Genomic DNA, 144,179 nt, shown 5'->3' with positions numbered 1-144,179 from the left:
ATGCATTTATGAATTTCCGACGCAAAAAGTTACGAACTTATTGACATACTTTTCAAAAAAATTTTGGTGGCCCGAGGCGGGCCACCAAATTTGCCCTTTTTTAAAATTTGGTGGCCCGACTTTCATTTTTGGTGACCCCGGCCACCGTTAGTGTCGAGCCCTGATTACCTTTGAAATTTCATCTTTTTTTTTCTGATTAATCAACTTATAAATCAAGTATTTGCCAAAGTCTAACTCCCTCCCTGCATTTCCTATTCTACTCATAACTCTTCCATTGTGATTCAGATATCTAGTAATGACCACTACCACTTTAATAATACATGCAGAGCAAAATGGCAGTACCTGTTACATCACAGCTGGACTAAATGCCATTATTTGTACATTGTATCTACTTTTACCTGATGAGGATGGACTGATTTTGCTACAACATGCATTTCCCACACACCCCTGCCCGAGTACTACAGTTGTACTTGGGACTCGTCCTCAACGGGTTAATGGAGGAAAAAGAATATAAAGATTTATGACATGGTCATCTCTCTTTACCAATTCTTTGTTCTCTGGTTTTTTTGTGTCCTTTTCAGTCTTTTTCTTATTGCAATTTTGTAGTTTTATAGTTTGTTTCTATTTAGTATCTTAGTCTATCTGGCAATAAAAAAAAATAAAAAAAATCACATTACATGATCCCATACATCCATTACCTATTTGATGAGAATCAATCACAAGATCAAAAAAAAAAAAGAAGATCATAATGCTGATAAACGGTTTACCATGAACGGTTTGCTCCAACACTATTAAAGTCTATGGGACATTTTAACTCTTTCAATTTCAAAGTATGATCATCAATTATTTTCAAGTCTTTACTTTTTTTTTAATTTTACACTATATCAGAGATTCTCCATGGCATGCGGGACATTGCAGCAAAGATTTTTAAAATCAGAAGCATATCGCGAGTTAAATAGTGCCTTATACCACGCTTCTTTTTTTAGAGCTTTTTTTCTTTTTCACAGTCCAACCGCACAATGGATGCTACCAGAATATATACTTCATGTACCTAGATGGGACAACTGACCTACCGACCTTTAGTCATGATGAAACTGCTAAAAAGCTGAAGGACGCTTTTTAAATACATTCCCAGCCAATTTGTTTTTCAGGAAGTGGGCTTGATGTCAAATTAGCCATGAGAAACAATTTAAAAGCATGACGAGTCGAGCTGACATCGCGTTGGGTATAAGCACAGAAATACGACACCTTTCATGCATAACTTCCCAGTACAGTTTGATCATGATGGCAGAGTAACATTGCACAGGAAAAACACTCTGAAATTTGTTTAAAATATTTGGTTCCACATACAGCATATTTTCCCTCTATTTACCTTCTGGACCGTGTCCAAGTAAAGAAACAAAAAAATATACTATCCCAGCACTAAACTAAAGTTTGACATACACCATGCACATTGAAAATAGCAACATATAATTGTAGGATGTGGTATATAGTGGTGCACTCATCAATACCATGATTGGGCACAAAAAAAAAAACAGATAAACACTCACAGTGACAATTTCAGAGGTTCAAGCAAAAAACTAACAAATATAAAAAATGTGAAAAAAAAGACCATTAAATTTTGGCAAGTCATTTGAACACGTCATTCAGTGGGCATTGTCACATGGTTACCTTTGTCATTCTGTGTACGTAATATGACATCCCTTGCTGTTTAAAACATCATTAACAATAACATACCGTATCAGATTTCTCCTACAATATGATGTCTCCCCGACACTAAAAAGGCTATTAATGGATGTTATCATATTCTAAACCAGACATACAATTTTTGCTTTCTCAAAAAAAAAAAAAAAAAATACAAAAGTATCAAAATAGTCTGCTAGGGTGCTAGTCCTGATTTCACAAAAGAGGTAACAACAACCTAAATTCACAAGGGGTAAAGTGTAGGGCAGGAGAAGGAAGAGGAAAAGGAATCTATTTTAAAATAACATTGAACACTTGGCATCTATCCGAAATGCTGGAATCAACAAGTTTTTGTTTTTGGTTGTTGTTTCTGTTGTTTTCCTTTTTTTCTTTCTTTCTTTCTGCGACTACCACAATTCACACATTTCCAAATTAAAATTAAAACACATTCCACAGAGCTATCAGGCGGATTCTCTTGCAGTGCATGCGTTGCAGTACAATTTATGATATGGTACTAGTAACCGGGGGGCCAAAAGCTAAAAACAGAGGTCGAGTTGCACTTACAAACTAAGTAGACCATGCTTATTTTCAAGTTTCTATTGTAACAAACAACATTCCACTGGTCTACCTCAAAAAATTTGTTGTGAAAGCCTCCAAATCCAAGATGGCGTCCAAGATGGCCGCCATATTTACTGAATTTGTTATTTAAATGATAGAATTCGATAGAAACATCAGATTTCAACAAATGTGATGTCATATGAAAGAAAATAACAATTTCTACAAGTTGATACCATTTTCGTGGGTTATTGTGAAAATTGGATTGAGATTTTAAGGAAAAAACACTCATTTTTGATATTTTTTTGAAAAAAGGAAAATCATGAAAATGCTTGATTCAGTATAAATCAGAGAAAGACTGAAGAATTATCTTGAAACGTTTCGAGAATTTTGTTTGACATATAATTCATATTTGGAGAAAATTAGAGGTCAGTACCATTTTCGGTTCAGGAGTTATAATGTCTCAAACTTGAAAACTCACTACGTAAAAATGGCCACTTTAATTGTGACCAAGACCTTGTTGGTCGTAAAAAAGTCTGCGCGCGCCAAGACTACTACACGCACCACTGGCACTGGCGCTTGTAGCAGCGCCAGTGGTGCGTGTAGTAGTCTTGACAAATGCAGACTTTTCCTTTGACAAAGAAGGGTTTGTGCCTGCAAACTAACTTTTCATACCAAGTGGTAGCTCAGGTGATACTGATCGCTATTATTTCAAAGTAGATTGTTCTGAAGCAGATGAGATGAAGGAAAAAAATCAAATAGAGGTAGTAGCTTGAAACTTGGCACCAATCATGTTATAGATAGTTTAAGACAAAATTTAGATCAACCGCTCAAAAAAAAAAATCAAGATGACAGCCATCAAAGTTGACATAGTGTATTGCGCCAAATTAAATGTATTATTTAGTTTTTGATACAAATTTGTCTGTTGTGCTATCTTAAACCGTCTTAAGTTTTTATGGACACATGTTTAAACCAGTGATATTCTACTCTCCGAAGAAGAAAAAACAAATCGAGTGGAAGTTTTTACTTTTGATGTGAGGAGTGAATAACAGACGGTGAATTTAGAGTGAAATTGGAGTGACTTTTGAGTGAAAATGTTCATTTTCACTCATTTTAGAGTGACCTTGGCCAGAGCTCTACACTAACTTTTATTTTTGGTGGCCCAAAGGCAAATATCTGACCTTTTTTGGTGGCCCGATCAGGCCACCAAATTCTTCAATTTCTGACATTTTGGTGGCCCGACGTGCGTTTTTTGTGGCCCCGGGCCACCGGACCACCGTCAGTGTCGAGCCCTGCCTTATAGATCACTCGTCACTCTTCGAGTGATCCCCGAGGTCACTCTAAAATGAATGAAAATGAACATTTTCACTCGAGTGATCTTGATATCTAATATAGGAAAGCATCTACCAATGGCATAAGTTCAGATCAATTGTGACACTATGACCCACATGAAATCAGCCTAAAAACAATGTAAGAAAAATCTGATAACGGAAAATACAGTTTCAGCATGATTATTTGTAAATGTGAATATACAGCACGAATAATCAATTTGGACAATTTTATTCGAACAATATACTGAAAAGTAATTTCGCACAACACATTTAAGAGCAAAGTTGAGAAATTCCCGCCATGTTGGATTTTTTTTTTTTTTGGGGGGGGGGGGGTTCGGATCAGAAGGGCTTTCAAGGACATCTACGGATCAGACATTATTACACATATACCATCATCATTCACGTTTCTACAACAGCAGAGTAACATACAAGTAAAAAAGCATAGCTTTGATACAGAAGCATTTCTTTTTTATCAAAGATTGGGCCTTACCCAAACACTGGAATGACCTCCACCCCCCCCCCCCCCCAAAAAAAAGACCCTCAATTTGGTTTACACTAGTACAATATCGTTCGGATGTATAGAAAAATGTAATAGACAGCAATATAAGAAGATTAAAAAAACATATCAAATTATAAGTTATAAGTTGAGATAACTTTGACGCAACACACTAAAGGTATTGTTTACAATTGGGAGAGATATCAAATTCGATTTATAATATGTGCAGGTTAGTAGTATTACAAAACATTCTACCATGTAGAAAAAATTATAATAAAGCCTAAAACATACGGAGATATCACCATTTCTTTTCAAGAAACCATAACCATGATAACTGTTGACATAAAAAAACATTCTTATCAGATCTATTTAGTATATCTAACAATATTTAGCATTAATGATACTGATTTAAGTTTGTACATTAATCCCTAACTCACAGTTTAGAACTAGTTTGAGGAATTAAGTAAAGCTGGGTTTTTGTTTTACGTGCACTAATGGCAAATAATGCCTTGAACGACAATCTCGATTAATTACCGCCATCTTGAATTTTGTGTGGATACTATTTTTATCGCTAAACATTACTCATTGGCAAAATTTGTGCCAAATTTTAAGCTCCTATCTCTTTTTGGAAAATACTTTCTGTTCAATCTTATCTGCCTCAGAACAATCTAGTATGATGAAATGCTACAGTAATAGTGACCAGCGTCACCTACCACTTGGCATGAAAAGTTAGTTTGCAGGTACTTGCAAGTCACTAGACCATTACAGTATTACATGTGACCATGTAAACACATTGTAAGCCAAATTTATAATGCATAAATATAATTTTTTCAAGTTTTAGATGTTAACTTGTCAACAGTGTATGATATTGCCTGTAATTCCAGAAATATGAATTATGTCTCAATCTCAGTAAATCTCAATCTCAATCGCAGGTTTCAAAATAATTCTTCAGTTCTTCTTTGATAAATACTAAATCATGCATTTTTACATTCCTTCCTTTTTTCAAAACAATATAAAAATATGGATCCCCCCCCCAAAAAAAAAGAGAAGCAAACAATCCCCCCAATATATCACAATACACAGCTAAAGTGGTATCAACTTTTAGAAAGTTTTACTCTCCTTCATATGACATCAAATTTGTTGCAATCCAATGTCTCTATCAAATTTTATGTTTGAAATGTGAATTTCAATAAAATGGCGGCCCTGTTGGACCGCATCTGTCCTTTGCAACAAATCTACTGAGGTGTACTTACGGAACATTGCCTAGTATGCTTGATATTATGTATGGTCTTGTTTGTAGAGAGAGTGGAACTCGAAAAGTAAGCACGATCTTGGATTTGACCCTCTGTGACGTCTTTGGGAACAGATGCGTGCAAATAACATATTATGTAAAATGGGATTTCAAGTTTGAGACATTATAACTCCTGAACCAAATACAATACTGACCTCTAATTTTCTCCAAATATTGATTATATGGGAAAGATGTTAATTTCTGCATGGTTTTCATAAACATTTTTAATTTTATTCTTTTTTACATTTTAGAGAAATATTCATGGTGCATTCTGAAAAATGTCTCCATAAAAACCTAAGATGGTTTGAAATGGCATTAAAATGTTCAGAATATATAAAAACCATATGAATAGACAGCAAAACAGACAAATTTGTATCAAAATCGAAATGATACATTTACTTTGGCGCAATACACTACGTCAGCTTTGATGGCCTGCAATCTTGAATTTTTTGAGTGATTGATCCAAATTTTGTTTTAAACTCTCTGTAGCAAGGTTGTTTCAAGCTTCTACCTCTATTTGAAAGATATTTTTTGCTTTATCTCATCTGCTTCAGAACAATCTACTTTGAAATAATAGCAATCAGCGTCACCTGAGCTACCACTTGGTATGAAAAGTTAGTTTGCAGGCACAAACCCTTGTTTGTCAAAGAAAAAGTTTGCGTTTGCCAAGACTACTACACGCACCACTGGCACTGTTACAAGCGCCAGTGGCAGTGGTGCGTGTAGTAGTCTTGTCGCGCGCAGACTTTTTTTACGACCAACAAGGTCTTGTCACAACTAAAGTGGCCATTTTTACGTAGTGAGTTTTCAAGTTTGAGACATTATAACTCCTGAACCGAAAACGGTACTGACCCCTAATTTTCTTCAAATATTAATTATATGTCAAACAAAATTCTTGAAACGTTTCAAGATAATCCTTTAGTCTTTCTTTGATTTATGCTGAATCAAGCATTTTCATGATTTTCCTTTTTTCAGAAAAATATAAAAAAATGAGTGTTTTTTCCTTAAAATCTCAATCCAGTTATCACAATAACCCACAAAAATGGTATCATCTTGTAGAAAATTTTATTCTCTTTCACATGACATCAAATTCGTTGAAATCTGAATTTTCAATCAAATTCTGTCTTTCAAATAACAAATTCAGTAAATATGGCGGCCATCTTGGACGCCATCTTGGATTTGGAGGCTTTCGCAACAAATTTTTTGAGGTAGCCCAGTGGAATGTTGTTTGTTACAATAAAAACTTGAAAATAAGCATGGTCTACTTAGTTTGTAGAGAGAGTGCAACTCACTCGTTAAGTAAGCGACTTTTTGGGGTTTGGCCCTCCGGTTATAGTATATGCTGTAATTTTCATGCACAGATATTTTCAAGAATGAGGAGGTCACGGACACATTTTCGTGATATCTTTTCGCGAATTGACACAGAAGCCTTCATAAGCGCACTACTATAATGCACAGTGACATTTTTATGTGTTGTTAAATTCGTGGTCCAACTGTGATTCGTGAAATTTGCACAAATTAAATCCTTGCAAAAATAACGGCCACAGTACAAAGTCTTTAATACATACAGGGAATAATTTTCCTGGTATCGCATCGCAATTTGCTATGCATTTTTACACCACTGCGACACAAACCAACTTTTGTCTAGCAGTTTTCTCCATAGAAGTGTACAGGATATCATTTGAAACATTTTGCACCAGCTGAAATTGCTAATCAAATTTGAGTGGGAAAATTATTCCCTGACATAATAGGGAAGTTTTTTTACACATTGTTCCTTTGTCTGCACATAAAGTAGAATCCAGGGATGCCAAGTTCAAAAATTGTTTATGAGTGAGATCTTCATGACTCGGCATCTCGGCGAGCGAATGTGCTCGCGAGTGAGGGTGTGGGAGGGGTTTTTCCCCCCTGTGGCCTCCCACGGTAGGGAGCTTTTTCAAATTTTAGCTCTTAATGGTGCGATCAGGTGCATACTTACGCCACTATTTAGGTGATACGCTATCAGCGTATCACCTATTGTGATTGTCAAAATCTCTCTTTATTTTTTTTTATTCTTCTTTCTTTCTGGACAATTTTGTGTCGTCAATATCTCAACAATGACATTACGGAATGACATGAAATTTTCAGTCAACATGTCTCATAACAATATCTAGCCACAATAAGGTTTTCATGACAGTAACATATCTATGACGTCATCTAGGCGCCATTTTGTGATTTTCGGACCTTGTCACATGATCGATCATAACTTCATAACTAGATGTCATTTCTGCATCATTTTCGGTGGACATAAAGTTCAGGTCACGCTCTATCTTACTTTTTAACGCTAGTTACCCAGGTCTTCATTACGCGCGCTTACGCGCGCGTCAAAATTTTAAAAGGCTCAAAACGACTTCCCAATGGGAAATCTCGAAGTTTCAGACAATTTTAAGCGTTTCAAACATTTTCTCGCGTGCGCGTCCGTCCGCGCAATTTCACGCGCAGAGGGCGTAACCAACATGAAAATGCAATTTTTTTGACTGATTTGGATTCCTGATACTTTGAGTAACAATATCCACTGATTTCCGATCGATGTTGACCTATAACAAAGGAATGCACCAGCTTGGCGTCAAAGTTGAAATTCCGCGCGCGCGTCTTTCTGCAAATATAGTGAAAAAACATGTCTTTGTTTATTTCGCCATAGCTCTTTAAATCGTCCGTTGACCCGATATTTCTATTGCATATTACAAAAGCATATGAATTGTAAATAACATTCCTAGTATCAATATTGCCAGGAAAACGCGATGAAGTGATCATATCGTCATTTTGAATAAAAAAAGTGGAATTGATTTTTTTGAGGTACTGTTTCTGACATTCATTTGCTCGTATCTCTGTTGTTTAAGCTCAATATTATCCCAAATTCACATATGTTGTCCTTTAAACATTTGCCTTTCAAGTCCATGTCATGGTTTTGAAATTTGATGACGTCATCATACTTTAAATTGTGATTAAAAGTAAAGATGCAAAATCGGACAAGTTTACGTGTTATGTCTATGGGAGGTGATTTTTTTTAAAAGCATGCATTGACTTAACAACGTTTAAGCACCTTTATCTCAGCTGATTTTGCTTCATTTCCTCTGAAACTTTAGTATGTTGTAGCTGAGACAATAAGCTGCAGTAATCATGCATTTTATTCTTTGAAATCTCCTCATCAGATTGACAATTTTGCAGTTTAAAACTGAAAATGAAAATGGAATGTGGACAAAACGATTCCTCATGTATCTTTCATATACATAAGTTTACGTTCCCCATATTTTCTCGTCGAGACGTATGGCCGAGTGGTTAAAGGCGCCGTCTCAGAGACGTGAGGTTGCGGGTTCGAACCCCACAAGATCACGAAACAATTTTTTTTTATTTTACTTTTTTTTCTTCAATTTGTATTATATATTCGTCCATGTAGAAATCACGTTCGTATATAAACGCACCTATACACACACACAGACACACACACACGCCATATCCCTCTTTTTTGTGTGTTGGAGACCACATTGCTTCGACTGCAGCAACATTTTGCAGGTTGACTTTGTCAAACCGATCATAGTATGTAATGACGACGACTGAGGTGTTGTACTTTGAACAATTGTCTTTCAAGACGATGTCATTGTTTTGTAATTTGATGACGTCATTACACTGAAAATTGTGATTAAAGGCAAGGTATCAAAACCAGCCGATTATAGGTTTTATGTCTGCGGGACGTATTTTTCCCAAGTTGCCAGAAATGGCATAGCGACCTCAGTCGTTACAAGGCCGCTTTTCCGTCTAGCAATGCAATAGATGTTCACACGGCCACGTTAGTTGAGTGGGCATTGACTTTCCCCCTGTTATATCTATACATTGTTTTTTTTTTTTTGTCTTACCATTTCCGTGGATGACCCGTGGCCGAGTGGTTACAGAAACGGTTTCGCATGCACGCTCAATATAACTTCAAGGTGCCTATATCACATTCTTTTCTTTGTCGATCACAGATGACTGTCATCTGATGACCACAAGCGTATCACCTAACTCGTCCTCAATGTGACGAGTTTTCATGTCTCGTTTTAACTTATTTTGAAAGACAAAAGGAAAATATACCTTCAATTGCAACTATCACTTCAATCTTTTGAGCTATGCTCATTATTATAGGCCAAAGTTGCAGACTTTGCCCGATGCGTGAGAAAAATGGGTGCCATGCGTGAGATCGTGAGACGGCCCCTAAATGCTTGAGTCTCACGCAGAATGCGTGACACTTGGTAGCTCTGAGAATCAGGAAAACTTCATGCATCTGTACTAGCACTTGATGGGTTACATGCCTGTCAAGATGTTCAAATAAGTCATACTAGAAGAATGTTCAAGGAATGTGGTGTTTCTGTGTCAGAAGAATCCATAATTTCCCTAGAGTCCCATATACACTGTATTGTATGATATGCCAAAGAGTTTAAAATGTGCACAAATTTCATACAAACAAGCCTGTGGACAGGTAGGCCTAATTAATGTAGCATGCTGGTTGGTACCTGTTTATAATGAAAGAGCTGTTATTTTTGCAAATTCTTGAATCACGGTTGGGCTGCGAATTTCACAACACAAATGCAAATGCAAAAATGTCTTTGACCTCTTTGACCTTTCTCAAAATTATGAAAACCTTGCACCACATGCTAATTCAACAGACCCTAGAGAGTTCTTCCGAGTCATCGCCTGTCTCAAAAAGCTGGAAAAGGGAAGAAGGAAATGGTCTGGAAAAGGGAGACTAGCCCAACACGTGTATTGTGTTCACTCGAAGAGGCCAGCGCATTTGATCATCATTCGACGCAGGGCTGCATCCCCCGTTTCGGCACACGCCGAATGTGGCATCTCCCGCACGATTTGATTACCAGTAATTAGCAGGTGCGATGGGCAGTAAACCCCCCCTCGCACCTCCACAGCACTCCTAGAATTAGGATTCTCCGATTCCTCGGGCAAGTCTCTCAACTCTCGGTGGGGTTTGCCTCTAGAACAAGCTGTAAAATGTCAACTATTACATCCTTACAAAATTCACAAGACATAGCCCACTTGAAGCTTCACTCAAAAAATGCCCACTTCTTGTCATCCAACTCAGCGTACAGTGTATCATTAATACTTGTTGCCTCATTCCATTAGCTAGATGTACAATATGGGTGTCTCTATAAAACTACTCAGCAACGAATATCAAACGAGCATGCACACGTGAACGCACATTCCATAAACGTCCATATTTTTGCGTGTTTAATTTTTCGCACTGAGCGGCTCAAAAACATATTCACAGGTTCTTGAATTTGCACTGCACGATTGTCAACCCAATTATTAATTATTAAAATGTGCTGAGAAAATTGTGAAGATAGTTTTGCAAGTTTTAGAATTCACACTAGCCAAAGTAGCATGAAATGCACAAAAATTAATGCAACACGAAAATTTGTACGTTTACAGTTCACACACGCACACATGCAGACACATGACCAGGGTGGTCCACGAGGGGTTTTAGCATGTCGCTGCAACATGCTAAAATTCTTGTGCAACATCCTAAAAAGCCAGCTACATGCTATGCAACATCCTCAAGAATTTGCAACAAGCTCAAAGTAAAAGTATTCAAAAATGTGCAAAACAAATGTGCATATCATCAGAAACATCAAACTACCAGAAACTTTAGATATTTGTGTGCAAAACATGAGAGAGAACATTGAATGTAAGCAGCACAAAGAGAGATAAGCAGCAAAATATTGCGTACTATGTACTCATCGTGTGCGCTCCGCGCATATTCAATTTCTGCAATATTCTCAGATTCTGAGCTTGCAACATGCTAAAATTTCAAGTTGTGGACCACCCTGCATGACACACATGCATTAAATGTGACAGACACATGACACTCATACACACATACAGACACATGACATCTCATACACACATACAGACACATCACACTCAAATATACCACACACACCCACCATATAGAAAGACAGGCATCCAGTCACATACATGTATAATACCTCTTTTGATTCATCCAAATGTTTGTTGTTGATGCTTTTTTATTCTCTCACACTGCCAGCCAAGAATTATTGAATTTTCAGCACCTAATGAGCGGGTCATTCCAGGACAGATCGATGCAGCTCCACTTCAGAGAGAAATATCCATCAACATACGTACTCGTTGAATTCTATTCTCACTTTGTAATACCATGCTGGGATGGAGAGTTTGTATAATCCCTACCTGCCAGATCTAAGAACTTCCAAAGCTTGTAAAGCATGTATGTCACAGAAATGGTCAGTGGTCACCTCTGTAGCATTCAGATGACACGTTTAGACCGGTATACTCGGGTCACATCTACATGCAACAAGACTAGCAGGAATATCCCTCGAAAAGGTTTGACACAGATTATTGGAACTTGGTACTTCCAGCTCACGATCTGAGATAGAACAATGAGGTCGTCGACAGCAAGGCAAAATTACACAGTTCTTATCACTGAAGGTCAACATTGGCTTTGTAACATTAATTGTGTCAGAGAATACCGACTCCTGCTACAACTCACCTCCGTTTAGAGTGCTTCTGTGCCATTTGGGCCTACGCACATGGGGTTGACAGGAAAAATGTCTTTCCTGCTTTTGTTTAGCCTAAAAATACATCTACACACAGACACACAGACACACACACACGTACAACAATTCGATGGCTATGTAGTGTACCCCAAACAGGGCGACACCATGCCTGTACATAGCGTCCATGTACGAGAAATGAAGCATTGCTCTTTTTAGTACGTGGCATGTTCAAATTTCGTATGAAATCACACAGGAATTCCCAGAAAGGAGGAAGGATGATAATTAAAAAATTCATGTCATATTTCTAAACAGGAGCATGCACCTGCTGGAAATATAAACAAAAGAAGAGACTGCTGATCGTAAAGAAGCGGGAGACAGAGCCCCTCCTGCTGGCCCAGCGCCAGAATGACAGCGGTAGACACGTACCTTAAAGTGCCAAGCCACTCCACGTTTATGGCGACTTGAACAATTTTTCTTTTTAACAGTCAAAATTAATTCAATGGCTAGCCCAGCGCCAGGGTGACAGCAGTAGACATGTACCTTAAAGTGCCAAGCCACTCTGTGTTTATGGTAACAATTTTTTTTAACAGTCAAAATTCATTCAAATTACACAAATATGCAGAAGTTGTCTTTACAGATCAGCAGTTGCGATCTTATAACAAATCTAATTTGTAGAGGGAGACAAAGTGAAGAAACTCGCACTTGAAACTTCACCCTACTGAATAATATCTTTCTTTCATTTAATATGCAGAAGTTCTAAGAAAGATCTTTCTAAGTTTAATACATTCAAAATAAACAGTGATACATTTGGAATCAATCACAGTTGATGTCAAATAAATTAAATTGCAGCTTAATATCATCGACCAACAAGTCTCAACTGATCTGTGCCAAAAGTGTTGTGAAAGTACTCTCATTTCAAAATTACATTTCAAGTAGCGAAACATACTTTTTTTATTATCCACTGCATCAAACAATATTGAAAGAATTGCTATATAATAGTAATGATTTTTTTTTTTTTTTTTGGGGGGGGGGGGAGAGTTACAAGTATTATTGGCTGTGGACCAACAATAAGATTGTTTGCTCATTAAAAAACCAAGTGGAGAGCTGTGAGGTAATTAATATCATCACCATATCTAATTTGAAAGTGTGCTGGCAAGTGATACAACTATTTAGTGAAACTTGTTCATGTTTAAAATTCACTCACCTCCCTATCTTGTGTCTGATTTCAAGAAGCCCCTCACACTTACCGGTGTTCACTGAATCTAAAGCTCATTGCCCACTGTGCGACGTGAGCCTGCGAACTGTATAGGGCATCATGTGTCGCATGGCCTATTTCGTTACAATGACAACATATCGTTGACGAAATGACTGATTTTGTAACGAAACAGGCCATGCGACACTTGGCGCCCCATACAGCTCGCCACCAGCTCGCAGGCTCAGGTCGCACAGTGGGCATTGGGCTTTAATAGCACATCCACAGTCAACTCATCGGCCTACATGAAGCAGCTTTGCACTTTGAATACATGCTGCAGCTCCCGATCACTGTTGAAATATGAGATCCAAAAAAACTTTTAAAGCTCTGATAACTATAAAATGCAGTAGCTCATAGGGTCATACCTGAATGTTTCTTTTCTACAGTTCTGTCTTTCAGTTGTTGGTTCATGTTTGTATGTACTGTAGAGTGATGCAGAGGGCAAGCACTGGTCGTATTCTTCAATGTGAATTTTGTATTGTTCGGTGAAAAATATCCGGTTCATATTCAGACACTTGCGCTGAGAAACGCTATCAGCCATACGATGCACAGACACGGTTCACGCAAGTTTATGCTATGGCTTCTGTGACCTCTAGATCTCTTTCATACCCTGCATACCAAACAAAAAAAAAAAACAGCTTGTTAAACACTCTTGTACACTACAGATTATTGTACGCACACAAGATTGAAAGAAATCTATAGAGGTGAGTGACAAAGTCCATTGTCTGCTGTGCATTGTGCACATGTGTATGTACAAAATGTGGTATACTGTACAGCGTATCTGGGGCATAATATGTCAGGGCTCTGCATCTAAAAATACCCATTTAAACGGTACTTCTTTTGTTGTTGTTGTTGTTGTTTTCCTGCTGGGGGGAGGAGTTGCCTCCTGTAGCTTGCTATGATCATGGTTCTTGCCCATGCTGTTCTTTCATTCACCTGCTGCTCAAACCTCTTATGATCTAACTGCAGCTGTGCTTGTTGGTTTTTTTTTTTTTTTTTTTAGATTTGTACTTTCCTGATTCTTGTTAGAAATTCATACCACTGTGTTGTTCTCATTCCAAAAATTTCAAAATTTGGGTCGTGATAAGGGTTGCGTCTTTTTGATTCGGTGTTCTCACTGCAAAAGATTTCGAAAGTTTTTGGGTCGCAATAATATGCAAAAAGCTGATCTGCACACATACACAGTAGGAATGAATGTGATGTCCATTCAATACCACGTGCGCCACAGCTGGTAAAAATAGCAACAAGCGTCACACGCTTTGAATTGTGGGATATAAAATCTTGGCATTTTTGCAGGCACTGTCCTCACTGCCCAACTTCACATCATTTTGCTAAAAACTTGCACAAATTTGTGCGATTTGGATCGCGACCAAAAACTCTGAAAAAACAGATTTTTTTGCATTCTCATTGTAAAATTTGCATCATGATCCTGCTCACAGCCTCTTCTCCCCCCCCCCCCCAAAAAAAAAAGAATTGAGTGCAATAGGTGGGTCTTCATCAGCTCGAGCTTGAAGAATAGCGCGCTTATGGAGGATCAGACAAATAAGTCCGAAGTCAGCTGAAATGTACAATCGCGTCTTCACCAGCTCGAGCTTCATACAGGCACTATCGGGTTTATAAGCTCGATGCTGGCGCATGCGCACTTAAACGAACGGTAGCCGCACAAACACACTCCGACCCCACTGCCTACATTCCTGCATGGTGCGCAACGCATGCAGTGCCGATGTTTACATTTTGCAAATTAGCTGGCTGTTCTGCAAATAAGTCCAAGATTTCTCTGGCTTATTTTACGATTGGAATAGTGCGCTATTTCAGTCTTCATTGCAAAATTAGCGGGCTATTTTCTGATCGGGCTAATTTTTTGGATCAGAAATAGCGGGCTATTCTTCAAGCTCGAGCTGATGAAGACCCAACTAATGAGAACGACACTCCTGTACATCACTAAGAATGAAAGGCAGACAAGCATGTATCTGAGATTTGATAACATTTCTAATCACGTCCAGAGCCCATCTGTGTACATTACCCTTCCTACCCTCATCCCTGTACATGTGGTGCTCTATAAAGCATGCAAAAACATCTTCAAAGTCTACAGATAGTTTGGTCTACATATTGTATACCTCATATATTAATAGGAAAACCAACAGCACCTTTGGGCAAATTCCTGTTTAAGTTAGGTACAGTATTGTGACCCCTCTCCCTACTCAATAATTCATGAAACAGGAATGTAATCCTAATGCTTCTTCTTCTTCTTCTTTCTGTTCTTTGATAGCGTACTGTAAAGCAACACATTTTCCCATGCATGAAATTTTTGCAAATTTTGCAAGGAGCCAAGATTCGTGAAGTTAAAGTGCATGCAAAAGTTCTTGTCTACAATATGCATTGAATGCCAGTGGCAACTTGCAAAAAAAAAAAAAAAAAAATCATGCCAGAAAGAAAGGCTGTCAGCTCCTCTATGCAAAAAAAAGAAAAAAAAAAAACTGTTGGCTCCAATACGCCACTATTTCTGGTTTTACAGTTCTCTACTACAAATGACTCAAATCCACTTTGCTCTGTACTATTAATATCGCAACATTCCTTTAGAGGAAATTCCCCTCAGAAACAGATTCTTTTCAATTCCAAGGTTAAAAAAAGAACGAAAAGAAAAGGAGGACAAGTTCACTGATGTCACTCAGATGTACCGTTTTTTTGGTTATAGTTGGTTTTTTTTTTCTCCACCACCGATACCCCATCTCCTCCATTCTCCTCCATACAGATTCGCTCTCAGAGCTGCTATATCCCTGCAGGCGAGAGGCCCAGTGCGCTCGGACATTTCCACAGACGATGATTTGGTCGTTGTCGGAGTAAACTGGCCAGCTCCGTTACTCTCCCTCCCTCATCCTCTCTCTCTTTCTCGAGTGGAATACCCTTTGCTGATGCGTCGGCTTTTGTTTCCCCTGTACCCTAGTCTCCGACTGCCTCCGGTGCAATGCACCCCACTGTACTCCCCAACTGGGCAGCCAAGCAACACGAACCCATATCACCATGGCAACAGTAGAAGAGCAAGAGTGAGAGGATGGTAACAGAGGGACTATGAAATTTGACCGATAATATTCATGGATGTTTGATATTAATGTATCTGCATACATGTATATAATGCATGTGCGTGTCTGTATGTCTATCCGTCTGTGCATATGTGTGTGTGTGTGTGTGTACCTAGTTCTTATCCAGTCCTGAAATACATGATACAATGAATACATCAGTTGTGCTAATCTGTCATTAGTATTTTATCTCTCTGCTGCTGGAAAAAAAAAAAATGAGACTGCACTATTTTTTTTTTCACTGATTCACGAGGGCACAACCGTAATAATTCATCAAGAACCAACTTTTTTGCACATTATGTATATATGCTCAAATACTGTATACGCCAAATATTTCGCGAGGTTTTTATTTTTGCGTATTTCGCGAGTCAGGTGCTATTTGCGAGATGAAAGACAAGCGGAAATAATGACTCTGATTCCGATATGAATGGACGCACACTACCGGTATATACATTTCTCCGTTCAGTACAGTAGTCCACAATCGCAAATTTAAGCACTCGTGAGATTGTCGGGAAGTACCCATTTACGAAAATTTAGACTCGCTAAATAAATGGCATATATACAGTAATCAATCTCTCTTCAAGGGCTTCACTGTCTTTCAGTCTGAACAGTGGAAATCCATTGTCATTGAGTGCTGATAATGTGTACAATCCTTCCCACTGGAATCAACCAGAGTTTTAATGGGAATGTACTAAAAACCAATGGCCAAAATGTATACACGTAAGATACCAAGAACTGGTACAATGTGAATCTCAAAGTCAATTACTAATCCCCCCTCCCCCTCATCACCAACACAATACTATTGCTAGATTATCACCTTACATACCAACATCCATCCAGTACCTGCCAGCTGATGTTACAGTCTTATCTGGTGAGGAAAGCACACACAACAAATATCGGTCTTGGACTTTGTATGGTACTTGCCAGAATCTTGATCCATGCAAATTAGTGGCAAACATGCTGCCTTTTTTTTTTTCTTTCTCCTTTTTTTTTTTCCAGGAGTGAGTTAGTGGTACTCCAAACCTTACACAAGAATTTGGGCACAAAGTTTTGTCACTGAGAATCTTATCGAATGGAAGTGTATAGACATTAATTTTCATATTGAATTGACCACACGATGATTAAATATTTACTGAATCTCATTCAGAAATTGAAAGCTAAATACCAACCAAGCAAAATCCACAGAGAAAACTGTCCTTAGATATTAAAACAGGACAAATACAGTGAACACCACTCGCACCAATTTACATCAAGGATGAAATGCCATCCAAAAAACATCTTCACTATACACTGTATATATCAGGCAAAGTTGGGGGGATAATTGATTACCTGACCACCCCCCCCCCCCCCAAAAAAAAAAAAAACTAGCAAAGCTCAATTCGTTTGAACATCATCACATTTTGGCATTCTACATATTAAACCTACAGGTACATGGGGTCGTCAGTCACAGATCATTGTACATTATCCTTTTCATCAATTTCAAAATTCATATATAATACTAGTATCTGAAATGTGAATTACATGCAAAGTCCTTGCAGTTTTAAAACTTTCCATGAAACTTCAAATCTGTATCAATCTGATTGATTGTATACAACACTCAAAATCAGCATCTTTCCTTCTTTTTTTTGTGAGGGGGTGTATCCGTTCTCTTGATATCATACTTGACTATTATAGGTATACTGTATCAATTCATTTACCTTGAACAGACAGTTGTTGTACATAGGGTAAAGATAGAATCAGTATCTTTCTCTCTTTGAAGTCTACCTGCAATTTGTACAATTTATACTTTTATTTAATGCAGCTGTAATCTCTTAAAGTTTCAACATTTGCAAATTTCTGGTTGCCATATTGAATAAATTTGTCATCATCCAGGGCATTCAGGCCCTGGCTTATGACTCAATAAGAACGTGTTAGTGAAACTGCCACCTCCTGTTAAAGTGGATATTTTCGAGCGACTAATTTTTTGTGCTCAGCCAGGTATAAAGATGAGTTTCATGTGTTTTTAATTCCGCAGAATAAAGACATCAACTACTGGAACACATATATGGCAAGCACAAATATTTGCATGCTTTTATTTATTCGCTAGTTTCTGGTTGCGGGAAATGCATGAAAGTTTCAACACCGCAACAATTTCCATTTTTATGGTAATTCAGTGTTGGCAACACTTCCCCTTTGGTCTTTTCTAAATTTCCCCTACCTCTTCCTCAATTCCCTCCACCCCCCCCCCCCCTTTCCTACCCCTCTTATGCCCCAAGTTCCCTCCCCCTCCCCTCTCCCCATGTCATCTTTCACCAAGGTTTTGAGTATAACTATTTATTAAAAGGGATCGTATAGTTTTGGTTGAGACCCAACTTCATGTCTCAAACATTTTTTTTTGAATGAGAAACCTCTTATGAAATGTGAAAGGGCATGCAATTCCAATAGAAATTCACCATTTATTTGATTAAAATTGACTTTGAAATGGCTGAGATATCCAAAATAGCATGGTCATAATAAAAGGTGGGACCCACCTTTAATTATGATCGCTATGTTTTGCTTTGTTTTTAGATGTCCCTGCCATTTCAAAACCAAGTTTCATCAGATAAACTATGACTTGGTACGCATGGTACGCTTTGTACAATTTCATGTGTGGTTTCTTGGTATCTCATAAAAAGTTAAAAGCCCTATACCCATCTCCACCAATACCATCCCTTTAACATTTGTATACTTACAACAAGTGAATGACCACGGTTAATGAGAATCCCGGTTTTAAGCAAAGGTAATTTCATATCCGGTGATATGTATGCACACCATCGCACAAGGAACCAAAATATGTTATTTACCCACAAAGACTTTGTCCCCACTTCTACAGATCCCATACCAGCAAACATGTGATATGGCTGTGTGTAATCTCCATACCATTTTGCAATATGATTGGCAAGATGCATCATTAAAAAATGTATCAGTTGATTATGTTAGATCATGACTCATCAGTTCCACAGGGCTGTGAAACACATGAAATTTCAGGAAAACAGTTACTAGTAGTGGAATTGATATAAAACCATCGAGTCATGAGTTTCAACTGAATGTTGTGGATGATATCATCTGAAAAACTGCCATGACAAATATTCAGAATAAACAGTAAAATCAGTTAAGATCAATTCAAACGCAAATTTGAATTGAAGTCAGTTCGTCTCGTATCAGTTGAAACAAAACTAGTCCTGTTGTTCTGAAAACTGAAGACATGTTTTTCCTTTTAAAAAAAAGAAAGTTCTTGGTATTTTTTAAACGCTCACTGTACAGTTGTTTCTGTTATGAATTGACGACTAAATATCGTAACAAATTGAAGACATGGAAGACAAGGAATTCATTCCAGTCCATTCATGTTGCTAATGACACATTTCATTTCATTCATGATGCAGTAGTCCAAAATACCCAAATCTATGTTGGTATGGAGAGTAAACCTCCAGGTAAAATTCATACACTGCTTACTGCACTTTATAAGTCAGTTCAATCTGTAATTCAGAACACATTTCAGATGGTTTCCCCTGTAGGCACATCATTTCTTCTCCATTAACCTTTTACTTGAATTTCAATACCAATGTATATATCTCTCCATAAAATCAATCAAATCCTGGTTCATCATGAGTCAATGTGCCCCTAATTTGAAACTTTGTTGCCACATTATCTGGAGTACAAGAATGAGATGCATTATAGTCACACCATTGTTAGTGGAGACTTTGCCCTCACTCTGTTCAGATGATAAAGGAAGTCACAGAAATAGGGTGCACGGTACATCTTTCAGTTCTCTCACAAATACTTACAATCACAAAACATTTCATGGAATTATTTTTCATTCCACAAAATCAGATGCCCCTACATTGTGACAGAAAAAAATTAAAACAAGTCAGAAAGAGAAAGACAGAGAAAGACTGAGTCATCTATTCCTAGAAGAAATTATTTTTTTTAACTTGAAGATCTACACTCCAAACAAATCAGCAAAATGTAATCATGTTCTGCAAAGAAATCAGCAAAATGTCATGTTCTGCAAACAAGGGTTAATGATGTATTGCAAAATCAAACATCTGACTAAGAAAAAGCTGGAATATCAGCAACATCCAGAATTGGAGGAGAAAGACTACATGTATGACTCAGAAATCCTTGAAAATAGGCATTCAAACAAATACATCCTTTGAGGAAAGACATAGTATCAAAAAACAAATCTCACATGAATACATTGTACATAGGATTCGGTTCATTGATTGTACAACAATCATGATTTACGCATTATTTATTTGACACTCTGGCCCTTCATAGGGGACTTCGGAACAAAACAGACAATGATTATTTTATGTTGAAAGCTGTCATGACCTCATCACTCTTTATAATTTAACCCATCAAATCCCAGAAATAACATTTGAATATGTGGTTTGGTGCAGTGTCTTTTTCATGAATTATAATTTCCAGCTATCCACTTTTGGTGTTTTATAAAACCGAGTAAAAACATTATATTGTTATACAATGTAAATATATGGTTGACGCTTTCATTTGAACCTGTTACTGATCATATATAATTCAATGTTTTTGGATAATTTTCTAGAGCCTTTTGAAATGCTTAATCATTGATGGATCCTGAAACTGCCAACATTTACACATTTCAGAAGATCTACTACTGCTCCTGTTTCATTCTGAAATTAGCAAATTTTATCCTTTTTCCTGATTTGATGCAGAGTTAACCCGTTGAGGACGAGTCCCAAGTATACTCAGGCAAGCGTCTATGGGAAATGCATGTTGAAGCAAAATCAAACTGTCCTCAATGGGTTAATGGATCTTCATAACGCATCGTAAATCTTTTTCCAGCGGAAGTAATGAAGCAAAATTCTGAGGCACTAATTTATTGCTGACGAGATGATAAATTCTGCTGCAAATCAACACAGGGTTTAATGGGTTATTACAAATGTTTCACAGACTATCTGATATTCAAACAGATTTGAAAATAATAATAATCATAATGCATACAAGTTTTATAGCACAGAAGACTATTTGTCACTTACGTTGTAGAAGTGTCCTCACAATTGTTGAGTAATCTGCATAATTATATCAATACTATAGTTTACACCCCATTATCTCGTCTACGGATGAATTGTGAGATAAGAAAAGAATAATACTAATATGTCAATGCTATTACTTCTACTACTACTGAGACTAAATAATACTACTACTTGTGATAATAATCAATAACAATGATAATAATAATGATAAATAATAATAATAATAATAACAATTATAATACTAATAATGATAATAACAATAATAATGTTTATTATTATTATCATTATTTCCATACCTGCCAACATTTCAAGATGAAATATCTTACTTGTGGATTGCAAAAATCTTATTTTATAAGCAAACTGAAGTTAAAAATCTTACCTTCAGTCAAATCTTCAGAAAATACACACGAAAGGTATATCTAAATATTTTTTTTAATCTTATTTCTCCGACTGAAAATCTTATTTTGCTATTTTTAATGCAAAAAATCTTACTGAATCTGATAAAATCTTATTAGTTGGCAAGTATGTATTAACTGGTACTACTACTACTATTATCATTATTATTATTATCATCATCATCATCATCATCATCATATAATGATAGCAATAATTTCCTTGCTAAATAGTACTTGCTGCATTAAAGCTGATCTGGGTGGGATGGCACATTTTGGTTTTTTGTTTGTTTGTTTTTTTGCTTTGTTTTGTTTTGTTTTGTTTTTTGTTTTTTCAGAATAACAGCAAGCAACTTGTAGCTCATCAAAGGCAGAATCATCCGAGACAGGGTCACATGGAATCAAATTCATCAATTAGAAGCAATTTGCACTAGTGATTTCCTCTGGGAAGGAAAGCACAATTTTGATGTGAATCACAGTCAGTTTTTTCACTCTAAGCAGGCACTATCAAGATCATATACAGGCATTATAAGTCAAGACACTGGACAGTTGAGAAAACTGTCTTTTCATTTACAGTCATCAAAGTCCAACTACAGAAAAACATACCCTCAAACCCGGAGACTTCACATTGTTTGTTTGCTTTGGGTTTTTTTTTTTATACTTGAATGCCAAAGAGACAGGAGTGTAGACTTTACAGTGTAGGAAGGTTGAGAAACAGTTTGATCGAGCTATAAGCACATCTTTTACAAAAACAAGACATTTCCAATTCTTTCCTTTGTCAAATGAAGAAGATTTGCAACAGGTCCTTGTTTAGGTCAAATTTATTTGCCGTTTATGCACATTGATGTATTATATTTCTTATTTTCACACAAAACACAGACATTGAGTTGTAACACAGACATACACTGTAGTAGATTATAGTATGCATACAATCGTACACACAAACATATAAAATAAACACAAACCAAACTAGCAATGCATAAAGTGGCAAGATTTCGTGATTTCATAAAAATGAATAACTCACAATCACGTACTAACATATAAAATTACATGTACACTGCCTAGACAGCATGCACTCATTGCAGCATCCATGTGTGTGTTGATGTCAGTAGGAATATACAAGTACAAATACACTATGTACTAAAAAGAAAAGAATCATAAGCCTCTACCAAGATGCCATATCCCCCCTTCATTATCACAGCCTCCATCATACATGTATCGATTGTACAAGTCCCAGCGAATGCATCAAATGCTACCACACCATATGTACGACCGCAGTTTACCCCTTTGCCACGAGCCTTCATTTATCCAATCGAGGGCCAGTGTCTTTGGCAAGATTTTTTCTTGCCTATCATTACTTTAAACGCAGAAATTTTCGTAGTACATTAATTTTTGCATACAATATGTTCGCGCTACTTCTGGCTAGGACGAATTCTAAAACCCACAAAAATATCTTAAGAATTTTCTCTGCACATTGTAAATGGGTTGACAATTGAACAGCGCGAATTCAACAACCCTCGAATACGTTTTTGAGCCGCTCAGTGGAAAGAATTAATCACGCAAAAAATATCAATGTTTACAGTGTATACACCTGTACTTTTAATTCTCTAACAAAAGAATGCAATGCGAAACAAACAAACCAAGCCTTGCAGTAGAAAGTTTATGGTGTTCAGTGTACACATGAAGACTGACCACTTAAAGTTACTCTTTCACAAGAGAAATTTCCAGTTGATAATGCCAGCACCATGTATAAGCAAGTCTGATTGTTTTCATTCCATAAGATTAAAAAATAGATTTTAAATACAGCCTATACAAAAATCAAAGCTTGGAAGTCTGAATGCTAAGACTACAGAGAGCCAGCCCAGAGGGAGATGAGGTTCGTGATGGGGAGATGTCATGTTCTCACAGTGGTTGCTACACTGTGCCACCGAACACTGCGTGGTCAATCAAAACGAGCCACCGAAGGAACGGACGGAGCGGGGAAAAGAAAAAGAAAGAAACAGCCGCATTACCCCCTTACAGGGCTAAGAGATGACAGAAATAGATAGAAAGAAAAGAAAAACAGGTTTGGGATATTCAAGATTGGATTCTGGGTGTGTTATGAAAACAGAGAGAAAAAAGAATCCAGCGATGTAATACCTTTCACTGTTTCGCATCGTATTGCTGTGAACGGCAAGGTCAATTTCACACACAGCAGTCTCGATCCACTTGAAGTCTTTGTTTATCACGGACAGCTATACTAGCTGTATGAGGTATCAATGGCACTGAGACCCCATTTATATGGCCACCAAAATTTGGAGCCTCCTCGAACCGTTCTAAAGACCCTAATTTTGAAAAAGCGGTCTCTCCTCTGTTTATATTCATCGGGCCGCCCATCCAAAGAAGGCCCTCATCTGGCTCCATTTTCATGGTACCCGAGTTCTGCTCCGATAAACAGCATGAGCTTGTGAATTTCTTACATGCAACCGCGAACATGATTGAGCACGAAAATGTGCTAATTGTGCAGCATTTATCAGTAGCGGTTGGTCATGACAGCAGGTTTGTTTACCTTTAGCTGGCGATGACCATCAGCACTTGATTACTGTATACGCTATATATTTCGTGGGGGTTTTATTTTCGCGAATTTCGCGAGTCGGGAGCTATTCGCAAAATTAACAACACGCGAAAATATTACCTTCCAAAATGAATCCCTTGCCTTGATGATACGAACATTTCAGTACTACAGCTGTAGTACTAGTACCATGTCACGGCTTACCGAACAGACCATACTGGCTAAGCTTGTTTACGCACGTCCACGTCTACTTACGAATACTGTAGAGAGCCAATCCATTATCGCAAGGGGACCACTCGTCAGAAATCTAGCGCGATGGACTTAACCACTTCAAAAATGTTGAATTCTAACTTACTAGTTCACAGAGTTTGGCAAGTCTTTTTCATGCAGTGTATAACTAGTATCATTCTTATTTGCTGGTAAGTTGAAAATTCACACTTTCTTTGCCACTTCATATTTTCTCTGGTCCCCCAATCGCGAATTTAACCACTCGCGAAAATGTGTGACAGCGGCAATTCGCGAAAATTTATGTACGCGAAAATCATAGCGTATACAGTAACTTCCGGATCAGCAAAAAAGCCACTTCTCGAAAGCATCGAGCTTCCGCCCAACAGCCAGTGCTTGTTCTAATCCTTTAACCGGGTACCGCATGATTATTCAAACTCATGAAATTTTTTCGTCCAGCTTTGTGCACACTGTCTAGTTAAAGTCCCTGGCACAAAAAGGGTTAACTGCACATACATGTCTGTGAACAGTATGCATTCTTTCTACCCCACTAATACAAACTAGGCCTATATGGTGAGTTTTATGACAAGATTTCATGGTTTATGAGTATTCCTTTCTCGGACAGGTTATCTCAAATTGTATTGCCTTTCCTTTACTTGTGGATTTGATATAAACTCACCTTATGTTATAATCCATAGCCAAAGTCAACTTGAACTCATTAGCTGTTGCCAGGTTGGGCCGAGCCTGGACTAGTTTTCTCATTATCAAGAAAAATATCTCTGGTTCTGAGGTTGCAAATACTGTGTTATCTATTAAAAGACATGACAAAACTTCCTTATTACAATTTTTTTTTTTTTTTTTTTTTTTGGGGGGGGGGGGGGCAGAGTATAACATCATGATTTATGGGCACAGCACACTGCAGACTGTACCAGCAATAAGTCAACAAACACTTTCCATTATGCCTACATAGAATCTAAACCTTTCGATATTATCATTAGGCAAAAAAAATAACAACAACACTGGAGTGACTATTTTTTGTAAACATGACTTTTGACCTACATTAGCCTTTAAATTGGTGTGCTATTTCAGTATGTTTTGGCCCATTTTTAATAATGTAAACTCTCTAAAATATGAAGCTGACTGGTGATACTGAGTATTAATCGTTGCAATCTTGACAGTGATGTTCATGATGACAGCAGTCTCAAATGCCAATATTGATATAAAATAACTACTGCCCTCACCCTCATCATCATCATTCTTTGCATCATCTATACAGCGACTGTGATGTCTTCCTTTTTCTTTTAATTTTTTTTTAATGTTAAATGTACAGCATTGCACTAGTTATGTACAACAACCCCACCCCTCAGCGACTCTGAAACTATTCAGTACTTTAGATTCATACAAGGTATTTATTGCAGTTATACCTGTAGGTACAATTGTATTTGTATAGACCATACCAGAGACTCCAACCCAAAGCACCTTCTGATCTGGAGATTCTCCCGCCTGAAACCCCTAGCAAACGGGAGACTCCAACTTGATGTGTGCGAAGCGCAAAGTTCCTAGGGTTCTAGATGCTCTCTTGTGCTATCTAAGGCTTATTTTTTCAACACACGATAGAAATAAGTAAGGAATCCTTTCCAACGGGAGACAAAGAGCCAGGGCGGGAGAAATTAAATCTCAAACGGGAGAACAGGGAGATTTTGCAAAAATGGGTTTTCGGCGGGAGATCTCCCGTCGAAAACGGGAGAGTTGGAGTCTCTGCCATACAAAGAACAAGGTGTATCTGAATGCATTTGTAAATATGAATTTAGTGTACACCCATTTCAACATAATGTATAAAGTTATGTGTATTAGATGTACATACCAACTTCGCTATGATAATGTATAATTAATGTACCTACTACATCTGCATACATGTATAGTATGTGGACTATGCGTATATGAATATCTTTTTTTAACATGACCTGTACATATCTCAGTGCATACATGTACAACATACATTTTGTTGCTGGGGCAACAAGACCTTGTATGATCTACAAAATGTCAAATGTTCAGGAGAGCCAAAAAACATGGCAGCCAAAGCACTATATATTAGCGAATGGGATAGCCTATCCTTTGACATGCCGTGGTGGCTTCATTTTTGGAGTACACTGTAAAGACAGTTGGGATTTGGTCAGGACATCACTTAATCCATTATCGACCATTAATCCAAAAAAGTCATTTTTACCAAGGTCTTGTCACCCCAGCGACGATTGGTAATCTATACACAAATTATGCTGTGGATTAATTTTTAAAAGCATAGTATTTCTCGGTACAACATGAAAACATATTGCTTGTATGCAGATGTACAAAGTAAGCCATGTCTACAGATGTAGTTAATATCCAAATGTAAGTGTTGTAAATGTTGGTGTTCAGTGTACGTATCCAACATGGCTGCTGGTGCACACGTACATTAACCTACAGCATGTACCGGTACATAATGTATATGTACCTACCAGTATGAAACCTCAGTGAAAACAAGGTGTAACAGAATAACTGCATCAGTGTGCAACTACAAGTGTTTGTGTACGTCAGATATCACATGCTCTAGTCAGACTAGCTCAACGGCAAGATTCGGAGATCGAGTACCGTACATAACATTGTGATGTACGACATTGCCGGGGCATGCATCAAAATTTCACAAGGGATGGAGACTGAGCCCATACAAAATATAGTAATCGTACAATGTACATGTAGGGCTTCAGTACCACATAAATATGCAGTTAACAACAACCAGGAGTGCAGTACAGGGAAGAATATGACAAATTGGGGCAGAGACAACAAACTAGAAGGATGATTTCGGGTCAGCAGAGTCATTCTTGACACTCATCACCCAAGGAGGTCGAATCTCATGGTAATTCTATTGATGCCCCCTTGATTATTTGTCTATAGATGACGTTGGCTGTGCCCCTACCAGCAGTATTCTACCATATTGACAGCGACAGTGAGCTATATAGTATTAAAGAGAGAGAGGGAGGAGGGGTGGGGATGTGGATGGGGGAGGGGAGAGGGGAGGGGGGGGGGGGGTGGGGATGGGCCAGGGGGAGGGGAGAGAGGGGGTAGATGGACATGGCATGGTTTATGAAGGATGAAATTATGGCAGAATGCCGGACTGAAATTCATCACAGACTGTGTACAGTATAGGAAGAGCCCAGGACAGTAGTGTACACATCCATGGGTAGTCTTCCAACGCTGAGAAGCACACAGCATCCATCCGTTTGTATACTCAATGGGATGGACGCCCATCTCACTCATCTTTGGACCTATGACATGAAGGGTCATCATGGATGCTGCAATTCACTACAGGTGGATGGACAGATACATGAACTGGAGGATGCAATGACTGTGTGCATACAAAATGCTTGCACATTGTTAACATCATCAAAACTGATGACATGCTTGCTATTCTCCTTTTTTTAACAGCTTTGGGCAATAATTTTTTTTCCATATCATTCATATTGTACCAATTATTATGATGAATGTCATCGCTACATGATAATAATTATTAATAAGATTCTGACAAAGTCAGTATTACATAAAGTGGCTGGGGGTAGAGATGACATTGACAAAGATGATGATAGTGAAGAACTGAATTGACTGACAGTTGCAACGTCAATTGCTCTATAAAACAAGCTTGCACATGTGGTCATTATGAACATGATTTGCGCCATCTCGGCAATAACATTTTAACAGAGGAGGATGATGATGATGATGATGATGATGATAATGATAACACTCAATCCAGATGACTCGGGTGAAAGCAAAAAGGGATAAAGCAGTCATTCACATTTAAACCATGCATAGTGTATCATACAGAGATACTCGCATCTACAGGAAATCAAATCAACACTGTGACAATAAAGAAAATATTATAATCTATGTAGCCTTTTATGAATGATATGGCCTTTATCCTCACAAAACAGCAGCCCTTTTGTGGGGTTATGATATCATGCACAGATTATCATGAAGATTCACAAGGTCAAACATGTTTGCTATTTGACTGGCATAAAACATCAACTGATCTTGGTGACAAATGTGTGTACCTTTAAAGGTACTGTTTTTATACCTTTGGGAGCAGTGAAAACATGTTAGTTATTGTTTTTGATGCATATGTGTAGGTCAGTTGCATCACAAAACATCCTACATATAGTATAAATATAAAAATTTTAGAATAAAACCTAAAATGTACGGACTTATCAGTATATTTTTCACTAAACCATAACTGAAAACAGTTTAATCTAGAAACAATCTTTGTATAACTATTGTTCATATTCTGTATATTTGACAAACCTTAACATTCCTTATACTGATTGGCTTTTTTCTTTCTTTTACACTGGTTGTTTCTTTCCCTAACTCACATTTCAGAACTACTGTATTTGAAGTGCTCACTAAAGCTGGGTTTTTGTTTCAAGTGCAAATGGTAAGCAATGCCTTTAATGATATCCTTTCAAGTCCCTCTTTTATAGGAAATTTCCTCCAAGCATTGAACCTTTGAATTACATGAAGAGGAAGAGAATGATAAAAAAAAAAAATCTATATAAATATCTTAAAATGTTGTTCCTCATCCTCTGCAATGGAGAATGCTTTGAGCCATAGTGCATTGCAAATTCAACGCTATTAACATTTATGCATGTAGCACTGTCATGCTCCCATGGCCACTTACCTTTCTACTTGTACTCTTATACCCGGTACTACAATTTTATACAACCATAAAATATGACTTCCTACTACCTGTAGTACTACCACTATTTCACTGTTTTTACTACATCTATGAAAGTACTTCCCAAAGAATTACAATACTGTAATTATCCTTGACTGATATGACAATGTACTTGTATAGATACAATCTGGTATACTTGTAAAGTGATAGCCAGTGACAAGAGAACTGAAAATTTCATTCAAATGAACTTTACCAGCAAAAGTTACATGTAGCAAATTTTCCCACCATGCATGATATACACATCCAGGCAAACATTCAGGCCTCTGGTATTGAAAAGATTAGTGCTTGAATTTGGATTAAAATTGGCTGTTTATATATCATTTACAAGGACCTGATAACACACTATGAAATTGGGGGGGGGGGGGGGGGGGTTCACGCTAAACATGAATGAAGAATAGATTCTGAAACCTGAGTGTGACTTAATATCTTTGACAAAAACTAAATTCATAAATTATGAGAGACAGAGCATGAAACATTTCTATTCAAAAGTAACAACAAATACAGATTAAAAATTTACCCACTAATCACTTTCTATGTTCCTCAAAGGTGCATAACTTCCTTTGTAATGTTATTATAAAGCAACTGCCAAAGTTTAAATCTCAAACTTGGGCTAATCAATATGAAGACCAACGCCTACTGGTGTCTATGGGAAACGTGTGTTGTAGCAAAATCAGTCCGTCCTCAACGGGTTAAGCTGCTGTTTGGTTTCTTTTTTGTTTTTCCAGACCCAAAACTACAAACATTTTGTTTGAGCCCTTCTACTTTCAAACGCTTTCGATGCCTGAAGTTCCTGAAACAAGAGCTCATTCTGACTTTGTTTAAAACTGTAAAAAAAAAATCCAGTAAAAATATTTTTACTTTTGTAGCTTTTAAGTTTCTTTTTGTAAAGCTCATTTAGCATCATGTCACAACATGAATGTAACTACAAAGTGATATAGAACTACATAACATTTTACATTCTAGTGCATACATAGGCTGCAGAATTGTAATAAGAAACTCCCAGTATTGACAAGAAAATTTGATGTACCTATATATCTTGTTATTATTCCATGACAGCGAGAGATGTCTGTGAAAGTCAAAATGGTCAAAGTACAATGCAGGCCTAAATATAATGTAAAACACAATATTTTTGCGGTATGAAATTTTCCCGAGGTAAAGCCAACAGCCTTTTTCGCGGCATAAAATTTTCGCGAGTTGCCTCTAACATTCAATGCATACAAATAGTGTAGGCAAGAACTTTCGCATGCATATTAGATTTCGCGAATCTTGGCTCTCACAAAATTCGCCAAATTAAAATGCACGCGAACATTCCTCGTTTTACAGTATTAGGTGTCGTAATGATAGATTCCAAACCATGCAAGAGTTCAAATGTGGTACAATTTTCAGAATGAATTCACATCTACATTAATAGAAGTTGATGTCTGTATCAAATATCCACAGAAAATAGGCAGTTTGATATTTGCACAATGGAGTGTTCATAACTGATGCCAATATGCTTGTATGATACCATTCTGTACCACTTCCAGACCTCCAGTAGAAGAAGAAAAAAAAAATGCAAGATAAGACCTACGTCATATACTGGATCCGAATGCAATTATCATCTGTGCATCCAGCATACAGATTTCAGCAACTTTCCCACGCAAAACTGTACCCCTCACTGCATTTCATTATGCTGTTTGCATTCATAGGCATACAGACAAAATTCAGGGTCAGAACATTTTAATTCAAGGGTAGGGTACAATGAGTGCTCAAACAACACTTGCACTGTATGCACTTATAACATGCTGATCTGGCCTCATTTGTTCCCATTTGTGTGTGACCTTCGCATTTCTGCCCCATCATAAAGCATGCCACCCAAACACCCTTTTTAATGCGTTTTATCAAGCAAATGCACATGACTGCCATGTATTTCACATGCCTCCACTTTCAAGCCACAGCCAAATACAGACCGACGGACAGCTCTTCAACACTAGTGTACACACTGGTTCACATACTGTTCAAGCAGGTATACAATAAATCTATGTACGGGGAAAGAGATAGGATGGGGATACAATGTGTCTCTTCAGAACAATTCTCACTTGAACAATTATTGCAGTGCCTCAAGGAAATCTTGATTTTGATATCAGGTTAGCAAATCAAGATGATACATTCATGACAGTAAAAGGTGCATTCCATCTCCATTTGAGCTACATGGTAGTTTAATACTTCAAGTCTAAATTGTAAGATTGAGAAGATGCACTGTTAAACTGTAGTACAAGCAAGAAGATGAAAATGGGGCTCCATGGAGCTACATGTACTTTAAATATACATAGGCCTAATTTCTGTTCGAAATTCAAGTACAATTGTACATGTATGTATTCTTGGGAGGTGGTTTACATACCCCACTTTTCTGAGACCAAATGCAGCGCAAGGCAAATCATCAATTACTTCTCCACAATATGAATTTCATTCTGAGTGAAACTGCACACATAGTATACAATTAAATGCCAAAGAGATCACCTGTAAAACTGTAATAGAGGCAATAAAATCTGATATGAGAGAGAACAACATTTCCATTAAGTCTAGTTTATCTTATTATTACTTGCATTTTCTCTGAGTCTGCGATTAAAGACTGAAATGGCTGTTTCTGTCTTGTAGTGCAACATAAATATTGAGTGCCCTTTGGTTTATAATGCCTCATAATGTAGTAAAAAGAAACTTGTCGCCATTTCAAATCAAGTCAAACAAAAATGACAGGCGGGGGAAACAGGAACATAACTTTGAAGCAATTTCCTAAACACATTTGTGACTGCCCCAGGTGCCCGGCTCAAACCCACAAAAAGTCACAGATTAGGATTTTCTGTAATGGACCAAAATATAACAGTCATTTGGGTTGAATGACTCAAGTTTTTAAAGAGTGTCTTACCTGTGAAAGCAATCTCTTCTCTACAACTACTGTTAAAATTTGATGACTTAGAACAATACCCAAATTGATATATTAGCAATTTTTCTGGACCATATTTTTCCAGACAGGCGCTGCTTTCATTGTGCTTAAACTACTGCACAGCATGCCTGAGTGATTCTAAATAATTTTAAAATCCTCTTTCTTCCTTAAATGAAATCGCACCTCCTAACTCTCTCTTTGGGAATATTTCAATCACTTTTTGAATGAGTTACCGAAGTATGATCCAATTTGAAAATCTTATAGAATTAAATACCTTTCTAAAGCTTAGAGATACAGTAACTGTTTCAAGCTATGTAGAAAAGTGAACATTTGTTTGGCCTACTTTATGTGGGTTTTGAGCTGGGCAGTCACATGTGATAATTGAGAACATTATCCATAGCTCACAATACTAGGCTTGAAATTGGATAATTTGTGTTAAAATGATACAGATCGCAGTTTGTGGCAATCACATAAACCACCATTACTTTCTGATTTGTCTTCTTATAGGAAAGACATGAAAATTACAAAATGAATAGATGCTTTGAGGAAAAAAAGTGCAGTTTCTTATGGTTTTCATTCAACTGAAAAAAAAAGTCCACCTTCAACTGTAGTGAGTGCTCTGAAAGCTACTGAACATTTCACAAAGCTCTTTATTTTCCTGTCATGGCTGGGTTATCACATTTAATAATCTACTCAAATATTCTACTTCATTTTTGATTGATAGCTATGGGTACTTCACAATACTGGGTATCTGGCTATGCTGCCAAGGGCCAATGATAATGGTTGGGTCCTCTTGGAAAGCAGTGCTAATACTGAAGAGGCTACTCAGGGTGAGCAGGACCAATACATTGTTGTATAATGATATTAATTGACCTGTTGAGGACAGACTGATTTCGCTATATAACACGCATTTGCCAAAGACACCTGCCCGAGTATTCTTGGGACTCATCTTCAACAGGTTAAGTATTACAGTGTATGCCCTATAATTTGTATTTGTTGTATTGTAATGACACCTCTATTATTTTGCACACTTTCATTTTGCCCAAACAACAAGCAAACAAATTTGCATCATGCATGAGAATGCAAAAATGAGTACCGTATTTAATAACTAAAATCAAGAATCAAAGTAAAAGAAACAGCTTTGTTGCAATGAAGTAATCATTCAAAGTTTTGACAGAGAAATACTTGGAGAAAGAGAAGATGATGAAACACCAGAAGAGGATCAAATACGCAGGAATTAAACTCTGTTCAATGACTGATGTACTGAATATCAATACTTTGTACACACTAGACTCAATGCACTGTATAACATAGGATTGACATTGGCAACTGCCAGTTTCAATTGGAAGTTGAAATTGTTTTTGTTTGTCTGTTTGTTTGTTTTTTTCAATACAATACCCTACTTCCACAACTTAGGCCTACATGTACTGTAGTTCCGTGTAAAATACACAACAGACACTAACCTTTTCTCTCACTGTCAGTTGTATAGGATGGGTAGCCTAGTTGTACAATACTGAGGTTTGAGTGTCCCACATTAAATTGAGTGAACAATTCTTTTCTGAGAGAAACCTCATTTGTACACTGAACAGAGCTTCTTTTTGCTATTTTCTCTATTTCTAGGCCCAGAGCTGAACAGATCTGTATGCTAAATCAGGTTTTGCAAGCAGAAGTTCTTGTTTGCTTTGTGATATATCAGGTGGTTGAAGAATATTTTGGACAGTGAGTTGTGTAGATTTACATTGTAGTACAGACAGCAAGACATTCCCCAACACAAGCAGTATTTTCCCACATTTGTACAATACACTGTATAAAGCCTATAAAGCATTTTGCATGGTGACCCTTAGACAGAGTAAGGTCAGCCACACGACCTCTGTGAACTCTAATTCCATTATGTCTACACAATACAGCATTTGGTCAGTTTCACAGACAGAGAGAGAGAAAGAAAACAAAGAGAACAAAGGACCTACAAGTATGTGCAGACATTATGCACACACACACACACACACACACACACACTCACAAAACCCCACCCTCCTTTCATCCAAAGAACACCTTTTGGAGAATAAATAACAGTGAAAAGAGAAACTTGTTGAGGGAATGTAGCCTGACCTGTATTGCATTATTGTGCCTACAAATATAGGCCATACCTATTGAAGGGGTCACGGCCAGTAAAAAGCTCCCTTGAGTATAAAACTTGGGGGGGGGGGGGGGGGACACCACACTAAATGCATTGTACATTGTAGTAGGCCTACCAGAAGTAAACAAATTTTCAGAGAGAAAAATTGGATGACCAACAGTCCTACTGCTGTTGCTTTTTTTCCCCTTTTTTTGTCTTGCGTTGTTTTGTTTTTTGTTTTTTGCTTGTTTCTACTATCAACATTAAAAGAAAAATATGATCATTCCAGCTACCGGTACTTCCAAGATACCGGTACATGCAGTAATACATCACACAGATATATCTGCTAAATGTCAATATTCTGCAGAATTATACTCAGTAACGGTACACCACATATGCCTACCATCTTCGCTCCAGGAAATGTAAAATTCAAAGACTCTACAGGACACCAATATCATCATTCTTTTCTTTTTAAGAAGAACAAAACAATTATGGCACTGTAAAAGAGGATATTTTCGCGCGACTAATTTTTCGCGCTCAGAGGGGTAAGAAGAGTTTCGCATGTTTTTAATTCCATGGAATCATGCCAGACCTCAACTACTGGAACATATAATGGCAGGCAAAAATATTCACGAGTGTGCTTTTATTTTCGCACTAGTTTCTGGTTGCGCGAAATGCACAAAAATTTCAACACCGCAAAAAATTTCCACTTTTGACAGTAATAACATCTGCCTATATGTTTTCCACTCATCAATAGATGTGAAGTCGTCTCTTAAGACTGCCATAATCCATACTCATAAATGCAAACATTTCCCCACAAAATATGCTTATTGCAAAGGGATATTGAAAGGGTGGATACAGTAGTTGAAGCGTTATAAAGTGTAAAATTGATGCTAGAACACTTTGCCACTACTTGGCTGGTTTTCAGAAAGGAATAATGCACAGTGTAGCGTTGCAAAGTGACATACACAGCATGATAATGCTTAGTTACACACTAATGAAAACCACATGCATCGTGCACCATCGGCCTGAAAACATTTCATTGATTTTTGTCTTTAAACCCTCTGCTGCACCAGCCTCCATGACCATGTACTCAATGATGATACTCTCTGTTGATTTTGCAGAAAAGCAAATCAATTGTCCACTGGCAGCCAAGGACATAGCCATTTTAACCACCAGTGAGTGAGTGCTAATTGCTTGCATACGATACGCTCTCAATTAGCAAAGACAGAGCAAATCAAGCACATTATGAGTTTGTCCTCCTAATCAGACAGTTAGGATTTTTATGGGGGGGGGGGGGTGTTCAGAATTTAGAAAAAGTGGACCACTTCAGGATTTAATCAGCTGACAAGCAAAAAACAAAAAACAAAAACAAAATACAAAAAAACACACAAAAAACACCTCTCGGTTTTATCTGCTGATAAGCAAAAAAAAATATTTTTATATAAAAGGCTCCCCTGTGCAATCTTTCCTGTTTCAGTACCGTCACTTCCGAGATTCATCAAATGACAAGCAAAACAAAAAAGGGGGGTTCTGCGACTCCCTTTTTTTCTTTTTATTTCTTTCGTCTTTTTGCTGGCAAATGGGGAGGGCCTGCTAATGTACCACATTATTAGTCTTCACCATGAGTTCGGTTTTATCCAAACATGTATACCAATGAAAGGGATTTTGTAAAGGATAGCTTCAGTTTGTTTGTTGTTGTTGTTTTTAGATTTTAACGCTAATCACATGGGGTGATCTTTTCAATGTACATAGCTTCAACTCACGGCCCCGTTGCATAAAAGTTACGATCAAACGCAAGTCAAGAAGATCAAACGTAAGTCCCAAATGCTCCATTCTGATTGGTTGAAAATCAAGTTGCGTATGATTTCCTTGACTTACGTTTGATCGTAACTTTTATGCAACAGGACTAGTCTTGCGGAATGACACAAAGATGATGCAATCCTTTACTAGTAACTTACATATCTCAACAATTTTGTAGTGGAAAAGAAACTAGATCTTGTCATTGAATATGAGCTGGGTGGATCAGAAAATACACCACCACAGTGATAGGTACAGTTTTGGGATGCAGTTCATATTATTACAGTTGTTCAGCAATTTGGAAGCTCGTCTTGGAATCTCTGAAAAATAGAGCTAAATTACTTTGTATGCATTTAAATGATTTATCAAAATCATTTCAATGATGCTTTTCAACTGAACTATTGATGAACTAGACCTCTATGTTAATAACAAATTTTGATAAAACTGACACATAAAATCTACCTTTATCTAGGTCATTCATTTATTGAATTAATAGACTATCTATATCTACCACTTGCACTTAAATTTACTAAAATTACATGCACAGCACAGCCTCAGGATCACAGGATCAGGGGACTGTAGAAATATGTTCATTTAAAATTAAAACTATCCTTTCCTTAGAAAAACACAAGGTACCTTTCATCCGACTTAGCTGGGGTTTACTTTAACCACCATTCCATCATTTAAAATATTACTATTAGATGGCAAGCATCAGCTACACATTGTAAGTAGGGGGCCCAACTGACAACCAGCACAGCAGAGACAACATCCCGATGCAATACACGCCTCCTTCCAATTCCATACATTCACTGCACTGCACGAACATTACGTTCGTCGCTCGGTCGGGCAGACATACGCCACTGCATTGCGTAGCTGCGCCACGACAGAGCCGTAATCCGTAAGCTGGCAGGGCGTAGAAATAAGATAACAACGCAAAATCATGGCCGTTAATTCAATTGCAACATCAGCTACCTACAGATGTTGCTTCGCGCAAATACATGTTTGATACCTAGAACAATTGAAAAACAAAGGAAAATAGTTAGTTTACCTCAGTATTGTCTCCGGGAAAGCGATGCTGAAGGGTAATTTCTCGTATGCAGTATACAGAATCAGGACGGCTAATCCACAGTATGTACCCGCAGCACCTCCGCTTCCGGTATAAACGTAATGAATGGATCCGTCTTCGCAAGAAGACCACACCGGCGGGTACGGTACACACACACCGCTGCTTATGCTTTCACTGGCTGGAGACAATTCGGCTATCTCCCCCTTGATCTCTACCGGCAGCTCGGCTTGATCCATACATGGCTTCCCCCTCAGTGCTGTGCGAGGTAGCGCTGAGAATGCAGGAGAGTGTTGCAAAAGCGGAATAACAACCGAACTGATGATGGCGTGTGACTACCTCTACGTTCCGTCATCATAGACCTTTCTCAGTTTCTTCTTCTTCTTCTTCTGATTAAGTCTGCCTCCTTCAATAGACTGAAGATTCTTGCAGACTGGTGCTATTTACATTATAATACAATTTATTTACAGATATTTACAAGCACATAGAAAATTTGATGAAAATACTAGCCACTGTGATCAACCGCTAGACGGTTTCTTCAGGTGTTTCTGAAAATATTAGCCAGGGCCGGTGGAGCGTTTTCAAAAGTACAAGTGTGGGAGCCTACTGCCGGGGTGCGTTTTTTTTTAAGACGGCACAGATTGGGGCATGGCGCGTGTTAAACCTATGGGAAAAACGTTGGGTTAGGGTTTTTGGTTATGGTTAGGGTTAGGGTTAGAGTTAGGGTTGGGGTTAGGGTTAGGGTTAGGGTTAGGGTTAGGGTTTGATGGTTAGGGTTAGGATTAGGATTAGGGTTAGGTTTAGGGATAGGGTCCCCGATAGATTTTTAGTTTCCCCAATCTGCGCCGTCTAAAAGCCGGGGTTCATGAGCTAAAAAGAAAAAAAAAAAAAAAAAGGTCCTCAGCTCATCTCTCCCCATCAATTTCCGTTTTTTTCAGCTGACGAAAAAAAAAAAAAAAAATCTATCTATTTCTATCTAGTGCCACTTACGTACTTCCGGGTTACAAAAAGTGTGGGGGCCCAAAGAGCTGACACCTTATGTACTCCTTTGTATGGTGCGCAAAAAGTTTGGGGCCCCCCACGGCCTCCACGGTTCCGCCAGCCATGTTTCATTTTACTACTTTGCAACATTCTGTATATAATGACAATGATCGACTTGTTTTATTTCTTTTACTATAGTATTTAGCAAACATACCCAAAAGTAAGACGAAAGCTTGATTTTGATATAACCCCTATTGAGTCCGGTGTTTCGCGGCTGCTGATCTTTTATTCAACAACTTCATCCATTAAATTATTTCATATCTTAATCAACTACGACGGCTATAATTAGAGCAGAGTTTTTTAGTGGTTATTCATAAGCAATCTCAACGTAAGCAATAGCAACAGCAAAAATCCCCAGACAATAATTAATTCGCGTTAATTGTGTTTCATTATCAACAATGTGAAACATTTCTTTTGTTTTGTTGACGTTTGATTTAATTGTTTGCAATGCTTTGAGTAAAATGCATATTGCTGGTAATTCAATTTGGGTTTTTTTTTCAGTGTAGGAATTGATGGGCTATATGTTACCGCGGACTGTGTCTAAACTTCAGATCTTTAAGCTTTCTGTTTTACACACGCAAAGTTTATGCTTGATGTATTTTTACTCAGTTGTGTTTATTGCCAACGTATAAGATCGTTATCTTTACTTGCATTTGCGACCAGGCTTTCCTTGATGCCCGTGCCAAAATTACGAGAGGCCGGTACAGAGAGGCCCATTTCTGGAGTCATGCATATAGTGTATGTTGGCCCGCTGGACTCTCTTCAAAGCATAATCATCCTCTTATTTTTCCTTACCCAAAGGAACTCTCTAAAAAAAAATCGAGTGACAATATTCACTCCTAAAAGAGTGAATACAAAAAAGAGTGAATTTAGAGTGAAATTGGAGTGAATTTTGAGTGAAAATGTTCATTTTCACTCGTTTTAGAGTGACCTCAGGGATCACTCTAAAATCTTCGAGTGATCCCTGAGGTCACTCCAAAATGAGTGAAAATGAACATTTTCACTCAAAATTCACTCCAATTTCACTCTAAATTCACTCTTTTTTGTATTCACTCTTTTAAGAGTGAATATTTTCTCTCGATTTTTTTTTTTTTTTTTTTTTAAGAGAGAAGATTACTCTTATTCATATATTTAGATAAATGCTTGGATTGATAAATACTGATTGATGTCAATGCTGGAATATCAATAGGAATAAATGAAGAGTTTGTTCCCAAAAACCGATAAGTCCATTTTTGAAGATTTTGAAGCACGTTCTCACAAAGTGCAAAATAATACATGTATATTGGTCACTACAAAGGTACATTTTTTAAGTTATGGTCAAAAGAAGCAAAAAAAAAAATATCATTCTTTCTATTTTTCTTGACCTTTAATCGCAAATATCTCCATTTGGCAAATTGATATGGACTTATCGGTTTTTGCGAACAAACTCTTCAAATGCACCGATAATAGCTGTAAGATGAATTAGTAGGTCTATAAAATCCATGAATTGATAAATGAATCAAGAAATATATAAACTATACTAGAACACATGGAAATAAATGACATTATTCGTGACACTTGCTGTGTTCTGTGCATGTACAACGTGTCGATGCTGGCACTGTGTGATAAAGTCCTTATTAAGACGGTTGGGATAAAAGAAGGTAGATCATCTACGAGGGGAACATTTTAGAAAACAAAAATCTACTTTACATGTACAATGTACTTAGAATTTATTTCCAGTGATTTTTTTTTTTTTTTTTGTCTTCGTCATCACATATCGTCGCATTCCTTTAGATCTGTCTGAATGCGTTAGGTAATATCAGTAACGGCATCAGCTGATAATGAATTTGCTTATATACAAATTAATGCATTGCCTGTTTTATATTCCCCTTTAAGAACGACTTTCATAAAATTTAGAATATGTCAATGCAACAATACAACAACATAACTTTGACAATTTGTTCTGATGGAAAAATGAGAAAAAGAAAAGAAGAAGTAGAAACAGATAAATGAATTTGAATTGCTATTATACCAGGAAACCTCGGAGCATGGCTCGTTATATTTTTCATCTTTGAATATAGCATATCATATCTATATGTGAAGGGCCCTCTGAATTACGGCTGTTTTAGAAGTCAAAGTTGATTACTATAGTACCATTAGGTAGCATCTTCTTATTAAACACAGCCAAAACACGAGACACGTTTTATTACACGGATGTCCTTATATACGTCGAGTAAGATGAAACAGCAAGGCCTTTTCATGCATGTAATTAAATACTTGCAATGATTCATGAGAGAAATATTATCCGCTACAAACAAGAGAGAGTTTTACTGTCAAGCACAATTTCATGTTCATGAGGGCCAATAACTGGATTCTTGAATGGTTAAGAGTCTGGTGAAATTGATTTTTAATCAAGTCATTCTGATTGATATGTATCAATGACATCACTAGCTCGCAAAAAGGCTGAACCGTGGTAATCCGCAATATATCTCTTCGTGGGCTAACATAAAATCGCTTTGTGCATGTCAGAAGTTGATAATTATATTCTACACAAGTATGAGGTGGTTGTATATCAATAACGCAGATTAGTTGAAAAACTAAAACCCCATCTGGAGATCTCCGGGGCAGTGGTGTGATATGCCTCTGTTTCTCTCGCGTAACACGAATGGTCACCAGATGATATTAAATACATGGACAGTCAGGTATATCGTCAGGTATAAAGATAGGCCTGTATGTAGGCCTATCAACAGACAGATAGATTAGGTAGATAGATAGATGGCCTAAGGAGGGTACCACTGTCTACTCCGCTCAAATTCTCGTTTCTCAAGTAACTTTGACCCCAGATAAAAGTCAGCCATTTCGTTTTTAGCTCGATTACCTAGATTTATTATTTTTCAGCTTGTTATGGGCACGTCACTTGGTTTCAAGGCGACATCATGCAGTGGCGGATCGGCCGGGTTGGGGGGGGGGGGGGGGGGTCGCACCGGGCGAGTGCCCCTTCTTTATTTTTACCTTTTTTTAATACGCTAGCTGTAAAAGAAATAAACGAAAAAATGAACCGCACACCCCTACATTCAATTTTGTGTTGCTTGTTTGTTTGTTTGTTTTTAATAAAAGTATACACGTACATGAAATCGCACAATGACCCTTTTTTTCTTCTTGTCAGCCAATTAACGCCGAAAGTGGTACGAAACAAAATTTTTTTTTTGCTTGTCAGCTAATTAAACCCGGAAATAGAACTATGGAGAAATAAACTGCCCCCCCCCCCTTTTTCTTACGGAATTCCTGGATCCGCCCCTGTCATGCATAGCGACTTACTTGACGTAATGCTGCGTTTACACCATGTTCCCGGCAACCACGGCAGCCTCATTTACCAGAAACGTAGTGCGCCGTGGATAGATAAGACAGTCTTCCGTTTCCCACCTTATTATTCTAGTCTTTTTCGATCCAATCCTCGCCCCGTGAACGTATAGCTGATGTAAAGACACTGTTCTCACGGCTATATTGGTCAGGCTCGACTATCAATATTTTCTGTCGCGTCCAGCTGTGGACCACCTCCAATTTTTTTTTTTTGTTTTTTTGTGTGTGTGTGTTTTTTTTTTTTTTTTGTTAGATACGGCATATGATATATATGATAGATATGGCATCCGCGGCAAATCACGGCCGGTCACGTTTGGCTATCCCGTCTCACCGCGTTGTCTCATGTCAATCCCGTTTTGTCCACGGTAGCCTGAAACGTAACTGCCTTGGCCGCCGGGATCATGGCGTAAACGCAGCATTACTTTTGGAATATTCATGTTCCAACAAAGAGTGAACTTATTCGCGTAGACGGGTGACCAGGGTGATGTTTGTTATTCCGAAAATGAAATACTGTTCGTTATTCCGAAGATTCGTTTTTCCGAAACACCGATAATAATTCCCCCGTTTAATAATTAGATGTTCCTTAATCCGAAAATTAACAAGGGTTCTTTTTACTGCGAACATAGCGTTATTCCGAAGGTTCGTAATTTTGAAAATGAAATAGAAGGTTCATTCACTTGTTCGGAACACTCTAAAATGAAATGATAATTGGTAATGGACATTTTAAATGTTAGCTTCTCTGATCCTTTTATAAATGTTTGACTTAACACTCAAAATATTGGAATTACCATTTCTGAAATGATAAGTTCAACATTTTGTGAGCAAAATTTAATACAAGTACTTTGAATGTTGGAGGAGTAACAGCATTTACAATGTTTACAAAGTGTATTTAGCATTTTGATTTTTAGATTGAAGTTTCGTTAAAGGGACTGTACAATACTGATTGAGGTGGGGATTCATGTTTTGAACATTCCTAATTGAAATAATGAGAAACCTCTTGTGAAATATGAAAGAACATGTACACGTAGTTTTAAGGATTCATTGTTTACTTGATGAAAATTGGTTTTCAAATGGCCGAGATATCCAAAAAAGTGATGATAATAAAGGGCGACAGGCCACGCCTTTTATCGGGATCTCTTTGTTTCACCTTGTTTTTGGATATCTCAGCCATTTCAAAACCGATTTTCATCAAATAAACTTTTGATACCCCTTTAGAATTGCATGCTCTTTGATATCTCATAGAGTGGTTTCTGAATATCTCGCAAAATATTAAAAGCTAAATTCTCACCTCGACCAGAACTGTACACACCCTTTAAGCTGAAACTGAAAAGAAGGTGACTGACCTACCTTCGGAATAACGAACCTTAACTTAATTTTCTGATTGACGAACCTTTGGAATAATGAACCTTATTTCATTGTCAGATTAACAAATCCTAAATAAATAATGTTTCGTTTTCGGAATTACGAACCTACGGAACAGTTCGATGATGATGATGATAATAATATCAGTAGTAATGATAACAGTAATTATTATCATTATTATTTTTATTATTATTATTATTATTATTATTATTATTATTATTATTATTATTATCATTACTATTATTATCATTACTATTATTGTTATTATTATTATCATTATATTACAAAAGCTGCAATGTTTATAAAAGGAAAAATACACACCATTTGTTGCCTGTCCAGGCCTGTCCAAACTGCTGTCACCAGTTTGGTCTTTGAACAGGGGCCTTGGAATATTAATTTTGTTTAGTGTGTGTTGGGGGGGGGGGGGGGAGAAAGGTTTTTCACAAACATTTTATTCTTCCTTTTACATCGAAAATTGTTTTAAAATTACAGAATTTTCCATTTTCAATGGGAGCCATTATTTCCCTGAGAATCCAACAATGACACATAAAGAAAAAGAGGATTTCACTCACAATATCACCTGCTTTAGCAATTAAAAATGTAGGGTTTTTCATCAAACTACTGCAGTTGTTTTTTTTAATGTAAAAAGCATGTTATCTTTTTGTCATGCAAGATAAGTGTTAAACATCAAAGCTTTGCACAATTGCACAGAAAGGCACTTAATCAACAGCTGAGATACACTGTATATTGTACAGTCACCTCTGCCTATGTTAAATCTGTAGGAACTGAAGAAAAAGGTTCGACTTAAGAGAAAATTTGACTTATGAGGGATCAAAAACAAAGTCAATTCAAAGAATGGGAGCTAACACAACATATACAGTCGACTAAGGCAATTATTCGACTTATGTGATTTCTACAATGTACTTTGGCAGAGTTGATTTGTAAAACCACTTTGATAATATAACAACAATCTTATGAAAGCAATGAAAACACTGCATGATTGTGAGATATGTCACATATTCACTTTATTGACAACCACTACATTCATACATAATTTGAGGCACACACAAAACCTTTATATCGCAAAAAAAAAAAAAAAAAGAGAACAAAATCTATACTGCACCACAGATGCCATTTTAATGGGAATAAAAGCAACATAAATTTACACCTTTGTGGCAAATTTTACAGGTGGTTTTCACTAATTTGTAGCCAATATTGTGTTTACAGCTCCACACGACAGTACTGGGTTTACATTCTGCAGCAAAGAAGCTTCAAAGAACACTCGATAATGTATGACCATGTGCTTATCACAATCGGGCCCATACCTGTACCATAACGTACCTAGCATGTCAGAATTCGACAACGACAAGAACATGATTCTAGGACTGTGGAAGTGATTTACAGGTCTACTCTAGAATATAGGAATTTTGCTATGCCATGCCAAAGACGAGACTGAATAATATTTTCACTTACACTAAAAGACAGGAGGGTAAGTCCACATAAGAGGCTTGCATTATTTGACAGGTGTTACTTGGGATGCTTCCCACCAATTTGCTGGTCGTCATGGTAACTAACAGATTCATACACGCTAGATGAAGAGAAGAACTGACAATGCAGACGTGGGCCAGGTCACTCATTTTGTCCAAGACCGACAGAGTGATGGACAGGATTATCACTGGCAGAGAAGACTTCCTTCACGTGTGGCTGCGTGAGGCAAGTATGATAGCCTACCCCTTTGCGGAATCCATATTTTAATGTTGCTCGCATCTTGCCTTTGCTAACATTTGGATATCCAAGCCACAGTTGGGAAGCAAATCATTGTAGCTGAACATTCAGCAATGATTCTCGTTATTCTAGCTGCTGTAAGCAACGGTCCATTCTACTGTAGCTAATTCTGTAACTTATTTTTGAGATGCATGAACCCTCAAACTGCAAAAACTAAAAAACTAAAAAAAAAAAAAAAAACGGGATAAAAGCTGAGGCTGCACTGATTCAACATTTGACTCTTGCAATGCCATAAATTCGAGCATGATGAGATGTGTCTCTCAATTTGCAAGCAGACTGTGTACCAGAATTTAGCCCATTTATTTAGCTGCATCACAATCAAAGCTTATTTTGAACAGCTCTGGCAAGAGAGCACCTTAACAAAACTTGCAATACTCTTCTTCCCCCTCATTTTGAATACATGATCCCACATCAAGGATCGGGTACAGACACACTATGAGTAAATGAATGATAAGAAAGAGAAGACCATGAGAAATGTTTTGGTCTGAAATGAGGATGAAAATTTCAGTTTTACTCGTAGAAAAAAAAAATCTTTGGATACATTTCAAGGAACCAAGAGCCTTCACTTCGAGTAAATCAATGCATAAACACATCGATGTAATAAATAGGTGACACCATACAGACAACAATGGTAGGGGAGAGCGGGGAGAAGTGGGACATTATTTCAAGTTCGCCGATTTTCTTCTTATATCTTTTTATAGAAGAGATGATTACACTTCCTTTCGGGCTTGCATGAAGGTTCATATGGTAGGTAACATAAAGAGCTATAAACTGGGGGTGGCACTGTTTTCAATTTTCTGCAGTTAATAAAAAGAAAAAACCTTATTTTGGGGGAGAAGTTGACCCACCCGTGGGTCAAGTGGGACAACGGCAAGGGAGAAATGGGACGGTGTTTGTAAAGTGTGACATCCTATAGAAATGTCGGAAATGCCAAAGTTGGAAGGCGTAATGAAACATTGGTAATGAAAACAGTCAAACATGCTTTAAAATGATCTTTATTTTAACAAAACAAGTTTGAACAACATGTTTGAAAATCTGAACTGTTTTACATGTAATGCTATTATTAGGGACAAATGGGACACGTTGTCCCAACTGTCCCTCACATGGCATATACATGAATATGTACGACTGCTCAGTAACCACGCAGGCATTTGTCAAAAACAAGTTATATTAGTTGCATATCAATAAGGCTCACCACCAGCTTCAATTGTGTCCTTGAAATCATGAATACAAAGACAACAGGTTAATTAGCCTGATTTCAAAAAAATGTCATATTTTGGGGAAAATTTTCAATAGCAATTTATACATACTTAGAATTTGCCGAGCTGCATGGCTTTCTTAGTGTGATGTATGGTTGCTAGGGGCTTATTGTAGATATAAGCCAATCGCTGATTGGTTGAACAGTTTTTGATTCAGAGAACGTGTCCCACTTGACCCGCGTCCCAACTCACCCCGCTCTCCCCTATTAAACTGTGGTAACATAATGATATTCAAATTAATTTCAAGATCTGTACACTGTTAATCACCCACATAATTTGATAGCAAAAATGTCAATAGTGTACAACTTGATGAATAACAAAACGATACTATGGGTAGATTCCGGCCGATGTCCCTGTCTCAAAAAAGAAAAAATAATGCCATAACCTTCACATCTAGTTACACCGGCCGTATCACATGATTTCATCTCTATGTCACAAGAGGGTCATCTTTTGTACCCCAATTTTCATAATTGTATCAAATTCTGGTATCATCATCACGAGCTAGGCGCACAGAAAGGAACTACATACGGGACCGGTGGTAAAACTTTGGAACCAAATGAAGAGAAATTGCCACATTATGACAGAGGTCTTTTTATGGACTGAAATTTAAACAAGGAAAAGTAGAAATTACGCGGTGCGTAATATATGTCCCCGCCGGAAGTGGCATTTTGTAGCAAAATGTACAATACAGGTCAAAAATCAAGGTCAAAGGTCAAAGAAGTCAAAGGTCAAAATTCTGTGTAGAAGTTTTGAAGCCCTCACCTAGTGCCATCACATAAAGCAAACGGAATCGAAATCGGGTTAGAAATGGCGAAGGAGTAGCATTTTGTAGCAAAATGTACAATATAGGTCAAAAATCAAGGTCAAAGGTCAAAGAAGTCAAAGGTCAAAATTCTGTGTAGAAGTTTTGAAGCCCTCACCTAGTGCCATCACATAAAGCAAACGGAATCGAAATCGGGTTAGAAATGGCGAAGGAGTAGCATTTTGTAGCAAAATGTACAATACAGGTCAAAAAATCAAGGTCAAAGGTCAAAGAAGTCAAAGGTCAAAATTCTGTGTAGAAGTTTTGAAGCCCTCACCTAGTGCCATCACATAAAGCAAACGGAATCGAAATAGGGTTAGAAATGGCAAAGGAGTAGCATTTTGTAGCAAAATGTACAATATAGGTCAAAAAATCAAGGTCAAAGGTCAAAGAAGTCAAAGGTCAAAATTCTGTGTAGAAGTTTTGAAGCCCTCACCTAGTGCCATCACATAAAGCAAACGGAATCGAAATCGGGTTAGAAATGGCGAAGGAGTAGCATTTTGTAGCAAAATGTACAATATAGGTCAAAGGTCAAGGTCAAAGGTCACGACTGAAATTCTGTGTAGAAGTTTCAAAGCTCCCATGTAGTGCTATCATATAAAGCAAACAGAATCAAAATTGGCTCATAAATGACAGAGAAGTAGCAAATTGAAGATTTTGATCACACACGGACGCACACACGGACACACGGACACACGGACGGACGGACGGACGGACGGACGGACACACGGACACACACACGTACGGAGCCCGTTTCATAGTCCCCTGCTCGAACTCGTTCGGCGGGGACAAAAATATGTAAATAGAAAAGCCTAGTCGATATCCTGCTCCCTTCTTGACAACAGATGGGAATTTATGGCATGGGTTGTAAACTGCCATCTGACAAGAAGTCGGGGCCAAAGGTCGTGGTCAGTGATTATCTTTTTTCATTTCATTCCTCGTCCATATTCATCCTCGTATGCCATCATCTTTGTCACAACCATTACACAAGTGTAATTATGTTCTCTGTGAACGTTTATATATATTAACCCGCCTCAAGGATTGTATGATGAGGTCACCTGGAGGAATATCAAATATGGGTGAGTAAGAAGCAGACGGACACTGAAGCATCACATTTTCACTGGAGCTGATGTACCTCTGCTTCTTAATCGGCAACATGTCAGGATAAAACTCATGGGACTTATATCTCACTTGTCTACCACATATATCTAGCAGTACACTGCTTATATTATTTTGTTATCAAATGTAATGACACACCCACTTAATGTATATGAATATTAGTAGATCCTATATAATAATTTTACAGGTTTCGACTCTAAGTAGTGCTGAGGACAATTAGCAATCACAATCCGACAAAACAGCAACCTTAACACAGATATATTTGCTTGTTTTCAACCTAAAAACACACACGCACTGGCATTGCAAAGACTAATAACAGAAACTCTTTCTGATTCGATATGAACATGGTTGATATTCACATATTATGGCATACAATATATCCAGCCAGATAATATACTCTGGCAAGCTATAATTTCTACACTAGAAACTTTCAGAAATTTTCTTCTTCTTCTTCTTCTTTCTGAGAAAGACTTTGGGGAAAAACTAAAAAGGCATTTGATTCTTTGTGATGATAAACATCACATCGAGATAGATTGAATTGTAATGCTTGGAAGAATTACCAGTGAATGGTCACCTGCCATTAAAACAACAGAATAACAAAATGCGATTTCAACTCTTCATGAGAATGTAAATACAGAACAATGTCTCCTGTTCTATTGACATTAACTACAATCACCAAAGCACATGATCCATACTAATTACAACTGGTGGTTGATAACAACTTTTGACTACTGAGGCTCTGTAAATAAAACTTTTCCCATCTGTACAGTATTCTGATGACATTCGGAAATTGGGAGACTCTGTTTTCTGTCGAGCATCTAGAAACTTGACGTTTCTGCCTAAAACTACACTCGACTATGAAATAAAACAGACAAGCAATAGTGACATTAAAGAAAAATAAAACAGGAATCACAGTATGGAGGGTGTGAATAAGTTCGATCACGAGATAAAACCGAACAAAGGTATAAAGCACTACATAGGAAACACAATGGTTTACATATGTTGCCATGGTAACCAATAATGCCTTCCAGTTTTAGAAATATCGCAGTTCTGTCTCATCGACCATATTGATAATAGTATCCCCTAAATTATACAAGGCTCTACACGGGAGGTGTCTATATCATTAAATGCCAGTCACAAGAAATTAGGCATCACCCAGCCGCAAATCACTGCAGGGCTACAAGGTTCACGGCCACTTTTCCATCTGGGCATCCTCACATGAACATGCAGTGGGTGATGAACTGCAGAAACAAGGAAGAAAAAAATGGAATAGGATGGAAAGGGAAGGAATTTTATGATATTTAGAAAAGACAATAGCAAGGTTGATTGATCACAACATATTCATGCTACACTTCTGTCACAAAGAGCGATGAGTAGATAAGACAGATAGATCTGCATTCATTTCACAAAGTACAATACAAGTAAAATATGCAACTACCTTACTTTCCATTGACCTTAACGCTTCGGGTAACCACTATGGCATGACTTATTTTTTATCAACCCATCACATTTTGTGTAAAACTGTTGGGACAATCACCTGTTTAGGCACTGTCATTAATCAATTAATCACAAGGAAAATTTCCACACCCCATGGGCTTTTGGTACCACTGCTCTGAAAGCATGTAATGAAATTCATCACATTCACGCATGTGATCATTTTTAGTTCTAAACTATCCTAAACAAGTATGTACAGTAAGTACAGTGGATCAAAAACATTCAATACAATACCAAAGTTGGCTTTCACTAGGAGAGTAAAATCAGTTGATCAGAATGGGAGAGGTATAATCAAAATCAAACCAACAATATAAACTTAAAAAAAAATGAAATCTATATTTCCCATGTTTTCATAAATCAGTGATATATGATTCACAACTCTACATTTAAAGTGACAGTGGTGAGGTTCTGATAACTCTCACATCTCCTACTGACATACATTCATACATGTACAATGTATTCCGATATGCAAATCTTCACTAAATGCCTCTATTGATAGACTCAGTATGCACCAAAATTATGGAATTATCTCCCCCTGTTTGTAAGGCAAGCAACTGCAGTTAGTGACAGAGACTCCAACCCTAAGCACCTTCTGATCTGGAGATTCTCCCACCTGAAACCCCTAGCAAATGGGAGACTCCAACTTGATGTGTACGAAGTGCATATCACGAGCGCAAAGTTCCTTGCGGCCGGGGTCCAGGGCCCACTTGGACCCTGCAGAAGCTCTAATGATTAGGGTTTTTGATGCTCTCTCGTGCTATCTTAGGCTTATTTTTCAACATACGAAGACAAGATGTAAGAAATCATTTCAAACGGGAGACACAGAGCCAGGGCGGGAGAAATTAAATCTCAAGCAGTAGAACGGGAGATTTGGCAAAAGTGGGCTTTCGGTGGGAGATCTCCCATCGAAAGCGGGAGAGTTGGAGTCTCTGTAATGACCAAGCTAAAAACTCATCTTATGAATAATGCTGCTTCTTAAATTACGCATGTCATGCGCAGTACAGTATATTATAGTAAGTAGCTGCATAATATAAATGCCCTTTATCATTATTATTGGTATTAGTGGCATGAATACCCCAGGGAAATATTAAATGTATCACATTATTGCTATCTCATAACCACCTAGCTACCATAACTGCTTGTGAGTAAAGCAGTAACTGCTGCTGAATCAGCAAGCAAAATTATGATGTTGAGAATCCATTTGTGAACAAATCCATCAGCAGAATAGTGAGGTGATGAGACCATAGCTCCTCCCAATTTGCACATAACTATATTTATCAAAAATGCACAAAGCTTTGAAATACCAGGACCTTTGTGGTTTGTTCTGACTTTGATAACATTTCAACCATTCTGCCCATCTGATTACATCATATCTATGAAAGTCATCATGAACTTGGTGGGGGTCATCCCACGAGACCGACACCCACAAGTCATACAGCCCACGATTTCGACATAGAAAACAGGTCCATGAGTCCTACAGCTCACGAGTCACACAGCCCATGAGTTCGACACTAGGCAAATAAAGCCCATGAGTTCGACGCTAGGTAAAAACAGCCCACGAGTTCGACGGATACAACACGGTGCGTAATGTGTCGGTCTCGTGGGCCTTGTTGGCTTAGTGTCGAACTCATGGGCTGTATGACTTGTGAGCAGCATGACTCGTGGGCTGTATGACTCGTGGGTGTCGGTCTCGTGACATGCACTCAACTTGGTCTGGCGTTCCATTCTAACTGAAAAAAAAAAGAAATTGACTTCCTGCTTTAGCAACGATCTAAGATTGCATTGTTTATACACACATGTATGTGCCAGAAAAAAAAAAAAAATTTATGCCTTGTACGTAAGTTTGTTTGTCTGTCTTTAAGTGTTTTGGAGGGCATGGGTCAAGAGGCTCAGCAGTTTGAATACAAAGAGGGAAAAGATGCTTTGTGTACATTTTTCACAGCTGCCAACCATTGCAGCTCACAAAATTTACTGATGCAAGATTACAGAAGTATTCTGAACATGAAGGCAAAAGTCATATCTTGGTTCAAAGATGGGAAACTGCACATATTAGAGGGATCGCATAGTTTTGGTTGAGACCGAATTTCAGGTTTCTAACTTTTTTTGATGAAATAATGAGAAACCTCTCATGAAATATGAAAGAGCATTAAAATGGTATGCTCTGTAATATTTCATAAGTGTTTTCTTGGTATCTCGCAAAAAGTTAAAAGCCCAATTCTCATCTCCACCAATACTGTACTTTCCCTTTAAGCATGCTGAATCAAGTTCTTTAAAAAAAATCATTTCATTTAGAAACCACATTTTCTCACATTTGCTGAGGAAAAACATACTTTATTGTTAAAACATTGAGGTTAGAAGATCTGCACTTTGTTGCACAGTTAATTAAGTCTAGGTCCCAAAATCTTACATGTGTGGGTTGTGCATGAGTTAGTTTTCTGTTAGATTTTGTCAGCCTTTTGTTTTGATATGTTTTGCAATGTGCTGATATTGAAGTAGGAAATATAATTCCTTTCTAGATTACAACAAGATTCTCTTTCTATTTCACACCTCACAGTTAGAAAGATTTGAGAGTATATAGGAATGACATAGGTGAATTAATGAAGGAGAAATAAGATAGGAAGAAAATAATCTTCATTTCAATGATAAACCAGAAACATTCCCGATATGAAACTGTCCAAATTGGAACCACAAGCTTTTTTCGTGGCAGGAAACTGGCAAACTGCTGATCACAACCAAATTAACAGTATAGTACTTGAACTGGGGAGTGTTTCATGAAAGTCTGAAAAGATACTTTTTGCTCGTAAGACACACTTACATTCTATGGGAGACTTCATGAAAATGGATTTTACTTCTCTTTTAAAGTCTCTCACAGCTAACTATGAGTGACTTTGGCCATTCTGAGATTCACGTAAAGATTCTTTGTGATGACTTCATGAAACGACCCATGAATCATGTTGACAAAATCTTTCGCATTCATTTTACTTCTGCAAATTGCGGCTTCTCACAAAATTTGCACAAGTTTTATGCATGTGAAAGTTTTGTGGATGTGAAAATGTCTGATTTTACAATGCTTGCATTATGATGGCAACGCTGATTAACAAGAAATGACCACGCCAAGAACAAACTTGGCATGACAAGCATGACATCAAATTTTCGTCAGAGTGTCAACATGCAGCTCTGTGATTGGTCAATGGTGAAAGATATAAAGTAAATGAAAGGATGAAAAGATAGCAATGCATTATCGAAGCTCTTGCTAGACAGGATGGAACCAATTTGCATTTTGGTCGCTACATTTGTGACAAAAACCCGACACCATGCAGTGACAAAGTCAGTAAGATGGTATGTGAGCCCATCAATGGCTTTTTAAAACATGCTTCTTCATGAACTAGTGTGAATCACGAAAGCAGTTAAGAGCAAAAGTAATGATGTAAACTTTGTGAACAGCATTACAGCATTCTAAAGGGATGAAATTGTGTGTGTGTGTGTGTTGTTGTTGTTGTTGTTGTTTGGGTTTTTTTTTTTGGGGGGGGGGGGGAGGCGGAGGACAACATTTTCACCTTTCCTGCTATAGACATATATGTGTAGTTAAATAACTCAGGAAACACAATATTTTCTATGACACCTGCAGTGTTCTTGGCAAAAAAAACCAACAACAAACACACAAAATAAATAGCAACAAAATACTGCAAAAAAGTATGAGTTGATGTCTCTGTGAAAACATACTGAAAAAAAAAAATGCATAACGCTCGATGTTAGTTCAGAAATAAAACCAATTCATCTGCCGCCCACAGTCTACTGGGTCAACTCCACTTCTCATGCAGCTCCATGGTCTTTTACCCTTGTCATTTCAGGCAACTAATAAGCCACTAATTTAATCAGCTCATTCATACAATGTGCCTTATCTAGCATACTTGGGGCAGGTACATTTTGTATCAAGAAAATCCGGTACGCGGTTTTTCTTAAAATCTTGATATCACAACACATAAAATGGACAGACAACCATAAAACATAATGCCTCCGGCTCCCTTCATAGTGGATGTATATAAAAAAAAATAAAAAAATAAAAAAATAAAAAATGAAACTGCCATTTGACAGTTTATTATCTGCAAAACATATGGCTATACTATAATCCTCAAAATTATTATTGTTTTTTTTTTTTTTTTTGGGGGGGGGGGGGGGGTAGCTTATGCTCAACTTTTTGTTTTGTAATGATTGTCAATGAAACTTTAGTTGTGTGTGTACCAATACAGACATGAAGACGCAAGATGTACATGTATGTGAATCAAAAGCAGACTGTGGTATAAAAAACGACTTCTGATGAGTGCAAAGGACTTTGTACAATTCTATGCACACACCTACCCTGCCAATCACACAGAACGCTGCACTAACATACAATGAGCACTAATGAACAAAAGTTATGTGATAATGGATGGACTGTGGCAGTATTTTTCTCCTTTTTTTGGGGGGGGGGGGGGAGGGGGTTGCAGGGAAGGGAAAAAGGTGAGCATGAGAAAGTTCATAGAGGATAAATATTTAATAATACAATGGATTTCACAAGATCAAAGGGCAACACAGCTAACTGTACACATGTTAGAGAAAAAGAAGGAAAAATAGACGAAGAAGAGAAAGAAGAGGAAGAGGAAGAGAAAGGTAAAGAAGAGAACGAGAGAAAAAAAGGAGAAGAAGATGGTAATGAAAAGACGGACTATGAGATCAAGGACAAGAGCATGGACGAGACGAAAAAGAAGAAAAGTTATGAAGAAGTAATGGATAAGGAATGGACAGCTAGACAACCATAATGCATTCCAGTACATCAACATGGGTTAGTTCATACACTCTGCTACATGGTACAAATCCCTCATTCCCAGGCCACCATGGGATAAGTGTGATGTGTGATGCATATGATGCATAGGGCACCCATGTCGAGTAATATGGCAGAGTCATGCTTCGAGTACGAGATTGATGGCCACTATATCTGAGTCACTCAAACTCTGTATTGAGCAACCTTTCTTTCATAGAATATAACTTTGCACAACTATTATGTCCGTATCTAGATTTAGATGAGAATCTACGCATTGAAATGTCCAATTTGGATGTTTATCAGGCTATAGATCAAATGTGACGCTGCATCACACAACCAAAAAAAAGTCACCAGACATGAATTTTTAGTTAAGGGCAGATTCTGAAAGAGCAGACTATAAGCTTTAAAATTGTATAAACTCAATTCAAATGGACTCCCCTATAAACCTATCAGAAAGAAAGAAAGCACACACTCTGGAAAAGTGTGAACTGAGAAAAGAGGCTCTGAAGTACAGGATCTATTCAAGCGCGTAATAATCTTTACCAAGCCGGGCTAGCTGTGCAATGAAAGGGACAAAAAAACAGGATGTAGACCAAGGGAGCACCAACAATGAAGAGATTATCAGATTAAGCTGAAATTCAGCATGTTCTATTTAAAACACATTTTGTCCATGAATAATGCCAACTTTCATAGCAGTAGAGCTATCCTTTCAAGAGTTATTAGACTTGAAAGTGAAAAGTAAAGGATTTCCAGAAATAAAAAGAAGAAATGAAAAGGGGACTCTAAGATATACAACTAATCATTCTATTCTCCCCCAAAAAAGGGTTGTAGAAAAACTGCTGAAAACATGTTTTACCATTCATGTTATGATCCCAACCTAAAGAATAATGTAGAACAAGGATAGCTCTTTCAGAAAATATGAAAATCAAGGGGTGCGACTTCATCTTAGGGGATACAGGGTCACAAATGTAAGCCCGAGATCAGCTCTGCAATTTTTTTTTTCTACAATGCATCATACATTGATTTTTTTTTTCTACAATGCAATATTTCATGAATCTGGGCTGGTGAGGCAAATTTTGCAAATGGATGAATTTGTGACAGAGAACAATTGCAATGATATGAGAAATACATGTACTATATACTGCATTTTTCTATTCAAGAGATTAAAAAGTTACTGATTTTCCACCTTGGCAATTACAAACACTGCATGATTACTGCTATTTCTACTCATCTGGACATATGTGCTAGTAGAAGCTTTAACTAAGCACGTTGGATGGGTGTGGGAACATGTGTGCGTGTGTTTGTGCGTCTGTGCATCTGTGTGTGCAAATGTGTGCTTTGTTTAATAGTGTCTTTTTACTTGATTCCTACAGAGCACATACTGATGCGAGCTTGTGACTGACATGGCTTTTGTTTTTTAATTGACTGTACAGTGGACTCCCATTATAACAAAGACCTTGGTAGCGGAAGATTTCTTTCGTTATATATCGAAATTTTGTTATAACCAAACAAATAAAGAATAGATATACATAGAGTGGAAAATGTTGCCGCCTGAAATCTTACTTCGTTGTAACCGGAATTTCGTTATAAACATGTTCCTCATAACGGAAGTGCACTGTACCTCTTACTATGGCTTGCCGAGTGTTATCCATCATATTTAAGGTGATTTTTTTTTTCTTTTTTTGCCCAAAATACCAGCTTTCTGGCGCACTGATCTGCACATGCCATCCCTATCAAAATAATGGACAGAATGGAAGGACTACATTCCCCCCCCCCCAAACCCATCCTCTTGATAGCTTGTCCAAACTTTAAGATTACTTGGTGAAATGTTTGAAAAAGGTTCTACAATTACTATACAGTGACTTGATCAGGGGCGGATCCAGGAATTCCGTAAAGGGAAGGCGCCTTTGCAAAATTAAAGGGAGGCGCAAGCACCCCCCCCCCCCCATTATTGTTTTTGTTTCTTTTGTTTTAGCCTAAAATAAAGAGGGGGTGCGTGCCCAGAGCGCGCCCTCTGGATCCGCCACTGCTTGATCGTCATTATCATAGATTCTGTGATCTGCATGACATACCTCGACTTTCTATAGTAACTCGTGGCAGCACCAGAGAAGGAAGATTTATGGTGTGTTAAACTGTGCTGCACACCTCAAAAACAAAATGTCTCCCTCCACAACACAAAGGCTTGTTTGACCATGCCCTACCTAGCTACAACTCATGAATGCTAATTAATTTGGTCCAGACTTGGACTGGAACACAATTTCTGCAAAAGTTACAAAGCAGGTAAAGAAATTGCAAACTAACTTCTGATCACCTGCAAAAAAAACCCAAACAAACAAACAAACCATCCATATTATCAAAATACATTACATACTCTCCCATTCACAAGTCAATAGTGTTCAAGAAATACAGCCACTGCTGCTGGGCTAATATTTCCAGGACACATGCCCATGACCCCTGCATGATATCATATTAATCTGAAGCACACAAATGATCTTCATACATGTGTGTTTGCCAGCAACAGTGTATTCACTGTATAATAGTTGCAAATTCACCCAAGATGTCAAGATAAAATAACTTATGAACCCCATGGTGGGACCTCCACTTTGCAATTGGTAACTGAGAGAAATACAGCTTTGGACGTAATGTACAGCAAATGCTATAATGGCGTACGCTTCCCAAGCAGTGCACTATTCCTGCTATTAACATTTGAAGCACCATTCTCAATGGATATGAGGCATTTAATTATGGATTGTACAGTTTCCAATGGGATGAGACTTCAGTTGCCTAACTTTTTTTTTTTTTGAAGATCTTTTTTGGAGATAAAGAGGAACCTCCTAAAACAGCAAATAATTGTAAGGGGAATTGAAAGTTTAGCTGATAAAAATTGGTTTTCGAATGGCTGGGATATTCAAAATGAAGTGATCCTATTAAAAAAAGAGGGACCCACCTTTTATTAGGATCGCTATGTTTTCCTTGTTTTAGGATATCTTGATTCCTCATTTCAAAACCGATATTCATCAAATAAAACTTGAATTCCTCACATAATTGTATGCTCTTTAATATTTCATACAGTGGTATCTCGCAAAAAAAAAAAAAAAAAAAAAAAAGCGGAGTCATCATCTCAACCAATACTGCACCATCCCATTAAGACCTAATCCTCTAGGGCTGGTCTGAACACGTCACGGAAGAGGGTTTGAATGTATTCTTGTGAAACACAATAATCACATGCTTGTAAGAAAATCAAAATTGTGCTCTGGCAAATGACAAATCATGCCGGTTAACTAAGCAATGCATTGACTTAACTAATATAGTAAACAAGGATCACTTTAGTACATATCAAAACTGCATTCCCATCCATAGCAACCAAAAGCCACCTAGACTCCCCTTTTGATGCTAAATGAAAACTTAAAATAAAAAGAGTAACATGTATTAAGTCAGCTGCCCCCATCCCATAGCATTCGTACATATTGCAACATAACTGAAAATACGAAAATGAATACATATTTCAGTGAGATATTTGGTACGTACTTCTCTTTTTGTTTTGTTTTTTCAGTCGCCGCTACACTGACATAACATTGGCAATGAACTGTTTGGGGGAAAACAAACAAAAATTGCAACAGTTTCATGACTTGTAAAGATGAAAAGAGCAAGAAAAGAATGCAATGCAATCGAGATGGATTCTACACTACACACAGACCAAAATAATATGTAAAATGATAAAACACTTGGCATTAGAAGTGATAATCCCTCATACATGTTGTAACCTGCATGGATGGTAGTTACTACACTGGAGCACAGTCTCTTAAAAAAGGGTGCTGTTCGTTATTCCGAAGGTTTGCTAATCCAAAACACACAAATTCATTGTACCGAGAGGTTCATTAATCCGAACATTTGTGGCGTTATCCCAAAGGTTTATTATTCCGAAGGTTCATTAATCCGAAAATAAAATACGGTTCGCTATCCCGAAGGCTCGTTTATCCAAAATGAAATAGAGTCCATAACGAACCTTTGGAATAACAAGCTTTGTTTCATTTTTGGATTAACGAACCTTCGGAAGAACAAACCTTAACACATTTTGGGATTAACGAACCTTTGGAATAACAAACCTTATCACATTTTCGGATTAACCAACCTTCAGAATAACGCACCTTCGGTATAAAAAACCTTTGGACTAAAGAACCTTCGGAATAATGAACCTTCGGAATAACGAACTGTAACCTTAAAAAAGCCATGCTATTTTTCATGTCACACGACTGATTGGGTGGAAATTTTCATGTGAGATATGATTGCGAATTATTCCAGCCCTGTTCTGCCTACAAGATAAATTCTTTGAAAAACCAAAAGAGCTTTTCGTCATTTGGGGGAGGGGGAGGGATTAGATACATTAAAAAAAAGAAGCTTCATTTACAAACAGTGAACATTTAGAGAATAACTAAAATTGGCAACTCTGTGTGATCTGGGTGATGAGCAGCTCTCCATTTGTGGCCCGACATCACAAAACCAACAAAATATCAAAGAATTTTATTCATTAAAGTTAAAGGTCCTGTTTACCTTTCGGAACAGTGATTTAAAAAAATTTCAAGATATGACATTTACTGCATACATGTATGTGCAGGTCTGTTGTACCACAAAACATCCTATCATATAAAATTTTTGCAATAAAGCCTAAAATGTAAAGGAGATATCTGTATTTTTCTCAATAAACCGTTACTGTAGACGGTTTTGTCTAGAAACATTCTTATTATAACTATTGTTCATATTTTGTATATTTAACAATACTTAACATCAATTTTACCGATTGAAATTCTTACAGTGGTTGTTTCTATCCCTTATTCACATTTTAGAACTATTTCAAAGCACTAATGCTGGGTTTTTGTTTCATCTGCAAATGGTAAATTATGCCTTTAAGGAAATTCTAAAAGAGCAGACTCTAAGCTTTAAAATGAATGTGTAACTCAATTCAAATGGACTCTCCTGACCTACATAAATACTGGAAAGAAAGCACACACTCTGCATAAGTGTGAACTGAGAAAAGAGGCTCTGAAGTACAGGGAGCACTTAATCTTTCAAGCACTTAATCTTTTACCAAGCCATGCTAGCTGTGCGATGAATGGGACAAAAACAGGATGTAAACCATCGAAGCAACAGCAATAAAGGGATTATCAGCTTAAGTTGAAATTGAGCATACTCTATCAACAAATTCTGTCCTTGATCAATGCCAACTTTCAAAGCAGTAGCACTATCCTTTCAGAAGTTATTCAAGTTGAAAGTAAAGATTGTGCAAAGGATTTTCAAGAAATGAAAGGGGGCCTCTATAATAGACATACCTGATAACGCCACTATACAACAAAATAAAAGCAACAAAAAACGGGTGAGGGGGGTTGCAAAAAAAAAAAATGCTGAAAACACAGTTTCCCCATTCATTTTATGATCCCAAGCTTAGGAATAATGTCGAAGAATAGCTCTTTCAGAAAATATGAAAACTCAAGACTGAATTTGTTGACCTGTTTCACCTTTTCTGAGTCCGCAACTAAATATCAAGGCGTACAACTTTTGTTGGTTTTGTGATGCACGGTCATTTGGTTATAAAAAGAAAATCAACATTTTTTTATTTTTCCCATGAAATTTTTTTCTTAGACAAGTTCTTAGTAAATGATACAAGAAATACATTTACACATGTCCTGGTCAGTAGCTAAGTTTTGTCTGTGCTCAAATTTTTCATAGAAAAGAAAATTAGTGAAATTTTGAGCAACAAAAGAGCTGCTCAATGCCTAAAATCACACACAGAGTTGCCACTCTGTCTTATACTCTAAACTTTTAACAAAATGGAAAATTGTTTTATGTTCCTGATTTTTTTCCTCAAGTTTCTGCTGATTTACTTCTTTCATTTTCATGTTTTCATACAAATCAACATAATATCATGATCTAAGCAGAATAAATTAAGTCATGATGAAATTTCCATTTAATCAAATCATGACAATCAATCTCCTCACAGATACTACTCTTAACTCTTTATGTGCCACGTTCGCACGTCCGACTCAGTCAACGGCGTGCCAACTTCGCATATTCTGCTCAACAAACAAAGCCGCCAAAACTGATTGATAAATCGCTAATCCCGCGGTACAATCAAAGCGTTTCTCGCGCTTTTGTTCCTCTCACATACGGCTTGCATTCCATGTGGCGATTAACTATCACGCGGTGTTCCAAACTAAATTTGCGTGTACATTCTAAGTTTCTGTCACCATTTTATGTGCAAAAGTCATGCCTTTACAGTAATGTAGCAACTGGTAATTCAAAAGAAAAATTGAAAATAGAATTGTCATACATCGTATATGGAAGCAAAGTTTGGCATTCCTCTTTAACTTTGCTCACTATTATGTCCAGCTTAACAGAAATTTGTAGAAGTTATGCAAATTGGAAAAACCGAATTCTTTCTCAAAGCATGACTACCTTCATGTCTCAGAATAATGTGGCACACATGGGGTTTCCACCATGGCACATAAAGAGTTAAGGCACTGAAAACTGGATAATCTACCAACATTCTAATGATCAAAAGTTTTTAAATGTAATATCCAACTTTCCTCCCATTACTGTGGCGTTTCTGCCATTTATGGATGTTGTGTACTGGTATCTATTGATGAATGGCAAAACATTTTGATTTCAAGCAAGTTCGATGTATTGTCCTTTTGACTATGACACCACGATTTGATAACTCAGAATTGCAAAGGAGGCAATTGATTTGAATTTTAGCATGATATTCGCATAATATGACAGGGAAAGAAAAAAATGTAAACATTATGTACTCTTCAATCTCTTCAACATAACTTCCTCACACAATGTGTGCTTGTAGTTGCTGTAGTTGCAATGCATGCTGGGAAGAGCATTACTCCCTAACTGTGACATCAAGTTTTACAAAGCTCTCTATAGCTGAAATTCTGTCTCCCCCTCCCAGAGAAAAGGAAAGCTTTGAGATGTAGAGACAGTATTATTTTAAACAAGAACATTCTACCAAAAAAAAAACAACTCAAATAGACAAAGTGTGTGAAATACTAGTATTAGGATCTGATTAAGATTTGATCTTCAACTAAAGATTCGTACACAAACATAGTCTAATGCATGCATGTACACATGCTATATAGAGAATGTTTGAAGCCCACTGCAAAAAGCCATATCGCTATCGCACAGATTATGCAATGTCACATATTTATCTATGCTGCAGAGTGGATACAATGGCACCAGCAAAGTGCATAATAAAAGAAAACAGAGTAGAAATATGGTACCACACAGCCAAAAAGACATTAAGCATTGTCAGTGTAGGGTAAAATGTGATCCACACTGTCTCTGAATCACTCCAACAACCCTAAGTTTATCATTGAAAAAATAATAATAACAATTAAGAGATGAGAGCTGCTGGATAATGTTATTTGTATGACACAATTCCATCACCAAAATAAATGAATAAATGTGTACAAGATTACTATAATATTAGAGGAACATTAATTGGTTGGGGCAGAAATTGCCCTTGGCATTGTAAATAATGACAACAGAAATCTTTTATAAGGAAAGAGCATTATGAATTTTAATGAAAGAAATTCAACAAAGTAAAATTCTGAAATTCACCCAATAAATGGCAAATGTGTGGAAACTAGAATGAGTATGATACATGATTTATTTATATACTATTATCATTAATTTTTTTATATGATGTTTGTGCCGTTTTTATGTGTGTATACTTTGATGCCTAAGTACATTAAAACACATGATTTTTAGGATTTTTTTCCATATGTAATGATTTATTACAGTAACGATCCCAACTATGGGACGGGGGGGGGGGGGGGGGGGGGGGGGGTAGGATTAGGGGGGGAGGGATTGTCAATGATAGCACAGAAAGGTAACAGTTATTCCTAAAGCACTAATTTAAACACTTATCAACACTACCTACCCTTCTATTAACTCACAATAATAGGAGAAAAATGATCAAAGTACTTGTGGGGCTGGGCTGATACCTTGTAACATGTTTCTGAGTTTGAGACTAGCCCCAACAAAAAATCTATCTATGCATTTCATGAATCCTCACCTCGTAAACCCCTCTGCAATACAAAGTGCAGGTGCCCTTGTATACACTTGACTTTATATGAAAGTGACTCCAACTTGCATGTTTTCAGCTAATCGCCCATACAAGTTATAACAAAGATTATGAAATGGGGTTCAGAGGGAGAGAATAAGAATATGTCGAATTTTTATATCCAGTTTTCCAAGAGAATATCTTACCTCATCATACATCATGAGGGCAGTGCCATTTTGCTGAGTGTCCTTTCTTCTGAAGAAGTCTGCAGGTTTATCATTAAAAGAAATATCCAAACATTCAAAACAAATCATCAACAAACAGGCTGGAGCAAAGTCTAGCATCAACATATCCATTTCGAAAATCCATCCGAAACCTGGACCCATCAATCATAATGATGCAAAGGAAAGGGATTTACACGAGAAATGCCGGATTTTGGAGGGTGGCAAAAACTGGCAAACCAAATCATGTCAATATGCTGTATATGGGAATTTTTTGTTAACAATTCTTTTCTTTAAAAACCTTTTACTTTTTACCTCTTTTTATATTGAACATATGTTTGACTTGATACATTTTTGTGGCCCTACTTTTGAATATTTTTGAGACAGAATACCAATTTCATCGTTTGACACACCATACAAAAATGTGGATTTGTGTTGCAAGAACCCCCCCCCCCCCCCCCCCCCCCCCCGAAATTCATTCAGAGTATGGTAATATGTTTACTATATAGCCTCCACGACTAAACCATGGGATGGGTAATACATCTTCTGGTTTTATCTTCTGGGTGTGAAACGGGTTCACAACCCTACCCTATGCCCAAGTAGAGGCAGTGCAGAATCAAAAATCTCGGCAGACCATTTCAAATCAAGAAACCTTACCCGTAAGAGCTCTCAGGCGAACTGCACAACCAACAAAGGCATCAAAGGGAATCTGGTTGTTGACCGAGTATCGCCTGATGAGGGCGCCGATAGCTTGCGGAGATAACCTGTAGCCTGGTGGTGCACGGCAGGGGGAGAAAGAAAAAAGGCAGATCGAGAATAACGTAACATGAAAGAAAAGAGAGCAAAGAGAATGTGAGACAAAAGAGAGAGAGATGGAAGAAACGAGAGTAGAAAAGAATATCACACAGGGGAAATGAATGATAGGAATGGGCGAGAGAAAGGGAGGAAGAGAGAGGAAAAGGCTGTTGGATACGACAACCGACTGCAGTACACACCTACTACTGTATACGCCATATAATAGTGAGTCTAATTTTTCACAAAACAGGACTTCCCAACAATTTCATAAATGGTTAGTGTAAAACGAGGAACGCTTGCATGCATTTTAATTTTGCAAATTTTGTGAGTTTCGCGAAATTAAAATGCACACTAAAGGTCTTGCCTACACTTCATGCATTGGACGCTATAGGCAACACGGGAAAATTTTGTGCCGCGAAAATTTCATGCCACAAAAATATTGTGTTTTTACAGTTCATTCACAATTGCAGAGTACTGTGCAGTGAAAATGACTGAGCAAGAGATCAAGAGCTGTAGGCGATCCTCAAAAGTCTGTAGAATAAGGGCAGAGATAGTAGAGATAGGAAGATACGAAGGCGCGCGATAACAATGGACATAAAATGGCTACCCTGCATGACGATACAAAAGAGAGCTAAGTACATACTCAGTACACCTAGGAACATCAATCATTTCCAAAGGTAGTGGTATTTTTATTATCTTAAAAAGATTTAAAAATTATAGTCGTAGCTTTTTTTCGATTAAGGGGATCGATTTGAAGAACGAGATTTGAAAGTAATAAGGATTATTTTGTGGAGGTAAAAATTTGGCAACAACATGATCTCACAATCAAATAAGACGCTTGATAAACAACAACATCTTCAAAGACAGCGCGTCTCAGGCACAGACGCACATCACCTGAGACGTTGACTGAAGTTGACTGAGTGGTCTCAGGTGATGCGCATAATACGCATGAGGACCGCGTGCTGGCCATTTGTTTTGTACAGGATTAGCGCGCACTTTCATGTCTTATTAGTTAAGCGTCTTTGATAAGGGTCAGGTGATAGATAGTGTGTGGTGGGAACACAGATTTGGAAGTCTCTTATGTGTCCTTTACACTGTCCCTTTTTGCCACTCCTGTATGTCAGTGATCTTACCAAAGGCTCCCATGGCTGCGGCCAGCTCGCCGCCATCAATCGTGCCGGACCTGTCGCGGTCGTAGGTCATGAAGGTCTGCTTCCACTGGTTCAAGACCCCCCACAGCTCCTTGAATTCGTTGAAGCCCATCTTACCCGAGTAGTCTCGCTACAGGGACGGAACGGCATAGGACAGAACAGAGCAGGACAACACACAGGACAAGGTGGGCCTGAAGTCAAGGAAAGGATCTTACAAGGATATTGGCACTTGATTTTGGCAACATCAACGATTCCTGGGACTTTCAGACCAGTCTATCTAACAGGTGGCATAGGATAAATGTGACCCGCTACAACAAAAGGATTCTAAAGTCGCTGACGGGTGAGCCAAGAAAATCAAGTTTGAAGTCAGATTATCAAATTTCATCAAAATGTTCGGATTTCTGTTTTTGACATAATTTTGTAGTCTACTGTATCTTCTATAATCTGCTGAAATATCGAAGTTAAATGATCAAAGGAAAGGCAAGAAAATAGCATTTTTCTGGGCCATGATTTTTCGACTTTGAACGGAACAGAAACGTGTCTGAAGATTTGGATTTAGCGCCGCAGCTAGACTCCGCCCCGGCAGGCTCGGGAGTTTGCTCCTCCCATAACTTCGCAATGTACACACAGTTCATCTCTGTCAAATTTAATTCCCTAAAAATGATATGCACACATGTGCAGACCTGAAAATTAATTCCTAGATGCTACACTGTGTAAGTACTACCTCTTTTTTAATCCACTTACCGGGTATCTCTATTTCATTTACTCACTTCCTTCTTAATAAATTCAACCTTAACTTTACTTTTATACACATCTTTAAGTCAATATCCACTTATCTTTATTTCATATATTTACTTCCTTATTTATCAATTCCTCCGTCTTATTTCTCTATAGATCTAATATGTCCATATTTACTTGATATCTGTATTGCATTTATGTACTATAATTTTCATCTCAGAAAGAAATAAATCACTGCAACAATGAAAACCATGACTAAAGGTAGTTTCAAAGTATTTAACACAAAGTTTAAGCAACAGATAGAACAGTTGATGTACAGAGGATTAAAGGTTGATATCATGCTATGGAATAGATTCCCAATAAAACTCTCCTGTTCAGAACACAAGGACAGCCCTAAAGTATCAGCCACTGCAAATCTGTGCTAAATACCACTGTCTGGATGATTTGGTATTCATTAAAATGAATCACAAATTTGGGATTTTAGTACAAAACACACGTCACACAGAATATGACTACACAACCCATGCAAAGAAACAAACAGTGAAAAAAAAAAACTTTTGGATGCCTATGATGATGTCTGAGGATTACTCTAAAAACCTTTCAACACACACAGAGGAATGTGTAGTAGCTCCCGGGGGGAAAACTGTAATGTTTATGGGATGTTCATTAATCTGAAGGTTGGTTAATCCAAAAATGAAATATGGTTTGTGAGTTTGAAAATGAAATATATTATGGTTTGCTAATTTGAAAATGAAATATGGCTTGTTAATCCAAAAATGGGGAAAAAGATGCATGCAAATGAACCTCATGAATTACAAACCTTTTTTTTTTTAAATTTTCAGATTAATGAACCTTCGGAACAACAAACCTTTTTCCATTTTGGAATTAGCAAACCTTCAGAATTATGACCCTTACTTAATTTTCAGATAAACTAACTTTCAGAACAGCCAAATCTTATTAAATTTTTTTGACTAACAAGCCTTCGGAATAACCAACCCTGGTAATTACAAACCATATTTCATTATATGGCTTAACCAACCTTTGAAATAATGAGCCTTCAGAGTACCAAACTGCAACTCAAATTTTTACATAGTCAAAGGATACATCAAGCATGTTGATCATCAGGATGCAGGTATCTTTACTGAAGGCTGGAAGAAAGGAAGAAAAGAAATGTAAATAATAATCACAATATAATATTTTCATATACCACAATACAACACAGATTTATAGATTAAGTGCTTTACAAACAACAGTTAGTACATAAAGTTTACAGTTAAAATTTAGTACTTGTGAAATATTGAATGGTTGTTGTCTACACAAATAGGTGAGTTTTCAATTTGTTGTTGTTGTTGTTGAACAGCTGAACAGCTTGGTTTTTATGTTTAAAAAAATAAATAAATATTCAAATTATTCACATTTTCACTCCTGTTTATTTTGATGTGTGTCATACTTCACACTGGGAACATCTCCTTCCACATATTATGCAAAAACTAATGCCTCTGACTGAGTATGTTCGTGTGGATGAGTCTTGCCATGTGACCTTGATACTGCACCATTTTTTTTTTTTCCAAAGTGATTTCCTGCCATAGCAAATAACTGTTGGGCGAGTTTAACTTGCGCATAGACAGAAACATACCAGCAAGTTTCCAGAAACAACCCCTTTCATCCCCCACCCCCCCCCCCCTAAAAAGAAGGGGGGGGGGAAAACACACACAAGGCAGAATGACTTTCATCACAAGCACACCTTAAAGAAAGAACATGCAGCATTGACATGGCCTACCATTGTAACTACACTCATTGTGTCTGTAATTTCTGGTGTATCAGGCTTGTACCTACAAAGTGTATGTGTATGTGCAAGCAAAGTTTTTCAGTTATCTGCCAGCACAAATTACATGCATGTTGTCAGTGCTAAATGGTGTCTCATATCGCTCCGCGTCAATTTCTCTGTGCAAAGCACATGCACACAGTTCACACACACACACACACTTTTTTGGGCAATGATCATGCACACACATAAATTTCTTCCTCCCCATATTATTTTTTTTTTCTTTTCCCCACTTAATTCAATGGCACACATTCTATTTTAAATGATGAATTTAAAAAACAAATATACTATACAATAACATCTCATGTTGCGCAATACACTACAAAAGTGAATTAATTCCTTTCCACAGACCAAAACTCCCCTTCCCCACCAAAATTAACATAAACTCCTAAGGACCTTTTACTCTATGATTTTGCCAACAAAAGCATACCTGTATGATTTCATTCATGATAAAATGCAGATCAATGAAGTCTTCCTTTTTGAACTTATTACACACAGTAAAGCAAATTGAACAATACAAGAATCAATACTACAGTGTACCTGAAAAAAAAAAATTCTCCTTTCCCTTTGAATGTATTGTTAATTCCTCTCTGTACCACTATTTGTAATACAGATCCTTCCCCCAAACCCTTCACCCACATTCCTCTCCCCTCCCCTCACCCCCCTCTCCCCTCCCCCCACCTTCGCCTTCCGGCTCCCTTGTGCATGGTTTGATCCTATTCTTGTTCCCTTAACTCTTTATGTGCCATGTTCGCACGTCCGACTCAGTTGACGGCATGCCAACTTCGCATATTCCACTCAAACGCACAAACCTGCCCAAACCGATCGATGAATCGCCAAATGCGACAGTAAAATGAAATCGTTTGTCTCGATTCTGTTCCTCTCATATACAGCTTGCATTTTATAATGAGATTGCCTATTAAACAAAGAGGTGTTTCATACTGGATTTGCATGCAAATTTGAAGTTTCTGTCACTACTTTGTGTGCATAAGTCATACATTTACAGCAGTGTAGCTACAAGGCATTTGAAAGAAAGGCAATTATAGATTTGTCATAAAATTTACATCAATTCAAAGCTTGGCATTTTCTCTACAACATTGCTCACTTCATGTACAATTTAACAAAATCTTAAAAAGTTATATAGATTTGAAAATTAATATTTGCTCAATGCATTACTACGTTGGTGTCTCGGAATAAAGTGGCAAACGGGGGGGTTTCCTCCATGGCACATATAGAGTTAAGAGGCTTTCACACAGGGCCTGCTTAGAGTTGCGCATGGTTGAGTACCGACTATGCCTGGCTAAGGGTGGGATTTCACGGAGCACGCGAACGATTTGCGAAGGACGCGAATGACAAAATCCAACATTCGGAAAAGTTTTTCTCCGAATGTGTTCCGACAATGAAGCCGAAAACTATTCTTGCGCAATTTGTGCGAAGTTCCCACGACGTATGTGCGATTGTCGTGTGTATCATTGATAAAGTACAGCATGTTACGTACACGAAGAACACGCGACGGAAATGCGAACAACGAAAAATTTTCATGGGAGAAAATGTAGCAAGGAGAGGTGGAAGCAATAAAAGAAAGATCAACTCAAATCAGCTTTCTTGAGTTGATTTTTTTTCTTTCCTCTATTTCTCTTTTCGTTTTCTCTCATTTCTCTATCGTGTGTTTGCCTACATTTTTTCCCCTAGGACGTATCTCCACTAGTAAAGCATTTGATCTTTTTTTTTTTTTTTTGCAGTTCCTCCAACACATAATCTCTATAGTTCAAATGAAATTCACATACTTAAGATTGATTTTAAGTATATTCTGCGAATTTTTTTTTTTTTGTATATCAAATATTCTTTCTCTTTGCTAGTCTATAATTTCTTTTGTTACTATAGTTGTTAATAATTGTTTGATGTTTAGATGTATGCTACGATTTCTATTTGCAGAAAACGTACAGGGCATACATCCCCCAAACGTGCGCTAAACGTTCGCGAGAATGTCTCAAAAGGTACGCGAACAGTTTGCGATTACGTCGTAAAATGATCGGAAAAACTTCGCAGATTTCGCATAACATACGCGAGACATTCTCAGAAGCTTCGGAGTCTGTTTGGGGTTTCACGAACATTTTGCGAACATCGCGCGTGTCTTGCGAAGGTCTTGCGCATATGACGAAGCTTTAAAGACACTTTCGAGAACAATTCACGAGCAAATCCCGACTAAGTGTGCGGAAAAGGTTCGCGAAAAATTTCAAACTTTTTTGAAATTCTCGCCGAAGTAAAAACGACATTCGCGAACAATTGACGACGCTTCCGAACCCTCACGTTTGTTTGGCGATCTTTTGCAGACTAAAATGCGAATGCTGGATTTTGCCATTCGCGTCCTTCGCAAATCGTTCGCGTGCTCCGTGAAATCCCACCCTTACTCTGCCCTTGCAGGTCTATTACCTAACAATATTCCATAGGACTCCAATGCACAAAACTTTCATGCCACAAAAAATATCTCACTTTACAGTAATCCTTTTGAGACTGTATCTCAGAGTTTGCCCAAACACTTCTTCTCATTCCTGCAATGGCTTGCTTTCTTCAGTGTTTCTTTTGTGAGTACCGGTATGCAGCCTATTTTTGGTGTACAGTGTACTTCTGAGTAGTTGGCATGCCACAATGCACAACTGATGTGAAAGCCGATTATCAAGGGGCTTTTCACACCCAACCTGCAAAGAGTTACAGAATGCTGGGTATGGTTGGACCTACTACACATTGACCGCCTAATCTTTATTTGCTTGAGAAGAATATTGAACACTGAAATTCATGTAAAAACTTGACCTACGTGATTGAGAAAATCCAGCACTATCAAATGCCGTTGCTCCCTTTTCAATTCGAAGTTTCAGTGCAAAAATATCGCAGTCGAACTTGCATGGCTTCGTATCAGCTTCCCGCGGTGCCACTCCTTTTTTAGATCAACCGCTGTTTTTGCATTGACGACGCACACAAATCGAGTTGCAATGAACACCGTGTTGTACGAAGCTTTTTAGAAAATGCATCCTGACATTATATTACAATTCATTTAAAATATTCATTTGAAATTTTGTCCTTGATTAAAACCATTAATGAACAGTGAATTTTCGCGTTTTCCCACACATCCTCTTCAACGGTCAAAGTCAATACATTTTTATGTGCTCTGCGAGCAGTGCAGTGCGTACTAAGCGTTCTATGCACAAAAACTATGCGGTCGGTTTCAAAAAGGGTGGTCGATGTGTAGTAGAGCTACTATACTGACTGCACCACGCAGCTTATACTACTCTAGGCTGTGGCTGTGCTGTACACTGGCCCATGTAATAATACGCTGAGTGACACAAACGAGTACACAAGGTACATGAAAAAAATCTTCAACATGTTTTAATAACCTTTTTTTTTTTTTTTTGCATGCTTTGGTGTAGAGCACGGGAAACAAATATATGCAACACTAACCTACTGTATGCCATGCCTATTATCAAAAGCAATAGCATGTAACACTACACAACTTAACGCCAATGCCTACGCAATAGATATATAACACTACGCTATCTAATGCCAACAGATGCCTGTTAGAAGCAAAAATATGCTATTCTCTATGAGAGCTATGAAAATCCTTTGAGACCCAAGGACATACCCAAACACTTCTTTTTCACATTCTTGCAGTCATTTGCTCGAGTTGCTAGACAATGCTAGAGTTCTCTTTCGATTGTCCATAAGGCCGTTATCACATAACTAGGTATCACATGCAAAAATGTTATGACTACTGTAGGCATATAATATGCATTATGGCAAATGACAACAGTTCAAGAAGAAAAAAAAAATAACATCAGTCAAAGTCAAAATTACTTTGAGTACATGCGGCCAATTTTGGTGAAGTAGGTACACAAGACTACTCAACTCTACGCAGACCCAGTGTGAAAGCCCCTCAGCACACAAACACAAACAAACACAACAAATGAGCAACAAGACAAATAATGCATCATATGTGAACGTCAAAACAGATCTTTAGTGAATTCAAGAAAGGCGGGGGGGGGGGGGGGGGGAGGAGTCACTGAACAGATGTCATGCAAATACTGTTTGCATAATTCTGTGTCCATGGGTATGAGTGATTTTCTCCTTTTAATAAAAAAAAAGAACCCAAAAAAATGTTTTAATATGAACTTACGCTGATAGGAGCCAGATATTCCAGAAGAGGACAGACATTGTTGCAGCTCATTCTGGTCTATCTGCCCATCCTGTAATTTTATCATAATAAGTATCAAAGGGGAACATCAACCATAAATACAATGTAAATGTATTAGTATGATATAATATAGTATGATATAATAATATAATATAATATAATATAATATAATATAATATAATATAATATAATATAATATAATATAATATAATATAATATAATATAATACATATATTTTGTAATTGGGTATCTTCTCAAAGACAGAGACAGCAATGAATCTGAGGGAATTATTTACTGCAATGTTTGGACAGCTGCAATATAATTCTAGAGTCCGCTTTTACTTGCCCATAGGGCTGTTATCACATTACTAGGTATAACATGCAAAAAATTTTATGACTGCTGCAGGTATGCATTATGGCAAATGACAACAGTTCAAGAAAGAAAACATCTTTGATAAAACAAAAACAACAAAAAAATCACACAACTCTTTTCCCAGAAAAATTTGCAGTAAGAAATAGCTCAATTACCTTGCTGACCATTACAATGTATGTCTCTGCTGTTCTCTATCTTACTCTATGATCATGTATGTTTCTACTTCTACTTCCACTGAATAGGCCCTTCTGAAAAATTTTATAACTAATAGATCTGCTAAGACCCATGCCCCTGAGTTTTAATACCAAGGATTTAAATGTGTTTTATAGTATAAACACATGAGGCATATTTGATGGTTATTTTAATTTCACAAATTTCGCTAGTCAACGAATATTCGCAAAATGAATAATTCAAAAATATTGCCTACCATAACATTTTTCTATCAAGCACTGTATGTTGCACCCAAGATAGGAATATGCTACTGTAGATTCTTTCAAAAAGTTATTTTTTAATACTTCACCTCATTCCTACAGTGTGGTTCACATCACGAATTTTGATAACCACTTGCGAGGTTGTTCCCCACGGGCCCTGTTTCGTAAAGCTGTTTGTAAAGTTACACATGACTTTACGACTGACTAGAATATGAAGTGCCAATATGTGCGCCAATGTTTTTTTTTCCTTACATTTTGACAAAGCACGACTACATGTCAATATTTTATCTACATTGGGTCCAAAATACACTTTCAGCTAAAATTGTGTGACATATAAGAATGATCATTATCATTTGCAAATTTCAACTTTAGCTAGTGAAATTAACAATGACTAAGAAAACCACTTGGCTTGCCATATTTAAGTCGTTCGTAAAGTCGTGCGTAACAGCTTCATGAAACAGGGCCGGGGGGGTTCATACAGCTGCTCGTAAAATTACGAACAACTTATGAGTAACTGGTGATCAGTTGTGATGTGCTTTACTTACCAGAATTTCAATAATTTAGCACAGGAACTGATCACCAGTCGTTCATAAGTTGTTCATAACTTTACAAACAGCTTTAAGAAATAGGGCTCAGGTCCTACTTCGTGAATCAGCAGAGTACACAAAAAATTTACAAAAAACAAACAAACAAACAAACCATACTCACTTGTCCTGCAACAGCAGAGAAATAACCAAAGAGGGGATCCTGGTGCACAAAGTTGGGTTGGGATGGAAGCGGTGGCCATGGAGGAGACATTAAAAAAATGAAAAGAAAAGGAATTTGGATAGTCATATACATCTCTTTCACACAGCTCAGACCCTCTATCCACAAGTTTCCTGTATGACCTCTAAAGATGACTTCTAATATCAAGGAAAATGAGTGGGAGCCGCATGATATACAGGTTGTACAATGTATGTATCAAAATATTACCTGCGCTTTTAAAGGGGACCTCCGGATGATTTTCAGACTTAAGGCTCAGATGTCATTAACACTGTTCATTGCAATTTGTTTAAGATTTTCAGTCTATTGGTTTCTCTGCTCAAGGACCACAATAAATTCCACGAATCTATACATGGAGTTGGAGATTTATGTGCTACATGATGTGAAATTATGAAAATTGTCTGGAATGCCCCTTTAAAACAAAGCATCATAAATTATGAACAATACTTCTCTTGGTGCATATTAAAGAAGATTGTGGTTCTGCATATTTCATAAGAGCTCAGGAAAAGAAAAAAAAAGATCATTTCTGTCCAAATCTGACAAGAGTAGCCACCAATTGAGAAAAAAAAAATGTGTGATGAAAGTCATGGAACATCCTCGTTACCATTCCTGGTAGTGGAGCAGCGGGGTAACCAGGGGTAGGCGGGTATGCTGGATTTGCTGCCGGCACTGCTGGAGGCACTGCCAGAGGCACTGCTGGCGGTACCACTGGTGGCACCGCCGCCGGCAGCGGTGGGTAGGGTCCTGCGGTCATAGACTTAACCATCGCATCGTGCGTTTCTGACATAGACTTCAGAGCCGACTTGGCAAAACCAAAGGGATCCATTGCTGTAAAAAAGGCTCTCCTCGTATCCAACTTGTGTAAATAAAAACCCGACAAATCCCTGGTACAGCAGTTGTTTCAAACACTGAGATTGCCGACAGCAGGGTATGTGTGAGACACACTGACTGGCAATGCACAAAATCTGAGAGCTTTTATATTTTTTGCGATGTTGGAAGTCTAGCGCCCATGGCTGCAGAAGGTTACAAGAGGAAGTGAGGTTGGTGTTAAACTGTACATTGTTGTTTCTCTGATACCATGGGCTATATGGCAGATGAGGAAACTCATAGCAGATGAACACCTTCATTTCAAACAAAAAAAGGGGGGGGCAAGGGCAGGCAGGATGCACATATTGCTTTTTGCAAAATCATGTTTCGATTCAAACAGGATGGAGCGTCCAGAATTCATAATTATTTGGTTCGAAATTGATTTTGTGACTGTGGTTTTGCTGGGATATCCTTGGTTAGATTTTTCATGTTAAAACGCTCTCAAATTATGATGAAAGAATTGTGGTCTACTCTTTGTTTGCTTGCTTGGTTTGTTTGTTTCTATCAACAGTCATTACTGGAACCTGTCTCTTGAATCAGTATTTGATTTTGACCAAAAAAAAAAAAACAAAACAAAAAAACAGAGCAAACCAAAACAGCATTCAATACCATTTGTGACCCTTCATCACAAAACGAACAAAAAGTCACCAGACATTGATTTTTAGATAAGAGAAGATTCTGAAAGAGCAGACTCTAAGCTTTAAAATGATATAACTCAATTCAAATGGACTTTCCTCACCTATCTAAATACTGGAAAGAAAGGATACACTCTGGAAAGTGTGAACTGAGAAAACAGGCTCTGAAGTACAGGGTGTATTCAAGCTCTTAATCTCTACGTACCACGCTATGCCAGCTGTGGGATGAATTGAACAAAAAACAGGATGTTGACCACGGGAGCAACAACAATGAAGGAATTATCAGATTAAGCTGAAATTAAGACTGCTTCATTAGCACATTCTGTCCATGATTAATACCAACTTTCAATGAAGTAGCATCATTCTCTCCAACTTTATTGGAGTTGAAAGTGAAGTGTATGGACAGGGTTTTTGAGAAATGGGAAGGGTAGAGGGTTCTATGAGAAACAACTAATCACACTATTCCACCAAAAAGTGTTCTAGAAAAACTGCTGAAAACACAAGTTCCTGTTTGTTTTATGATCCCAAACTTAAATATAATATAGAAAAAGACTTGCTCTTTCAGAAAATATGAAAAACTCAAGATTGGTTAGGTTGACCCATTTCACCTACTGTATTTTCAGTCCTCACACAAAATCACTGTGTGAGACTTTTTGTTCATTTTGTGGTGCACGGTCACATTTCAGCAATTGCATCACGCGATGCAACAACAATATGATGTCATTCAGACCGCCTCAAACTTTTGGCCCTGTTTTTGCGTGTAATGTTCCACAAATATTATATGACTTTATATCCAAATCATGGTAGAGTGCTAACTATGCATAGACGGAAAGGTCAAACAATAGAGACCAGTTTTGGCATGAACTGCTTCCAGAACTATCTCAGGAAAGTAAGAATAAGTAGAACAGAGAAAGAAATTATTCTCAATATGTACAGTAATCATTTAACCCATTGAGGACAAGTCCCGAGTATACTCAGGCAAGTGTCTGTGGGGAATGCGTGTTGTAGCAAAATAAGCCTGTCCTCAACGGGTTAATAACTTTAGGCTGAGCACAAAGCAATATTAATTTCCTTCCTTTTTTTTAGAATTCTTTCCAATTTTGGGACTGACTCTGGTTAATGCTTCCATCACAATCACATCACATAATCTAAATCCCGTTACTTGTATTTAAAATTGTGCACGACAATCCTACAAAACTCTTCCAAAGAGTCGGCAGCACCTTTCATGCTTTGGTCATGGGACGACCAAAGAAGCCGTGGAAGAAGCAAGTGGAGTAGGAGCTTGGGAAGGTTGGAAGAAGGATGCCCTAAAACGAGCGACATGGCGAGAAGGTGTGAGGGCGGTAGGTAACTGTGAGTTTGAGGTAAATCCAGCCACCCCTGCTATCGGGGACACACCCACATCAAAAAATGGACGATGACAATGATGGGTCATGGCAAAGATGCGTTTCAACTCATCACGCCAGAAGAATTCGCCCTATATGAACTTAGTGTAAACAATGTGGTGCACACATGCAACTATGACATGTTACCCTATTGAGGACAGTTTGATTTTGCTACAACACGCATTTCCCAAAGATGCTTGCCTGAGTATAAGAATCAAAAGAAATTCAACATATTTTCACAAGGTTCGAAATTGGCGATGGTCCGCTGGCCATTGGCTTCCCGAAATCACGTCGGACTAGCTAAAAATCGTAAAATTCTGAAGTTACTAGTCCATCTGGCTAGCCAAAATATTGCTTCAGTGTCAAAATTGATTCTAAGTAGTCCGCCTGGCTAGCTAAAAAAAAAGTTAAGTGCCACCCCTTTCACCCTTCTGGCATAATGAAAGAGCACTTGTACCTGTACCTCTTTCAGAAAGCAAGGGAATAATGTTACATCTTTATAGCCAGGAACAAATCAAAGAAAAATGAAACTTGTGGAATTCCCTTTGTACATTTTCTTTACATTGTATATCACCGTCCGTGCATGATGTCACAAACTGTAGAAGGACTTCCTCTTATCCAGCGATGGCTGCACTGAAACTATGCAAATTCTTTGTTTTTCAATGGATTGTCCAACTTTCTTCAAAATTTGCTGTGTTATAATACGTGTCCGTAATTTTGCTGCATTCACTCAATCCATTTGCATTTGGATTTCATTCCCCTTTGGCTAATATCAACTCCAATTGCTCTTTACATTGTACTTCGTACACGCAACAAACTGTGGATGAACAGGATTCTGCCACTCCCATCTCTATTTAAATAGGAAAGCGGTGTACGTGCATGACTAAACCAGCAACGAGGATGTCGGAGAACACAAGGATGTTAGAGTTCTATTGAGGTCAAATGTCCAGTGAAGATGCAACCACAAAATGTACTTGATCTATCTGGAACAGGACCACATTCAAAGCCACACTCTCAATCACCTTCAGCAGCCTGGATTCATCGGGTCATTGCTCCCATTTCCTCTACCTTCTTCCCTTCTGACCTCTGAACCCTGGTTAAAGCAAATGTGCAACTGCCATTTGGGAGTTTTAAGGGGGAAATCCAGTCCAAATATACAGTAAGATAATCTGATAAGAAAGAGTAAATTATTACAAGTTTAATGGTAAAGTTTTGATTGAAATTATTTGAAAAATGGGGAAGTTATGACATTTCAAATTTTCACTAATTTTTCAGGATGGAGTCAAAAAAGGGCCTGAGCTTTCGATCCTAGCAGAATCTTCGGGGCTTTCGATCCCAGCAGAATCTGCGTTGGAGGCTGACGAAGATTCTGCTAGGATCGAAAGCTCAGGCCCCTTTTGACTCCATTTTACTCCATTGGCTCGCCTTTATTGGATAAGCAGTTTTCAGCAGCTTTTTTTGCTAAACTTAATTTTTCAGGAAACAGTTCTTGAACAGTCAATATGAACAAATGGCAAAGTGAGCATGTTGACCATCCCCTCACAACTTGCCAAATTATTTGTACATGAAATATGGAAACTTCCAATTTTTCACTTAAAAACGCAATTATGCCCGAGGCTCACATCCTGATATATCTAATTGATCATTATTCTGAAGTTATTCACCCAGGAATTGAAAAAAAAAAATACTGTTGAACTCTTAAGATTTCACTCTTGATCAAACTAACTTACCAGGTATATTTGGACTGGATTTCCCCTTTAACAGCACATACATGTATAATTCCAATTTATGACAGGGACAGATTCTGGTGGATTTATAATCATTGTGTATGAAAGTCAGAAAAAACCCCCAAACAGTTATAGTGCCATGGAATTCTGGGTTGGGGGATGGGGGCTCTTACGGTGGTTCTTCTTCAGTCTTAACTGATCTGAACAGGAGCTCTCTTCAAACAAGCACTAATTATCTATACATCAATTAGTTTCTAGAATCTAACTTTGCTAGATTTTGATGAAAATGACAGTACCAGTGGGAAATATTCTGAATTCTGCAGGAAATATGTGATAATCTCCTAGAATACTCAGTATTTACATAAAACGTGTGACAGTGCTACATTCCACTGCAATGAACAGCCCTTGGTGAAGAGTGTGTTAAAATAAAGTGCTTACACTGGTGGAAATTACATATTAGCCAACACAAAAACAATAATGTTGGACCTGTTAAAATTGCAGGACTAATAAAGGCCATTTTGCTGATTACACTTAACAATAAATTTTGTAGAGCTAGGATTTTTCTCCTTTTTTTTTCTTTCTTTTAAGTTAAAGCACAAGTAGAATTTAGGTCGCAAGTTTTACAACATAGAATTAGCACAAACCACTCCACAATGTCAATGTTTTTGAAAGAAGTTTGTTGAACCTAGCAGAGGTTGAATACTCCAGCCAATCAGAGTGCTTCCATCTATTCACAGGATTTTGAAAGAAATTGGACAACTATAGTCAATGGTGGCATAACATTTGTATGTTCTTGCCCTGCGCCTAGCGTAAAATGACTTAATTGTCAGCAAAACTATATATTGAGGATTCATGAAGGCACAAAAACTGGTACCTTTGGCCCCTAAAAGTGTGACTGTATTTCATTTTTTCACCACAGAATCAGTGCCATAAATTAAGATATAGTCTTTCATGCGTGTTACATCATAACTTTAGTATTCTTAATCTATAAAAAGAAAGAACAATTTTGTCCACTTTCAGATGATATGCACTTTTTCCCTTGTGTATGGCGATCTGTAATAAGTTGCCAAGTTAGCAAAATGGCAAGGTGCTGAATGGCAAGGCGCTGTAACTCATTATCAAAGGATTCAGGGCAGCATACATGCAAATGAGTCCAATACAAAAAACTCCCCCCCCCCCCCAGCACTGCAGTCTAACTGGGTCTCTCTCACACCCACTTGTATGCAGTACAGTAAATGTACCAGGCTGCTGTATATGTATGCTGCCCTACTTTTGCAAAAGGAAGCAAGTGACATACCATCCGAATTTTAGATATTGATGTTTTCATAATTCACATAATGAGCACTTCTTCCAGGCCAAATTTCATGCAGAAACACTCATCCTACTATTAAAGAGATATGTTAGATAAGACATCATGATAGTCCATTGACATCAGTGTAAATGACAGACACATTTTGCTCTTTTGCGAGAAATGTCACTTTTGTCACTTGCTTCCTTTTGCCAAAGTAGGGCAGTGTGGATCCATCACTAAGGGCATATACCGTACATGCCAACGTGTTACATTATTACCTCCGCCAAGGGAGGAGGTTATGTTGTTTTTTTCATTGGTGTTTGTTTGTTTGTTAGTTTGTCTGGGTGCAAAATAACTCAAAAAAAGTAGTAAACAGATTTTGATGAAACTTGCAGGAAAAGTTGAGGATGGCACAAGGAACAAATGATTAAATCTTGAAATTTGTATGGATCTTATGAAGGATTCCTAATATGTTGGCAGGTAGGGTCAATGAACTTTGGAGTTCAAGCTGCGCATGTTTTGAGGTTTGCATACGCACACTAAAGTGTGTGCTCTAGTTTCTGCTCGGGCAAGGCGCACCATACAGCTGAAGTTGATGACGTATCTCGTACAGTGAGTAGGTTGTGGGTAGACATCTGGGTCAGATTCCAGCTAACACACTGTAATTTGTGTCTCAATGGATGTGGTCCCTGGGCAAATTCATGGGTAAACATCTGAGTTCCTCGTGGCACACCCGACACTAACTAAACACAAAATAATTTGTGTCCTATTAAAATGTGCAGTGCATTGCACCTGGGCTGGTTGAGGGTGGCCACCTGGGTACCTAAAGGTACACCCCAAAACCAATTATTATAGAATGGGTAGCGAGAATCCTGCGATCTGATTGGTCGAGAGCTATGTGTTGATTTTTACTGGCCGCACGCTACGTACGCTGAGTCACAGTGGTAAACATGTTATCGCGCACTTGTAGCAAGAGTACGCGTACTTGTAACAAAGGTTTTCACACTAAGCAAGCGTTCGCGCACTCAGGTTGGCCATGCGTCCAGTAAATACTGATGCATGGCTGGCCGTGCGTCTAGTAAAAACTGATGCATGCTCGTTTACGGCAAGCCAAAAGGAACTGCATCCAGTAATTTTGTCATCCGGTAGCACGATAGAAAAATGGGTTTTTGACGAGAAAATTACCCATTCTATAAATCAGACGACGCACATGTCTTTTCGTGCATCAGTCGGAATATAGTGTGCATGCGGTAACTATGGAATTTAGCCTAAACCCACTCGGCTTCCCCTCGTGGGTTAAGCATTCCATAGTTACCTTATGCACACAATTCCGACTGACGCACTCAGACCTGTGCGTCATTTGTATACTAACACACTGTAATTTATGTCATAAACAAACTGTGGTTCCTGGGCATGTTTGTGGGTAGACATCTCATGGTACAAGCTAGTACCAGCTAACAATTCAGTGATTTCATACACTGTACATTTTAGTTAGCCAAGCATGCCTTCATTTTTTTTTTTCAAACAATGCAACATAGACTAAAAACCACTTCAAAATAATGTCATAAAAACTCAATCTAAATAATTGGTGTCCCAGTGTAATGAGTGTCATACTAAAATGAAGTACATGTACCTGGGTTGGTTGTGGGTAGCCACCTGGGTAGCCTGGAGCTCCATAACCTGGGTATGCCATGTCTGCAGTCTGTGAACATCAAATGAAGAAATCACCAATAAGCAACATTAAAAACAGACAGTAATAAAGTGATAAGGATTCCACAATAAACCCACTAGTTCTTCTACCCCATTAACTACTGCCGCTACTACAAGTACTACTACTACGTGTACAAGTACTTCTACAAATATATCTATAGCCATAAAAGAAGTAAAATCAGTAATCATAACATCAATTATAGTGAAAAAGATCATGATAATGATGATAAATAATAATTCATGCTACACCTGTAGGACTTCATCAAATGCACATAACATACTCGGCCTTCACTAGCATGAACTGAATTTAGGGAAGCTTTACTTTCACTAACATACTATACCGGTACTTATAATTTATACAGTATACACTGTACTCTGATGACTTTCTTGATGACAAAAAAAAAAGAAAGAAAAAAAAAAGAAGTTTCAGTCAGCTGTGAGAAATGACCCTTTTCTTGAATTTGGTTTGATTTCCTTTGAATATATTTCTAAAGTGTCTTCCTGTTGTCTATGACTATGGACACACACCTTTAATGCATGTGCAACTGAGCTGAGCATTGGCAGCTGGCTGTTGAAAAATCTTGACTATGAATCGTAGCCATATGGATCTCAGTCATTACCATTTTCACAGGTTGTGAGTTCATTTATTACACAGTGCAGTGAGCTTTTCCCATTTCAAGATCTCTTTACATGTATATGATTATTTGCATGTACTTGTACATGTATGTACTGTACATCACGATGACTGAGCAGACCAAAGATTCTACATGTCCATCAAAAATTGCCAAAAGACTGGGAACAAAATGGAAAAAAAAAAACAATACTATCAGGGTAGCGTCAAAAGCGAAAGATGGTTGGTCGATTGTTAGAAGTTTCTTACTTCCAATGCTACTAACAGTTAGAAATATGCCCTTGAACCATTTGAAAAATGGACATTTTGTTATTATACCTTAGAATAATCAGTGTAAAATACCCCATACTAGGGTCTAACTGTGATAGAATCTATCACACATTTCAGCAAGCAGACCAAATTGTCATGTTTTTATTTTCGTTAACAATGTGAAACAAACTTAATAAAAACCTTCAAAATGATGTGATACCTGAGTAGAATCCATGCTGGTATTGTCAGTGGAGTCAGTCCAAGAAGGATTTGTTGGTAAATGCTTCAACTTTGTCTTAAGCATTAGGCCATGGCATTTTAACATGTGACATGACAGAAACAAAACAAAACAAAACAAAACAAGAAAACCTTTCTAGAATCTAGCCCGACCAGACGCTGTTACTACGCTATGCGCAGACGTACCATGTACAGCGACTGGGCTGTGTATAGATTAGTTATCTAGAATCTAGCATTTTAATTTTTCAATTTTTTATTTTATTCTATAACTCCAGGACAATATTAATTTAAAGTGAGGCATTTACGATTCTTCTTCAAGAAGGCAAGTCGATAACCTGTATGATTACAGAAAATGAGGAAGTCATGTAAATTAATCGCCGAACACAAATGTATCTAGTTACGGTGTATTTGAGTAGTATACTGTAGGCTCAGCACCATGTCATGGCATATCCGGCATTATACCGGCACTGGAATAATTTACAAAAACACTTCCCCAACAAATTAAGTCATACGTGGGACCACGAAACGACACTAACCCGAACCCGCGCAAAACCACTTTACATCTGCATCTATCTCCTGGTTATAAGCTCAAGAATCGGATGCTGCATTTCAAGCAAGAATTTATACGCTATGTTGTGCAATGGATTTTCATCTTACCTTACAAAATCAAAAAGTAGGTTGAAGGCTCAGCAATCGTACGTCGAATCCAGGAGCTTCAGCGGTGATACCACGCCTATAAATAGTTTTGCTTGATTAAAATGACAAGATAGCGAAAAAAAGGCTACAGTCTACCTGTCACGCACTGTAGAGGGCGCTGTATGATATTGTTTTATTGATCATCAAACATCGCAGCCGTGCGTCTGATTTACAGAGATAAAAATACAGTGAGACATGTATAGATAATAGATTACATATACAAAAATCGAACAAAATACAATACAACAACAACAACAACAACAACAACAAATCATCAGTACATCAACAGTGACAATACGTACTCGTATATAAATCATATTACAAAAAGGCAGAGTTGTGTGAAGAAAAAAAATCAAACCTGGTTTACTTGTAATGTGCCATATTATCTTCCATTACTGACATAATTATTATCACAATCCTTTCAGCTGGTAAAAAGGGTACGAGAAGAAAAAAGAAGGCGTGAAATAAGGAATGTTCAGAGAGATAGAGAGTGCTACATGAAGTGTGAGTCTGAGACAGGATGTGGAGAGGGGAGATTGAGAGAAACAGAGTTAGGGGGAAGAGAGGAGAAATTAATAAAGGCTGGGGGAGAAGAAAAGGGAGGCACAAAGGGAGAGCAGGAGAAATCTAAAGATTAAGAAGAAGAAGAGGAGTGAATAGAGGGGAATAGGAAGGAAAGAAAAAAACTCAGGCCCTTTCCTTTTTTACATAAAATGAAGTATATGAAATACTGATTGTTGAAATATGACTTAAGTTATTTCACTACTTCATTATGTTTGGTACAAACATGTACAAACATGTATCTGAATAAAATTTATATAAAAACAGACAATACATAATGAATATTAGTGCATTATTGCGCTTCAGTTAAAGCAAAAACAAATACTTACATAAACATACATATTCATATAAACTTCTACATATAGGCCTATATACTTTCTTTCGACTTTCATTCAACCCGACTCTTGACCCCATTTGCCCACTATTCTTTTTTTTAATTCGCTACATAATGTACTATAAAATTATAACCGACATCATTCAATCGCCATATCTTATTCTTTAACCATCAAAATTTATTTATGTATGCAAAAATAAATGCATAGAGCAAGTCTGAACATATACAAAAAATAATAATAATAACATAATGATAGCAATAATACTTTAATTATGCATTGTGCCGATCCTTTCGCAAAACGAGTAATTTCCATTTTTGTGAAGTTGAGATATTAGCAATTAAAAGCTGCTAAAAGGAGGGGGAATTAATGAGAAAATAAGGGATACCTTTCATTATGTAATACCTTTACAAAAACAGTCTTAGTTGTTATGTTACCCAAGTGAGTTATCCCTGGAAAGGTGTGTACGCTCTATCTATTCCTAGCCCATTTTGCCACCCCACTGTCTACGGTATAAGGCCTATACCGTGGGAAAGTACAGTCTTCACACTTAATTCAGAGATCCGAGCTGACGAACGCACAACGTCATGTTGGACGCCGTGATCACTCATGCGTGGCGCACGGAAACGCCACGCAAAGCCTGGATGTACACAGGACGCTTTTTAAAGACAATACATACTTTGGGAATAGGCCTATACAGTGTACAACTGTACATTCTGTTTGAGTGGAAAAGACCAGGGCCCTGTTTCATAAAGCTGTTCGTAAAGTTACGAACGACTTACGAACGACTGGTGATCAGATTTGATGTGCTATACGTATCATAATTTCAATAATTCAGCCACAGGAACTAATCACCAGTTGTTCGTAAGTCGGTTGTAACTTTATGAAACACTCCTAGTTTTTACCATGGGCTAAGTACTGCACAGGGACATTCATCATTTCGCTGATTAATGGGAAACAGTTCCTTTGTCATCGACGATGCATGGTTATGCAATCATCATTTTTGAGACAGCAGCTAGGCGTTTTCACATCAGCCCGATAAAAATCCAAGCTCGAGATATTTTTCGCAGAAAATAGTCAGCAAAATAGCGCGCTATTTCGAAACATCAGACTGATGTGAAAACGCCTTTTTTATGTACTCACTTTTAGGCGTTTTCACATCAGCCTGATAAAAATCCAAGCTCGAGATATTTTTTAATTTCCCAAGAAACATCGGGCAGGTTTCGAAATAGCGCGCTATTTTCTGACTTGGGAAATTTTCCCGATAGCGAAATAGCGCGCTATTTGATAATGTGAACACAAATTAACGCGCTAATTGTATCGCTCTGATCGAGAATATTTCTCGAGTCCAACTCGGGAAATTTCTGTAATAGCGGGATAGTAGCGCGCTATTTGATAATGTGAAAACGACTCGAAAAATTAGCGCGATACATCCCATTATGCCTAGCTTGTGTGACCAGATCAATCGAGGCAATCTGCACACAAATCACGAGGAATTTTTGAGAGGGCACACACATTACTTATGCTGTTTGCACATACTCAGCTGTCGAATTAGGGCTGATTCTCTTCGGGCTGATGTGAATAAGAAATGAAATAGCGCGCTAACTCGCAATCGCGAAAAATTTCTCGAGCTTGGATTTTTATCGGGCTGATCTGAAAACGCCTATAGTGAGATGCGCATTTAGTCAACTGTCGGCGGATGGGGGATCTCATGAGGCGTTTTCACATCAGCCCGATGTTTCGAAATAGCGCGCTATTTTGCTGACTATTTTCTGCGAAAAATATCTCGAGCTTGGATTTTTATCGGGCTTATGTGAAAACGCCTAAAGTGGTTGGATTCGTTGAAAGTCCATGAATATTTTTTGTTAGTAGGTCCATGTTTTTGCTAATGTGATGTTTTCAGATTTTTAGCATACATACCTTTACGGCCTCAGTGCTTTGCCAGAGATTATTAAAGGGAACCCAAACTCAAAGACCAATGTGGATTGAGTGAAAGCAGCAACATTAGTCATGTTTAGTAGAACACATCAGTGAAAGTTTGAGGAAAATCAGACAATCGATGCAAAAGTTATGAATCTTATTTTTAAAGTTTTGACGTTGGAACCGCTGGATGAGGAGACTACTAGAGGTTATGACGTATGTGGGGACAACAATATAAAGAAAATTAAAAAAAAATCCACAAAAATTCATTTTTTCATGAAAATTACACATTCCATCAACTTTAAACTGACATAAGTTCTTATGTTAAGATTACCCCCCCTGCTTTCTGAAAGCGGTTAGTCAAGTGCCCTTTCATAATGCTATAGAAAAGTGAATTTTTGTGGAATTTTCTTGACGTTTGTCAAACGATGACGTTTGTAACAGTTGGTTAAAGGGAAATTCCTGACGATTTTCACAATTTCACATCATGTAGTATATAAATTGACAGCTCCATGAATAAATTTGTGAAATTTAGTATGGTCCTTGAGCAGAGAAACAATACTCTGAAAAATCTGAAACAAATTGCACTGAACAGTGTTCACATAGGAGCCTCACATATTATTTCAGCAATGGAGCCGTGTAATTCCATTACAATACCACTTGCTTAACAAGTTCACCTGTGTAGAATCTATGCATGCATTCTTCTTTTGTTCTGCTTCCTTGAGCACCAACTCATTCATTCTTATGGTGAGGCTGCCATGTCATCATCATCGTCTATTGCAATTTGTTGTAGATTTTGAAAACATTTCCTTCCCTCAACCCAATCACTATACATTCTGAAACTCTGTAATCGGCATAACTAATTTATAGTTGTTCAATGTTTAGGTCTGTAAATCACCAGGATGTCTCCTTTAAATGTGAAGACGGAATGAGAAAAACTGTGAGGTGCGGAGAAGGATGGGCTGCATGTATTTGCTGTTGCTCTTTGGCAGATCTACAGCATCACGCTAAGATAAAATTCGAAAGAGTATCATGTAGGGTCATAGGAAAAGTTCGAGAAATAGGAGGGGGATGGGTGGGGGATTGAGAGGGTAAAGACCAGAACAGTAAACCCGTCAGGCAAAATTTCTTGCATGCTAGGCTATTATCATAGGCAGAAAACGGAAGGAGGAGTTGGTCATTGAAGCGTGAATAATAGAATAAGTCAATGTATTACTAGTATACTATCTGCCAGCTATTATAGTACCCTGCTCTTTTTTCACCTGTGGAATGATATGCTGGTACTATCAAACCCACCGTTGTTGTCAGCTCGCGGCACGGCAGTCGAAGTTCGCTACCTCAACAAGACGGTGTTCTCCTGACTGTACATGCTGTGTAAGGTGCGCGGTATACTCAGCTCGGAGGAGAGCTGCAAGAAGGCATCGCGAGGTTGCCATACAGCCCTGTGTGGAGGGCACCTTTATCAATTACATACGCCGCTCATACTTGGTGGAATAGGAGTTTAGCTGTCTACTACATGTGAGTGACGATTAATGTCGTTGGATTCATTTCAATCCTTATTAATCTAACCAATCAGAATATGAACCATTCACTCTTTAATGCAGACCTTAGATATACTAGTAGATAAATGTGTTCATCTCGAGAAAAGCATAAATGGTAGGACTACCAACCACGAATTGCACACCCTATAGGACCCCAAGGCAAATGGACTATTAGGTACAGGAAGGTTAGACAGTAAAAGATCCTTCACTGAATGAAAATGTTCCTGCGGTTTACGTGAATGTAATGTGTATGTAAAATGATTGTAATCCGCAAAATAATGACCGCATAATGCAATAAGAATTGACCAAAGGGTGAGATTCAATGGTGTCTATTATTCAAATTCAAACTAGTAATTGTCAGTCTGATCTGCAAAAGATCAGCGCTATACAACTCTTAATTTGAAGCAAAATGTGTGAAAGTGGAAGTTGTGCGGAATGTGAGTCGAGCATTAATGCACTTGCGTAATTAATGTATGTTATCTGTGTGTATGTAATTATGCGATATAACAATGATTGTGTGTCGCATAATCATAGTAATCGTGTAGGCCTGTAATGTTTAAATTTTAAGCATTATTATGTACACTTATTACGTCTTGTTATAATCTGACATCAAGCATGATCATTAATGTGATATATTTATTGTGTATGGTTATAATATCTATAATGCGTGTGTATGTGTGTATGTGTTTGATGTGAGCGCGCATATACTTGTGTGTGTGTGTGATACAAATATCTCAAGAGTGTAGACATTCATGCACTGATCCACCCCTTAATCAAAATGTATTATGTGTATGGTTGTTATTGATTGTATAGTGATCCATTTAATCTATACATAACCACAATATTACGCACGCCACAATAGTCATGATAGTGATAGAAGATGTATACCATCTTCAGCATTTTTTTCTTTTTCCCCTTTCTTTCCTTTTTTTGTTTTCAAGTTCTTGGTGGAGCAAAAGACCACCGCTAACGACATAGTGCTGTTGAAAAATTGTGTAAGAAATTCCCATGTCACACTGATGGAGAGGAAAATGCGCAGGAAGAAAACACGTATAATCCCAATGCATGCCGGAATTTCCCCTCCTGCAAAAATTAACTTTGTCCTGGGGCGTATTCAACATGTATCTTTATATTATACCCGTTCATCTGTAAGTCTCGATCTCGTCACTTGACATGTTTTAAAATATACTGGTAGTAGATATACCAGTTATGTCGTTAGAGCTGTTCTGAGCTCAATGACATGACGAATATTTGAAACAACAGCAAAGTATAGTTCAAAACTCGTTATTTGTGCTGACTTACGCTTTATGTATCACCTGTTTCACATTAGTTATATCTGTTCTATGACAACTTATAACCATGCTAGGCTTTTACTATATCAGTTTTAAACATAATTACTGTTCTCTCTGCCTGTCATTTCATCTCATCTATTTCATTTTCAACAAAAATGAAATCGCAAATAAAAGTTTGAATACCCATAACTACACCAGATCATTGTACAACTGTCAGAATCGAAAGACAATAATTAATGTTGCCACTTTTATGACGAATATACACTGTAAAAACATCGGTGTTAGATTTAACACCATGGGTGTTAAATTCAACACCGATCAAGTGTTAATAGAGGACCACACCCACAAGTGTAGAAAATGCACTGTGATGGTGTTGAAAAAGTGTTCACCTGACACTTCGTAGTGTTAATTTGACACTGTACCTGGTGATATTTTGACACTGTACTGGTGTTAATTAAAAAAATGACACCACATGGTGTTGATTTGACATTGCTGGTGTTAATATCAATGGTTTAACACCCGTCCAGCTTCAATAAGAGACCACACCAGCTGGTGTTACTGTGGTGTAAATTTATTTTCAAATTTTTTCAAAAATCTAGTATTTTAATGTAAAATTCTTGATCGGCTTGTTTAAATAAAAAATCAACAAGAAGTGCAGTTACTAAGGAACTCTTCAAGAACAGTTTTATATTTGGAAATGACACCCGGAGGTGTTAATTTAACACCATAAATGAGCACCGAAAATTTAACACCAACTCGGTGTTCACTATTTAACACCGGACTTTTTGCAGTGTACAGAAGCAAAACGAGTGCCGTGAAAGATCGCAGACTGTAAACGCAGCTTCTCATTTTGTGAAAAATTTCAATTTTAGGGTATTGTATTTGTTTATACAGATTATACCTCGGGCACGAGAATACACATGCCATTTTACACAAATAGTTGTCTTTGAAGAGAAAATCGAGCTACTCTTGCGTTTTGTATAGAGAAAATGGAACTGAAAGAAAATTAACAGAAATGCCTGGTATAAAACCGAAGAAATCTAATGATCACTTTAACTAAAAGTTTGATGAAATCGAGCAGTGTATTGTATTTTCATTTGCTTTTAACAGAACACAAGAACAAGTGTTAATCACAACATTCCCAAACTGATTTGCATTGATCTTTAACCCTTTATCTCCACTATGATATACTAGTAGCACCAAGAACAGCTCCCACTAAAAAAAAGGATGTTTCACTTAACTATCTTTTTATATATCAGAACTTGAGATAGATATCTGAATGAATAGCAAATGCATTTTGCCAGCTGTAATGTATTGCTGTTTTACGACGTTGTATGCAACGCGCCGGTGCATGCGTCCTTCCAAATTCAGTGGCGCTATTATTCTGTTTCTAACCTTGTGTAAGAATTTCGTTTTTGAAAAGAAGTGTTTTCACGAGCACTGAAGCAGAATGGTATCTGAACAAAAGTTACAGTCGTGTTTCAGTTTACAAACACAGACCAATACGCACACATACACATGCACACACACAGACACACAGACACACAGACACAGACACAGACACACACATTCATGCCAAGTGATACGCGATTGCTATAACTAGTATAGACCTGTATGATCGCACGAAGACGTCACTTTTTCTTCTTTTTTTTTTGCTTTCGTTACATTACGGTTTTTAACAAAATTCACGCCACACTGCACGTTTTCGTCTATGAGCACGCCATTAAAGGAGACCTCTGGATGATTTTCGGATTTTTACATTTGAACAATTATAAGTTAGTTTATACTGAGGACAGAGTTTCAGAATTTATGATAATTGGGATGAAGAATAAGAATATTTTCAAAATTTAGAACAAATTGCAATGAACAAGGATGATGACATGGCAGGGTCACCATAAGAATGCATGAGTTGGGGCTCAAGGAAACAGACCAAAAGAAGAAGGCATGCATAGATTATACACAGGTGAACTCACAAGCAAGTGGTATTGTAATGGAATTACACGGCTACATTTCTGAAATATGTGAGCCTCTATGTCATCATCCTTGTTCAGTGTAATTTGTTAAGGTTTTTCAAAGTATTGTTTCTCTGCTCAAGAACTACAATAAATTCCACAAATCTGTACATGAAGCTGTTAATTTATGTACGACATGATGTGAAATTAAGAAAATCGTCTGGAATACCCCTTTAATGGCCAACAAAGATGTAGGTCTACCACTGTTATACTTCAATCAGGTATACGGTCGTTTGGCGCAATTTACCATGTGCAGATAAAACAAAAACATAGCACTAGTGCTTCAAAATACTTCTAGAATGTGAGTTAGGGATAGAAACAACCAATGTAAAAATTTGAACCAGTATAATCAGTATTAGGTACTGTTAAGTATACAAAATGTGAACAATAGTTATAATGAAAATGCTTCCAGACTAAACCGTCTGCAGTTATGGTTTCATGAGAAAAATAGTTATATCTCCTTATATTTTGCGCTTTATTGCAAAAATTTTATACGGTAGGCTGTTTTGTGATACAACTGACCGTATTGTGCATCAAAAGTGATATCTGAATCATTTTTTAAATCACTGCTACCAAAGGTAAACAGGACCTTTGACCTATAGTGCATGCCTCCTTGCATACTGTACAAGGCATCTCCAAGAATCTTGATTTTCGTGACACGCAGACAAGCAGGTTTGGACAGCGTTACCATAGAGTCATATAGTTAATATTTTATCTATATAAATATATAAAATTTATCATGAGGCTAATTCACATAGTAACAGGCCGGGTAATAATGTGAGATGATGAGGTGCATTTCACTCCATGATATAGCTTTATAGACCCAATAATATATCTCGTTAGAATTTGACAATTTAGAAAAAAAAAAATCACTTGCATTCTTCCATAGAAAATAATTCATTATATTCGAACAGCCGCACTCTTTATCAATAATACAGCAGCTGTTACTCGTCTTGTACAAGCTAGTCATCATTGCCCGTTCACTTTAACGCTTGGATGGATGAGTGAAAGAAATGACACATTCTTCTAGAATCAATTAAAATGAAGTGAATAGTCGATGAATATTCAGGTGAAGGTGACTGGAGAACTGATGGGAGGCAGGTAAGCCTAAATTGTTAGGCAGTGACATATTGTATAGTTGTTCATATTATTTTCAAATTTGCTGTCCAGCTCTCTATTTGTTTTATGGGTTCCATTTCGTGAGCACTAATAAACGAGATCGTGAAAAGTGATCACTTTTAATTGTACTCTGAATTTTCACACCCTTCCTAAGCTAGTGCTAAGAAGCAACGAACTGTTTCTTTTTTACATATACTGACTCTTATAATATTATGTAAGATGTTTGTATCATAAGGTCTTCACTTCAGTTTTTAAAATCATTTTTTTTTTAATTTCCACTTTTCTCATGCTATATCATTATTATATTTTTCTCCCTAGATTTCCTTCAGTGAGCAGTAGTTGACATCTGGCTACCTGCAAATCAAATGCGTAAGGATGCCTAGCTCTGACGTCATCCCGTTGCTGAGCAACAATGAAATGTGAGTCATTGTTTGTTCAAAATTGTGTCAATGACATTTGCATTGAATAAATATAATATTAAGTGTCATTATAACATCGAATGTTTGTGTTGTAGAAATAACTATGGAATGACAACTTTCGATGAAGACAGATTTGTGTACTTGCTGATGATAGACAGATTTCAAGAAATGGAACAATAAAGGGGAAATCCAGTCTAAATATAAGTAAATTTGATAAAAAAAGAGTAAAATAATATAAGTTCAACGGTAAAATTTTGATCAAAATCGGGTGAAAAATAAGGGAGTTATGACATTTAGAAGTTTCGCTAATTTCTTAGTAAACAGTTCTTGAACGGTCAATATTTGAAGAGCTTATTTGCAAAAGGGGCTAGATCCATTTTTGATGAAAATTTAGTTATTAGTATGACTGCACAGAATTACATTTGAGTTAGTTACAGTAAAAATTTCAACTCCAGACAACCATTTGAATAGAAATTATTGTAAAATTAGATTTCGATTTTCCGTACACTTGTGTACAAATTTTCACAAACAAACCAATTTTCTCTAAAATACTTAAAGTGGATCTAGCCCCTTTTGCAAATAAACTCTTCATTTTATGAATATGCAAATGGAAAAGTGAGCATGTCATACCCTCACAACTTGCCATAATAGCTTGTAGGCCTACATACAATTTTGAAATTTACAGTTTTTATTCAAAAGCAGTTATGCCCGAGGATCAAATCCTGGTATATCCAAAAGATCACTATCTTAAAGTTATTCAATCAGGAATAACATCATGTTTCATACTTCAATGACAGAAACATTGAATTTTCGTCATATTTTTTTTTTGTACAGAATCAATGGAAAATTGTGAGGTTATGAAATGGTTAGCTCACCCATTTGCATATTCATGTCCACTGTACAAGAACTGTTTTGCAGAAATTAGCAAAACTTCAAAATGTCATAACTTCCTTATTTTTCATCTGATTTCAGTCAAAGTTTTACCTGAACTTGTAAGATTTTAATACATTTTTTTAAATCGGACTAACTTACATTTGGACTGGTATGACATCATTACCTTAGTTATTGTAGCTATACAGTCTGTAGAAGTGGTTGCAATTGAAATAACCGTTTAGTAAACGCACAAGAAGTTTTAAAATTCCACATCTCTTCTTATCTTATTCCTGATGTGGATGGAGTTTGCAGAGTTCTGTTTACTTCACTTCACTCTGATGTGAAAGTCAAACTTGAACTCTCGCGAGTAACGTTAAAACAAGAAAAAAAAGTGAAGTCGCGTTACTTTAATAGTTTAGAAGCGAGCGCGAGACATTTCTTTCCATTTCATTTTCATTTTATTTGATTTCCAATTAATTTTATTTCATTTCTAACAACTCAAAAGATTTACATGCACATATAGTAACACAAAATCAGCACAACATTGTAACAAAGAAAAATACTGTACATTGTACTTAGACTGTGTCCTGTTTCTATATAAATGTATGTTACTATCGATTGCTTCAGCATTAAAAAAAAATCAAATCATGCGACATCCGATTTGATGTAGACATGTAGACTTATTGAACCTTTCTATCAAACGCATGTTGAGAACATTGGTGATTCCACGCACACACGATTTCCACAGTAATAAACCTATAGCTGAAAAACCCTTAGATCATTCTCGGGTCGTTTGTGTTGAGTTTATTGCTGAGTCACATTTCTCATTCAACTGCAGTCTTAGCGTAAATAGGATCTTTACCTATATATGCAATATACAGAAGAATCGTATTTCAACCAGCAGATTTGATTAATGACTGATCCAAGAGGTATACGTTAACTTCACCACCAGCGCATAATATAGCAACATAATCCAACAATAGGCCTTGATGGCACTTCAACATACAGCAGAAGACAACGCTCAATCGTGCAGAGAGCTTTTTAAGAAGGGTGTGTATATATTCCACTGAGTATATAACGACATGCTAAGCTTATGATATCATAAGTGATTGCAAAACAGAAGGAATTAAGAAGAATGCTTTGATAAATACAACAACATGCCTATAACATAATAGTGAAGTAATAAACGCATCGATCAGAAGTACCATTTTAAAGGAATATACTGTCCTGCTGATGCCAGAATAAACTATTATACATAGAGAACGAAAATGAAAAGGAAAAAGATTTATGAGTGTTGTGAATCTTTTCTTTGTGGTTAATGAAAGGAACATTTTTCTTTAAGCATGCACCTAACGGGGTCGGAAGTTCTGTAATTGGCTTTAAACATGAAGGCTTGACCTTTTTTTTTTTTTTTTTTTTTTTTTTTGGGGGGGGGGGGGGGGTGTAGGCCTACCATATAGACCCGTAACTAGCAATTTCTGAGTGAAATATATCAGCATGTATAATATCCTACTAGGCCTATAGCTGGTAACTGTATGTATACCCGTGTGAAGAGTTTTAGCAGAAAAGTCTTTTGCAAATTATAGTCAAGCTGGTCGACGTACATTAAGACTGAACATGGAAAGGCTTGAGTTGTTCGAATAATTTAATTTCCTTCTTCCCATTATTAACACACGCCTCTATGGGAGATTATTTGACAGGTGCAAAATCTGTTAACAGAACATTAGGCGTTTTCACATCAGCCGGATAAAAATCGAAGCTCGAGATATTTTTCGCGATCATATTTCATTTCCTATTCACATCAGCCCGAACATTATCAAATAGCGCGCTAGTTCGCATTAATTATCCTGCTATTTCGGAAATTCCCGAGTTGGACTCGAAAAATTTTCTCTTTCAATTTTCTCTATTAATTTGTATTCACATTATCAAATAGCGCGCTATTTCGTGATCGGGTTAATTGCCCAAGTCAGAAAATAGTGCGCTTTTTCGAAACATCGGGCTGATGTGAAAACGCCTAATGTCTGGGTCTGGAGGGGGTAACAGTTTACAGTGACACTTAAGAATGACAATGTAATGACAATCGTTTCATCTGAGCATGGGAAAAAGTATAAAGGCCACATAATTATGATGCAGATGGATAAGAGATAAAGGGCCCACATTCACTCATAAAACTATCATTAAAAAATAAGAAATAAAAAATCTTTGACAGTATATGAACCAAAGGGGATTGTTGAAGAAACTAGCGACCTTTATATGAAATAGTAGGCCCCCTACTTTATTATGTAAACATTGATGGCGCGATTATTATATTCAAAAGCCTAGAATAATAGCTAAATGAAAAGGGGTGAAACCTTTTTTTTTTCTAAATACATACAAAATATTCTTTAACTAATTATGATTGATTTCTTTAGTCTTTCAATATAATTTAGACAGATTCTAACAACGCTACCTCTGGACGTCATTAAAGGACAAGTTCACCCTCATATAGACATGTGGGTTGAGTGAATGCAGCAATACTAGTAAAACACATCAGTGAGAATTTTAGGAAAATCGGACAATCCGTTCAAAAGTTATGAATTTTTGAAGTTTCTGCTCAGTCACGGCTGGATGAGAAGACTGCTATAGCTTGTGATATATGTGTTATTCTTACAACGATATAAAGAAAGTAGAAAGAAAATTCGACATATTTTCGCTTTACTCGCATAACAATGGAACACTCGACTTCTCTCTTTCAGAAGGCAGGGGGAATAATATTGTCCTTAACGTATCCACGTCTGTAACAAGTTGAAGAAATGCGCACTTTTTTTTTCAAAAAGTAGAGTTTTGTGAAATTCTCTTTTTATTTTCCTTATATCGTTCTACGCATGTGACATCATACACTGTAATAGTCTTCTCATCCAGCAGCTGTGACTGCGTAGATGCTTTAAAAATTCATAACTTTGGAATGGATTGTTGGATTTCCCCCAAACTTTCACTGATGTGTTCTACTAATATTGTTGCATTCACTCAATCCACATATATGTATATGAAGGTGGACTTTACAAACCTAGGCCTATGGATTTCAAACTCGCTTTTAACTTCGAGTCCCTCGTATGAGGTTAGGACCATAGGGCCTATATGTGTCACGACTGTTTTAAGTCCTATCATTTAGGCCTATTCTTTCTTTCTGTACTAAAGGCTTGATAACCTTTCCACTTGCTGTTTCATCACATTTCCACACCGATATCAGCAGGTCGACTTAGACCTAGACGCTTCTTTTATACCCTTATCAGTCATACATTCATTTATCATGCATCGGGGTTTTGTTTGTTTGTTTGTTTGTTTGTTTGTTTGTCTGTTTTTTTTTTTTTTAATTTGTTACTTTCCCGGCTACGCATCCACTATCGCTCGCGTTCCGCAGTGTTACATGCATGCATGCATGGTGAATTGCATCGATTCTTGCCCACACGGTAAAAGACCAATGCGACTACTTGTATACAAGCGCACACATTCACGCAGCTAGTGCACAAAGCTAAAGCCAGAATCTCTAGAGAGAGGAACACGGCAAAAGAATGTAAATATTACTCTGTTATTTTGTGGTAATTTCTACATAATTATTTCATCATTTTTCTTTCTTATGAGAAACGATATACCATTGCTATAGCTAACAAATTGGACGTTTTCTTGTGAAGATATAGGGTCTATGCTATGACAACGTATTGGCAGCCAGATGGCATGATGATCACGAGTATGTTCGACGTGTGTGATCCCCAGCACAGATTACAATATGTTGGACAGGTGTGAAGCACTCGGTCACGAGTGACATGATCAGTTTATGTTAACAAAAATTCCCCTAAAAATGAACATTAAAACTTACTATACAGGGTTTTTGAGATTGAGGTTGAGGCAATTAGTAAAAACTTACGCTGAAAAGGCAAAACGAACAAATTACGGAGCATACTGATACAGTAGTACACGACGCACAATTTGTGTAATACTTTCTGCTTGCGCACGGCCACGGCAAGACTAAACTGGCGCTGCAGCACGGTTTGTTTTATATAGACATTTGTCTCCACTGCGTGCGACAGCTTCTGTGGCGCAATCGGTTAGCGCGTTCGGCTGTTAACCGAAAGGTTGGTGGTTCAAGCCCACCCAGGAGCGAAAGTTCAACTTTTTTTTTTTTCTTCACATTGTTTGTATAAAATCATTTTGTTGTTCATTGTGTGTTTGCTTGTGTTTATATTTTTTTTTCTTCTCTACTTTTTCTTCATCTCTTATTTTTTTCCCTGTAACATATTTGATTATTCTTTTTCCCTTTCTCTTCTTTTTTATTCATTCTTCATTATTATTATTATTATTATTGTTATTATTATTATTATTATCATTATCATTATTATTATTATTATTATTAGTAGTAGTAGTAGTATTTATTCCGTTGTGACCAACATCTTTAATATATTTTTCTCCATAAAAAGACGGACATGGAATAAGAAGTTTGGGGTATATCAATCAATTTTGTTTTCGAAACAGATTTCATTCGTCGCAACCATAATCAATATAAATATCCAAAGTTTCCCGCTGGCCGGGACCTGAACTTTCATATATTATTTTTTGACATGAAAAAAAAGAAGATAGAAAACAGATGGTTGAAAAATACAGCTTCACATTAAGTGAAGATTTTCGCTAAGAAGTCGGTTGTCTTGATTTTCAAGCCATCCTTTGTGTTTCTTGGGAAGTTAGATCATTCAGCAAAGCTAAAATGCAACTCCTCGTCTGATACCAACAAGATTGTAAATTTTGTAATTCTATGTCAACAACACTATTCTATATCCTTAATCGACCAGCACTCGACAACCTGACTCCTGTTTTCGAATACAAACAAACGCCTGTTGAAATCACATTACACTGTTCTGGATTCAATGTCATGAGCCTTAGTACAGCATTTAGCTTATTTAATACAATACTTGTATATCTAACTGTTATGTAGAAGACATTGTAAGCATTTTCTCCACACTTTTATAACAAAATTTATAATTACCTTGATACCAAGCTCCGATCCCATGTAAATATGTAAAATAAGTACATGTGATATCAGCTGTGTTTTGGCCGAAAGTCACGGTTCCCTCATATCGATAACTCATCTTGCCCAAGCTATTAAATCCATTATCAGTGTAAAAGAAAAATGAAGATCGTACGCCTTTAGAGAGCATGGGGTATGCTGGGGTCATGTAATATTTACAAGAGGATGGGGCTTTCAAAACCAACCGAGCCAGAGTAGTGTAATACGCCTATACTCATGTTCAAGTATTCCACGATATCAGTAAGTGACCATTAGCAGGTATAACCTTAAATGTCAGTCGACACGGCGACCAGACGACAGAAAACAAGAAATCGTTGACTTTTTAAGCTTGAGTTTTGTCCAACTATTGATTATAATTATGCCGCCATTATGGAATGACATCCTCAGATGAACAAAAGTAAGGTACGAGTTTTAACAATATATTGCGTTCGTGTTGCTTAGAGGCTACTAAAGATTGCAATCAGATATTGTTATTCCATTTCGTGTTATTTCATAACGAAATTTGCTATCAAATCAATGATTAGTGTGCAATTTGAACTGATTGCTGCCAAATCTAATATTTAAAGGTACTGTTTACCATAGGGAACAGTGATTTTAAAAAATGTTAAAGATATCACATTTATTGATTCATACGCACCTGCGTATGTGTAGATCTGTTGTATAATATCACAAAACATCCTACCATATAAATTGTTTTCAATAAAGCCGAAAATATAAGGAGATATCACTGTTATTCTCAATAAAACATAACTGCAGACGGTTTAGTCTAGCAACATTTTTATTATAACTATTGTTCATATTTTTTATTTAACAATACGGTACTTAACATTGATAATACGGATTCAAATTTTTACACTGGTTGTTTCTATCCCAAACTCACATTTTGGAACTATTCTAAAGCACTCATGCTGGGTTTTTGTTTCATCTGCAAATGGTAAATTATGCCTTTAAGACATGCATGCATTGTATCCAGGTAAGAGTTAAAGTGAAAAATAAGTGAAAAACTGACATTTTGGCCAATAAAAACTATCTGTATATTACTTGTTCTAGTTTAGTATAGTTTTGGTTAAACATCTCAAATTTGACTTCTCATTGCAGTGTATCTAATAATGAGAAACCAACCAATGGGAATATCATTGGAGGATCGGGTAAAAATCACTATGGAGCAGCGAAAAGCGCGGAAAGCTCATACTACGAGTTCACCCCCGTTCTGCTCTCTTGGGAAAACGTGGTGGTGCGGGGAGCAGCGAAGCGGAAGAGTGGTGAAAAAAGCAGCTGGTTGAGGAGGAACGGAAAAAAAGATGTAGAATACGGAGAACTTGTTGAATCGAAGGAAATTCTCCGAAGTGGTGAGAGCATTATTTGATTTGATTAATTTTACCATGATCATTTTAGCCACTTGCAAATGTTTCTGACAAAATGACACAGCATGTTCCAGTGGTTTGATTACGTTTTTGGAGCAAGCTATCTAATAATCATATGAATATATGAAGGAATAAATGAATGAATGAATGAATGAATGAATAAACGATCGAGAGAATAGATAAGTAAATCATATTACAAAAGAACGAAAGAAAGAAAGAAAGAAAAAAAACACGAAAAAGTATTAAAAAAATAAATGAGTTAACGAAGTAAGTTAACGATTTAAGGAATAAATGAATTTACATTCGATGATTCGATTGATGACATCAAAACCCGATATATAAATTATCATTAAGAAGTTATCATTTATACAAACATTAAAACTTTTGTGCTTTGTTAATGTTGGTTTTTTTTTATTTCGGAACAGGGAAGACATGATTGGAATTCATGCTCATAAAATAATTCCACAAACTCTGTCATTTTAGTGGGTCTCTCCATTTTTCGCACCTTAAGTAAGGTTATACATGGACTTCATTTCGACCACTTCTGTTTCTTTTAACTACAATGTATAATTACTATAAAGTCCTCAATTGTAAAGTCTTTTCATTACACTATGTTCTATTTACCTTATTCTCTGTTATCAAAGGAAGTGAAACATATATGTTTTGTAATCGAAAAATGAAACAAACTTTGAATTGAAAAAAAAGAATAATACTGACAGCTTTCCACTCACGTCCTGTTCTCTCTGAAGATAGCGTGCAAATTTTTAGAAGCGATTTGCACTCATTAAACGATTTCTATAATAATCCTGTACCTTGTTAAGCAGCTTACACAACGAGCTTAGAACAAACAGAAGAGACCACCAGCATATATTAAGTAGAGGTTTGTGACTTTATACTCCATGTACTAAGTCTCTCTTGCCTTTGTTCACAGTTACTGGTATTGCAGAACCGGGAACGCTTACCGCCATTATGGGAGCCAGGTAGCTATGACCCCCTCCGACCGTCCCCCACCCTCTCCCCTTTTAACACTTAATACCCCATCCCATTTCCAGTCATTATCTTTTCCCATTCCCATCCCTCACGTCGCCCAAGTCAATGAGTTTACCACAGTCCCCCTTTCCACATTGCAGGCGCCATGCTTTTTGTTTCGCCATCCTCTATTTACGACAATCCAGTTCAAGTTTAATTATCCTGAAAATTCTTCCCCATTTCAATGAGCAACAGTATCAATACGAGCAGACTGTAGTTGGTTTGTAGTCATGTTTTGAGCAAAGTATCCCCTCTATGGCTTTCAGCGTGATAAAGATATAAAACTGGCGATTGGAAAGGGTAATCACGAATGACTTGTTGCTTTTACTAATGCATGTGTCCAATGCATTTACATCTGTGACGTATTATGGAGTTGAACAGAATGTTTTAATAAGATTGTAGAAGTTAATAAGATGCGATCAATACCCCGTCGAAGGAAAGAAATCAATTCAGTTAGATTTAATTGTGCTTTATTTCATCCAACAAAAAGTAATACAAATACAAAATTTACCTTTAGTAAAGCGTATTTTTAACAATTTGTTAAAAAAAAAAAAATCAAATGCCATATTGCCCTGACTTTTGTAATATTAATTTCCGACTGTCATGTAAAATCCTTTACATTTTACATGTATTATATTTCGGTATAGGATCATGGTTTTATGAGTATGTTTAATTTTTCACCCTTCGATCCACCATCTGAAAATATTTCATCTTTTAAGTGGAGCGGGAAAGACAACGTTGTTGAACACGCTGAATCTGCGCAGTCGCGAGGGTCTGGAAGTCTCCGGCAGCATTCTAGTAAACGGCCGTCCCATTGGTCACCAGATGGCCCGCCTTTCGGCCTACGTCCAACAGGATGACTTGTTTCTCAGCAATCTGACCGTCACGGAACATCTAACTTTTCAAGTGAGAGATAACAAACTAAAGATATATAGAATAAACGGAAAGTAAAAAATATATTAAAGAAATTGGTTGTTGAGATGATTTTGAAATAGATATTTAAGCAGACTTCCAAAAAGATTCATTTCTCTCCTTTCGTTCTCTTTAATTGTTTTTCATCTCCGTTTCTTCCTTTTCTTCATAATATATATTTCCTCTTTTATCTTTCGTATCGTTATCAATATGTATATAATTAGCTATTGTTATCGTTGTTATATTCTCGTTATTTTGAATATCTCATTTTTGTTATTACTAATATCTTTACTTTATGCTGCTAAAACCCATGTCTGCATGTGGTCTGGTTATAGCCCTACTTAGTCAGGTTAGTGACCAGTAACTTTCAAAGGCAAAGTACATCAATATCCTATATGATACAGTGGATCCACAAAAAACGCCCAACAAAGTGATTGAGTACTTTTGATTTTTTTTCTTCACAGCCTCACCTCAATAATCAGCGCTCAGGAAACTTATAAACATTACACAATTTTCTTGGTACAATTATGTTGTACATGCAAAACACTTTTTTTCCCCGCAAGCTATACATGGCAAAATTCCATTAGTAATTTAGATTTGAAATTCATTTGCGTCTCTTATGCTATGATAAGGAGTGATAACTGCAATATAATATATTCTTTCGTGCTCAAAATCATCCAAACTCAAATACAAATTCAAAATTAAATGTGCCACGTCATGAAACCTCTAGAGCTTTGAAAAATATCCATACTATCCTCAAGTTCATTAAGACTATAATAAAGCATAACTAAATATTGTTGTTGTTGTTGTTTATAAGTTTTGTTTTGTTTCGTTTTATTTTTTGTTTCTTCTTTTTTTTATACATTGCTATTGCTGTTTTTGTTTTACCCATGCCCTCCTTATCCAGGCCTGGGTTAGAATGGACAAGGAAATCCCCATGAAATCCCGACTACGACGTGTTAGTGATGTCGTACGAGCGGTGAGAACCGTAGTGATCATTACTTGCATTTTCACAATCGCTAAATGAAACTAACTCGCAAATTTATTAGCTCAACTGTCAGTCAAAGAAACAAAGGCGTGTAAGCAACGCAGTAATGGTAATGTAGCGTACAAAATAACATGTAGCTTATTTATAGCTTCTGTGGCAAGCTGTTCAGTCTTTTTATAATTTAGACCCTAATGATCATGGTAATAATGGGAATCAAATTCTAATTTAAACATTACTATGTCTTTATGATCTGAAATATTTATTCGTCTCCCTTTGGAATTAGGATATTGTCAAAGGTATACCGTTATGAAGCCTTTCGAATTCTGAAAAAAGTGCATTACTATATATATGATTGAATAACAATGATCATTCGATAGGATTATCATTTGAGCTGGTTATATCCTCATTTCTGTCTCATTTTTATTTTTCTTCCTTTTTACTTACACTGATCGAAACGACACAGTCTGGATCAAATAACTCGAAATGAAATCCTGCAGAAGGATGTCAGCTAAAGTTTAAAAATTATATGTCATCTCGATTGTGCTTCTCCTTTGCTCTTTCATCACACACGCACACATATACACGCACACACACAAACAAATAAACAAAATAAAACAAAAATACGTACTGACCTGACAAAACAGCTTGGTCTGAGTAAATGCGCCGACACCGTCATCGGGAATCCAGACCGAGGCATCAAAGGAATATCTGGGGGCGAGAGGAAGAGACTGTCCTTTGCTTCAGAGGTAATTTTCTTCTCATCTTTTTTGTTCCTCTTCATCCATTCTTCTCTGTCTTCTTCATTAAATTGAATTAAATTAAATTAAACTAATTAAATCAAATTGAATAGAATTAAAATCAAATTAAATTGAATTAAATAGAATTAAATTAAATTAAATTAAACTAAATTAAATCAAATTGAATAGAATTAAAATCAAATTAAATTGAATCAGATAGAATTAAATTCAGTTCAATTCAATACACTTTAATATCAATCAAATTCAACTCGGTTTAATTGTGCTTTATTTCCATCCGACAAAAGGTGATACGAATTCAAAGTTTATTTGAAAAATCATGTCGTTAACAGTTTGTAAGAAATACAAACCATTAGGGATTCAAAATATATGAACGAATAATTATATCGTGATAGAAACAATTGCAAATGCGTACTTTGCAATGGTGGCAAAAAGTACATACAGTGATGGAAAATAGTGATCTAGTGAAAAATTGAGCTTGTAAAACGTGGGTCACTCGAGACTGCTTGAAAAACGATATGCCAATATCATCTATCCAAAATATATTCATTACAGCTGGAGCATTTCATAATTATATGATGCAGGTAATACATAAACATATTCATGTTCTCCTTGATCCCTTCTTCTCCAGTTGTCTTCACATTTTTATTAATCTTCTGTCTCACTTTCGTCTTATGTTCCTTGGGCTTCCTCTATAATTTTTCTTCATTAATTTTTCTTCTCTCTCTTCTTCCCTCTTTACGATGAATTTTGAGGTACATCTTCCCTGTTCACCAAGCAGGAGAAGTTTATGCTGTTGTGTTTTCATCCTATTTTTTTTTTTTCAGAAAGACTACATAATTCAAGATTCCTGGCAACGCGTAGTAACATTTTGTATGTTTTCAAGGTCGGAAGTTGTTGATGCCACATTGTACTATAGGCTGCATTATATAAAACACATGACAACATTAGGTCCCCTTCGACACTATATAATTGCAAATAAAATATACTCCTTGTATGTAGTAAAATCCACGTGATTTGATAAAAAACCACACAAACACAACAACAACAACAAAGGGTGCGTTAATAAGTCCAGATTCTAACGACCCCTTTTCCCCGTCGAGGTAACTTAAACACTTTATTTCACTGAATAACACTCATATTTATAATTTGTTCTTATTTCATGTAATATATTGTGCGTTGTTGTGTGTGCACAAACACTTCTACACAAATAAACAGGTGCTGACCAATCCTGCCCTGATGTTCTGCGACGAGCCCACTTCCGGTCTAGACTCGTACATGGCCCAGAACGTGGTCTCCACTCTCCGAGACCTGGCCTCGGAAGGACGCACCATCCTGTCCACCATTCATCAGCCCTCCTCCGAAGTCTTCGCCATGTTTGACAGGTGTGAACACCAAGTATACCTACACTGCAGAAACATCGGTTTTAGATTTAACACCATGGGTGCTACATCCTACTCCAATCAAGACAGTGTTAAAAGAGGATCTCACCCACAGTTGTAGAAAGTATTTTGTGATGATGTTGAAAAGTGTTCATCTGGCACTTGTTGGTGTTAATTTGACACTGTAGCTGGTGATATTTTTGACCATGCGCTGGTGTGAAATCAATTCACAATGACACCGCATGGTGTTGATTTCTTATTGCTGGACAGGTGTTAAAGTCAATGGCATAAAACCTGCCCAGTGTCAACAGGTGTTAGTGTGGTGTAAAGTGTATTCACACATTTTTTCAAAAATCAAGTAGGTACCTACTTTATCGGAACCACAACAAACACAGACACATACACTACGCACACATACACACACACTCTAAAAAATGAAACGGTTTAATCAACATCTTAAATGTTGTCACTCCTCCACCCTGTATACAATTGGGTTGAATTTAAAGGAGAACTTCGGATGATTTTCAGATTTTTACATTTGAACAACTACAAATTAGTTATACTGAGGACAGAGTTTCAGAATTTGTGATAATTGGGATGAAGAATATGAATTATTTTTAAAATTTAGAACAAATTGCAAGGAACAAGGATGATGACATGGCAGAGTCACCATAAGAATGCATGAGTTGGGGCTCAAGGAAGCAGAGCAAAAGAAAAAGTCATGCATAGTATATACAGGTGAACTCGCAAGCAAGCGGTATTGTAATGGAGTTACACTGCTACATTTCTGAAATATGTGAACCTCCTATGTCATCATCCTTGCTCAGTGTAGTCTGTTTAAGGTTTTTCAAAGTATCGTTTCTCTGCTCGAGAACCACAATATAAACTTCCGCAAATCTATACAATGGAGTTGTCAATTTATGTACTACATGATGTGAAATTATGAAAATCGTCTGGAATGTCCCTTTAACACTCAATATGTTGGATTTACCATTTCTGAAAAGGTAGCTCAACATTTTGTGTGTAAAGTTTAACATTGTGAGTGTTAAATTTAACATTCCAAAAGGTCGGAGAAGTGACATTTAAAATGTTGATTTACAATTGCATTCTTTTTAGAGTGTGCAAACAAGCAAACAAAACACAAAGAGACACTAACACAAGCACACCGCGCGCATGCACATTGAATTGAATTGAATCGGAATTGAATTGGATTAATTTGTTTTTCGTGGAAGGCAGCAATCTGAAAATTTGTATACATACTTCCAAGCAACCTCGGGACCAGCGGTTTAAAGTCTCCTCCTACGAATGGGGATAAAGTCCATTGCCTAACGGGGTACAACCGTTGCAGCCAGGGGATTCGAACCAGCAACTTTGTGACTGACAGTTTGTTAATTGTCTTATCCACTGAGTACCTAAGTAAAGGCAGTCATATAGATATCGTATAGACCCTATCCTATATATATGGTGATAATCAACTAACTTGTCCAGTGGGGTAGGACCGATACAGTAGCAATACGTTGTACCATAGATATGGCATGATGAAAAACTGGACAACTCGTGGCGTTGAAATAATTTATAGGCCTACATCTTTTTTTTTAAGTTATTGAAAAATACAATAGTTTTTATCTTTGGTAGAATGTATTATGCTTTAAACTTCACTGAAGTACAAACATTGTATATACTGTAGATATATCAATATATTTGAATTCAGCATAATTCAACATAATTATATTTTATTGATGACTGTTTTGAATTTCGTGTGCAGGATTCTTCTGATCGCCGAAGGACGAACAGCATTCATCGGTACCACCAAGGAAGCACAATCTTTCTTTGCAGAGTGAGTAGGCATGACGAAATGGATTTGAATTACTGAGTATGCATGAGATTGGTTTGAATTATGTATGATTCGAACCCATCTCATTGAATTAATCATTGTTGAGAAGGGACTGTTTGAGAAGGGTAAGAAAAGAAGACAGGTAATTGAAATTCTACCTCTTTCACGTCTGGAGGTAGAGCGTTCCACATTTTGACAAAATGGCGGGGATTTAAAAAGGTGAAAGGAAAAGGGCCTGAGTGCGGGAAGTGAGATGGCTAATTTTTTAGGATATCTAGACGGCGGGCGTTTATTAGCATGTTGGTAGACAGAGATTTGCATTCGGTGAAACCATGGGGCCTTTAAGAGAAAAAGATAAAAGTAAGAAGTTCCTCCTAGAGGTGACAGTCGACCAATTTAGAAGAGACAGCCTGTCTTCATTTGGCATGTCACTCCGCCGTAGTTAGAGGGCCAGCTGAATGGCAGTTTGTTGATCAAGCTCGAGCTGTAACCTGCAAAGTAGTAATACTGCGATGCCATGATGGAATATCAGTAATACAGGAATGAGAGCTAACGAGACTTAGTACAGGGAAAATGTATAGCAGTGGTTGTTGACTTTTCTGCAACTACGCGGGTAAATCCCAGAAGTCGATTAGTCTTCTTCGCAAGACTTTGTGCGATTTCCAGCTGAACCGCGTCGAGCAAGTCAGAGAATGGTGTTACCTGGGGCCCGTTGCATAAAAATTAATATTATGGTAACTTTGCCATCCAATGGTAACTTCCGTGGAATTCTTGGTTTTGATTGGCTGTTGAGTATTGTTTCCTAGCGTGGAATACCGCATGAAGTCCAGTCAACACAAGTAGCACTCATTGCAGGGGCATGACGTCACAATGGTTCCCAAACAGGGTTAAAGGGGTGTATACTATTGGTCGAGGTGAAGATTCAGCTCAAAACCTTTTGCGAGATACTTAGAAACCACTTTATGAAATGTTAAAAAGCATACAATTTTTAAGAGGAGTTCAAACCTTATTTAATGAAAATGGGTTTTAAAATGGCTGAGATATCCAAAATCAAAGTAAAACAAAGCAACTCTAATAAAAGATGGATCCCACCTTTTATTAGGATCGCTTTATTTTAGATATCTCGGACATTTCAAGACCAATTCTCATCAAATAAGCTTTGAATTCCTCTTAGAATTATATGCTCTTTCATATTTCATAAAACCTTTCTCATTGTCTCAAAAAAATTATCATAGAAATGTTGAAAATCTGAAGTCCCATATCTCAACCGAAACTGTACATCCCTTTAAGCTGTTTTTTTTTCTTACTACCGAAGACGTGGACTCATTTCTCCTGTACATGATACTATTGTATAGTGTTAAAGGAATCGTATAGTTTTGGTTGAGACCTAATTTCAGGTTTCTAACATTTTTTGGTGAGATAATGAGAAACCTCTTATGAAATATGAAAGAGCATGTAATTCCATGAGGAATCCAGTGTTTATTTGATGAAAATTGATTTTGAAATGGCTGACATATCCAGAACAGAACGATTCTAATAAGTGTGGGACCCACACTTTTTTTACCATCGCTTTGTTTTACTTTGCTGTTGGATGTTTCAGTCATGCCAAACCCGATTTTCATCAAATAGATTTTGAATTCCTCTTAAAATGGTATGCTCTGTACTATTTCATAAGTGTTTTCTTGGTATCTCGCAAAAAGTTAAAAGCCCAATTCTCATCTCCACCAATACTGTACCATCCCTTTAAACACCGTATCATTGAGGGCTATATTATGTTCCCGATATCACTGAATAGTTATTTATAACTTGCCCTGGTGGACAACTAAAAATCGCTCAAAAATTTGTCAAACATTTTAACGAAAGAGAAAGTAAGCCAAAAACCTAAAAGGTACAATTTGCGGGAATGCGATGTGTCAATCAAACCAGATAACTACAGCATGGATGTGATAAAAACAATTTCCCTAGAAAAAAATCTCAGGAGGCTGTTTCCAACGTCAAGAACGATCTCAAAATGAGCTGTCCGACAAAGACTACACAAACCCGGAGAACACTACACGTCTTCAAGGAGCTCTTATCTATAATGATTATGAAAACCGTTATTTTTCAGTTTGGGGTACACGTGTCCGAAGAACTACAATCCCGCCGATTTCTTCATCCAGACTTTGGCCATCGTCCCCGGTGAGGAGGCGGAATGCAAACAGAAAGTTGAGGTATTATACTGTTATTATTGTTATCATTATGATTTTTATTGTTATATATTTTCTATCTAATTGTTATATTTTTGAAGTTATTATTATTATTATTATTATTATTATTATTGTTATTATCATCATTATCATTATTATTACTATCATCATTATAATTATCATTATTGTCATTGCTATTGTCATCATTGTTATTACTACTATCATTTTATTGCTTGTTCTTTTACTGATATCATTGTGATGACATATTTTTCTCTCTTGTTTAAATTTTGAATAATTTCTTCACTTCATAATAGATGTTAATAAATTGAGTGTACATATCACGTGTTACAAATGTGTTGATTATGTTAACTTAGATTGGTGAATTCGCGCAGTCCTAATGAGGAAAATACCTTCACTCTGAAAGGAATGACATTCTATCCACAATTGATTCTCACACACTGCCGCTTTTTAATCAGCTGTATTAATATCAATGGAATATCAGTTTATTCTAATGATACAGCAGTCTTTAACTCTAATCCAAACAGCAATACAATATTAATTCATAGAAAGTTTTTTTTAGCAACTTGTTATTGCGAATTTTCAGTATAAACGCCACGAGAAATAGAGAAAACCTCATCGATATCACAATCACTCTACGCATCAAAAAGTAGTAAGGGATAGTAACCATGGCAACGTTTGTCTTACGACCACAGGCCGTGACCGACGCCTACGACGCGTCGGCGAAGGCGAGAAAGATACGCGAGAAGATCCCTCCGACCATGTGCGACACGGTAAGAAGATAGCCTGCGAGAATGTGCTGTAAAGCTTGCATGTCCGAGTCGCCATGCACGAAAGATTACGAAATGCATTCAAACACGGTAGCCTCATTCATAAAGAGTTATAGGTACATAGATGTTTAGATGAATAGATGGATAGATAGGTAGATAGATTGATTGATTGATAAAAATAGTTTGATATACAAAGACCACGAAAGTAGGTTATTACAAGCCCCATCTTAACCGATTTGTGTTTCAGAGTGGCTTTGACTGTGGTGTAGAAGGTAATTTTAACGACAGTAACGTGATTCTGTAGGACATAAAATGTATCAAGGGGAACATTGTAAACGTAGAATCGTTCAATTATTTTTCGACCTCGCCAATGTCAGTTAACGTCATATAATAAACATATATGAGTGTTTCTGTGTGTGTGTTTGTGTGCGTGTGTGTATTTATATAACCCATTGCCACTTTACTGGTCTATTCTGTATTAATTATGAGAGGCATATATCATATCGCTTGTGTTTTGTGGTTTTTGTCTGTGTGCGAGGGACGGAAATGATGCGAATTACAAAACGAATAATGGCCGAAAATCGATATTTTCGTCTATTACATCGTGACCAAAGTTTATTTTTTCATGTTCAAAGACTACAAGCTTAAATCGATTCCTTTTTCTTTGTCAATTCTCTACATTTTTAGCTGCTAGCCTTGGATGACGAAGAGGAAAAATCCCCGTAAGTTTAATCTTATTTCCAAGTATTTTAATAATTGTTACAATAATCATTATAAAACTTTATGATGAAGAAGATTCTCATCAAATGATTGGTTGAAAGCGTACACGTGACCAGGCATTATATTTTGTATAATACATAATTTTGCTTATGACCGGTCATTAGCACTTTCACGTCGCGATGGTGACCGGACGAGATTTCATAGTTTTATATACATTTATACATATAATGGACAAGACAGTTCAAAAGCAAACATTTTGCTGAATTTTTAAAGGCTACAGGCTACATACGCTTTTGTAAAAGCTTAAGAATGTGAAATTCTGTATGTTGTGCGCCAGATGTGAACTTGACATGAATCTTTTAAAAGCAGTGTGATATCCCCCTTCGTATTTTATTTACAAGACATTTTTTTTTCGATTTTATTTTCAAAAATGTCTGAATACTGAGTACATCAAAGTGTTTGTCTCCCTCAGTATCATTATATACATATCACGTGAAAAAGTCGCAGTGGACATGCATATTTATGCGTGCATGCATAATTAATCATCCCTCTTCTACTTTCGCCTTTCCTGCAGCTACAAGGCGTCTTGGTGGGAACAGTTTAAGGCGTGCACCTGGCGAGCCTTTCTCAACAACCGCCGGGAGCCGCTGATGACTACCGTGCGATTCACTCAGACGCTTGTGAGTATTAAAAGGCCACCGCAGGCAAAACGACTTTTGGTCGCGCGACTGACCGACTTTGGATCCGAAATAAATCACAGTAACGTCAGAATAAATACACTTGTTTATTTCAGATCTAAAGTGGGTCAGTCTTGCGACCGAAAGTCGTAGGACCTGTCGACAGCTGAAAACCAGAAGCACGCTATCACGTTCCATGCTTTGATCATTAATAAAAGCGAAACAATCAATTTTCATGAAATAAAAAAGTTTATTGAATCAAATGTTGGTAAATTTATAAGCATTGTTCCAAATTTATGGTAAAATAATCCTCTTGTGGTTTTAATTGTTAACATTTTACTGAAAATGAAAGTAATTTAAAGTGGACAACATAATGTAGAGGAGATCGAGCTCTACAGCATGACACCAATAGCTCAAACCGCCACCCCCCCCCCCAAAAAAAAAAAATGCGATAAAGCCCTTAATTCTGGTTCTCAGCCGACGATAAGTAAATAATGTTCAAATGCAGGTATTGATGCGTCCGCGTATGAAAATAATTATCATTCGTGTGTGAATGTGGATTTGTGTCCGCATTTAGCTTGTATTTCATTGTAGTGTTTTGTGATGTTTTTGTAATGATTGTGATAATGTCATATCAAATTTGACCAGCTCGTACATTTATAGTATATTATGGGAGTGACTGATCACTCCACGTAATTTTCTATCACTTTCTTTTTCCCTAGCTTATTGCCCTGATTCTTGGGTTAGTCTTCCTTCACCAGCACGTCAACCAGGAGGGAATTCAAAACATCAATGGTTTCCTGTTCATTCTCATCACCAACTCAGCCTTTAGCAACACGTTTGCGGCTGTCCAGGCAAGTCTAAGTCACCACTTCGTATTTCTTTTATTCGCGGATGGGCTATAAGGTTATTCCAAACTGGTTTCATTGTGATGTTCACAATTTGACCAGATCGTTGAAAATTGATTAAAGAGGTGATTTGCCAGAATACATAAATCGCCTTGGAAAGGAGATGTCTTTACGTTGCCGAAATGTCGTTTTCATATAAGCGTCCGAGTCATAAACAAACATCAACAACAAACCAGATGAAGCGCAGATGGAGAAGACATTGCAAAGACGGTGGTCGGTTTATGTGTAATGCAATGAAAAACAGGTTATTATGGATTAACGTAGAAGTAAAATGCTAGACAACGATTGGATAAAAATGGTCACGTGAAGAAGGGGGGGCATAATGTGATGCTCCGATATGGGCAGGATACACTTGAGGTGTTCTTTGAAGAGAGAGAAATAATTATCATGATGTTCACGATAATGGAGGGACTGATGGAATATATTTCACATTCATCGACAGGCAGAACGCGTAGGGATATATTTCATTTCATATTCATTTCATTTTCCACAAAAATCATACAGTGTTGTGTTTACAATATCCATCCATGACAATGTAAAATAACACATAGATTATAAGTTATAAGTGCAGTATATACAAATAGCATTTACATGGCACAAAATCAATACTGAAATCATTTTCAAATATGATTAATGTATTGGCCACGCCCATTTTTTCCTCTTATTTGGATATCATTTCGTGTCTCGATTTTTGAAATGAAACGTGTTTCCCATGCGTTCTCCCCATCCTCACAGAGTATTTTCAGCTTCAAGTATGCATTGTAATTTTGGTATTCTCTTCGGCGCCTGTCCAATTAAGGGGATGGTATAGTATCGGTGGAGATGATGATTAGGCTTTTAACTTTTTGCAAAATACGAAGAACCACTCATGAAATAGTACAAAGTATATCATTCAAAGAGGAATTCAAAATTAATTTGATGAAAATCGGCTTTGGAATGGCTGAAACATCTGAGAACAAAGTAAAACAAAGCAATCGTAATAAAAGTGGGTCCCACCTTTTATTACGATCGCACTGTTTTGGATATCTCAGCCATTTCAAAGCCAATTTTCACCAAATAGTGAATTCCTCTTGGAATTACATGCTCTCTCTTATCATATTTTCATTAAAGGTTTCTCGTTATCACACACAAAAATTTTAAACGTGGAGTTAGATCTTAACCAAAACTATAAATGATCCATCTAATGCCAATTCAGTGTTAGTTTGTTGTTAACCCGTTGTGTCTGCCTCATGATACGTACAAGACAGACACACTGTGGCAAATCGGCTCAGATATCATCTCTTCGACTTCTTGTTTTCTATTGGCACGATTGGGCGAGTGGGGATAGATTTAACGCATAACTTTCCGTTTGTTTCATGGTTGTCCCATCGAAACAGATATTTCCCCTGGAGATGGCGCTGATCAAGCGGGAACATTTCAACGGCATGTACCGCGTCGACACCGTCTTCCTGTCCAAGGTTATCGTTGAAGTGAGTTATTTATCCTTCCATCAGCGGCAGCAGCGCTTACTCCATAAGATGCCAGTGGCATGCTTAAGTACTGGATATGGGTCGTGAACAGGTTAAGGAGCCGTTCTTGATGTTGCCGTCTTAAAGACAATGTATTCTGATCAGTGATCACTTGAAAAAAAAAGGATAAAAAGTGGAATACTCTCTCGCAGCCATAGTGCTAAATTCAGAGTAGGCCACTCGCGCAATTTCATCTCAGAGATAATATTAGTATTGTAAACATTTACATACCGGCATTTCTATATATTTTTACTTTATCTTATTTCGTTCTATCTTATTTCATTTTATTTTCATTATTATTCACACACACAGATATATATTACATGTGTGAATGTGTACGCAGAATTTACGCAGTGATTCACACACAGACTGCGCTCTAGTGACGACATTTCAACTTTACATTATTCCAAGAGTTGTTTCAAAATGAGCAGAGACTAGCTTTGATTTTTGTGGCCCCAAACTGTGGAATAGTTTGCCAGCACATTTACGGCTATGTATATCAACAGTTTCTTCCAAGAGAAAGCTAACGACATACTTTATTTCTATTGTAATGTAACGATACTGGAGACCTGTATGTAAAACGCATACAATGGCATCGAGCAGTTTTTAATTGCTATGCGTTAAATAAATGTCAGTTTATCATAACTATGAATGCGGTTTTTAATTTCTGTGATATCGTAAGTGCCATTATTTCCATCTTGTTTTGTTCTCTCTTTCTCGCCAGCTTCCGTTCCAGTACATCTTCCTCCCTACTATCTTTATGACCATCCCGTACTGGCTGATCGGTACGTCTTTCTAGGACTCACTGACATTGATATACTGCTATAATTTCACAACAATGAGCCAGTTCGGAGTTATCATTACGTGGTGATAATAATGTACAAATGACCTTTCTTGTTTTTCCAGCTGGTTAGGCACTTCACTCGTTTTCAACATGTTCAAAGTGCATGCATGAAAACAATGCATGAAGTTGCCCGACGTAACAATTCATAAGATTCGTCTATGATGTTCAAACAAAGGATGAACTTGTGCAGACCAGATGAGCAGAATGGTCTGTCTTCTAACACTTAGGACAGCATCCATTTCATTATTTTCAAACAATTAGCAATCTTTTTTTTATATCGGTATTGCTAAATATAACTTTTGTCGTAAGGTAGACGTACTGGCAAGCACGATTTATAAGAAGCACTTGCATAATTGTTTCGTCACAGATGCTTACCCCAGTGAATTTAAGAAATCAACATGCTCTGATAGTACTATGACCTTTTTCTGGTCATGCACAAAGTGGAACCCCGAACTGGCTATTGAATGAATTTAATCTGTTTTACGTGCGCTCTAAAATGAGAGAAAGTATCGTTGAAACCATGGGCTGGACTGACAGGTCAAATAGCCCTTCAAAGTACTAAGTTCCTTGCCCATATTGTATTCGTATAGGGGCACAACCACTTCAACCATGCAGGGACTCTAACTAGAACTCATCATAACGTATATAATGACTTTTCACTGAGCCACAACAATGCAAAATTGTCATCATAATAATAATGCAATCGAAGCGAGCAAACAAAACTAAGCAATATTCTTGGTGTGTAACAGATCATAGAGAGTACTCGTCCATACATTATAACCAGAAATGATTTTACATCGATTGTTTTTACAATTTTGTAGGGATGATGATATGTGAATAAGTATTTTGATAACGATTAACGTCTGTTTTATCCAAAGAATTACGCTTTGATCTTATCTATGACCGATAAGAACCATGTAGTATTTATTATACACTATGTTTTTGTGTTGTTTGCTTTGTATTATCCGATATTGGGTATCGGCAGTAATATAATGGCAAGTAAAGACAATAGAAACGAAGCATCGCATTTTTTTAAGTGGGCAGGAAAATTCACAATATTGGAAAGACTGTGCCGCAACTTTGGAAACCTAAGTGGATGTAATGCAGGTCATTGCGTTGCTCTGTTTGAAGTCTAACGTTGTTTCTTTTTGTTCCTTCAAAAAAAAATCAGGATTGTATCCATATTTCGCAAACTACGTGGTTGCTTGCGTCATCACAATCCTACTCACCAACGCTGCCGTTTCCTTTGGTAAGTCTTTCAACAAACGAACTTTGAAAAGAGAACTGAAGATATGTCATTTCATAGTCTATACACTTCATGGTCTTTTTTTTTAGATTTTTTTTTTCTGCTGCTGCTGCTGCATGCAAGGTAAAAAGGAAAATTTACGTAACATATGGTTCAATTAATTTATATGTCCATTTGCGTTTTTAAAGGAGGTGTTTTTCTCCTTTTTGGGGGCTCTAATACTCGTACAATGTATTTCTCTTTTTCAAAAGTTAAAGCGGTCTGATGACTCGTAAGTAAATGTTGGTCTTCTGATTGCAGATAAGCAAACAGTGCATGGTTTTATAAAACCGTCGAGGGAAACAAATTCCATATTACTCATGGGCTGTGTCTTTATGTAGAAAGATGCGTTTTGCATTCCTTGCCTTTCACAGGGTATTTCAACTTGTCTTCGAAGAAGCATTTACATTGAAGAGATAAATATGAGATAAAAATTGTATGCGTATGTCAAAAAAGAAAGAGGAAAGAACAAGAAAAGCTTGTCGATGCAAGGTCGTTTAGTCTATAGAGTGTGCTTCTTTGGTATGTCTGTACATGTGTTTGTATATAGGAATGTGTGCGCATAGATACCAGCCAATTCACTAGCAAGAAAATGAGCACCACATAGCACTAACTTTTTGATTCTTCTGATTTTCTTTTCTTTTTTTATAATGGTCAGGATATCTGCTCTCTGCTCTGAGCGGAACGGTGCCCATCGCTCTCGCCATAACTCCCCCGCTGCTTCTGCCCTTCATGCTCTTCGGAGGCCTGTTCATCAACTTGTCGTAAGGACTCATTTATCCCATGTCTCTTGTTATTATTTTTTTCTTCCTCTGGTCTCACCGGAGTTTGGCTAAATAAATCAAGATTATAACGCATCCAACTCTGAGGTATTAATGTTTGAGGAGCGAACATAACGGAATCTTCAATTTAGCCGATTGCAGTATAAAAAAGAACGATTTTGAATAGATACATGTATATATATATATATATATATATATATATATATATATATATATAAGTAACAAAGCTGCAACAAAGTTCATGCTGTATTCACCAACGGTTTATTTCTTCACATTATATAAAAAATTATATATGTGTGAAGAAATAAACCGTTGGTGAATACAGCATGAACTTTGTTGCAGCTTTGTTACTTATCTTTTTATCTTGCCAACACGTGGACTACCTTATCAACATATATATATATATATATATATATATATATATATATTTATTTATTTATTTATTTATATTCATATATACAGTATTATATATGTGTGTATATATATACAGTTTGTACAAATATATATATATGTATATATATATATATATATATATATATATATATATATGTTTTAACGATGCATAATGCGTGTTTGTGTGATATCAATATAAATGACTCACAAAAGACATGCAAAGGGAACATGCAAGTTATGGTCGGTCTCCAGAAGGGCGCATTCCAATGTCTTTTGTTAATCATATTAGTACTTTAGCAATGATTGACAGATGAGGTCACAACCAGAATCTTGGTTTGTTTGTTTGTTTGTTTGTTTGTTTGTTTGTTTGTTTTGTTTGTTTGTTTGTTTTTTGGGTGGGCGTATCCAGTACATAGTCTGAAGAAAAACAGAAGAAAAATTACTTTAAAATGTATGGAATGTTTCTAGATATTCGTTTCACCGCGAAGGTGATGTTGAGGGTATCATGAATCAACACAAATCAACATGCATTTGCATGCCGTAAAACCTTTAAATACAAATTTTATCAAATCTATAGTGATTTCGATGACGTCACATTATTTTGTAATTTCCCCCTTCTCTCAACCTCGGCCTTACAGGGATATCCCCCTCTACTTGCGATGGGTGTCTCGCCTCTCATGGTTCAGCTACTCCTTCGAGGCCCTGCTCATCAACCAGTGGGGTGAGATCGACAACATAGGTAAGCCAGAAGCACTTAACATAAAAAGGGAAGCATACATACAGCTTCAAATGGTTACAGTTCGTCATTCTAAAGGTTCGTTTCTCCGAACGTTCGTTAATCCGAAAATGAAAAAAAAAAAAGTTCTTAATTGATCCGAAGTTTCGTTGGTATGCACTTTTGTTTGATTTCTGATTAACGAACCTTATTTTAGTTTCGGATTGACGAACCTTCGGAAAAACAAATCGCATTTCATTTTCGGGCTAGCGCTTCGAAAACAGCAAATGTTATCAATTGACCTCTCTGGCCAATTTGTATGAACTGTAAGATCCGCTGTCAGTAATACTGAATCATTGTCAATGACCTAGAGATGTCTGATTGAAAAGTGAAAAAAGGAAAAATACTACTTTGGTGTTTGTCGAGCCCACCGGAAGTGAGGGGAGACTAAGGGATCGCCTGCGGCGTCTGTCCGTCCGTCGTCCGTCCGTCCGTCCGTCGTCTGTCCGTAACGCTACAAAAACTTCAATAACACTTTTGTCTGGGCTTCAATTGCAATCAAACTTCGTAGGAAGAGGGGTCATACAAAGTTTCACATTTTACCATATATGAAGGTCACCTCAAGGTCAAAGCTCACTAGCAGGGGTCAATGAACTTTTAGAACCCAATGTTAAGTTTTTATGGCTCGTTTTTATTGTGGGTCATAACTTTTGATCCATAGATCCGTTTGTTACCAAACTTGGAAGGTAGATGTCCCTTGGGGAGTGGATGGTCACCACAAGGTCAAAGGTCACAGGCAGGGGTCAACGAACTTTTAGAGCCCAAAGTTAAGTTTTTATGGGGCGTTTCTATTATGGGTCATAACTTTTGATCCACAACTCCATTTGTGACTCAACTTGGATGGTAGATGTCCCTTGGGGAGTGGATGGTTACCACAAGGTCAAAGGTCACAAGCATGGGTCAACGAACTTTTAGAGCCCAATATTAAGTTTTTATGGCGCGTTTCTATTATGGGTCATAACTTTTGATCCATAGGTCCGTTTATGACCAAACTTTGATGGTAGATGTCTCTCGGGGAGTGGATGATCACCACAAGGTCAAAGGTCACAGGCAGGGGTCAACGAACTTTAAGGGCTCAATGTTAAGTTTTTATGGCACGTTTCTTTTTTACCATAAATTTTTACTCTTCTATATCTCTTTTTATCTGTTATATCTCTTTTTTTATCTGTTATATCCCATTCGCGTATAATTTCTTGTACGCAAATGGGTGAGACACATTATGGCACTTGCCTTGTGTTTTTTTTCCACTTTTCAGGGTGTCCTCCAAACGGGACTGTCTCATGCATACGAACCGGCGATATGGTGCTTGAGAGTTACTCATTCAAAGCTGTGAGTATAGGCCTATACTAAATCGTAACAAATAACCAAGTTCCACTTCATTCATGTTCGTCACAATCATTATTCTTATGGTATACCGAACAGATTATTTGCGTTGAGCGTTGTATTTTGATCCTTACCACCACTGAGCAATGTATTCTACTTCATTTGAGTTACTCATGTTACTGGCTGATTGAGCATAGTGTAAGACGAATGCTTGTAAGCTTGGCTTTTTCCTGAAATATGCTTATTTTTGTAATTAATTAAAAGGATAACATTCTCTCTTGCGGATGCGTTGATATTAGAGAAATTAGTTCCGATGTCTCACCAAATGCTAAGAGAAAAAAAAAATCAAATGGGGAGAAAATTAGTGAAAAACAGTAATTTTTGTATGACTGTCTAATTTGACTATGTTTAGGCACGAGGAAGAATGAAGCGTGTTTGTTTATTTTTTGGATTAATTTTCTGCTGTATAGCAGTCATCAAGTTAAAGGCGAATATTTCTTCATCAGTGTTTGCGTATAGTTTCACGCGATTCTTCGAAACAGGATGTTGTTGTTTTATCCAAAAATGGATGCATTCATCTGGTTAATGCTAATACATTAAAAATGGCTGATTGTCATCATTATCGTCATCATCATCATTGTCGTCATCGTCATCCAATAATCATCATTATCATTATACTCGTCAACACCGTCAACCGTCGTCATCGTCACCATCATTATCATCACCACCACTACCACCACTATCATCATCATCACCAGCATCTCTAAACTTTGTTTTTGTTTGTTCTGTTTTTTATTCCTTCCCCCCTTTCTAGTCGGACTATGCGACGGATTTTATAGGGCTGGTCTGCCTCATCGTTGGATATCGACTGCTATCATTTTTCGTCCTCCTCTTCCGGTGCCGGAGGAAGAAGTAACAAGTTGTCGTCCGCATCGTCGAAGGATGACTGCAAGGGGGAAGAAAAAGAGGGCAGAAGAAAACACTGCAAAAAGTCCGGTGTAATATATGAAACACCGAGCTGGTGTTAAATTTCTGTTGCTCATTTGTGGTGTTAGATTAACACCAACGGTTTTCACTTCGAAATATATAGGCCTATATATTTTTTTTTGAATAGTTTCTTAGTTACTGTTCTTCTTGTTGATTTTGAACCTCAACAAAAGATCAAGAATTTTCCGATAAAGTACTCGATTTTTGAAAAAAAAAATGTCTAAACACATTTACATCACAGTACCACCAGTTGGTGTGGTCTCCTATTGAAGCTGGGCGGGTGATATACCATTGACATTAACACCAGCAGTATCAAATCAGCACCATGCGGTGTCATTGTTGAATTAACACCAGCGCAGTGTCAAAATATCACCAGTTACAGTGTTAGATTAACACCACGAAGTGCCAAATGAACACTTTTCAACACCAACACAACATACTTTCTACACATGTGGGTGTGGTCCTCTATAATTGACACTTGATCGGTGTTAGATTTAACACCCATGGTGTTAATTCTAACACCGATGTTTTTACAGTGAACAGAGCATAGCTTAGATGATAACTAAGCTGACATGAAAGGGTACAAACTGGAAGAATGTTGATCTGTGTAGATTCTGGTCAGGTGGAGTCGCGCTTAACGTTCAATTCATCACAAAGCGTGAATAGAACATACTTCCCTCAAATTTGTGAGTTTCACAAATTCCTAGCTTGAAATACAAACAAAACAAAACTAGCAAAACGGGATTTAGGTGAAGCAGACGTGAAACAGTAAGTTGCGTTGTATTTCTCATTTATCTTATGTAATCTTCTTAATTAAGAGTTCTTTAAGTGTTATCGTGTGTATTCGTATAGATTTTTTTTTTTCGCCGATTTCATTTGTGTGAAATATTTGTTTCCATCAGTCCATTATACCACCATTGTACTGTGGCCGAAATGTGGGTCCAAAAACTGGAACATATGAATTCATATCTGTTTAGATATTTATTGCGGGGTTGAATATTCATACGCCTTGAGCTTTGTTTTTGTTTGAAACACTGTATTCATGGCTGCCCAATTCGAAACCAACCAGAGAAATGCCCAAGATCTTGAAATCTGCATAGGAGGGCTATTCAGCCTGGAGGGATCATCCGTACTTTTGGTTGCGCAAATCTTCGACAGGCCAGCTGTGTATTATCTGTTGTACAGTAACTAACGTTGTTCCTAAACCTTCTAAGCATGTGCTGTGCCTACGTAGATTGACATTTTTTCGTAAAATTTACATCAGAAGAAATTACTATAATGGCTACCTTAATAATTTCTTCTTCTTTTTTCTCTCGACCCGAATGTAAGGTCCTATCCAGAATCTTTTTCTTTTTTGAGAGAGAGTTTGACATGTGCAATAGAACGCTTGTCTCTTGTCAACATAGAACAAGGTTGTGGTATGATTATGTAGTATTTACGGTATAATGCAAAGCGGGTATTTCTACGCGACGTTTGAGGTTAACAAAAGGTTTAAGTTTGCATGATTTATTTGAACATTGTTGTCTTTCTCCTTGATAGCCATTAAAATCAATCAACAATGAGAGGAAAATAAATTAATCGAATAAAAATTGCAGTAATATATCAATAAACAAAAACAAAAATACGTTTCTGCGAAACGTGCAAACGTGCTTTAATTCATTTAAAGTGAATGGTATGTGACATAATTTTGTTTCTCATCGACATTGATTTTGACAAAATCTTGAGTAATTGTGCAATATTTCATTCATCACGACCACACAGTGATATCTCTGATTGCTGTAGGCTCTATCCCAAAAGTGGAAGTTACCTTCGCAAGTATTATTCACAGAGAAATGTCGATTGTACAGGTTTCCTCATGAAAGCGAATAACGTGAATGCCACCCACATCAGCATTTTCAGGTGGAATTAGAGAAAAAAGTACGCAGTTAGATTACGTGTATACAGGAATATTAATTTAGAGAGAGATGAAGTGCAGCATACATTTTATTAGAACACGTAGTATGGCATTTAGAGACGATTTCCACATGAAATTAATTTGGTATTCATGGTTTTCTTGTGAAAAAAATAAACCAATAATACGCATGAAAAATTGCCTATCAAGCAACTCCTTGGCAGCGATACAACTGTGATACCAAATATAAGCATCGAAGATGAATGAAAAAATGTATATATATATATATATATATATATATGTAATTATAAATATATATATATATATATATATATATATATGTATATATACATACATATATATGTATATATATATGTATATATATATATATATATATATATATATTACATGCGGAGTGAGTAAATGCATCAATGTCAGTTAAACACGTCTCTGAAAGCTTGAGGAAAATCGGATAGTCCGTTCAAAAGTTAAGATTTTTTTTTTTCGAATTTTGGTGCGCCCATCACTGGGAGACAAGACTAGTACAGTTTATGACGTCACATATAGGGAACGATATAAAGCATATTATGTTAAAGGGAAAGTAAACCCTAAGAGCAATGTGGATTGAGTGAAAGCAGCATCATTAGTAGAACACATCAGTGAAAGTTTGAGGAAAATCGGACAATCGATGCAAAAGTTAAGAATTTTTAAAGTTTTGGTGTTGGAACCACTGGATGAGGAGACTACTAGAGGTTATGACGTATGAGAGGACAACAATACAAAGAAAATATAAAGGAAATTCAACAAAAATTCATTTTTCTAGCATTATGAAAGAGCACTTGACTAACCGCTTTCAGAAAGCATGGGGAATAATTGTTACCCTTAACATAGTGTCAGTATCAAGTTGACGGAATTTGTAATTTTCATGAAAAATCGATTTTTGTAGAATTTTCTTTATATCTTCTTTGTATTGGTGTCCACTCATACGTCATAACTTCTATTAGTCTCCTCATCCAGCGGTTCCAACACCAAAACTTTAAAAATCCATAACTTTTGCATCGATTGTCCGATTTTCTTCAAACTTTCACTGATGCGTTCTACTAACGTTGCTGCTTTCACTCAATCCACATTGCTCTCAGGGTTTATCTTCCCTTTAAGAAAAATCGACGATTTTAACAATGAAAAAATACACGTTTCCTCGACTTGTTACTGACACATGTAAGGTGCAGTAGCTATTATCGCCCCTGCTTGTCGGGTGCTTTTATCACGCTAGAAAAGTGAATGTTGAATTTTCTTTACATTTTTATTTCGTTCTTGTGACGTAACTATAAACTTTAAAATGAAAACTTTTTTAGAAAAATCATAATTTTCGAGCAGATTGTCCGACTTTCCTCAATTTCTTGCTGATATTGTTTCATTGAGATAATCCACATGTATGTCATGTATGTATTTGGATTTAGTTTCCCTTTAATTCCAATCATTGAAGCTCCAAGTCAACTTATTGGCAACAGCTATCATGGCTAGTAAGCTTGAGAAGGCGTCAATCTTTGATTGGATAGTTTCAGCCGTATATCTTTGTAGCCACATGTATCTATTATGGACACGAACAGCAATAAAACAATTCAGGTTATTGTTTCGGGACCACTTCGAACGTTCTTATATTGTGCAATCTGTTATTTACCTATGTACTGATTCATTATTTACCTCTCATCTTTTCTCCTCCTCCTCCTCCTCCTCCTCATCATCATCATCTACTTCTTCTGCTTCTTAGCTCTATCATTTACTATCAATAGCATCATTATTGGTATCGTTACCATTATTGTTATCATAAACTAAACTATTTCTGATATTGTCATCGTTATTGATCGTTAGTATCATTAAAACCATAATTTACCATTTGCACATGAAACAAAAAGCCCAGCTTTGAGAACCTGAGTTTTAGATAGAAACAAAGAATGTAAAAATGTTCACTAGTATATCAATGTTAAGAATTGTTAAACATACAAAATGTGAACAATATAATATGTAGAATTCTCTCTGGAATAAACTGTCTACACTTTGAGAAAAATGTAGATATCTTTTTACGTATTTTTATAGGCTTTCTTGCGAAATGTTTATATGGATGCATTATGCATATGTAAAAGCTCGAACATTATTTTTAAATCACTGCTTCAAGTGGTAAACAATACCTTTAAAGGGACTGTACAGTTCTGGTTGAGGTGAGGATTTACCTGCTAACGTTTTGCGAGATATAGAAACCACTCTATGAGATGTCTAAGGGGTATCAAAAGGGGTATCAAAAGTTTATTTGATGAAAATCGGTTTTGAAATGGCTGAGATATCAAAAAACAAGGTGGAACAAAGAGATCCTAATAAAAGGCGTGGCCTGTCGCCTTTTATCATTATCACTATTTTAGATATCTCAGCCATTTGAAAACCAATGTTCATCAAATAAACGTTGAATCCTTCTTAAAAATACATGATCTTTCATATTTCATAAGAGGTTTCTCATTATCTCACTTTGGAATGTTATAAATCTGAATCCCCACCTCAATCGGTACTGTGCAGTCCCTTTAATATGTTATTGTTATCAACATATCAGTAACATGATATCGATGATGATGATGATAATGCTGATGCCGATTAGTAATACAGTGCACTCCCGTTTTAACGAACATGGTTATAACGAAATTTTCTCGATTCTTTGCCACCTTAATACCATTGGGGGAAAAAGAAAGCAAAAACAAAACAAACAAACAAACAAAAGCTGAATGGATTGAGTGCTTTCTTTATTTAAGCTCATGTGTAGTGGCGTATTCAGGTGGGGGGCGCATGGGGCGCTCGCCCCCTCTTTATCTTTGTTTAAACAAAAGAAAAAAAAGAAAAAATGGGGGCGCGAGTGCGCCCCCCCTTCAATTTTTATAGAGGTGCCTCCCCTTTTGCGGAATTCCTAGATCCGCCCCTGTATGTGTGTGTGTGTGTGTGTGTGTGTGTGTGTGTGTGTGTGGCCGCAAAGGAACCAGTTACATTCTAATGAGCAAGCCACCACGTAACCGACTATTTCCCTTCGACTTAAAATTCACCTTCCAGGCATTTCAAGAGAAAGTAGCTAAGACGTGGTTGAACACGAATTCCCGTCATTTCAAATCTCACAGCCGAATTGACGCCAGCCAGTAAAGGCTCAATAATACATTCTGCAGTTGCACACACACACACACACACACACACACACACATTCACACATTCACACACACAAACACGCACACACACACGCACGTACCTACAAACATATATATATATACACACACACACACACACACACACACACAAACAAACACATCTACAAAAACACACGCACACTCACAAACACATGCAAACTTATTGTGTGGACAACACCTACAAGCGTATATCAAGAAACTATTCTCCATTCACTGTGATTATGATTTTATGATTAGGTGGTGGGTTACCAAAATTTCAGCATTGGTTAGTAAACAAAACAGTGTTCAGCTCGTTAAAAGGAAGCAAAGTGGCATAATATTCCTCCAGAATATTTTTCTCAATCTTACTCTAGATCACATTGTGTATGAGAATTACGTCTCCTTAAAGGTAGGGAATCCCATTTGCATGCCTTAAATGAAGAGTTGTATGAATACAGTGGTATGTTGAAGAGAGTATCATTTTCGAAACTCCCATAAAGTATTGAAAGTGGAAGGTAACATTTAGTACATTTTTATTGACCGTTAGATTTTGAATTGAATTTTTTTCGGGGCTCACCGTAAATTCCAGTACATTACTAGGCTACCTTTGCAGACCCATGCGCTGCATGTGTGTCCATCATGTGTATTTTGTGAAGAAAGTTCATCAAAACTTACAAAAATTTTTATATACAGTCTTGCCACACAATCTATATGTTATTACATCAGCTCTTATACTTTTAGATTTGTGTTTATAGATAAAAAATACAGAAGACTGCAACAAAAAGGCTTAAGTGTGGCTGACACACAGAACTACTGAGTAGTTGAGTTTTGTGCATTATTCAAATTGTAGATAACTGTTTACTTCCAAATTTCTCAGCAGTGGCCTAAACGGGTCCCCTGAGGTTCATATTTAATGTTTTGCTGCATTTTGGGAGGTCTGTAAAAGGTATCCCCTACCTTTAAGGTTTTGGAGTATTGATACGAAATAAGTCGATAATACAAAGAAGAAAGTGGGTCTAAATTCATTATTACGAAGTGTTAAAAATAGTCAATATCTATAACTTTCAAAGTAGCGTTTGCGTCTGATTCCATATCCATGTCCAACATCCATGTCTATGGCGCCGATCTGTAGAGAAAAAGAGATTACGGAGAAAGGAGATGAATTGAAATCAAGCAATTCTTTTATCACTTGATTTTTGGAAAACATTACCCCTTATTATCATAACATCCATTATGTAATTCATTTTATAGAGATACGACAATTATGACAATTCAATTGTATTGAATTGAATTGAATAACTGAAACTGCACCGGTCTTACACTCGAGACACAGTAAACAGTTCCAGCATATTTATTTTCATATTTCACTTGACATACATTTCATCGATATACATTAAAAAGAATACAAACCAAGCAAGATACAAAATATGTTATAAATCGGATCATGGACAGAAAGTGTATCAGCGTATATAATGTACATAAGACAATTCTCTATAACTTGTGAAATATGATGGAACCACAAAAGCAAAGCTTGTAAACGCAGGTTCCAAGAAAATATACCAGTGTAAATTTGATATGCATTCAATGGAGATAGGACACAAAGTAATAATGACAAAACTATATAAAAACTAAATTATCAAGGTACAAAGGAAAAAGAAAATATAAGAGATGAAAAAGAAAAGGAAAAAAACAAGAACCTAAGGAATAAGAACAGGGTAAAAAATTTAATATAGCATAACATAGATACACAAGTATATACACACACATATCTAGAATCAAATTCATAACGAGTTAAATATGTTACTACTGGTACGGATGCAGTGATTATATAATGGGAGCATAAACCAGAAGTAAACAATCATAAACTGCAGGTTGATTCATCACACATTAAATGAGGATACCGCAGATAACATATCAAAGAAAAATTCTAATCAGGCAGGTTATATTCATTCAATAACTTTGATTTCAATTTTTGTTTGAATATAAACATACTAGAGCAATTGATTAAGTCGGTGGGAAGATCATTCCAGAATTTAGGTCCGGTAAAAACAATTGTTTTTTTTAGCAAGGAGTGTACGAGTACGTGGAAGGTGAAATGAATCTCTTTGTCTTGCTGGGTAAGCATGGACGGCATAGTTTTTCTGAAACATGTGGGTAAATACGTCAGGCAAGCCGTTGGCTGATAACTGAAACATAAATGTGCCTAAGTTATATAAAAACAGGTCAGCAACCTTAAGGAGTCTGTTCTCAAAGAAAAAATAATTCGTGTGACAATAAAAGTCGGTTAAATTAACTGAACGAATAGCCCGTTTTTGTAGTTTGAAAATTTTATCAATGTGTAATTTGGCACAGTTGCCCCAGGCAAGACCGTAACTGAGATAGGGTAAAACAAGCGTTGAATATAATCTTTTTAAAATATACTTGGGAAAAAAAATGTTTTAGCTTATTTAAGATCCCAGTATTTCTCGAAAGCATCTTAGACAAATAATCTATATGATATTTCCATGTTAATTCATGGTCAATATAAAGACCTAAAAATTTAGACGATTCAACTTGAGTCAAACAATCATTATTCATTTTTATATCGCCAGACCAGAACTTTATTAATCACCTTCCACGTGCTCTTGGTATCGTTTTTGTAAAGGTCAAACTGCCTTGTGAAATAAAAGTAGTTGTAAGAATATTACGATAACGAGCATATTTACCTTTCGTTTTATCATTTAGATTCCTCTTGTATTTGCAAAATAAATTATTCTTATGATTGATAGACTTAAGGAGGGATTTGGTGATCCAAGGCATTCTTGGTGCTTTTTTATTGGTAGAACGGGTGGATTGTCGTAAAGGAATAATTTCATCATAAAGCATATAAAATTTATCCAAAAAATATTAAATGCAGTTTCTACATCATTGTCAACGCCAAAGACTTCTTCCCAGTTAGCAGTCAACAACCTCTCCCTGAGTCTATCGATGTTTCTTTCAGAAAAATCACGAAAAGTAAATCCTTGAGACTTAAGACAAGAACTTTTCGCGAGAGGAACCTTTGCGTATATCTGGAAATGATCAGATATATCGGATACTATGACACCAGATAATACAGATGAAATTGTCATTGTCGACCCTGAGGAAGACGAATGTATTCGTTGAAAATTTGGTCTGAATAAATAGAACTGTTGAACTGTCAAAATGCATTACCACTCTACTTCGTCGTCTTTTCTATACTGGTACCAACACGCGGACTACAAGTATCATATATATCATACAGTAATACCATAGAGCCTCTGTTGTAGTACCTCCTTGGCAAATTGAATTGCTGTTGTTGGTATTATTTGAGTGGGAGTGAATGATTACTATAGGGGGAAAAGGGTGCGTGAATGCATTACTTACTTTCAATGAACTTCTGACGATTCTAACCAAGCGCAAGGCAGCCGTCCCTGACGATTTCTCCTGATGATAATCACATTAATAGCAACCTTACTACTACAATTTATAGTACAAATTTCAGGGGTGGATCCAGGAATTCCATAAAGGGATGGTACAAATATTTCTGGTGCTACTTACGGGTTTCGTTTCATTTTTTTTTATTCTTTTGTGTAAAAAAAAATTATAATAAAGGGGGGTGCAAGCCCTGTGCCCCCACCCCTGGATCCGCCAGTGAATGTTAACAGTACCCTTTAACATTAAACATTGTTGTCATTGTCACTCTTCACAATCATCATGAATTCGGTTGTCAATATTTTATATTTTTCACACCAGAAATCACAATACTATAGACTCTAGATGGTTACAATAAACATGATTAAGTCTTGGACCTAACAATGATGTCAGGGAGCAATATCTACACACCATGAACATAATAAAATGGAAAGACGCATGGATATAGAAATTATGAGAGCAAAAAAAAAGAATCCGCCTATATTCCTATCTCAGTTACAGGCCAAGGGTTGTGAATTTGTCAAAATATCAAATTAATGAACATTTGTGAAATTTCAGGTTAAGATTTTATCTAGTGATGGAAACATGTGAAATTATCTAACAACTCGAACTGTAGCTTTTGAACGGATTGATACATTCTCTGAATAGCCTTCAGAGAGTGTTTTACTAATCTTTCTGCATTATCAATGCGTCCATCATGTAATTGTCCATATATGTCTATGAACGGTTGGTTGAGCACACTGTCTGGGTAAACGGCTACGTTCAACGCTCCTAGAGTTGCAAAATCAATTTAGTTTATTGAAAGAATTTACACCAGACATTGTCACCAATGTGCATCAAACAGCACATGTTGTGTGAACGAACGAGTTAGCTGCTAATATATCTGTCGTGTTTCCACACTGCAAAGATGAAACAAGAAATGATGAATGTAAGCCTATACTGGTGATATGGCAGAAATGCATATATGCTTTATTTATAGAAGAGTTAAGTACTATTTATAAAACCATCATTGATTTGGATTCAGCTGAAGTGAATTGAACTAAATTGAATATGACTTATTTTAATTGAATTGAAAGGAATTGCATCTGCCTTTTCGGCTTGCTGTTTTTTTTCTTCGGCTTGCTTTTTTTTTTTCTATGGCTTACCTAGCTGTGAGTTGGATACACGATTTAACACCTCGCATCCTTTCTTCACTCCTTCCAAGGCTGTGCTTCCACAACTCGTCAGAGTATCCCACAGGCCTTCGGTACGGAAGGTATCTACGTGCGGAATTGCAGTGAACACAATGGCAGAGAAAATTATTGTTACAAGAGTGTCAATTTCATCATTGTTGATTGACCTTGTTCTGAATCAGTATTACCTTCCTCCTGAAAAAAAAAATGAACATAGCAAAACATATAAAGATCAGCCATTAGGCCAATATCAGAATGTATGTGTAATTTATGGCACAAGTTGATTGCGTATCACATGTTGGTTTTTACATGCAGACCAAATGAGGGCAAATATAATATCATAAATGACAATACTCGATAGCGCAAAGTTTAAAAGTTACTATTGAGTTGTCAGACTCAACATAGATTTTCATATTGCTGTCAGTAGCTGCTATATTCTTTTTTACGACGGGGAATAAAACCAAACCAAACCAGATGGATGTTTTGACTCTTAGCAGACTACTCAGATGGCTTGATATATTTTCTTCTCAGTATCACTCTAATTCTATATTTTTTTTCTTTCGACAACTGTTTCCCACTTATTCTTATATTTTATTTTTTCAACAATTGAATAAACTTTTTTTTTCACCCTTTAAGTAACAATTACCTTTCCTCCTATCCACATTAAACTATAAGTATCTACTCTGTCTCAAACTGTTACTATTGCCACAATTGGCAATTATCGCTCGATTGCTTCTTTTTTTTCTTACCCTTTATATAGCCACTGAATTTCACTTCCTGGGTCTGTCAGATGTCCCCTGCTTACTCTTATGTTATTACCCCGCCCCCTTCCTCCCCCCCCCAAAAAAAAAACACAACCAAACAAACAACAACCAAATGTATCGTATAATACTAGTTTTCTTTCTACCGTAAAGCCATATCAGCATGCTTATTACAATCGTCACCTGTTACACTTTATTTTCCACATTTTCAGAGATAAGAGGATTTTTCAGAAACGGAACGGACAATTGAATCCATGTGACTATGATTAGATGCGACCTTTACCTTTGACCAGACTTTCTAGAATTTCCTTCTCCAGGTCTTCGCGGCTGGGGGCCGAGTTGCCGAGAGAGACCGTCATCACGAGGCCGAGCAGTACCAGGGCGAGCTTCATGATTGTGCTGGGAGGTTGTTTGTACTCTGCAATAATTCGAATAAAGGAATGATTTACATTCAGGTAATTGCCGGGTGCAATATAAGCATTAATTTACTTTGATTTGCTTACACATAGATTCTTCTATAAAAACGATAATAAAGTAATAATGATGATATAAAGATAATATATTAACAGATTAATGACAAAAGTAATGCCGGCTTTCTGCAGTGTAGCGCACATTATGTCCGTGATTGGACGCTACTGGCGCTTCGATACCGACATAAAATATTTACGTTTTTGTTATCTGATTATGAATTATTATAGTGCGTTTTACGTACGCGTTTTGTTTCATAGTTCTCTGTCACAGCATCACTGCACGTGTGCTTCCTCATCTGACATAATAAAGATACAAACTGAACACACATAAGTTCGGAACATGACAGACAAGGAATAGAACACGCACACCAAAGATAAACATTCAGGTCAGTATATGTACTGGGAAAGGGAGAACTTTGCTTGGATGAAATTGGGTAATCAGTGCAACTGAGATGTGTAATTTTTTTCCCTATATACCTTTATAGATATAGGTGGCAGTAAATTGTATGAAAGCGAATACACCGTCAACAGGTCGTTGATAATACAAATAGGTAGAGTATATCATATTCTGCTTAATAATTAGAACATTACACAAACAAAACAAGTATTCATCTACAATCATTCTTTAAAAGCAAATATGCTTACGTTATCACCTTGAATGTAGTCGACGAAAAGCCGGAGTCAGCTATTACGAGTCTCTGCTATCGAATGTTGAGAAGATCACGATGAAATTCACATCGTCCTGCTCACCTATTTATATCTTCTAGCAGCCATACATCTCTTTAGATGAAATATGTTGCTACCATGAGTACATTTCTATGACAGTTTGACGAATCGATATTTTTGGGGGACTGTTAACACGGTTACTCTTATTCTGTCTTTAAACTTGAGAGTGGAAAAAGAAGAAGGTGTCCAGATGGACGGGAAGTTGAGTTTCAAAAAAATAATATACTGTAGTTCATGCAGAAAGTATACGGTGTCTCACATATGGTCTCATACTTCATCACAGGAGATTAATCAACTTTGCCGTCGCTTAGTTTTCTTTTGTTTGTTTCTTTGTTTGTCATACAAACAAAGAATACAGTATATGGTGTCTCACAAACGGTCTCATAATTCCTTTCACAGGTGATTAATCAACTTTTTCGCAGCTTCGTTTTTTTTCTTTGTTTTGTTTGTTTGATTTCACATTGCTGTGGGTTCCATAGTCATAGTTTTAACACTTACCCCTTTTTTTCTTCTTGTTTAGAGTGCGTGCAACGCGGTAAACATCACTGTCAGGTTTTTTTTTCTGTTTCCTTTTCTTTCTTTCTTTTTTTTTGGGGGGTTGGAGTGGAATATATAAGATGAATAAGTTTTTTTCAGGTTTGAGTTTCTTCAGTTTGTCTCCCTCTACAAATGAAAATTTGTTAAGATCTCAACTGCTGATCTGTAAATCAACAAACATGTCGGAAAAAAGGAACCAGTGGGACTCGAACCTGTCATCTACTGCTTTCCGGGCAGCGACACTACCACCAGGCTGTCCCTGGTTCATGTCCCATGTTCATCGTGTCACTGCCGGCAACCAGGGACAGCCTCGTATCTCTCTCGCCTTCTCTCTCTCACCCCTCTCCCACCCCCACCATTCTTTTTACGGGGTGTTTCAGATTATAGAATTCGAATCGCTGACTTGTATAACATTAATACCATACTGCCAAACAATGTGAATGCACATCGAGGCTTTTGCACACAAAGGACCTCCACTAAAATGTCAACCCTCTTTTTCTCTGTCTGTCTGTCTGTCTGTCTGTCTGTCTCTCTGTCTCTCTCTCTCTCTCTCTCTCTCTCTCTCTGTCTCTCTAAGACCATACAGGGCAATGTTTCATGAAACTTGTCAGTCACTGACAATATTATTTAAAGCAACTGAAATCCTTTGATTGTCTGAGAGCAACTTTGTCAGTGAAAATCACTGAAAGAACACTAGTCTTAATGAAATGCCCCCCATGCACTCACCCAAGGATTCTCAGTCCCATATTCACAAACTTTCATCCTATGATTTTTATGATGTATTTCTTATTTCCAACATAAATCCTACACGTATACTTTAATCTCCATTCTTTGCCACCCAAATACCATTGGGGGAAAAAAGAAAGAAAAAGCAAACAAACGAAAGCTGAATGGGTTGAGTGTTTTCTCTATTTAAGCTCATGTGTAGTGGCGTATTCAGGAGGGGGGGGGGGGCCGCACCGGGCGCGCGCCCTCTCTTTATTTTTATGTTAAAACATAAGAAATAAAAAGGAAAATGGGGGCGGAAGTGCGCCGCCCCCCCCCCCCTTCAATTGATAGAGGTGCCTCCCCTTTTGCGGAATTCCTAGATCCGCCCCTGTATGTGTGTATATGTGTGTGCACTTACCCATGGTGTAAAACGAGGACACACATATGAACTTTACATGTAAACCGAGGACACACAGAGAACCGAAGACGTCCTCGGTACGCAGACCAATCCAAGCGGTCTGCTATTACATGCTTTTGCATGTAGGGGTACATGTTTGTAGGTCCTCGATTATGTATAGCATCATTGTAATAAGTCCTCGGTGGGATGGTAATATGCGAATGAGTCCTCGGTTGACAAGAGTCCTAACTAACACACAGGTTATATGGTAAAATTCTTATAGGTAAAACAGGTCCTCGGTTTACACCATAGACGGATATGTACATGCGTGTGTGTGTGTGTGTGTGTGTGTGTTTTAAAGATGAAAATGAGAAATTTTGCAATGAAATTTTCGAAGAAAAAATCAAAGGAGAGAAGATTAAGCATACAGCAATTGGAATATGAAATAGATATTTTGGAGAAAAATCTTCTGTCGTCTCCTGATAGTGGTGGAATTTTAAAGGATATAGAGAGTAAAAAAAAACGGAATTGAAGAAATTGTATAATGTGTATACGGATGGATTAAAAGTTAGGTCAAGAGTGGTCTGGTATGAAGAGGGTGAACAGAATCAAGAGTATTTTGAGCAGTTGCTCAAGTCGAATAAACAGAAAACGGTTATAAGGGAAATGTGCGATGATAAGGGAGATGTGATTAAAGAGAAGGATGTAATAATGCGATTGATTAGAAATTTTTATAGAAATCTGTATTCAGAAAATGAATCAGTGTGTGATGATTTCAGAGAAAGTGTATTTTGTAAAGACATTCCTCAATTAAGTGATGACAGTAAGAAATTTTGTGAAGGAAAAATTACTAAGGAAGAATGTTGGGAGTGTTTAAAAAGTATGAAATTAAATAAATCACCTGAGAATGATGGATTTACAGTTGAATTTTATTTTACATTTTGGCCACAAATAGGAAGTTTATTGGTTGAAGTTTTCAATGAAGCTTTTGAGAAAGGTTGTTTAGCAACGTCTCAAAAACAAGGTGTAATAACATTGATTGAAAAAGAGGGCAAAGATCCATTATTTATAAAGAATTATAGACCGATTATTACTTTGTTGAACACGGATTATAAGATGCTTTCTAAGATAATGGCAAAGCGAATAAAGGGAGTTTTATATGAGATTGTTCATTTGGATCAAGTTGGTTATATAGAAAACATGTATATTGGTGAGGCTTTGCGTTTGATAGACGATATGATTTTTTATTGTAATAATTATTGCGAAGAAGAGGCATATTTGATAGCAGTTGATTTTGAAAAAGCGTTTGATTCAGTTTCGCACAAATTCTTATTTAAGGTGTTAGAATTATTTGGGTTTGGTGAGTTGTTTTGTTCCTGGGTGAAAATCATGTATAATGGAATTAGTAATTGTGTTATGAACGGAGGTGTTTCGACAGGTTATTTTGATATAAAGCGAGGGGTGAGGCAAGGCGACCCATTATCACCATATTTGTTTTTATTGGTAATGGAAATTCTGGCGCAGGCGGTGAGAAGGGATAATGGGATTAGAGGTATTCAGTTTGAGAATTTTGAGGTTCGACAAGTTTTATATGCTGATGACATGACTTTATTTGTTAGACATAGGTCATCAATTATCAGAATACAGGAAATATTTAAGGATTTTTATGAACTATGTGGTTTGAAGGTTAATATTGATAAAACAAAGGTAATGAGTATAGGGAAGTAAAAGGGAGAACATGAAAGATTACCTATGGGTAATGTTGTAACTGAAATAAAGATTTTAGGAGTGTATTTTGCATTGGATATTAAGGTCAGAGAAGAATTGAATTATAAAGAGATACTGAGTAAGATTAAAAGACTTTTGGGATGGTGGAGACAAAGAGATTTGACTGTAATGGGAAAAATATTTTTGCTCAAAAAATATGCTCTGTCTAAATTATATTATGTTTCTTCATCAATAGAGGTTCCAAAGTGGGTAGTGGCAGATATTGATAAAATTTGTTTTGAATTTATATGGAATGGTAAAGATCGAATTAAAAGGGTTATTTGTTATCAGGATTATAGTGAGGGCGGTCTTAGAATGACAAATTTTGAATTGTTTGTTAAGAGTCAACGAATTATGTGGTTGAAGCGATTGTTATATGTGAGAAGCTCATGGGATGGAAACTTTTTTTTTTATTATATTTTTAGGACTGCGGGAGGAAGATTCATATTTTTGTGCAATTATGATATACGATTTCTAAAGTTTAATGTACCATTGTTTTATTTAGAAATTTTGAGGGCATGGCAAGAAATGGAGAATAACCGGAATTATCAAGAAGGAAAGATTAATCCATTTTTTTTTAAATAATAAGGATTATTTATGTAAAGGGAAAATGATTTTTTGTGAAAATTTATATAGGAAGAATATTTATTTAGTGAAGCAAATTTTGGAAAAAGATCGTATTTTTACAGGTTAGGGTTAGATAGTGAAAATAATAGTTAAAGTTTGGGAAATAGGGGAGGTTGTTGTAAGAAGCCAGAAATTTGAGGGAAATATATATGATTTTTATTCTGTTGATAAAGAGGAATATAATATTTCTTTGAACATTTTTGAGAATGTAATTTTATTGAAAGATGTTTCATTTAGAAAGGTGTATGAACTCTTTGTTACAAATTTACAGCAATTGTATATTTTACGAATAAAAGATGGCCAAAATGATTATTTGTTTTCGAAAAAGGAAATTACACATATATTTTTAAGACCGAGAATGACAACACTTCTAACAAAACTTAGGGAATTTCAGTATAAATTATTACATGGAGTTGTTTATACAAAGGAAAATCTTTTTGAGTTTGATTTTGTTGCAAATAACCGGTGTTCTTTTTGTGAGCAATCGGTAGAAACATATAAACATTTATTTTGGGATTGTGTGTATGTTAAGAATTTGTGGCAGGAAGTGATAGATAGGTTTGAGATGGCAGATCTTCGAAATATAGAGTGGAGAGATGTTCATTTTGGTGTTACGGGAAGGGATCCAAAAGTAAAATTTTATAATACAATAATTTTTATTTTGAAATATATCATTTTTAGATCTAGGTCGGAGGGAAAAATTCCTACTTTGGAGGAAATTTGTAAAAGAATAATAAGTTTTCGGGATGAAGAAAAAGAAATTGCTATAAAAAGAAATAAGTTGGGATTACATTTGCTGAAATGGGAAAATGTTTCTGAAACGAGAGCTTAAGTATTGTTTTGTTTTCTTTTTCTTTTTATTAGTACAGTGTAGTTATCAGTGGTGAAGGCAATATAATGTGTCATTGGCCGCGTGCGGGGAGGGATAAGTTTTCGGTGGTGTAAAAGTTGTAGGATTTTGTCCGCAGCTAGGAGTTTGATGAGTTTTGTTTGATGAATTTGAATGGGTATTTGGAGCGGTATTTGGGTGCGGGCGGACGATGCTTTTCTGCATACGGCCCATTACACGCTTGTCTATTGTACGTATCAATCAACATTTGGAAGTCGTTTTCATTAGGAAGGAAGGTTGTATCGCTTCAGGTGTGTTTGTGTGTGGGGTGTATGTGTGTATGTGTGTTTTTGGTGTTGGTGTGTATGTGTGTTGGTGTTTGGGGTGTATGTGTGTGGTGGTTGTGGATGTATGTGTTTGGGGTGTATGTGTGTGGTGGTTGTGGATGTATGTGTTTGGGGTTGTGGTGGGGGTGTGGGATAGGTTTGAGTGCATAGGGGTTGGTGGGGATGGGGATTTGATTTTCAATGAAATGATTTCATTCTAGTTTTGTATAACGTATTTTTGGTGCTTTTTTATGTATATACCCTTATACCATGTATACTCGATTTATAATCGAGTTGTTATGTTGAAGAGAGATGATTGGCAGTATAAGTATACCATAGTCAAAGATATATATATATATATATATATATATATATATATATATATATATATTGTAAATGTCAATACTTTCTCGTGAAGAAATAGTCTGTAGGAGTGAGTTATAATCGAGTTGTTATGTTGAAGGGAGATGATTGGCAGTATAAGTTGGTAATGGATTTGTCTTTTGAATGGCATTTGTACCGTTTTTATGTTCATGTTACACCCAGAATGGGTTGATTTATGATTGATTTGAATGAAATCAATAAAATATCATTGAAAAAAAAGTGTGTGGCGACAAAGGAACCAGTTATACAGTATACTAATGAGCAAACCACCACCTGACCGACTCTTTCCCTTCGACTCTTTAAACTTCACCTCCCAAGCATGTCAGGAGAAAGTAGTTAAGACGTGATTGAACAAGAATTACCGTCACTTCAAATCTCATAGCCGAATTGACGCCAGCCAGTAAAGGCTCAGTAAAATTACATTCATGTAGTTGCACACACGTAAGCGCACACGCACACACGCACCTACAAACACACACACACACACACACACACACACACACACACACATATCTACAAACACACACACACAAGCCACACATGGAAACCTATTGCGTGGACAACACCGACAAGCGTATATATCAACAAACGACTTTCCATTCACTGTAATTATGATTTTATGATTATTTTATTGAGGTGCGGGTTACCAAAATCACTCAGCATTGGTGAGTAAACAACAAGTTCAGTTTGTTGAAAGGAAGGAAATTGGCAAAATATTCCTCAAGAATATTTTTCTCAATCTTACTCTAGACCACATAATGTATGAGAATTACGTCTCCTTTAGGATTTGGAGTATTACGAAATAAGTCGATAACACAAAGAAAAAACTGGATCTAAATTCAATATTACGAAGTGTTTAAAAAGAAAAACAATTACTAGTAAGTCAATATCTGACTTTCAAACTAGCGTTCGCGTCTGATTCCATAACCATGTCCAACATCCATGTCTAATGTCGCCGGACTGTAGAGAAAAAGAGATAACAAAAAAAGGGGATCAATTGAAATCACACCAAACTTTTATCACTTCGAGTTTTGGAATACATTTCTCCTTATCACCATTATACATCCATTATGTCCTGCCAGAGCTATACGACCGTTTGAACAGCTCAAGCGGATGAGAATCTTACGTTGTTAATACATTGTATAGTATTGAGTATATCCTTAAACGATGTATTCATACAGTTTGCGTATCATTATCTACTTAATTTATTTTCATATAATGTATGTGTGTGTTTTGTATGTGTGTGTCCATGTGTAGCTGCATATGTGTTTGCGAGATATGCGTTTACATTTACGTATTTACTTAGTTATACATGTTATGATTTGTCTGCGTGTGCGATATAATGCACTCTTGCATAGCTGTATTGGGAATGACGTTATCAGTAGCCGTAATGACGTTATAGTGACGTAATGATTATATGACGTTAATAGGAAGGGCGGATGGGGGAGCTGAATGGGGGATGGTCTTGTTTAAGTTTCAGATACAACATGCTTCCATTTTTTATATCGCTGTACTACATGTATTTTCATTTTCTTTGTTTGTTCTTACTTATGAAAAATCAAATTTGTGTTACAATCATAGATTCCTATTTCCACAGTGCTAAAATATTACTCGCAAAGGAAATATTCTTGTTCATTGGGCATGACAAACAAGACCAGTGATGAATATTGTAGTACCTCCGTGGTAAATCGAATTGCCGTCGTTGGTATATCACTTGAATGGAAGTGAATAATTATCACGGGGAAAAAGGCGCGTGTAATCATTACTTACTTACTGCATTACTTACTTCCAATGACTCCTGACGATTCTAATGAAGCATACTGCAGCCTTTTTTGACACTGTCAACGACGGTTCCGAGATCCCAGTCTTCCTGGAATTCCTCCTCGGACACGGCCTCGGGAAAGGCCCTCGCCATACGGAAGGCTGGTGGACAAAGCGTGTTCGCGTCATTACCATGCCAGCGGCAAAGACGCAACGATGGCGAATATATGAAAACGATGATATTATTAGTATGATGACGATGACAATGACCATAATTATTATTACAATAAGTGTCATTAATTTTGTAGATAAGATAATCACATCAATAGCAATGTTATAGTACAATTTATACTACCAATGTCAGGGGCGGATCCAGGAATTCCATAAAGGGAGGGGGGCACAAATATGTCTGGTGCTACATGCGGGTTTCATTTCATTTTTTTTTTATTTCTTTTGCTTTAACAAAATAAAAGGGGGAGCGCAAGCCCTCTGCACCCCCACCCCTGGATCCGCCAGTAAATGTTAACAGTACCCTTTAACATTAATCATTGTCGTCATTGTCACTCTTCACAATCATCATGAATTCGGTTGTCAATATTTTATATTTTTCACACCAGAAATCACAATACTAAGAGTTTGCATGGTTACAATAAACATGATTAAGAAGTCTTGGACCTAACAATGATGACAGGGAGCAATAACTACACACCATAAACATAACAAAATGGTAAGACGCATGGATATATAAATTATGAGAGAGAAAAAAAAAGAGAATCCGCCTACAGTTACAGGCCAAGGGTATGTGAAATTATCAAAATATCAGATTAATGAACATTATTTTTTTAAATTTCTAGTTAAATTTTTATCTAGTGAGGGAAGAACATGAAATTATCCAACAACTTGAAATGTAGCTTTTGAACGGATTGTTACATTCTCCGAAAAACCTTCCGTGAGTGTTTTACTAATCTTTCTGCATTCGATTCAATTCAATGTTCTATTTCATTTTCGACAAGAACATATAATAGACATCACTTTTTTGGGGAACAGAAAATAAGGTGCGTAAAACTATGTAAGATGAAAAGAATGTACAATGATTGCAGAACCTTACAATAATTATATATTATCATAATACTCATGTGATTAGAACTAAGTAAACAGTATGCAAAATTCGAAAAATGGAGGACCCACTAAAAAGAACAAAGCTTGTAGGATATGGGCCCCTCAGAGGAAAAATATCACTTGAGAGCAAAGTAAAAGTCTGGAAGCCCACTAGAAATAAAAATCTACAAAAACAAACAGATATACACACAAATAAACATGAAACAAGACTGGACTAGGAGTAACAGTACAACGGAGAGTTGACTATGAGACTAGACAAAGGGTGCGTTTATCAACTCTTTTTCTCGGCAGAAACAGGTTTTCCAAACAGCTTTCAAGGAATTTTTACGAGTTGATAAACGCAAAGCTGTTTTGAAAGCCCTTTCGGAAAGCCTTTTCGAAAGCCGCAAATTTGTGGCTTTCCAAACAGGTTTCCTAAACGGGTTTTCAGAAACCGGTTTGTAAAAGCCTTTTGAAGTTGATAGACGCAAAGCTGTTTTGAAACGGCTATAGCATTGTACTGTATAATAGTTACGAACAATACACGCCTTCTCCTCGGGTCGATTGCGCAATGCAGCTGTGCAGTGACAGGCCAGTTATCGTGTTCGCGAAGAGTTGATAAACGCAACTATTTTGGAAGCCGTTTCTAAAGGGCTTTGGAAACGGCTTTCGAAAGCCGTTTAAACAGGGGAAAGTTGATAAACGCAGCCAAATGAGGCAAAGGTAACATAACAGAAAAGAACAGAACATGACAACAAAGTTCAGAAGAGACAGCGATCTCGTCAGAAGTATGTCGAGAGAGTGGGAAAAAGTGACGCGAGAAAGAACAAGGTAATAGAGATATAATCGGAGAAATATCCTAGCCTAATATGAGTATAATAACAAGAGCTAAAGTATACGTGTGAGCAATTAATTCGTAAAAACGTAGGTTCTTAGATAAGGAGTTATAACAGCTGGTTAATTCAATTCAGTAGAATTATAAGATTGCAATAAAAAAATTTCAGTTCCCTTTTGAATGAGTATATGGAGGGGGCATTTTTAATATCGGGATGCAGGGAATTCCAATAACTTGGGCCAGTATAGACAAATGTGTTCTTGGCTAAAATCGTACGAAAAAAGGGTAAATGATATTCATTAGAACGTCGAGTTGGACATTCATGAAAATGAATAATTTTTTATGAACATGGAATTGTAAACATCAGGAAGAGAGTTATTGTTATACATAAATTGTCCTAAATTAAATAAAAACAAGTCTCTAAATTTTAACAGCTTATTAGAAGCAAACAGTGCATCTGTATCAGAACGTATGGGAGAATATATAACAAATGACACGGAAAGCTTTTTTTTTTTATTTTGGCAAAAGGAATTCTCTATCCAACAAATTTTGGTGCGTGTTGCCCAAAATTAAAACTCCATAATTAAGGTTAGGCACTATCAATGAGGAGTATGACATAAGGAATGATTTTTTAGGGTAACACAATTTTAGTCCATTGATAACACCTATATTACGTGAAATCATAATACAAATATAATCAATATGCAATTTCCAAGAAAGTCTCTCATCTACAATAACACCAAGGAATTTAAAATATGAAACTCTTTCTAAAGGAGTGTCATTCAAAAACTATGTCTGTACTTAAAGTGCCAGCAGTATTACTAAAAAGCATAATATTTTGGGTTTTTTTTTGAACATTCAACGAGAGCTTACTAGCTCTAACCCAATTTGTTACTTTTTTCAATTCGCTATTAACCTTTTGTACAAGAACATCAATATCACTGTGGACTAGAAATACATTAGTGTCGTCGGCAAAATGTATAAATGAAAGAGCTTCAGATACATTACAAAAATCATTAGCAATGCGTCCATCTTATCATTGTCTATAATTATGTCTATAAACACGCTTGATTGAGCACAATGTCGGGGGAAACGGCTACTCCTAGAGTTGCAAAATCAATTTAGTTTATTGAAAGAATTTACACCAGGCATTGTTACCAATGTGCATCAAACAGCACACGTTGTGTGAGTAAACGAGGTAGTTGGTAATATTTTGTCGTGTTTCCACACTGCAAAGATGAAACAAGAAGTGCTAAAAAATATAAGCCTTTACTGGTGATATGGCATAAATGCATATGCTTTATTTATTAAAGATTTTAGCACTATTTGCGAAACTTCTTTCACATCAACCCCCCCCCCCCAAAAAAAAAAATGACTCTGTGACTTTTTGAAATCAAAATTTTGTGTTAAATGTGTGCTCACTCGTGTAAGACTCAGCACATTATTCTCATGCTCACTCGGAAGCTAATCAATATACTATCTTAGGAATACCCCTACCAGTTTATTCTGTTCAAAACCATGTTATTAAAAAGTTACGCTATTTTGATTGGGGTACATTGTGTATATGTACTGTAATCATTTTTATAATTATGTGCACATATGATTTTGTATATCACTTTTTCTTCGATGGGAGTAAAGAATCACTGATTTGGATTCAGCTGAATTGAATTGAACTAAAATAATGTGATTTGATTTAATTGAATTGAACGAAATTGCGTCTGCCTTTTCGGCTAGATTTTTTTTTTTTTCTTGTTTACCTAGCTCTGCGTCGGATGCGCCATTTACCAGCGCGCATCCCTTCTTGACTGCTGACGCGGCTTTCTTTCCATAATGCTTCAGAGAGCTCCAAAGGCCTTCGGTGCGGAAGTTATCTACGTGAGGAATTTCAGTGAACACAATAGCAGAGTAAAATATTGTTACGAGAGTGTCAATTTCATCATTACATTGACCTTGTTCTGAATCATTATTAACTTCCTCCTGAAAAAAAAAAATCGAACATAACAAAAGATACAAAGATCAACCATTAGGCCTATATCTGAATGTATTATAATTAATGGAACAAGTTGATGATCTATTGTTCATATTCTTTAAGTCCTTTTCTTTTAATTGCGTATTGCATGGTGGCTTTTACATGCAGACAAAAATGAGGGGGAATATATCATAACTGACAACGCTCGATAGCTCAAAGTGTAAAAGATACTATTGCGTTGTCAGACTCAACATAAACTTTCATATTGTTGTCAGTAGCTGGTATATTCAGCACAGAATTTCCTAAATATTCACAACAGCCACAGCCCAGGGACGGCTGTTCGAAGTCAAGTTTATAGGAGAAACAAACAAACAAACAAGTACTAACGTTTGCAGTTAATAGCTCTTACTATCAATATCTGTTTTGCGGGAAATAATAGTTAAGAGCACATGAGCACGTGAGCACGTGAGCACATGGCGCATATTGCTTATAACTATAACAAGATACGTGTCTTGACATTTAGATGACTACTCAGATGGCTTGATTTATTGCCTTCGCAGTATCACTCTAATTCTATAGTTTTTTTCTTTCGTCTTTAATGTTGCCCACCAATTCTTATACTGTATTTTTTGAACGTTTGCGAACCATAATTGATAACCTTTTTTTTCACCCTTTTAGTAACATTTTCCTTTCCTCCTATCCGTATTAAACTATATGTGTCTACTCTGCCTCAAACTCTTCCTCTCACCATATTGGCCGTTATCGTTCGATTTTTTTTCTTTGACCCTTTATATACAGCCACCCAAATTCACTTCCTGGGCCTGTCAGATGCCCCCCCCCTACTCTTGTATTATTACCCCCCCCCCCCCCAGAAAAAACAGCAACAAACAAACAAACAAACAAACAAACAAACAAGAACAAGTTGTACGACTATCGTAATGCAGTTCTTTTCCTTCTAACGTATAAAGACATAGCAGCATGCTTATTACAATCGCCATCTGTTACATTATATTTTCCAAATTTTGAGAGATAAGAGGATTTTGTATTGGGAAATGGAACGGACATTTGTCCCGCGTACTACAAGGAGTAGATGCAACGTTTACCTTTGGCCAGGCTTTCCAGAATTTCCTTCTTCAGGTCTTCTCGGCTGGGGGCCGAGTTGCCGAGAGAGACGGTCATCAGGAGGCCGAGCAGTACCAGGGCGAGCTTCATGATTGTGCTGGGAGGTTGTTTGTACACTGCAATAATTTGAATAAAGGAATGATTTATATTCTGGTAATTGCCTGGTGCCATGTAGGCATTAATTAACTTTGATTTGTTTACTTTATAGATTCCGATAGAAAAACGATAATAAAGTAATAATTACACGCAGATCATATGATATTGACAATGGTAATGGTGGCTATACTACCTTGGTGTAGCGCACACCTACGTCCGTGTCTGGACACTTGTGGCGCTTAATTCGATACCGACGTAAACAGTTGATTATGAATATGTACCGAGTGCGTTTTACGTACGCGTTCTGTTTCATAATTCTGTTTCACAGGCATACTGCGCATGTTCCTCGTCATCTGACATGATAAAAATTGGCTAAAATGTGGTAATCATTCCAACTGAGATAAGTTAAGTATTCTCTACCTTCATAGTGGCAGTGAATTGTATAAATACGAAGACAAAAACAACAGGCCGTTGATAATATAAATAAGTATATCATATTCTGCCTAATAATGACAATATTACACAAACAAAAATAAGCATTCATCTACAATCATTCTGTAAAAGCAAATAAGCTTACCTTATCACCTTGAATGTAGTCGACGAAAAGCCGGAGTCAGCTGTTACGAGTCTCTGCTGTCGAATGTTGAGAAGTGCACGATGAAATTCACAGCGTTTTGCTCACCTATTTATATCTTCTAGCAGCCATACATCTCTTTAGATGAAATTATGTTGCTACCATGAATACTATACTGTGACAGTTTGATGAATCGATATTTTTGGGGGACTGTTCAACTCTTATTGTCTTTAAATTTGATAGTGGTAAGGGAAGAAGGTGTCAGGATGAACGAGAACTTGACGATCAAAGAAGAACGGTATAGTTAACGCAGGAAGTATACGGTGTCTCACATATGGTCTCAGACTTCGTGTTACAGGAGATTGATCAACTTTGTCATCTTTCGTTTTCTTTTGCTTGTTTGTTTGTTTGTTTGTTTGTTTGTTTGTATTGTTTGTTTGATTGCACATTGCTGCGGGTTCCAATGTCCTGGTTTTAACACTTTCCCCTTTTTTCTTCTTGTTTAGAGAGCATGCAACGCGGTGAAAAATCACTGTCAAGTTTTTTTTTGTTTGTTTCCATTTCCTTTTTTGCTTTGGGTGGAGTGTAATAAGATGAATAAATTTTTCTTCTCCTCCTTTTTATTGAATTAAATTGATAATGGTTTATTGATAAAAATAAGCAAAGGAGAAGCCCGGTGACTAAATTACGCATTATATAGGGCACTATAATAATATATAGCTTTATACATATAATTTTGATATATATAAGTACAATATATATAAGTTTATATTGGCCAATGTTTTGGTATTTCATATATATAACAACATAAAGATGAACGATTAACGTTTCAAAAATGACAAATATAACATCAACAGA

General features: G+C 36.9%; 3 protein-coding genes and 1 non-coding gene across 5 annotated transcripts; 2 read left to right on the top strand and 2 right to left on the bottom strand.

The window, feature by feature from the left end:
• Window positions 1–48,248: 48,248 nt before the first annotated feature.
• Window positions 48,249–82,127, bottom strand: LOC139723327 (sorcin-like). 2 transcript variants are annotated; one of them, XM_071634589.1, is made up of 10 exons: window positions 82,036–82,127; window positions 80,185–80,253; window positions 72,593–72,631; window positions 71,064–71,133; window positions 66,175–66,218; window positions 64,315–64,462; window positions 63,044–63,157; window positions 62,372–62,430; window positions 57,629–57,686; window positions 48,249–49,046 (listed from the first exon to the last, which is right to left on the bottom strand). In XM_071634589.1, the coding sequence occupies exons 2-9, from the start codon at window positions 80,242–80,244 to the stop codon at window positions 57,660–57,662; spliced, it is 561 nt and encodes a 186-aa protein (XP_071490690.1). In that variant the 5' UTR covers window positions 80,245–80,253; window positions 82,036–82,127; the 3' UTR covers window positions 48,249–49,046; window positions 57,629–57,659. The 2 variants fall into 2 exon arrangements, with proteins under 2 accessions (XP_071490690.1, XP_071490691.1); XM_071634590.1 differs by lacking the exon at window positions 57,629–57,686.
• Window positions 82,128–86,292: 4,165 nt separating this feature from the next.
• Window positions 86,293–118,571, top strand: LOC139723320 (protein white-like). Its single transcript, XM_071634581.1, has 21 exons — window positions 86,293–86,405; window positions 91,170–91,270; window positions 98,301–98,551; window positions 99,498–99,546; window positions 100,315–100,501; window positions 101,415–101,486; window positions 102,140–102,241; window positions 103,469–103,635; window positions 105,398–105,469; window positions 107,574–107,676; window positions 108,366–108,443; window positions 109,128–109,162; window positions 109,735–109,840; window positions 110,560–110,691; window positions 112,122–112,214; window positions 112,978–113,038; window positions 114,269–114,346; window positions 115,041–115,146; window positions 116,196–116,296; window positions 117,588–117,661; window positions 118,470–118,571. The coding sequence occupies exons 2-21, from the start codon at window positions 91,227–91,229 to the stop codon at window positions 118,569–118,571; spliced, it is 2,013 nt and encodes a 670-aa protein (XP_071490682.1). The 5' UTR covers window positions 86,293–86,405; window positions 91,170–91,226.
• Window positions 96,210–96,283, top strand: Trnan-guu (transfer RNA asparagine (anticodon GUU)). Its single transcript has one exon. It is a non-coding gene; the product is annotated as a tRNA-Asn (tRNA).
• A 19,081-nt stretch (window positions 118,572–137,652) lies between the features above and the next one.
• On the bottom strand, window positions 137,653–142,763 carry LOC139723319 (uncharacterized). Its single transcript, XM_071634579.1, has 3 exons — window positions 142,633–142,763; window positions 141,318–141,431; window positions 137,653–137,789 (listed from the first exon to the last, which is right to left on the bottom strand). The coding sequence occupies exons 1-3, from the start codon at window positions 142,739–142,741 to the stop codon at window positions 137,674–137,676; spliced, it is 339 nt and encodes a 112-aa protein (XP_071490680.1). The 5' UTR covers window positions 142,742–142,763; the 3' UTR covers window positions 137,653–137,673.
• Between the last annotated feature and the right edge of the window lie 1,416 nt (window positions 142,764–144,179).

The sequence above is a fragment of the Diadema antillarum genome, unplaced genomic scaffold (genome assembly GCF_040938485.1).
Source record: "Diadema antillarum isolate AM-2024a unplaced genomic scaffold, OU_Dant_1.0 scf00000186, whole genome shotgun sequence".
Taxonomy (NCBI): domain Eukaryota; kingdom Metazoa; phylum Echinodermata; class Echinoidea; order Diadematoida; family Diadematidae; genus Diadema; species Diadema antillarum.
The sequence above is the reverse complement of the archived record's forward strand: the minus strand, read 5'-3'. Positions and strand labels throughout refer to the sequence as shown.

Coding starts and splice junctions, on each gene's coding strand:
- LOC139723327 (XM_071634589.1), bottom strand. CDS start 80,244: ATGGCATACCCAGGTTATGGAGCTCCAGGCTACCCAGGTGGCTACCCA. Junction 66,219..71,063: donor AATATCTGGCTCCTATCAGC/GTAAGTTCATAT, acceptor CCTTTCTTCCAG/CCTTCAGTAAAGATACCTGC. Junction 64,463..66,174: donor TGATGATCAACATGCTTGAT/GTATCCTTTGAC, acceptor CCGTCCCTGTAG/CGAGACTACTCGGGTAAGAT.
- LOC139723320 (XM_071634581.1), top strand. CDS start 91,227: ATGCCTAGCTCTGACGTCATCCCGTTGCTGAGCAACAATGAAAT. Junction 101,487..102,139: donor TTAGTGATGTCGTACGAGCG/GTGAGAACCGTA, acceptor CTGACAAAACAG/CTTGGTCTGAGTAAATGCGC. Junction 117,662..118,469: donor AGAGTTACTCATTCAAAGCT/GTGAGTATAGGC, acceptor CCCCCTTTCTAG/TCGGACTATGCGACGGATTT.
- LOC139723319 (XM_071634579.1), bottom strand. CDS start 142,741: ATGAAGCTCGCCCTGGTACTGCTCGGCCTCCTGATGACCGTCTCTCTC. Junction 141,432..142,632: donor TCTGGAAAGCCTGGCCAAAG/GTAAACGTTGCA, acceptor TTCCTCACGTAG/ATAACTTCCGCACCGAAGGC. Junction 137,790..141,317: donor CGCATCCGACGCAGAGCTAG/GTAAACAAGAAA, acceptor TTTGTCCACCAG/CCTTCCGTATGGCGAGGGCC.